The sequence below is a fragment of the Phodopus roborovskii genome, unplaced genomic scaffold, assembly GCF_943737965.1.
Source record: "Phodopus roborovskii unplaced genomic scaffold, PHOROB, whole genome shotgun sequence".
In the NCBI taxonomy this organism is placed as follows: domain Eukaryota; kingdom Metazoa; phylum Chordata; class Mammalia; order Rodentia; family Cricetidae; genus Phodopus; species Phodopus roborovskii.
Genome location: NW_026126407.1, coordinates 32,824,372 through 32,968,550, shown reverse-complemented (window position 1 = coordinate 32,968,550; position 144,179 = coordinate 32,824,372). Strand labels below are relative to the sequence as shown.

At 45.7% G+C, this 144,179-nt stretch overlaps 2 protein-coding genes across 6 annotated transcripts; one reads left to right on the top strand and one right to left on the bottom strand.

Annotated features, from left to right (window-relative positions):
• Positions 1 to 23,801: 23,801 nt before the first annotated feature.
• Positions 23,802 to 141,330, bottom strand: Cyfip2 (cytoplasmic FMR1 interacting protein 2). 5 transcript variants are annotated; one of them, XM_051180865.1, is made up of 32 exons: positions 141,198 to 141,330; positions 122,178 to 122,317; positions 120,306 to 120,395; positions 116,139 to 116,216; positions 114,189 to 114,290; positions 110,130 to 110,311; positions 108,153 to 108,249; positions 106,898 to 107,026; positions 104,434 to 104,538; positions 102,318 to 102,409; positions 100,324 to 100,441; positions 96,522 to 96,641; positions 95,750 to 95,875; positions 91,989 to 92,155; positions 90,978 to 91,125; positions 88,781 to 88,855; positions 87,628 to 87,781; positions 86,223 to 86,379; positions 85,672 to 85,768; positions 84,560 to 84,636; positions 81,701 to 81,809; positions 79,655 to 79,774; positions 75,514 to 75,713; positions 72,917 to 73,004; positions 56,533 to 56,676; positions 54,580 to 54,670; positions 53,455 to 53,585; positions 38,128 to 38,200; positions 37,335 to 37,429; positions 30,073 to 30,311; positions 28,216 to 28,363; positions 23,802 to 26,339 (listed from the first exon to the last, which is right to left on the bottom strand). In XM_051180865.1, the coding sequence occupies exons 2-32, from the start codon at positions 122,292 to 122,294 to the stop codon at positions 26,172 to 26,174; spliced, it is 3,837 nt and encodes a 1,278-aa protein (XP_051036822.1). In that variant the 5' UTR covers positions 122,295 to 122,317; positions 141,198 to 141,330; the 3' UTR covers positions 23,802 to 26,171. The 5 variants fall into 5 exon arrangements, with proteins under 5 accessions (XP_051036822.1, XP_051036823.1, XP_051036825.1 ...); XM_051180866.1 differs by lacking the exon at positions 141,198 to 141,330 and adding an exon at positions 140,906 to 141,032; XM_051180868.1 differs by lacking the exon at positions 141,198 to 141,330 and adding an exon at positions 133,462 to 133,547.
• On the top strand, positions 67,871 to 70,920 carry Fndc9 (fibronectin type III domain containing 9). Its single transcript, XM_051180897.1, has 2 exons — positions 67,871 to 68,121; positions 70,186 to 70,920. Exon 2 carries the CDS (start codon positions 70,193 to 70,195, stop codon positions 70,871 to 70,873), a length of 681 nt encoding a protein of 226 aa, XP_051036854.1. The 5' UTR covers positions 67,871 to 68,121; positions 70,186 to 70,192; the 3' UTR covers positions 70,874 to 70,920.
• Positions 141,331 to 144,179: the final 2,849 nt, after the last annotated feature.

Sequence of the window (144,179 nt, the reverse complement as noted above, 5' to 3'; positions counted from 1 at the left end):
GGACAGAGGCAAGCATACACAAATGGTTTCCCTCTGGCTAGACTTTGAAATTTCTTCCAATTGTGTTGAGGTATTACTGAAAAATGAAAACTTCAAGTGAGTGTACATGTACAAGTGTGTGGATGCTCTCACTCACTCAGGAGGCAAGAGGTCAGCCTTGGTTGTCTTTTTCAATCAGCCCCCAACCTATCTTACCTTTTTTTAGCCAGAGTCGCTTCCGGAACCTGGAGCTAGCTGTTTCTGTTGAACTAACTAGCCACCAGGCTCCCAGGAATTTGCCCATCCCTGCTCTTCTCTCCTCCTACCAGTGCCAGGCTTACAGACAAGCAATGCCACACATGGCATTTGTATGTGGGTTCTGTGGATACACATTTAAGTGATCATGCTTGACTAGCAAACACTTTACCCATCCAGACAGCTCCTCAGCCCCAAATTGTATGTATTTAAGGAATGCAGTGTGATAATTTGATATGTGCATACATTGTAAAAGATTATTACAATCTAATTGATATTTCTACTCCACATTGGGGTGTGTGTATGTGTGTGTGTTGGGGAAATGTAAGTTAAGAATACAAGATCTGGTGGCTTTTCTTAGTAGCCTTGTAAAAGCATAACAGAGTATATTTAAATTATTCTTTCCATAGCTGTATCCAGATGTGAAGAGAGAGAGAGAGAGACATATGTATTCTCTAATACATTTATTTTTATATGGGTTTGTTATCTGAGGAGCTACGATGTTTGAGGGCCCTGGCTTGATGTACTTTTGCCTGGGGTGGCAGGCAGTACTGAGTCTGTCCTGAGCTGGGACAGGGATTCCCAGAATTGGTAAGTTTGTCTTTTAAATTGCACTTCGGGGGAGAGATGATTAAGATGTATAGCAGGGCCTTCCACACCCTCTCAGGGCCTCAGGCTCCCCATCTGCTCCAGGAGGGGGCAGGGACTCTCAAGGCTGGCATCAGGGCATCTTATGGGGACACATATAAAGGGCCCTATTGAACTGCGGGCTCCTCGGCTGCCATCCTGACAAAGCCCTTTTCTGCTCGAGCCACAATGGCTCTGTGAGGCAGGTAGCAGGGCCTGCAGCATTGTCTCCTCCGTCAAGAACAACAGGGCTTACTGTTTGACCCAGGCTTGGTTTCCCTGGGGCGGGTGGGTGCTTTGAAAGGGTCTAACCAGTCAGGGACAGATGGGCTCTGTTGTTAGGCAGCCATGGTGAACCAGCCGTAAATCTTTTGGCCAGCTATTTAAGGATGGGCAGGAAACCAATTTGTTAAAACTACATCTTCTAAATCCTTGACTTTTTAAAGCTCAAGCCCATGTGTTGACACTAAAGATCTGTACAGACAGATGTGGTAGCCACGAGCCACGTGTGCCTAATGAGTCCTTGACAAGCAGCCAATCCACACAGGGATTTGTTACAAATATCAACCAGCTTCTGTTTAGCTTTTTGACCAGACAATCCTCTGATGTAGGGGTCTCTCCTATGCACTGCAAGTTGGTCAGTAAGATCTGGTCTCGACTGTCAGGTTACCAAGAACACCCTGCACGTCTCCACCTCCTGCCCCTGGTTTTGATAACCCCAGACATCCCCAGATAAGCTGTCAAAATCTCCTTGTAATTAAGAACCACCAAGATTTCAAAGAACAATTGACATGGGGGACACACTGAAATGAGAACAATAAGTATTCAATTCATATTCCTATTATGCTATTTCTTTTGATGTTCTATAAAATGTGACACCTACAACTGTTTAGAGTTGATTTGGTGGCTTATATTGTGTTTCTATTGGACAGGGCTGTGATAGATGAGGGAACTCTGGATTATAGAGTGAAAGTGCCCAGTGGAACGTCACAGAGAGGCAGAGTCAGGGATCAAGTCAGATTTCCAGACTGGCACCCCAAACCACCTCTACTGCTCACACATGTCACAGTGAAAAGACATTTCTAAATGTCCTTTGTTGGGGTGTTTCCAGTGTCATGTGGTCAAACAACTCCCTGGGAGGAATAGAGACAAGTTAATGCTATTTGTATGCTTGCCTACATGTCACGTGTATGCGCCTCTAATCTTTGTAATGACCTTGGGAAGGGGATCCTGTGATTAACTGCATTTCTAGGTAAGGGAATGGAAATCCATCTTGGACACATCACTGAAGTGTATTCTTCAGTCCAATGCATAGATCCCTAAAGCTCTAGATTCAGGAACAGTATATGAGATATGGGAAGTCCCCTCTTCTTACATTTTGTCTTGGGTAAGAAATAGTCTTCAGCCCTTCCCAGCTCTGTAAAACTGGTCTTCATGGCTAGGCCTGCTGCCACCTCCTTCAGGCTGATTAGGAACCACGGAATGAAGACTATTGGTATGCAGAGGCTGGCCTATAATTTTCCAGGTGTGTCTATGATGGCTGCTGCTTTCATAAAGAACTTTATTGTCATTAGAACTAGTACCTGGAATGGACATGTATGTGTGCAGTCCTGCTATAAGAAGGGCTATGTCTAACAATAGGGCAATGCAACTGGCGACCAATAATGATGAACAAAACAATGCTGTTTCTGACTGCTCAGTCTGTGAAATGATACTAGCTTAAGTGAGTATAACAAGCTAAGTAACCCTTGAAGCTCCATTTGGAAGAAACTGAGGTTCGGAAAGGTAAAAATGACTTTCCCAGGTTATACAGTGATGGATGTGGCTGGGATATTTTTTCTCTCTTACAGTAACTCTCTTAATTAAGACACTGGTTTGATGAGGCCAGCACCTTCTTTCCCGGCCCCTACCTAGTCCTTTTCTCTGGATGGCTGGGGAGGTAAGACCCACACAGAAACCATAGGTGGGGAGCCTATGTCTTCTCATCAAACCTTATTTAGATGCCTGGAAGTGCTTGTCAGATCAAACCTGATTTTGCAAATAGAGAAACTGAGGCAGAGAGTAAGGCAAGGTTATGATCAACCTCACATAGGTAACTGGTAACATAATCTACACTTTTATCCTAAACTTGAAAGCCATCCCAGGCACTTTTGCTGCCCTCTATTCTTTCCTTTTGGATACAAAGGGCTGATCTGAGGGTAAATCATGAGTTAATAAATTGGGGCCATTTTCTAAGGATGAGTTAGTGTGTTAAGTTTTTACTTCCATCATCACATTTAATTGTTACAGGCTTATGCACTGGACACTGCTATTAGTGCCAGTTTAAAAACGAGAAAACCGAAGCTCAGGAAGTTAAGTAACTTTTCTGCAGTGACACAGTAACTCTGTGATGAAACCCAGCAGACTGGTTCTAGAACACGTTTCTGGGTCACTCCTCTCAGCCTGAGCACATCTGCCTAGAGGTGGGAGACATGCTTTGATATCACTGTCGAGGGTAGGGCTCACTCCAAGGCATGCAGGTGGAAGTTTGGCATTGCTTGGCCTTGGTATGGGTGTGCAGGGTCTAATACACTTAAGATTGTAAGATTATCAGGTCTTACGGGAAACCAGTTACATTGCAGCCACTAACGTGTGTTATTGCTGCATGACTAGTATGTGACTGGCTTCTTCTGTGTATCATTCTAATCTTATGTGATCTCACATTAAGGTAACAGCAATGCATACAAACTTCATAGTGAGTGTAAGCAAGCGGGAGTGCAGGGTTTCTGCACCAAATGTAAACAAGTGTGAATGTTACAGCTCTGGGGCTGCAAAGGTATCCTGGCTTATCTGGAGGCTGGGCTACCTAGGACAGCTCTGAAGGCTGGCTGTTCCTGTAACAGGGCATCTCAGCCCTGGAGAGAAAGGTGTCCTGATTTATCAGGAAGCCAGGCTACCTGAAGCTGGGGTGCTGTGGGGGGATGGTCTTCCTGGAGAGAGCCATTACAGCTGAGCTCTGCTCTGTTCCCTTAAGGGGAACATCCTGGAGAGCTAACTGCTTCTTCTTCAGCCCAAGATGTTCAGTCTTGCTAAAGGGGAAGCCCCTGCAGAAATGTGGCTCGCACGAAAAGCTGTTACTGTTTTCTGCTACAGCCTTGCTCAGTCCCACTAAGGGAACACCCGGGCAAGTTCTTCTTTTCTGTTCCAGGGAATGAAGATCTTCACCCAAGACTCTTGAGAAAGAGATTTATTTGGGAAAGAGAAGTTCAGGAGTGTGGCTACTCTGCCAGGGTGGGAAAGGACGGCCAACAGCTGAACCAGAATATGGGCTTATATGGAATTTCTTGGGGGCGGAGTTTTCCCAGGGAGAGGTTTCTCTGCTCAGGGATTGGTTAGTTTTCCTGCTCAGGGATTGGTTAGTTTAGTGGGCCAGGGCCAGAGATGCCTCTGATTTCAGAGCAAACCTTGCTGCTTTCACTTAGGCTTTTGGCTATAACTTTAGGGCCAGTGCATATTTCTTTCACTGGCACCGATTCTAGGGACAAAGTGTGTTTTTTTGGCACTAGTTTCAAAGTCAGGGTGTTTTTCTTTGGTTCTGGGTTCAGGGATAAAGTGTTTCTTTTCACTGGCTCAGGTTTCAGATCCTGGATGTGTTTCTTTACTGGCTCTGAGTTCAAAGTGCTCAGGAGTTGGTTGCTTTCCTGCTCAGGGATTGGTTGGTTTATGTTTCAGTTGGTCAGGGCAGAGTTGGCTCTGGTGTCAGTTGGTCAAAGTGAGTATTTTTGTCTGGCCCTTTTACTGTACAGTAAGCTCATGGTATATGACTTTAAAAAAATACCTTTAGGGGTTAGGTGCATAAGCTGTAGTGTAAGTACAGGGTCAGGAGCTGGTTCTTTCCTTCCATCATATGGGCTCCAGGAATTGAATCCAGGGCATCAGGCTTGGCACTAGTTGCTTCTACCTACTAAATCAGTGGTTCTCAACCTGTGGGTCTCAAGCACCTTGGGTGTTGCATATCCTGAATATCAGATATTTATATTATAGTTCATAACAGTTATGAAGTAGCAATGAAATTAATGTTATGGTTCAGGGTCACCACAACATGAGGAGCTGTCTTGCAGAGTGGCAGCGTTAGGAAGGAGAACCACTGTGACTAAACCATCCCCCACAGGCGGATGTTATACAGGTGTACCTGTATTTTCTTTTCTTTTCTTTTTTTTTTTTTTTTTACAGCTGATGGTAGTGAGGCTGTATGAGGCCATGTGACTTGTTTAAGTGAACACAGGCAGATGGAGTTAAGGCCAGCTTTGGCAGGCTCCCTGGGTACTTATACTCAGCTTTTCCTCTTCCCTGCCACTGGAAACTTGAGGATAGGCAGTGTTGGGATTGGTGGGTGTGCTCCCATCTGTCTCCTGTTTGGACCTGCAGTATTTGTCATGTTGGACCCAGAGAGCTCTGAGCAACTCCACAGTGGAAAGCCAGCTTGACAAAGAACCACAAGCCTAACCCAGGCTTTTTTCCCTCCCCCCCTTTTTTTTCAGAAAAACAAAACAAAACAGTTTATTGCATAAACAAAAAGGAAGCCCAGCTCTCTCAAAAAGATAAGAACCAAAAAGAATCTGACAGAAACGAACTTCCAACAAATGTAAACTTGAGTTCAGTTAGTATTTTCCCATCATTATTGGCCTTATTTCCCAACCATGCTCTTAATCAGCTCATTGCAGACTCAGCAGTCTGAGAGGTGAATATAAAAGACACCAGGAGACATGGTTTCTCTCCATTCTGCTACTAACACTTAGGACTTAAGGCAATTTCTTCCTATTGGGTCTTGGTTCCCATATATGTGCATTGAAGATGAAAGAATAAAAGCTTCCCCAACCCTTTTCTTTTTATTGAAATCAGAGTAGATGGCAAACTTTTCCCCTTTACGTAGAAAGTTCCATGGACAGACAACAAACAAACCTTCTAAATCAGCCTCTTGTTGCTTCAGAAAAAGACCCTGAAGCCTTGTCCCCTTTTGTCTCTGCTATACCCACACTCTGAACTGCAAAAACTACCATGAGACTAGATCCAATGCAAAAGCAGAGTCTTTTTAATTTATGAGTTAACTCAGTTCCTGTCTGTTCACCACATGGGGTAGAGTAGGAGGGACCCCGAGCAGCAGTGGGGTAGGGCATATATTGGGGTAGAGCAAGGGGAATCTCTGGGGGGGGGGTCTGCTAGTTGCATAGCAACAGTCTCAGGATTGGTGTACCTCCAGGCTTGGGCAACCTATCCTGAGTTGATTAGTCAGCTGCAGCTGCAGAAAGGTTGCTATGCCTAGAGGCCATCTCAGGGCAGTTGCTTTGCCCTGCATTCCACTATTATCAGTAAAGCACATCCAGAACCTGCCAGTTAACCTCTGATTGGTTCCTTATCACATGGAGGGTATCTGGCAGTTGCTTCCTAGTGATTAGGGCAAGGTTGGGCAAGGTCAGGGGCTCAGCACTTGCTGCTGAGTCAGGGACCTATTTCTTGCTGGGTCTTTTCTGCAGTCTGTCATGGCTGCCAAAACAGGGGGCTGGGTGAGGGTCTGGGCTCTTCAGTCTCCATGTTGTCTTTCTACTGCTTGCTCCCCAAACAATGACTGGACATCCTACCCATTCTAGGACATGAAAGCTGGAAGCTCCTAGATTGACATGCCCCAGTTTATGTGCTCTGTTGGGCTACACCCAGGGCCACTGATCTTGTGGGTGCCCCCTCAAAGCCAGATTAGGGTTTGGAAGAATGGTCAAAGGTCTTCCTGCATGGAAAGGCTTATGAAGATGTATTTCTATGCTCTGAATCCTCTTGGTTCTCCAGGTCTAGTTGTCAGGGCCTTGGGATGCCACCATGTGTTACTAAGTGGATCTGGCTACTCCTGTATGAGGGGTTGGGTCTGTATTCCAAAGGAGAATTCCTACTGATTCCAGAATGGCGTGTGAGATGAGGCCTGGCATGGGGAAAGTGTTTTATCTGCAAGTTAACCACCTTGAGGAATTCTAAAGGGAAGTAATCTTGTGTCTATATGTGGCCTTCACCTCTGCCACTCATAATGTAACCAGAGAGAACTGAGGTTTTGCATCTTACAGAATACAAAACCCAAAACAACCTAGGCCAAGAAATAAGAGACTGGAGAATAGCATGTAGCAGGTAAGGAGAACACAGGAGTCATTTCCCAAGCAACACCCTCCCTGAATAGAGGATGTCTGGAGGTTTTATTAAGAAGACATATATATGCAAATATATCCATATAGGGAAGCTCAAGGCGCTTGTGGGTTGGCATATACCTGAGCATGCTCAGTTTAAGAAGGAGTGATGGCAGCTATATTTGGAGGCACACATGGCTCAATGTCATAGAACCCATGTTCCAAAGGATAAAATGATGGACAGGAACATCCTGGGGGCATGATCAGTATGCATCATAAAGATGATGGATAGTAGCTTGGTGTTGGTAGTGCATGCCTTTAATCCCAGCACTCAGGAGGCAGAGGTAGGCAGATCTCTGTGAGTTTGAGGCCAGCCTGGTCTACAGAGGGAATTCCAGGACAGGCTCAAAAGCTACAGAAAAACCCTGTCTTGAAAAACAAAACAAAACATGATGGACAGTAACACCTCTGAGCATGCTCAGTTTTCTTCCAAAAGTTTTAACTGAAAGGACAATGACTCCTTGAAGACATTTGTGTAGAAGCTTCCTTCTAAAGGGGCCTGCCTCAATTAGTGCCTAACAACAGCTGTGTGACCTTAAGCAAGTCACTTGGCCTTTCTAGGCTCCATCTGTTTTACCTGGACTATGGGAATGATGGTAGTGATTTAATAATTTTAATCATCACAAAATTGTCTCATTTTGAGTATTAACAACATGTAGACTTTTCGTGTTGCCCCTGCACTAATAACAGCAGCCCCTTATAGTAACCCCATGAGATTGGTATCACATTTTCAACCTAATAAATGGGAAACTGAGGCATGAAGCATTTAGGCCACATGCCCATGCTTCCAAAGCTGTAGCTACCAGAGGGCAAGCTGAGATGCTTATTTGACTCCAAAGGCAACATTTTCTGATGTAACATTACAGAGAGTTCTGACTCGAAGGCTGGCTAGAGATTCTTGAGCGATAATGAAAGACAACCAAAATCTTAAGCACATGCATCAGGAGATGCTTGGCCAGTGAGTGTTCCTTCCTCCCGTCCATGCTAAAAGCACCAGAGGGCTCTAATAGGCCTGAAGGAGTCCATGAATGTCTATAAATCCCTCTATTCCCAGCAGGAAAAACAGAAAAAAGGAAACTCTCATCTCCGGGAGTGGGGAAAAACAGGGTCTCAGGTAGCCAAGGCTAGTGTTGAACTCACTATGTAGCCAAGGATGACACTAAATTTCTAATCCTTCAACCTTTGTCTCCTGAGTGTTGTCATGCCCACTTTATAATCATTTATATGATACAGACTATCTTTCCAGTCAAACATCTTCAGGAGTTTGGCTAGGCCTGCTTGCCCAAGAGCATTACAGGTGGGGTTGTTGACTGTTGATGTTCCTTGTTGAAAAGAGGAGTCAGAAGGGCCAACGAGCCCTCACTTGAATATCCAGCCGGACCTTCCAACCAGGTGTATGCAATTCTGCCCCACTGTAGTAACCTCGTGATCTCTGGGAAGGCTGGAGAATATAGGTGGGGGAACGATCAGGCGGAAGAAACTCCATTTCCTTAGCCGTGAGGACTCATTCTCTGTGCTGGGTACAGGCCTTCTAGCGTGATGGCTTCAAGATCACCCATTACTCTGTAAGTAAGACTAATAAATTCATGATTGGTTCCCTAGAGTGAACTTTGGTTAAACTGCACCTTGCTTTGTTGTGGGACCATAAGAGAGGGTAGTTATTTTCATCCCCCCAAGGGAAGGAATTTTAGCATGTGATGCTGCGGGTAGAAGCCAGAACTTTCTGGTTGCTAGACAGCCAAGTGTCTTTAATGCCCCTTCCCCAGTCTGAGTCCGATGAACAGGGACAGAACATTGTCCTGTGTTCAGTAAAGCTTGAAGAATGCTACACACTCCTCCCCGCCTTCTCCCCACCCCACCCTCCATCTTCTTCCGGTACACCCTGGTGAATTAAAGGCACTGAACTGGCCAGTTTTAAAAATCCTGGTTAATTTAGTTTAATTATATAAAATCCAATTGGTCATGAAATTCCACCCCGTGACCACATAGTAGTAACAGCCTGCTCTATAGAACACATTTGAGAGGAAGGTGATCCCTGTCCCTTTATGTATGAAAGTCTTCCACACCCAGAAACTTTGCATGAATTTCCCTAAGCCATCTATCTAGCTACCTGTTGGTGCATACTCTTGTAAAAACAAAACAACCACCCCCCCAAAAAAAAAACCCCAAAACCCAAAACTTTCCAAATTCTTCCAAGAGCTGTAGGGTAGAGGGAGAAAAAAACGAGTCAGCAGTTTGCCCTCTTGTCCTTCCTCTACAGTTTCTCCAGCCACATTCCCCTGAGCTGTTTCTTTAACCTCTCTGGACCTCCATTTGCTCATCAGGCACGTGCAGATAATTTGGTATAAATTCAGTAAGGTTTATGCAGAGATTAAACAAGTGAAGAAGCGAAATGTCAAACAGTACCAGGCACCAAGGAAGAAGTTAATTGTCACCATGCCTCCTGGAGTTTTGCATAAAATGTAGTTGATCTGCATGTCTATGGCACTGGAGACCAGGGCTACTGTTTGACTGCAAGGCCCGCTGGAGCCTTGCTGAGGGGAGGGAAGCTCTGGAGAAGCCTGTTCTGAGGCCACAGCCGCAGGCAGGAATTTACCTATGCAGCTTTCTGAACTGTGTTTTCGCCACACCCCATTTCTAAGTATTTAGGAGCCTATGCTCAAGTTGTTTAGGAGACTAGACATATTTGGCACTAGACACATATGGGAGGAGGAACAAGGGTAGGCAAGATTGCATAATACAAGGATATTAGCTTTTAAACCAGAAGGTCTCCGCATCAAACTCAGGCCATGACTCTTCCTGATTGCCTGATTCTGACCCAGTGACTTAATTCCTTTTAGTCTGTGTTTCTCATTTGTTCCACAAAGGTAACCACAGCCCCCTACTTCTGAAGCTTGCCAGGACATGCAAAGTAACATTAGCTAATCAGTGAGTAGTCACTCAGTGCGTTGTGGGCCCTGTTCTAGCAACTGGTTCATGTCACAACAGAGACCATACTTGCTCTCACGGATCTTATATTCTAGAAGGGGTAGATATGCCACACAAATAAGCAGACTAACAGAAAACAAAGCAAAATGTAGCAAAATGTAATAATGGGACATAAAGTAAGATATGACTAGGGAGAGGCTGAATACAAAACTTTGGGAGAGTTGTGCTCAACCTGAGATCTGATTGCCCTTCCAGAAATGTGCATGCTTCTCCAGGCTTCTACTTCTGCCTGCCATGTTCCAAGGAGAGAGAGAGTGTGGGGCAGATGGGAATAGCGCCAGGCTGACTGACTGCTAGCATCATTACACTGGAAATTCAGGTTTGCATACCGGACCTGCATGAGAGACCCTGCAGGCATCCAGAGATCGGGCTGAGGTTTCCTCAGGACCTCAGGTGAGGCAATGAGATTAGCATCTCCTTTATGGTACAGGACATGCCTCCTCCCATCAACTTGGGGATGCCAGGAGCATAGATAGAGTTCCCCAACTAGGGCAGAGGCATAGAGCCTTCCACCTTGGGGTTGGCTACAGACCTAGGCTGAGGACCAATCAGAAACCACACATTTTTTTTTCCCCCAAGTTCAGCTCAACTAGTGACAATTAACTGCATTTTGCTCTTCAAAGAATGTAGCTATTTATTTGCTACTGTCCCATTAAATATTAGTGCTTCTGTGTCAGTTGCCTTCCACACCCAGACATGTCCCATGGAGAGGTAGACCTTTAGCCAAATCCTGGAAGATCCAGAGACAAATGGTCTTCGCTGGGGGAAGTCACACTTGCAATGTTTAGCATCTTGGAGCCCCCAAATCTCTATAAGACAGAAGTCACCACAGCTGCCCCCAGAAGGATACACATATTACTTTGCACAGGGGGTAGGGAGTGGGGTGGGGGTGGGGGGTGGGCATGGGCTCATTCAACTTGTTTGGCTTTTGGACAAAGGGAAATAGATCTTATATTTTACAATGTGCATTACAGAGGCGGACCCTCAGTGGTGACAGGTGGTAAGTGTAAGGCTCCACTGGTTTTCACAGGTGTATAGCCTGTAACTGCTAAGCAGATAAAATACCCCACCAGCCCTTACATGACCTCACCAAAAAACATCTAATTTCTTTCATGTGTTTGAGACAAGGCATCATTTTGCTCTGGCTGTCATTGACCTCACTATGTAGCTGAGGATGACCTTGAATTCCCGATTTCTCTTCCGCCTCCTAAGTGCCAGGATTACAAGGCACTTGAATTCTTTTTTTTTTTTTTTTTTTTTTTTTTTTTTTGGTCTTTCAAAACAGGTTTTCTCTGTGTAGCCTTTGCTGTCCTGGAATGGAACTTGCTCTGTAGAGCAGACCAACCTCAGACTGAGAGATCCTCTATCTCCCTAATGGCTGGGATTAAAGGAGTATGGCACCACTGCCCAGCTGTGAATTCTTTTAATATTACCAACATCCCATACATACAAAATATTTGGGCTTATTTTTGTGTAGTAGCTACCTTTGTGGTTTTCTCTTACACTCTAGAGAGGTTTTTGGAAGCTCATTCCTGCATTAGCACAGGCCAGGACAGGGGGTCCCAAATCTGCTGACATAAGGGTCGGACACTCAGTAAGAGATGTGTGTTTAAGGACCATGTGGCTTCTCTGAATAGATACTATTAATAATAACAACTGAATCAATGTGTGGTAAGTGCCTTTCTGGTACAGTATAATTTTAACCATCATATGATGTTATAATTAAGTTGTATTTTCATCATTTCCAAGTTTTGGTTTACTGAAAGTAATATCTTGTCCAAGATCCAAAAGCTGGCCACTGATGGGCCTGGGGGGTGGTCATTGCAGTTATGCATGACAGTGCTCTACCACTGAATACCATTCTCTTTAATTGACAGGAAGGGGCTGGGACTGGTGAAATACATAGGACTGAAACTATAAATGAAGACTGGTCTTCCTAGCCAGCTTGACCCAAGAATCCCTGCCCTAGACTTTAGATATCTGCCATTAATACACACAGCCCATATATATATGTGTGTGTGTGTGTGTGTGTGTGTGTGTATGTATGTATATATACATATATATGCAGATATATGTATATATAATACCTACATATATATACACGTACATATATATACGTATATGCATGCACTAAGAATCTGAACTCTGGTCCTCATGGTTGCTCATCAAGTATTTTATCCACTGAGCCATCTCTGCAACCTCCAGGCTACAGTTATATCTGTAGGATAAATGCTAGAAGTGGAATTTCAAGGTTGAAAGCTATTACTATCTAAAAAGTACATTACTATCTAAAAAGTGCATTATTGCCAAAGGGCTTGTGGTTCAGTGGAATGTTAACATTCCCCTCCCTCATGTCCAAATCTTAAGGAACCTGTTACCTTAACACTGTGAAAATGACTTTGTGTGATTATATTATTTTTAAAATATTATTTTTATCATTTGATGTTACATATAATTACATCACTTCCTCTTTCCCTCTTTTTTCCTCTCAACCCTCCCATGTTACCCCTCCACCCTCACCAACACCTCCACCCCTCTCCAGACAGGGTTTCTCTGCGGATCTTTGGTTGTCCTGGAAACCACTCTGTAGATCAGGCTGGCTTCCAACTCGGATCCACCTATCTCAGCCTCTCTAATGCTGAGATTAAAGGTGTGTGCCACCATGGCCCAGCACTCATCGTCTCTTTAAAAAAAAAAAAAAAGTTGTATGTGTATGTTCCATATATATTTGTGTGTATGTGTGTGTTTTACATATCCCCTAAATACCTATATAATGATATTTGCATGCATATGTTTTCAGGTATTGGGTAACCAGTTGGTATGCTCTTCTCTTCAGAAGACTATTACTTCTGTTCTCAGCATTTCTTACCTGCACATAGCCCTTGTCTAGGGTTGAAGCATTGTGAGCTTCCCCCTCCCATGTTAGCATGCCTATTGGTGTTCAGGTCTATTTAAGCAGCCATATTAGTGAGACTTATATTGAGTATCATGAGATGGGGCCAGTAGCCTGGGTTTTCTAGGTGGTCTCAATATAATCACAGGGGTCCTTGTAAGAAGGATGCAGAAGAATCAGGGAAGTTCAGGGAAGATGGAAGCCTACATGAAGGGATGTGGCCATAGCTATGTAGCCTCTCTATAAGCAAGAATAAACAGGCACAGATTTTTGCCCTGATGTGTCTAGAGGAAAGCAGGCTTCCTGATGTCCTGACATTAGCCCAGCAGCCATGTCAGATGATTTGTTTCCCTCTCCAAAAGATCATAAATTTGTGCTGCTTCAAGAGACTCCATTGGAAGTAGTCTCATAAATTAGGGGTGGGGGCGTTAGTATAATGTTGTGCCTTCTCTCATTTCCCTGGAGACTAGGTGAATGCTGTTTCCTCAAGTCTTCCAAGCACTCTAGGCATTCCCTCAGAATCTGAGGCTGACTATGAGTGTCTAAAGAAGACATGGGCTTACTATTTCTGGATGTTCACACATCTTGGAGGCTTGCTCAGGGCCCCCTGAGGTGAGAGATTTCCTTCAGGACTTCTCACCACATCCTCCCCCCTCCCCCAGGACTGTCTGGGAGAGATCCCTAGAGAGCATCTGAGGTACCGATGTCCTTGGGAGATGAAGAGCCTGAGATAAGGGAGCTAGGAGTTGAGTCTCCTGTCTCCTAGTGCTGTTGACTGCCTTGTCTACACATTCACATTCTCCCCTGGAAGACAGGAAGTGTGGGAAAGCCAGACCTGGGTTGAGTTAGGGTTTGGGAAATGCCTCAAGTTACTGTGAGTCCATTTTTCTTAACAAATCATCTTCAAGCAGTAAAGGCCTTCCTTGGGCGTGTCTTACCTGTTGGTCAAAGAATGTACACACAAGAGGTCCAACAAGGGAATAGTGGCCCTGGATCCCAAGAACAAATTGTGGGTTCTTTGCATGCTTAAGGAGAGGCTGAGATGGAGATAGTTTCTCTCTATTCTCTATTTCTTGGATTAGCCTTCTCTGAGGACATTTTCCTCTCCAACTGCTTCCTTCCTTCTCCCATTCTTTCTTTGCTTCCTCCCTTGCTCCCTCCCCCCCTTTCTTCTTTCTTACATGCAGTATGTCTGTGTGGGGGTGTTTGATCCTAGAACTGCAGTTATGAGCTGTCACGTGGATGCTGGGAATTGAATCCAAGTCTTCTGGAAGAACAGTCAGTGCTCTTAACCACTGAGCCATCTCTCCAGCACTGGTTTCTTTTTTGACAGGTCTTTGAATCTATTGGGAAAGTTTCAGATTGATGAAGTCTAGGGTGAGAGCTTTTGAGATAAACTTAACCTTCCCAGGGCTGTCCTGAGAGATAACTCTGGTTGGAGAGAAGACCGGCCATTAAGACCTGGCTGCAAAGAGAAGAGGAACTTCAGGATCAGGAGGTGGACTTTCTACCAAATCTGTGCCATTGAAGTCTTATAACAACGGGCAGGTAGGTGTCAACACTTTGCCATTCTTTAAAGATTAAGAAGTTGCTAATTGCCAAGTGGTGGTGGGTGGTGCAGCCTTTCATCCCAGCATTTGGGAGGCAGAAGCTAGTGAATCTGAATTGTTTACAAAGTGAGTTCAGGACAGCTAAGGCTGTTACATAGAGAAACCATGTCTTGGGGTGGGGGAAGAAGTTGCTAATTATGTTTTTGGTTTTTTTTCATATATATGTGTATACACACACACACATACGCGCTTTAAGTTTTCCATATGTGTGCTACAATCCAAAAGCCAAGAATGGCTATATAGATCTCTAGTAAGGGACCAGGAGGGAGGAAAGAATCTCCCAAAGAAGGGGAAATAGAATGCAGTGTTATGGAGAAATTGAAGTTGAGAAGAATTAAATGGGGAGAGGATTGGAGAGCCAGGTACAGGAGGATATGGGAAGGGACTACTAGTACTAAAGGCATTTTGAAAAAAAAAAATCAAACAAATGTGAAACCTACTACAGTAGACGTTTCCTGAAATACACACATCTAAGAAAAGGAATTTGTAAAGTGGTGCCACTATACGGTGGAGGAGACAATGATCCAACTGGACGTCCTATGCCCCTAAGTGAAACTGCCAGTGCCAGGAATGGTTACATCTTGTTCAGTCATTGGCTAAAGGGGACCCATGAATGCTACCAAACATAACACATTATTGCCAAGGCTATTGGTTGCTCTCTACAACCTGATTTTACTTCCCTGTTGCTGAATACAACACTTACTTATGTCACCAAATATAGAGAAGGCAAACTGGTGCCCATCCAGAAGCCTCACACTGACTAGCATTTGTGATGCTGGGAGATGTCTTCATGACACCAAGAGGAGAACTATCAATCAGCTCAAACCTTACAACCTACAACAGTGACTTTGCTGAAAGATAAACTGGTGTAATAGTGGCACAAATGTTATGGGGATAACCAACCACTTGTTTGTTTGCTTTGGTTTGGTTTTTCAAGACAGGGTTTCCCTGTATTGCGTTGAAGCCTGTCCTGGAGCTAGCTCTGAGGACCAGGCTGGATTCCCGAGTGCTGGGATTAAAGGTGTGTGCCACCAATGCCTGGCCTAACCAACCACTTTTTAAAAAATGACATTTAAGTCTCATTCCATGACTTGGAACCCTTATCTGACAGTGCTAAAGTAGCCAAGAACCTGAGACTGGGTAGGTTAAGAGCCTTAGGGAAAACCTAACACTATTATTATGCTAAAGGAACATAGCAATAAAATGACTCCTAATGACATACTGCTACACCAGTGGATTAGTGCCTTGCCCCACCCTCATTAGAGAAGCTTCTTATTGAAGTGGGTGGAAATTAACATAGAGATCTGCAACTGGACAAGAGACTGAGAGTTTTTGGAGCACTCAGTCCTAAATAGGATGCCTTCATCAAAGCCTCAAGGCTCAGAGAGAGATACAGAAGAGGTAGAAAGATTGTAAGAGCTAGAGCTGATGGCAGACTCCAAGGAAACTGTCTTCGAGACACACTAGGAATGACATACACAGAGAGACTGTGGCACCACAAGTTCTGAGAGGGGGGAGAGGACATGGGGTTTCAACTCTAACCACGAAACTACTTGCAAGATACCCTTTGGCAGAGAGAAATCAATATTTTTTCAAATGGAATGTCACTCCAGAGCAGGTCCCATGCCTAGGAGTAGTTGGCCAATACAAAATGAATTATTTTTTTGTTTTTGTTTTGAAATTTTTTGTTGTTTTTGATTTTTGGTTTTAGTTGTAGTTGCTGTAGAAAAAAATCCATGAAGTTGGGTGGGTAGGGAGGTGGGGAGGATCTGGGAGGAGCTGAGGGAGGGAGAAAAACATGATCAAAATACACTGTATGAAAATGTTTTCTAATTTAAAGGTTTTACTAATTTCTGACAACCTTGCTTCTTGCTCTCTGTCACTTGTATTCTTGGCTGAGAAGTATCCCCAAGAGAAAGAAATGTGGTCATCAGCAAACTTCATTTTCAGCCATGACCCTTTTCCCATTTATTCATCTGTCTGTCTGTCAGCAGGGTCTCACTATGTAGCCCCAGCTGGCCTATAACTCAACTATGTAGACTTGCCTCTGCTTCCCAAGTGCTGGGATTAAAAGCATGTGACACCATACATCTGCATTGTTTCCTTTCTTGTTTGTGTCAGTCCATCCTGCCTCCATCTTCCTTCTCTTAGACTCTGCTTTGTGCATCCCATAGTACATACCAGATAACCTTATCTGCTCTTCCCTTTCCTGCCTACTGCCATCAAGTAAAAGGCAAACTTTTGATTAGGGGTGGGTAGCACAGGGGGCTAAGGGAAACTGAGTCATCAGACATAATATTGATATTATGTCACCAAGTGTTCAAGCCATGGGTATGATAATGGTGGTGAGGACAGAGGTAGATGGTACTTTGGGATTCTGTTTTTTATTAATCGGTTGAAAATCTACACTGAGAAAGGCTAGGGATAGAGAGCTTGGAGAGACTGCTTCCCTGGAGCAGAAGGAAGGGACATTATTAAAGGATATCAGAATATCTCAGTCTCTCTAGACTAGGAGGGGTGAAGTGATGTTTCTGGTAGGCTGGAGTAAGTATGAGGGTCCAGGGGGCAAAGAGGAATCCTGGGCCCAAGGAAGAACCGAGAAAGGCCAGTGGTAAGCTTGCAAGATTCTATTGTGTTTTGAGTTTGGGTCCTTGTGTATAACATGGAGTTTTGTTATTGACATTGTGGGGGGGGGGTCTTAAATGAGAATATATGGTAGGGGCTGGTGGATGCACTCTGTCTTACATTGTCATTCCAGCCTCAAGTTGCATACCATCAAACTGGTTGGTTTTCTTGCACTCAACTCCTGGTCTTGGCTCTCTGCCAGAAAGTGTTTTAAGACCTATACAACTGGCTCTCTTTGATTTCTCCCTTTCCTGTCCTTCAGAAACCCCACAAGTCAGAAATGCCTGGTTTTATTCAGACTAATGAGGGTGGAGTTCTCAGGCTGCCTGGGTTTTGCTCTGATAGCACTCTGCTGCATGTTTTCCCAGGGAAGTCCCACCCCCACCCCCTCAGTCTGCAGGAAGCCTGGGCCAGCTAGACAGCAGAGCATCTGGGACCCAGTGGGAATTCCACAGGAGGAAGCTTGGGTGGGGAAACCAGAATAAATCAAACCATATGGAAGAATGGGGGCTGGCTGTGGGAGTTGGTGACTTACCTCCTACATGGATCAAGTTGAACGTCTTCATCTCTTTCCCACCATAAGCTCTATTCTATTTACTGTGGCAGCGTCTGAGGCAAAGGTAGCATATACCACATGTCTCTAAGCAATTAAAAGTTCCACATAACTAATGAACTTATAAAACAACTGCCATCCAGACTTGACACTTTATTACATTAAATACAGTGGATGTAAAATCATGGATTTTAATATGACAAATAAGCAAAGAAAAAAAAAAACCAAGCTAATTAAATACAATAGTTCTTAGAAATTTCTGAGTTGCTGAATTTAAAATATGTACCCTGTTATCCTATGCATGTATTGTTTTCTTTCTTAATTTTAGGAATAGTACTGGTTTAAAAAAAAAAAAGACTTACTATGTCTATGTGCAAGTCTATGTGTGAGTGGATATATGTATATTTGCATGTGAGTGACTTTGAGACCAGAAAAGGGTGTCAGATCCCCTGGAGCTAGAGTTAGGAGAGGTTGTAAGTCATTTGATGTGGGTGCTGGGAACTGAACTTGGGTCTGTTGAAGGAATAGCCAATGCTCTCAACCACTGACCCATCGCTCTAGCTCCTTATATTTTCATAATTCTCTAAAACAGTCTATAGGTAACTTAGAGTTACTGTAGCCCTTGGAAGACTTTTAACATATTAGTTTCAGTTCCAAGAAACTTTGCTCTGATAAGGGACCATTCAGTAAGAATTTTAAAATGAATGATGCTCAGCTTCACAAATGTCACATGCACGTGACATGTGACAATTGGCCATAATGAGATGGTCGTATATAATTACTGCTACCACAGAAACATGACAAAATATTTCTATTGAATTAAACAAAAAGCCCATGTAATTTTCAGTATTTAAGTGTCTAAATTATAGATATTTTTTGATTCACTCTTTCAATGGTTTTTTCTAGGATAGACATTATAATGTATTCTGGAAGGCAGCATTGCTAAGGCTAGTCTGTAGAGTAGCATGACCTGGAGATGAATCTTAGTTATGCTGTGCAAAACATTTTCATGTCACTGTCTTAACCTATTTATTATTTCACTTCAATATAGAATGTCCCCTCATCCATACCTTTTCTGTAAATTTCACACTTGTTTCTCCTAGAAGGCATTTTCTAAAATGTAGATTTTAAAAAGTGTTTAAGTCCCTTCAAAGTAAATTTGATACATTTGGATGCCCTTGGTTTTTATACTAGCAATAGTAAGTGAAACCTATACTAAATAATCAGTACTCAACATCTTACTTTCTGTGAAGACCACTCTTTTATGTAGTTGAGGGTGTCTGTTACACTTAATTTTTCTGGTGTATTTTCTATCTTTTCTAAATTTAATCCCAGTTACATTTTGTCAGCAATAGCATTTAGCATCGGAAATGAAATTTGATGTTTCACTAAATGTTTGATGTTTGAACAGATCCAAAACATACTCTTTGTTGTCCCCACCCACCCAATGACCACTCAAGTGCGCGCGTGCATGCGCGCGCGCGCACGCGCACACACACGCGCACACACACACACACACACACACACAACACAGAGACTCAGTTATGATCATGTCTCCTAGTAAATTCGAGTTGTGTGGGCAAAAAGACTTCAGGTTGAAGTAGTGCCATGGTTACCATCTTTACCAAGATCATCTTGATATTAGATATGTTCACATATGGAAGCTATTTCTTTTAAACTCCTTAAGTAGTCAAGGATGACCCTGGAATTCTGACCCCCTGCCTCCTTCCTCCATTTTTCATGACTAGTATTACAGGTTTGGCTGAGTATTGGGGTTCATTCTTGGGGGCTTCATCACCTAGGTAAGCATCCTACAACTGAGCTACATACATATATATATATATGTTTGGATACCCGCCATGTTCCAGCTTTGTGGCAGCAGGCTCAAGACCAGAGGCCAAAAGAGCTACAGAGAGCAGATGAGTAATGGCTGTTTGCAGAGCAGATAGTGCAGCAAAAACAAGAGACTCCCCACTCCATTCCCAGCATGCAAAGTTGGTGGTGACAGCTGACCAAGTGTCATTACCTCTGTAGAGACACAGATCTTTTAGTCACTTGCAGCACCTCAGTGTTCTTCCTCTCCTCTATACTATAGGTTTGGCAGCTCTTCTTTGATTGGTTGCATTTTTCACCTTATTTACATACTCACACTCAGCCATTCAGGGCTCCCTGGCACCTTGTGAATTCCTGCTTATCTAAGGCTGAAAGAATTTTGAAAAGATGTATTTGGGGGATTTGTACTATTATTCAGTGCTGGCTTTTCTTTTCTCGGCTGAGCACACTTAAAACATTTGCTGGGTGTTTTTTAAGCATTACCTAATTACTGTATTTCCTTCTTCATTTTTCTTTGTGGATCTAACATTAAAAGTGGGTTATTGGAAACCTTTACAAATATCACATTGTAGTCTCTTTCTCCCTCAGATCCTTTAATATTTGTCTTCTATATTTATAGCTTCTAGGTTGGATTAATGCATATTTACAATTGGCATATCCTCCTGACTAGCTGGCTCCTTCATTGTTGTATAATGTCAACAGACATCTCTTAGAACAGTGTGAACATTTATTTTGTCATATACAGTTACCTTGACCTCTCTGGTTCCCACTTTTGTGGCATGTTTCTCCATACTTTGTTACTATCTTTAAGAGCAAAGTGAATCTCCTGTATACACACATCTTTGTGCCTTTAACAATCCATTTACTTGAGATGGTCATGCCTTGCCTTTAATACCAGCTCTGTGGAGGCAGAGTCAGACAGATCTTTTCCAGTTCAAGGCCAGCTAGGAAAACACAGTAGTGCTCTGTCTCAAAAAGAAACAAAAACAAAACAAGATTCCATTCATTCATTGGGTTTTTATTGGACTTAATCCATATATATTCAGGACAATTATTGTTAGGGTTAAGTATTTTCTACTAAAACTTTGTTAACTGTTTCCTGGTTCTTTTATAAATGTTTTATTTCTCTTTTGTGGTTAGATGCATTCTGTAGCTTTGAATTCCTTTGATTTTTCTTCTGTTTCTGGTACACATTTTTGCTTTGTGGGAATTATTCCAAGCTGATATCAACATAATGTTAATTGCTTACATCTGTATACTTTTTATCTTCCACTCCTCTATTGTAGGTTTGGATATCAGAATTCCTATCACTCTGATAAACTTAGCTGAGTCCTTATTAATTTCTCCCCCTCTTTTAGACCTCAGAATAGGGTTGAAATTGCTTTATACGCCCCATTCTACCCCATAATCTGAACGTGGTTCTAAATGAGTCACGTCATTGTCTTGTATTTTTTGTTGAACTTTGAGTTAACTGGAATAATCCTTTATCAATTTCTGTAAGGCTGGGGTGGTAAAAAAAAGTTCCTCAGCTACAGGGTGCCTGGAAGCCTGTGTATTCTCTCATTGTCGAAGACAATTTTGATTGCTAAAACATTTATGGTTAGAAGGATTATATTTTTTGTTTCAGCACATTAAAGATATTCTTCTGTCTCTGGCTTGCTGAGTTCCTGATGAAAAATCTGTTAATAATTAAACCTTTGACTTTTATGTGATTTTTTTTTCTTTTTTTCTTATCTCTTCTGTCCACAGAAAATTTTCCCTTTGGCTTTGATCTGTCTCTCCCTGTCGTCTCTCCCTGTCGTCTCTCCCTGTCGTCTCTCCCTGTCGTCTCTCCCTGTCGTCTCTCCCTGTCGTCTCTCCCTGTCGTCTCTCCCTGTCGTCTCTCCCTGTCGTCTCTCCCTGTCTCCTCTCCCTGTCTCCTCTCCCTGTTTCTCCCTGTCTTTCTCTGTCTCCGTGTGCGCCTGTGCGTGTGTGTGCCCACTCAAGCATAAGAAGATGAGAAATCAGTATGAGGTATGTTCCACCTTAGCTTGTTTTGGGACAGAGTTTCACTGTGTAGCTCTGGCTGTCCTAGAACTCACTATGTAGACCAGGCTGGCCTCAAACTCACAGAGATCCACCTGACCCTGCCTCCTGAGGGCTGGGATTAACAGTGTGTGCCATCATTCCCAGCCATGTTAGTTTTTGTAACAAGTCTCAATGAACTTGGAGCTTTCCAATTCTATTAGATCAGCTAGTCCACAGGCTCTAGAGGTCCTCTTGTTCCCATCTCCCCAGCACATGTATTACAGATGTTAGCCTCCATGCTTGGCTATTTACATGGGTGCTTGAGATCTGAACAAAACTCACATGTTTGTGAGACAGGTGTTTACTAAATCACATCCCCAGTTCCTGGACTTGATTTGTAATAGCTTGGATGTTCTGGGTCTTGTAATAGCTTGGATGTTCTGGGTCTTGGTGAACTATTTTCTGGTTGTTTGAGTCTCTGTACTTCCTGTGTCTGTATTGATGTTTCTCTTCAGACTAGGGAAGTTTGGGTCCTTCACTTCTTTCTTTTCTGATGTTTACTGAACATTCTCATTCATTTTCCCTCCTCCTCCTTTCTCCTTTCCTCTCTTAACTTCCTCCCTCCATTATTTCCTCCCTCTTCTTCCCTGACTCCCCTTCCCTTCCTCTCCAACCCTTTCTTGTTTATTTATATATTTACCAACATATATTTTGGTATTTGGTTTTTGTTTGTATATTCCTGTTCTTAAAGAGAATTTTCTGAATGCTTTGTATCACAGACTCCTTTCTTTGGGTCTGGAGTTGGAGCTTTGATAGCTACTTTTGTGGGTGGTATTGACTTCCTGAGAATTTGTAGCCTTGCATCCTTATAATGGTACCTTATAATGGTACCCGCAAGTAAGAGAAAATGGTCCTCTCCTAAGACCCCTTGGGGAATAACTGCTGGAAACAAGCTAGTTCAATTATGTGCCAGTATCCTGCATCATCCATACAAAATGATAAGCTCTGGATGTAGCAGAAAGATTTGTGCTTCATAGCCATGCCCCTCTAAGGAGACTGCTGAGAAGTCTTCTAGAACAAGGGCTGGAAAGGAGCCCAGGTCATGGCAGCAAGGTGACCACTGATGGCTCTGGCCTGCAGCTAAAGAATATGGCCATTGGGCAATCTGGGGCTCTGAGTCAGTGATGCTGGTGTAAGCACATCCTTCTAATTGCTACACAGTCAATACATTCTTGATGATGGCATTGACTTTCCAGGCACAGTCCTGCTTGAGCCTGGGGAACCTCACAACCATTATGCTGGGCTCCCTGCTGATACCACACTGGCCAATCATACTGTCCTAGAGCCCCTGAAAGCACACTGACCAAACTTCCAAATATAGTCTGGGGGAATATAGTCTGAGGATCAGTCCAGGTTTTGGAATTTGAATTCTCAGCATTCACTGATATATGGTATCTATGTGAAAATACAGTTTTCTGCACTCTGTAAAAATGCATGTAAAGTGTATACCACCCAGTGATGGCATATGCTATATACATTATATGCTATGTACCTATATACATTAAGCTTTATCCAGTATTCGTTTCCAGCCTTTCCCCTCAAAACTACAGCTGCAAAGACACTGAATCATTCCTAAGAGCAGGTGTTAACTTCCTCTATCCTGCCTAGCATAAAACAGTTATTTTCTACTTTTGTGTGTGGTGTGCATGGGTGTATGCTGTTTGTGGTTACAGCAGTGTATGCATACTCAGGCTGTAAGTTGATGGCGGAATCATGCTCTTCATTCAGCCTTCTATATTGAGAGAGGGTCTCTCAATCAAATCCAGAGGTCAGCAACCTGGTTAGTCTCACTAGCTGCCTTGCTCAAGGGGTCCTCTACTCAGCCTTCTGAATCTAGAATCATGGATAATGAACTACTCCACCTGGCATTTATGTGGGTTTCTGGAGATCTGAACACTAGTCTTCACGATTGGCTCAGCAAATGCTTTAACCACTAAGCAATCCTCCGACACCAAAACAATTTTATTTTTTAAAAGGTGTATTTCTTTGAGGAAAACTTAACAAAACAAAAATCCCCATTAATTTAGAGTGAATATATGTGCTATATTTTAATTTCCTATTTTCTCTCAGCTTGTTTCTCTAGACCTAAATTTTAATGTGGCCTCAATAGCTCAATGAAGACTGGAATGTGGTCAAAAAATCAGGACAAAGATCGCTGGTTTGACTAGTTTGGAAGCAGTTTTAATGGAGATGAAAATGTTTATCAACGAAACACAGGTACCCCAAAATACAAATCAAAATATCATCTTCAGCTGCATAGCAAATATGATTTAAGAATTTAACATCATTTGATCACGAGCGTAAATATAAGTTCACCATAAATAAATGTAAATTCATTATACAAAAATCCCCAACAACTCTTAATACAAATATGGTACACATTTGACAGTTTCTGAAACAGAATTCTTTTTAAAACATTTTAAAATCTAAGCTTTTTTCTTGATTTTTAAATACATTAAAAAAAAATCAAAAAGGTGGGGAAGGGGACAAGGGCCACTAGAGAGGAAACATTAAAGTTGTCCTGTATCCATAGACAAGTGCTGAGGAAAAGAGAGCTTGGCCCTCAGTTATTGGGATCAAATCTTGAGGCTGCAACTCTTCCCAGAGAGTCCACTTTTGGGGTCACAAGTGCAGGGTGGGAGGGATGAGCTAGCTGCCAGAATGGCAAACTTGGGAAAGGAATGGCCCAAGTCTCTACAGAGCAGTGATGGAGGACTTAGAATGAACTGAGTCAAGTACTACTCCCAGCCAGGACTAGAGATTTGGAAGATGGACTCTGCCTTTAGGATGTATCTACGGTCATCAAAGGAGACAAGAGATCAGACTAGGAAGTACCAGTGCCAGATAGGAGGGTTGACCAGCTTCCATTTCAAACCATGCCCCTAAACTACAATCTAGTTCTTGTTTAGAGAGACCTCAGAGTCTAGAGTTAGAGTTTTCCTATCTATAGCAGATTCTATAGCAGGGGATCTGAATCTGTGATGTGTAGTAGAGTAACTACAGATGCAGATCTTCTGGCTCTATTCCCAGAGATTCAGACTTACTACATCCGAGGCACGTCTAGAAAAGAACACCTAAGCGTATGCCCCTCAAGGGTTCTGATTTATGTGATCTCACTGTGGAGTACATGGCTGTGTCTCTCAAAAGAGCTGGTTATGCACATTTCCACTGTTCTGTGTGGTTAAAAAGTGATGGATGTTAGTCATCTTCCTGGGGGAGGGGCTGGCTACTCCTCTAGAGTACCTATAGTCCATTTCCTATATTTTTGGGGCTAAGGGTTATGGCCTCTCTCTGCCTGTGAGATGACTAGCTCTGTATGGAGACAAGGACATCTCCTACAATGTGGAGATTCTGCAGGGGTGTTTTAGTCTGGAAAATAGAAGTTAATCACACCCCTGTGACAGAATCTCTACCCCAGCACTGAGCATGTGCAAAAGGAAGAGACCAGGAAGTTGGGAGCAAAAGAATAAACTGTTCCCAGAACCTTTCAGCAGCTGACATGATGAAAATTCCAGTTTTCTCAAAGACTTATTTTGTGAGTGTCTTGGGATTGAAAGCATGTTGACAAGCTTTTTCCTCCTTGCCTTCCTGTCTCCAAGATGTTTTAGGTGTCTGTTGAAGTAACCCCTTAATGTTGTCCTTCTTGTGGGATTTTCTTGGATGAGGTCCTATGTTGGGAAACCACTAGTTTGGTCATTGGCTAATGGTATGGTGTCATGCCATGACCAACATGTCCATTACCAATGTGGTCCAGTGCTAAGCATCTGCATGAGGAACAGAGGTGCCTCATCTTCCCACCCTGGGGACAAGGCCTACATCTCTCCTTTGGGATCTGAAGTTTTGACCTGTGCCACTTTCTTCACCTAGTCCCACTCAGTGTGATATGGTTTTGAAAGCATCCCTTCTCTCTAGGACTGTTTGCAAGGAAGCATGTCTGTAAAAGGTCCTGGCTGACATCATCTATTGTCTTGACAGTCAGAACTCTCTTCCTGGTTCACCAAGGGTCAAATCTTGGTGATGGGATCCCTACCATCTAGAGCAGGAAGCAGTATGACTGGGGAACTAGCCAGGGAAGCCACAGAACACAGGCCAGTAAGCTGGGGCACACAGTTGATATCTCTGCTATGGCTACGCTCTTTTCTTTGCAATCCCTAAGACTAGAGCGCTGAATCACATATGGATACTGGGTAGGAGGTTACAATGTTGAGAGGTGGTCTTGGGAAGCAATCACAGATGAGGTGGGGAGCTGCAGGATGGAAACAGTAGCTCTTAGATATAGTTAAGGTTAAAAAGAGGAAAACACACACTGCCTTGTGTTTTTGTTGTTTTTCATTTACACTATGGAAACCCCACCATGGAGATACCATGGGAGAACATGCAGGAGCCCAGCCCTTGGGAGTATGCAGACGTGTTGGGGAGACTTTTTCCTTCTGGGCTGGTTCCACCACTGTCAGCTGGACCTGCTGCAGGTTGACCACTGTGCTCCCTCTCCTGCTTCCCCTCCTCCATGTTGAAGGGTATGCAGGACTTCCTGCTTAGCAGGTGGTGGCCAGTGACTGGTGGATTGGGGGCTGGAAGCAGCGGACATGCTCGACTGTGGAGCTGTCTGTCTCCACGGACTTCATGTACTTGTTCAGGATGGCGAAAACCTCATTGTTCAAGATCTGGTACTTCCTGATGCGGTCAGCCATCTTCTTCAGGGGCTGTAGAAGGATGAGGATGCTTAGATTAGGACAGGAGGAAAGGGAGAGGTGCAGAGGGGGCTGGATGGAATCCAGGTGCCCAAATAAAATGCTAAAGGTTACTGATAACCTTTGCCAAGTTTGAAAGCTTACAACAGAGCTACCATAATCAAAACAGTGCAGTGCCATCATGAAGGCCAGTGAAACAGAACTGTAAGGCTAGAAACAAACCCTTGTGTGCCGAATCAAACGACTCTGAAAAGGATAAGACCATCTGAAGTGTGGGTGTGTCAGGGGCAACCTTCTAACAAATGCTGGGAAAATTGGATACCAACATGCAAGAGAATGCTGAACCATGATTTCTATACTGTATACAAGAATAAGTTGGAAATGGATGAAAGACCTTTGTATGGATTAAACTATGACATTCTTAGAGGAAAGCACAGGAGTAAATCTTCATGATGTTGGATTTGGCAGCCAGTGCAGAGTGAAATGAAGACTTCAGAGCATTAGTCATTCATGCAATGAAAGGATTTGAAAAACAGGTAAGAAGTTGTTGTTCTGAATATATAAAGTGCTTTGACCTAGGGTCAGTAAAATGGCTCAATGCATAAAAGCACTTGCCAAGCCCGAGGATCTCAGTTCAATTCCCACACGCTACATGTTGGGAGGTGAGAACTGACTCCAGTAAGTCGGCCTCAGACCTCCACACATGGCACTGTGGCAGGTATGTTTCTCCAAACATACATGAATGTACACAAAGGAAATACAAATGTGAGAAAATTTAAGCAGCAATTAAAAATTAGAGAAAAGACTTAAAGACATTTCTCTACAGCAGATACACAAAGCCCAATAATCTATGGAAAATTGGATTCTTGAGTGTTATTGGTGCACTGTAAAATGCATCCAATAGGGAAAACGGTATAGCCATTCCTAAAGAAATTAAAAATAATTACTAGATGGCCCAGCACATAGACTTCTGAGTGGATATTCCAAAGAGAAAGGAGAGATTCGGGTGCCTAAGTTCACGATTTATTATTATTCCTAACTGCTAATGGTTCAAGGCAAGGGTCCATCAGTGGATTGTGTTTTGCATAAGATGAAATGGTAGTTAACCATAAAAGCATGGGACTGTGACATACTGTAACAAGATAAGCCAGTCACAAAGGACAGATACTGTGTCACTCCCCTTATATAAGGTACGAAGAGTCCAGAGATTCATGGACACAGAGAGAAAAATGGTAGTTGCCAGTTATTTAAATGGACACAGAGCTTCAGCAGGAGAAAGTGAAAATGCCTGGGGTATGATGATGTTGGCTTCAAGACACTGTGAGGGTATTTAAAGTAACACTGAACTGTATAGAAGGAAATGGTTAGTTACAATGACGGCCACTCTTAAAATCCTTTGTGTGTGTGTGTGTGTGGGGGGGTCCTACTTCCTTCTCTCGTCTGGCCCCTGGCCATCTCCTTTGTGCCAGACACTTGGATGAGTGGTTCTGGGCTGTGTGGTAGCTGCTTCCCATGTTTTGAATCCACCCAGGCCACGCATCTCATGTGCTGCCAGCCATCCTACATCTAGCCCAAGTCCCAACTCCTGCGAAGACTTCTGACCTTATCTCTACCACTACTGTCTAGTTTAAGGGCTCTGTTTTCCCACAGCACCCATCCTCTCCCAGTGTCTGGCATGACTCAAGTGTCCAGTGTGCTATGGAAATGATGGCTAGGTTCAGCAGGGTCTGCTGAGACGGGGGGAGAGACATTTGAGACCAGGAGTCCAGGCTTGCTTTCAGGGTGACCCACTCTATCTTGGCATGTTACGTGCAGGTCCCCAACTTCTGAATGTCTGAAGACGGCCTGTTGCCAGGCCCGGCTTCCCAGGGCAGCCACATCTGCTTACCACGTTCTTAATGATTTCGTCCTTCCCGTCCTGCCTTTGCACCTTCAGCAGATGGTAACAGAAGTCAAACAGGTCAAAGCGCCGCTGCTGGCCCAGCAAGACAATGATGGAGCAGCCAGCCCAGTTCAGGCCGTCACCGAAGCACTGCCTGGAGGAAGGGGAAGGATAAGGTAAGAAGCCGAGAAGAAAGGTTCTCTCCAAAGCCAGCAGTACAGCTGCTGAGCGGGCCTGCCCTTGGGTTAAGACCTTTCCTTTGCAAAGTAGGTACAAGGAAGCCATGAGAGTGGGTTTCTTGTTCTTACAGGGACTTTGGTTATATTCTGAGTTCTTTTAACCATAGGGGGTGGTGAGCCCCAAGGAAACAATAAATAGTTTAGACAAAAACATGACTACACACACACACACACACACACACACACACACACACAAACACACACACACTCTCACACACACACTCACACATGGGGAGGCCAGAGGCTGATGTCAGGTATCCTCTTCAATTCCTCTCCACCTTGATTTCTCAGTCTCTTCCTAAATTTGGCTTGCCAATGCAGTGTGAGAGTAGCTGGGTGATGAGCTTGCAGGCATCCTGTCTCAGCCTCTGTAATGTCAGGATTACAGGCCTGTGATGCCTCACTTGGCTTTTCTGAAATGTGTAGTTTTAATCCTGGGCATGGATTGCACACATGAGTGCAGGTTCTCATAGGAGGCAGAGGCCAGTGGCAATTGGTCCTCCTAGGGCTAGACTTGTAGGCAACTGTGAGCCATCTAACATGGATGCTGGGCTTTGAACTCTAGTCATCTGCCAATAGCAGTACTCTTAACCACTGCGCCATCTCTCCAGCTCCTCTCCTGGTTTTTAAATGTGGCTTCTGGAGGGCAGAACTCAGGTCCTTAAGGCTTGCCTGGAGCCATCTCCTCAATTCTAACCAGCCTTTGAGACTTACATGCAGGCTACAGGAATAAGATACGACTCATACAGGAGGCCAAGAGAGTCCCCGGGCTCTCATAAAGCCCTATTGTGGGCGTCAACTCCCAAGAGACGTCTGGATGGCTGTAGGGCCACCCTTATGTCATTTCTTCTGTTCAGAAATTAGCAGCCCAGCCTATTCTAGATGGGTCGCTGCTTCTCTGTCACAGGGTTGGAAGGACATAACCCCCACAGCTTGCTGGCCTTTCTAGTCCCATTCCAGCACTACTCCCTCCTGAAACCCTGATCGGTCCCGTTGCCCCACCCCCTTCCTTAACTGCATTGGTTCGCAAAGGGCCAGCTGGCCACCTCTGCCACAACCCCCACAGCACGAGGCTAGATAGGTAAAGGAAGAAGGGGGCTCTCCTCCTGTTTTCCCTGACAGGACTGGGCGATCCAAAGGCTCCTCTTGTTCTGAGGGTGGGTGGGTAAAGGGGGATGGTGAGGTTCCTCAGGCTGACATTCATGGGGCTTTCTCACCTTTCACTCTTGAACCCCAATTCTGCTGAGTCATTGCTCTGTCTCCTGGACTTCTCATTCCCCTTCACAGACCCCATCCCAGACATGGCTACAGGATCAGCTCTAGTCTGAGAATTCTGGTCTGACACCTCACCCAGCTCCGTTCTCTGGTGTCTGCATCCTGCCCCACATGACAACTTGACATATGTGCTTCCAATTCTGTTTGTCCCTTTTAACCTCTGGAGGCCAAGAACAGCCTGCTTCTGCCTGGTCGAGCATGGACACAGTGACCAGTATGCTTATTCTTACTGTTCATGCCACTCAGTCCCCGTTCTCCTTTCTGGCTAGCCCCAGGCACCCCCAGGGATGAGAGAAGTAGAGGGCATGTAGCCGGTGTGTGTGTGGGGAGTTGGGGTGGGTGTACTCACTCAGCTGTGAACTCGTTGGTCCCCACAGGGATGCAATAGACAAACTGCATGGCACTCCACAGCCGGTGGAATTCAACACACTCGTCCACGTGCATGACACCATTGGTGGGCGGCGGACCCCTCCAGATGGGGTCCTGCAGGTAGCTCCGAATTCGGGTCAGGATGACTTCAAACATGGACAGGCCGCAGCATAGCCTCTCCTTGGTCAGCAGGTCACCCTCCCGAGCGATGGCGATTTGCTGGGATGGGAAGTGTATGTAAACATTGCAGCCACATCTGAGATCACATCTGCCCCACCTCCACTCGAGAGTCCTAGAATCCCATTGCTAACCACATCTAGAACTTGTTTACTAGGACTGGTACCCTGCCCTGAGCAGGGCACTGAGCGTAAGAACTAGAGTACCTGGAAGCTTTATAGAAACTGTCACTCATGGCAAGTAAAATCCAGGCACCCCCAGTAGAAGACTGGTTTTTAAAAAATGGTTTTTAAAAATGATCTGACCCCATACTGGTTTTAAAGGCTGGTTGGGACTGAGGCGATAGCTCAATGCAAGTATAAGAACTGAAATTCTGTCCTCTAGAACCCATGATAAGAAGCCAGGCATGATGCATGTGCCTGTCATCAAGGCACTGGAGAGGCCAATATGGCTAATTGGGTACACACAAGTCAGAAGTAGTCCTGCTTACAATGTAGCACTGCTAGAGTGTGCATTTACAATGTAGCACTGCTAGAGTGTGCATTTACAATGTAGCACTGCTAGAGTGTGCATTTACAATGTAGCACTGCTAGAGTGTGCATTTACAATGTAGCACTGCTAGAGTGTGCATTTACAATGTAGCACTGCTAGAGTGTGCATTTACAATGTAGCACTGCTAGAGTGTGCATTTACAATGTAGCACTGCTAGAGTGTGCATTTACAATGTAGCACTGCTAGAGTGTGCATTTACAATGTAGCACTGCTAGAGTGTGCATTTACAATGTAGCACTGCTAGAGTGTGCATTTACAATGTAGCACTGCTAGAGTGTGCATTTACAATGTAGCACTGCTAGAGTGTGCATTTACAATGTAGCACTGCTAGAGTGTGCATTTACAATGTAGCACTGCTAGAGTGTGCATTTACAATGTAGCACTGCTAGAGTGTGCATTTACAATGTAGCGCTGCTAGAGTGTGCATTTACAATGTAGCGCTGCTAGAGTGTGCATTTACAATGTAGCGCTGCTAGAGTGTGCATTTACAATGTAGCGCTGCTAGAGTGTGCATTTACAATGTAGCGCTGCTAGAGTGTGCATTTACAATGTAGCGCTGCTAGAGTGTGCATTTACAATGTAGCGCTGCTAGAGTGTGCATTTACAATGTAGCGCTGCTAGAGTGTGCATTTACAATGTAGCGCTGCTAGAGTGTGCATTTACAATGTAGCGCTGCTAGAGTGTGCATTTACAATGTAGCGCTGCTAGAGTGTGCATTTACAATGTAGCGCTGCTAGAGTGTGCATTTACAATGTAGCGCTGCTAGAGTGTGCATTTACAATGTAGCGCTGCTAGAGTGTGCATTTACAATGTAGCGCTGCTAGAGTGTGCATTTACAATGTAGCGCTGCTAGAGTGTGCATTTACAATGTAGCGCTGCTAGAGTGTGCATTTACAATGTAGCGCTGCTAGAGTGTGCATTTACAATGTAGCGCTGCTAGAGTGTGCATTTACAATGTAGCACTGCTAGTGTGTGTGGCACACTAGGCTCCTGATGAGTAGCCACTGTTCAATTCTACAGATCTATTATTATTTCTAGTTCACAGATGAGGAAAACTGAGGCTTAAAAGGTGCAGCCAAGGAAAGGTACAAAGCTTAGATTCTGCTCAATGTAGCTTAGATCGATACGTTAAATTATGACATGAATTAAGCAAGTTGCAGAAAATGAATAGCATTTGCTATAATCCTACCAAACACCAACACAACTCCACAAATGAATAAAGCATGCATGAGGTGTGTGTGTGCATGCAGAAGACATTTCAGAAGGAGTCAAGTTAGTCATGGGTGCAGATGGGCTGGGAGAAATGGGTGAGCTTTTTATATTAGTTTTGTACAGTGGAATGTACTAGAAGCATATGTTACTGCTTTAAAATTTGCCACTGACTTCACAGAGTTATTTTCTCTTGTTAGAAACCTTTCTTTAACAATGGTGAATGGTCTCTATTAGTAATTCAAACAGTCTTCTCATCTGGTCCTGGCTACTGCACATCGAGTAATCAGACAGGCACACAGGCACATCAAACACATGGCCGCCCTGTGTGCTCTGAGTGAAAACATCTAAGAGCAAAGGTGCTGAAAGCCATCTGCAAAGCACATATTAAAATCTAAGGTCAAACTCAGGTCTTCTCGTCTGGGAACAAAGCTAAAGAAAGCTAGCTTCTAAGACAGCCAGATTCGTAGGACACACATGGGATCAGCTCCCAGTGGGAAGAAGGGTTGGGGGAGGAGGGCATTATTATGTAGGGGGCTGGGAGGTACCACCTGACCTTTCCCTCAATGTTCTCTTCCTTGGAGACCTTTCCCCTTGGGGCAGCTGCTAAGTAAACCCAGGGAAGAAAATATATCAGGGAGTATAGCCTGTGATGAACATGGGCCATGCATATTGTTGTCATGACAACTACAAAGTGAAAAGGCCTTGGAAGAAAGTGAGTTGGAGAAGAGCTGGTGGATATGTGCTTGAAACACAAAGGGGAGAGGGTGCCCTGATTCATGGTGAATCAACTTGATTCCACAGCTAGCTAGAAAGGGTATTCCAAGATATAAACCTGGCACTTGGATTCTGTTCTCAGCTCACCACATTCGAGGAACACCTGTCTGATACCCTGGAGATGCTCAGTGAACTAAGGACCCATGTATGTTCTCATCAGCCGATTGAGAGACTTCTGGTATTCCAATTAACCCATTGTCTGTCGTGGGTGGGTGGGTAGAAACACTGGCAAATGGCTTTGTAAAACCTGTGGTTTGACTTTGAGCTCCCCATCCACCACAGCCAATGAAAGAGGCCTTGTCCCCTTTCTCTGAAGTTTTCACCCTTCTGTTTCTTTCTGTGAGCCATAAAAGTAAAATGCATTCACTGGGCAAAATGTTGGGGGAAATTCAAATAACATATAAGGTATTATTCCACTTATCCCGTCACTCAGAGATGAGCTTTTTTAAAATACAGATATATGAATGTTGTTTGCAGTTATGAATATGTATACAGGCATGAATATAACAGATTATTATACTACATTTTCATTTAGCACATTCTAATTTAAAAACTCATTTCCATAATACATCCAGCGCCGTGATTTTTAGATGGCTATCTAAAAACAGCCTCTGATAAATGTACTCAGTCCTCTACCCTTGCTGGTTATTTTAAGTTATTCACAAATCTTCAGTGTTGGGGACAATCCTAAAGCAATTGCCCACATACAGGACATGCGGTGAGCATTGTCTTCTGTCATGTTGTTGGGTGAATCCTGCTATTAGAGGGGGTCAGAGGATGTAATTACTTTAAAAGGCTTTTGCTACAAGATATTGAGCCTCAAGAAAGCCGCCCCATAACTTCCCAGGTGAAGCCCATTCCTGTACTCCCTCCAGACCAGCCAATATGCTCTAAAGAAAAAGGCCATTCCAAAATGGAGAGATGAAATCTACCTTGACCTTGGAGTATGCACTTCAGATGGCTGGTGATGTTGACCTTTTTCTATGTTTGGTGGCAAATTTATTTTTTAAATGTGAGTGTTTGCATTTGCCCTTTGGTAATCATTTTGTGGGTGTGTTATGTGTGTGTAGGTCAGAGGTCAATTTTGGGTGCCCCTTCTGTTAATTTTTTTTTCAAGACAGGGTTTCTCTGTGTAGCCCTGGCTATCCTGGGTCTGGCTCTATTGACCAGGCCGGCCTTGAACTCAGAGATCTGTTTGCATCTGCCTCCCAAGTGCTGGTATTGCACCACCACCTGGCTGTAGATTTCGGTATCTTCATCTGATGTCTTTGCTTATTTTTTGAGTCATTGAACCAGAAGCTCAAGTATTGACTAGACTGGCTGCCAGCAAGCCCCTGAGATCTGCCTGTCCCCTCCTGTTGCTGGGGTGAGAGATGTATCATCTCCTGTGGATTGTATGTGGGTATTGGGGAGTTGAACACAGGTCTTCATGTTTGCATGGAAAGCACTTCACCCAGTGAATGATCATTCTACTCTCATTTCCTTTTTACTTTGGGGGGAAAAAGCCATCTAGTGCTTGATGCAAATATGGCTTGTTCGCATCTATGGAGGATGGTGCTTAAAAAAGCTCTTACGAGCATGGCTTCTCAATATTCTTTGCATTGGCCCTTTGCATCTTTTGGAATTCTGATTTATTCTTTAACAGTCAAGAAATGCAGACCCTACCACATTGTGTGCACTTGAGTGTGTGTGTGTGTGTGTGTGTGTGTGTAAATTTGCTAACTTTTCTGCATATATCAATAAGGTCAGGCTTTCCTGCTGTTTCCTCTGTACATTCAAAAGTGCAGGCAAACTCAGAACAGATGAACAACTACAATGAGACTCTTGGGAAGAAAACAAAGCGCATACAGATTTTTACCGAGTGGAATATCTGTAAAGATACCTTCCTTCCCTGATGAGTGTCTGGACCCTTTGTCAACCTGGAGATTATCTTCCCAGCTGTCAGTGGCAGAACACATTCTACAAGATACTGATTTTTAAAAATGTAGCCAGCTAAGGAGGGGAAACAGCTATCATCCCATTTCACAGATAGGGGAAAACAAAGATGGGGAAATGTTTCATGTGACATTGTGTGACACTTCAGGCTAGAGCTAGGACAATGGTGCTTGGCTGAAAACCAGGTCACTTCAGTCTGTTCAGGAACAAATGCAAACGTAACTCTGCTCAGACTTTCATGGTTTAAATTTTCCATGATTGTTATCTGTCACTGACCAAGATACCACACCAAATTTGGCAGAGAAAACCTCGTGGCTGCTTCAGCGTTCACACTTGTTGGCATTTCTTTGGCTTATGGGCTGATGAAGTTGTATTATGTATGTATGGATGTATGCATGCATTCAGTATGTGTGCACACATGTTTGGCATATGTATAGAAAAGAAGACCACTTGTATGAGTCATTCATTCATTCCTTCCCTCATATGGGTCCTAGGATCAAACTCAGCCTGGCAAGCTTGGTAGCAAGTGCCTTTACCCACTGAGCTATCTCACCGCCCTCAAGTTTTACTCTGTAATTTCGTTTTCCTTTTCGCATATTACCTACATACATGTATCTTGACCCTACCCTACAATCTTCTCCATCCTCCTTTCCCAGTCCCTAGTAACCCCTGATTCTACTTTCAGGTTGATCTGACTATAGTGGTAGAAGTAGACAACTTACCAAACTGGCACGACCTCTCACTAGGCTCTTGTTTGTCAAATACTCAACACCGGGTAAACTGATATTTCTATCAGTCCAGAGGAAAGGTGTTCACCAAATGCACAGCCATGGGTGGAAACACATGCCAAGCACTCCCCCTCCCCCCAGAAGCTGGATTCTTACAGGATGACACCCTGAGAGCAGCAGACATGCTGGCATGCCACTGGCTCGGGAGATTTCTCCCTAAAAGGAAATCGTTTTAGAGGATTTCCTCTGTGCAACTTCTGCTGCCAAAAAAAAAAAAAAAAAAAAAAAAAAAAAAAAGTAGGAAGACTCTCTTTAGTGTCTTGAGTTCTCTGCTGTGAGCCAAAGGCTCAAACTCCTATGGCTGGACACTACTTCCAGTGGGAGCCTGACACCTGTGCAGTTAGGGCTTGTCATTGTGGGGAATGGCTACCTCTTGCCCCCTGCTGAGAGTATGGGTTCTTCTGGCCATGGTGATATCCCCAGAAGGGAGCATGAGTCCAAGGGTGGCTTTAAACCCAGAACCACTATGGTGGCCAGTGTGGTCAGAACACAAAGCAGATGGGTCATTCCTAGGGTGTCCTGTGCTACCTCACCCCTGCTCACCTCCAAATGGAGGCTCACTTACATCAACTTGAAACAGAAACAACATTTTGGTGCCTTCCCCTATTTGTCTTTTGTTCTGCCTCCCTCCAGAGTCTGTGAGTGCTCCAAGGGCAAGTGTCCTCCCTTACCTAATTTAGTGTCCACAGTAACTGGTGCAGTTTTTCAAAAGTTTAACTTTCACAGATTCAACATGAGCCCAGGCAACTTTGAAGATCTTAGAACGTTACAGATAAAACTCAAATTGCCTTTGATTCTTTGTCTTCCCACATAGTCCCTATCTCTACCTGTCTTCAGAGTTCACCATGGTGAACTGGTGTGCTGGATAACTTTATGTCAACTTAACCTGAAGCTATCAGAGAGGTAGGAATCTCAATTGAGAAAATGCCTGCACAAGAGCAATTTCTTCATTAGTGATTGATGGGGGAGGGCCCAGTCCGTTGTGGGTGGTATCATCCCTGGGCTGGTGGTTCTGAGTTCTCTAAGAAATCAGGTTGAGCAAGCCATGAGGAACAAGCCAGTAAGCAGCACCTCTCCATGGCCTCTGCATCAGCTCCTGCCTCCAGGTTCCTGCCTTGACTTCCTTTAATGATGAACAAGTATATGGAAGTGTAAGCCAAATAACCCTCTCTTCTCAAAATTAGATTTGAAACATTTCAGAAGTTTACAGAGGATATTTTACTTACGTGCATTTGGTATGTAAATGTTCTTAAAAACCCTATGTGAAATGTAACTTGAATTTAAGATCTGGTCTCATTGAGTGATGCACATAGATTTAATTTTCCTTTTTCATTATGCATTTAACAATGCTGTAATTTTTCTTTTTCATTATGCATTTAACAATGCTGTATCTACTAGTATAGAGTGCTTACACAAAATGCCACATTCTACTGAGCTAGGACTTCAGCCAACAAGACACATTACCACACCTTCTCCAGAGAAAAACACCTAGGTGTGAAGTGTGGACTCTGAATGGAGTTTGAGTTTTGATAGATGGTGTTGCAGAATTCTTGGTACCTGGCAGGGCTGTGATAGGTACTATTTTAAGTAGACTTCTTCTTTCTTAGCACAACTCCTGACACTGGGAGAAGAAAGAACTCAAGCCTGGGAGGAAACCAACCTCATCCCAGCCTGCTCCAGTTTTAATGGTATTGGATATACTCTTCCCTTCTGTGTCTTAGTTTCCCTATCTGTAAAATGGGGAGGTTGAGCCCCAAATGCTCCATCCTTGGGACCCTTTGGGCCGGTAATACAGGGTTTGTACCTGAGGAGTTCCCAGCCGTTCTATCAGGGGGACCAGGTGAAGTGGGGCATACTTGGCTTCCAGGCGCTTCATTCGGACTTCCAGGCGCTCTCCCTCTGCAAAAGAGGTAAAGGAACAGAAAGTATGTGACCATGGGTGGAAGATGTCTCAGAGGACCTGGTGCTGTCATTGTGTCCCCCAAACCAGGATAGAGTGTGCAGAACTTCTCCTTGGTTCTGGAGACTGTGATGAGAATTCATTATGAGAGATTATCCCTCCGTGAGCTTGGGTCAATAACAGAAGCATCTGTCTAGTGCAATGGTGGGTGCCCTGTCACTCAAGCAGTCTGAACCTAGGCTAGATTGAGTGACATAGTAAGGCTACCTTTGAAGGAGCAAGGCCTGGAGTGCCATTTCCAATCCCTTAATGATTCCACAGGCATCCAAAACATTAAACTCCTTCCTGGATGACTGCAGTCTGAGTTGAATGGGATTAGGACACGAGCACAGAGATGGGGAAGTGAGGACTTGAGTTCAAATCTCCAGAACCAGATGAAAGCTGACGACGAGGAAGCATGCACCTATAATCCCAGCACTCTCCCAGCAAAGATGGGAGGTAGAGGCAGGAGGCTTCCTAGAAGTCTGCAGGCCAACTAGCCTGGCACACACACTGGCAAACAAGATGACACCCGAGACGGTCCTGACTTCCACAGGCACCCTACGGTACACGCTGTCAATACTTACACCAGTATTTGTTTAAAAGGTGAGTATTATCAAATGCAAGGGGGCTGTCACTGCTGGTGGCGGTTTCTCACCTTTGATATAGACTCTGGGCAGGATGTTTTGGAAGGGTGCAGCATGCAGCAGATCACAGACTTCCTCCTGAGACTGCAGAGATGGGGGGAGAGGAAGAGAACAATTTTCAGTTTAAATTAGAAGAATTTCATTTCAAAAATCTGTTGGCTCTAGTGCTTGAGTTCTCCTTACTGTGTAACCTTGGTAACTTAGTGGCTTCACAGAGTCTATCCTCAATGAAGATGGGATCAGAGTGTGAGGACCCACAGAATCCATAACCTATAGCCCAGTCCCAGCTCATGAGAGAACTTACATGTCTTTACCATCATCTCATAAGGACTTTGTGTAGAGTTAAGGTGAATAGAAAGAGGGACCAGACAAAGCTGAGGGCTGCCAGACTCCATTTGGTTGGGGATGAGTTCTGTGGTATTAAGGAAGACAGCTAGGACACAGTAGGGTTGGTAAAATGCTTGACCAGAGTTTAATGCCTGCACACATGTAAAAAGCCAACTGTGGTAGTCTGTGCATATGATCCCAGCCATGGTGAGGTAGAAATAGGCAGATCCCTGGGACTCACTGGCCAGCTAGTCTACTCCACAGTGAGCTACCTTGTCCCCAAAATAAGGCGAACTGCTCTTGAGGAGTGACATCTGAGGTTGACCACTAATATGCATGTGTGTGCATGCACACATACAAGAGATACTTGGGTCAACCCTGCCATCTGTTAATCCAAAATGACTCTGGACAAAGGTCTGTGTCTGGATTAGTGTTTTTTTTTTTTTTCTGGTCACATTAGCCACCAACCAATGGGAGAAAAGCAACCAAGGTGACAGGTTTTGATGGGGGACAAGTAAGACACAAAAGCACACTTACAAATAAAAGGAAGACTATACCACAGTGATGGGAGGGCAAAGCTGGAAGACATGGCCAACAGCCTTAATGATCAGCTCTGACCGCTGACTTTAGGACAACACGGGAGAGTGGCTAGAAAGAGTCCCTCTACTGTGTGTCTCCCTCTTCTTTCAATTGTGGGCCCCACATAAGATGAGATCCAGGATGCATTCAAACATTAACTCTATTGAATTCTTCAATAGAAGAATCAGGAAACTCAAGACTGTAGGTGCTCCACCCCAGGTATGGATGGAGCACTCCCACTGGACATCTGAAGAGCAGCAGTGAGAGGAAAATGCTGAAATACCTTCCTGAAAACTGTAGTTCAGTTCACATCCCTTCCATGGCCGCCTCCTGCATCCCTGCAGGTGATACTTGTGAGCATCCCTTGAATGTTTTTTCTCTCTGCTCACTTGTTTATCTCGCCTGCTCCCATCACTTGATAATACCCAGTACCTATGCTTCCATCCAGACTTAGACACTCAACCCCTTGCTGGAATCCTCACTGTCTTCACCCCTAAGGCTGACCATCTCCCCTCATCCCCCTGCCTGGCTTGTTCACCTTGCCTGCCTTAACTTCACCTCTCAAGTGCAGCTGACCTATATCTCTTGACTCTTTCCTCATTGCCCACTAACACTATGACTCCTTCAGGGCCGTGATGAAGTACCTCTATCTTTATCTTAGTCCCAGCATTAATTTATGATTTAAATGCCTTTTATATGATAATTTATCAATAATCACTTCAGTGGGTAAATGTTTGTTACCCCACATGAATTAAATGAAGTCATATGTCTACATGATAGCCATCCAAGCACGAGAAGACCGCCATCCACCCATCCATTCACCCAACAGATATTTGTTAAACACTAGGCACAGTTCTAGGCTATGCAGATGTGACGCTGAACAAGTTAGACTAGATCTTGTTCTCACGCTACTTAGATTATCTGTGTTCCTAAGTCTCTACAGGAATTTCAGATAGTCATCACTCACTCACGAGGGGAACAGAGAAGGAGGCAAGAGTTAATCTGGGTCACTTAAACAAATCCTTAGGAAGGAGTAGACACTGATCAGAGGCTGGACATGGGGTGGGGAGACCAGCCACACAGATTTAGTTAAGAATATTCCAGTGCAAAGGCTAAGTAAACATGGGGTACTAAAGGTGTGTGTGTGTGGGGGGTACATTACGTGGGGTTTAATGGCATGGTTTAAGTACAGATTTTATTCTAAGGGTAGAGAGGAGCTATTGAAGTTCTTGCAAGTACATATCACAATGTCACACAGTCTTGCCTTCTTACAAAAAGTTCCCCTGCCCTTGGGCATGCCTTGTTACCAGAAGGCTGTCCACTGTCTGAACCATCAAGTTCTACTCCATGTGATGAACTGACCTCGGGAGCCACCTGAGAGCTCAGGGGGAGGACAGGAAGGCTCTAAAAGAACAACCAGGAAGCTCAGTTCATTTTACATGGTGAACTTTGACTCTGGGGGAGATGAGACATTTCCTTTTCCCACTTTGAAGTCCCCCTCTCCCCCATATTTGCAAACTAGAGGACAAGGGAATCTTGGATGTGGACATCCTTCCTGCATGTCTTCTACTGTGTAAGTGTGGTTTGCCTGGGCAGGTGAGAAGGCAAGTGGGGAGTAGAGAGCCTTCCCAGAGGAGGAACCAGACAGCCATTTGCATAGTGAGGTGGCCACACACCTTGTGTGGGAGGTACTTGTTCGCTGTTCATTAGCTGAGATCATTGCTACAGATAGAAACAGGCATTGGGCACAGACAAAGGCCTGTGTGAAGGACAGAACAAGCTACCATTGTGGAGCCTGGGCTGATGGCTGACTTCCCGCTCCTCTGATCAGTAAGTCAAAGCATCTCTGAGGAGCCCACCAGGCTATTCCCTACTGGGCAGGGCACTTTCTTGGCCTATGAAGCCCACTCTGCATTGGTTCTGGCTCTGTAGCCACCTGCCCATCATAGAAGCTCTGCTCTCTTCTCCAGCGTGTTCCTGAGCCCACCTCTCTCCTCTGACTCCTCTGCTTAGTCAATGTCCTTCCTTCAGCTCTCAGTTCCAACACCACCCCCTGAAGGACATTTCTGTGAGCTCTTCACCCTGCAAGCCCTACCATGCATGTGCCATTGGCAAATCTCCTTTAAGAATCACTTTGACCTTTCAGAATTTGAGATGTCTGTATTTTATATTCCATGTGACTGATGAATACCTACCTCTCAGTGAAATCCAACTTCCATAAAGTAGAGACAACCTTCCTTTATATATTTTAGTCTATTTATCACTATGTCACCATAGATGAGCACAGTGATGGGAATAGAGTAAGTAATCAATCATCACACAGAATAAAAGCTGGAGGTTCAGGGCCTAGGGACATAGCTTAGGTGATGGAGTGCTTGTCTAGTACCCTAGTGCTTGGGAGGTGGAGGAAGGAGGATTATGAGTTGGAGGTCATCCTTGGCTACATGGCTAGTTTGAGGCCAATCAAGACTACAGGAAACCCTGTTTTAAAGTTGATTTTTTTTTTTTTGTTAAGTTAGATGTGCAGGCATGTGAGACATATTAGAATCCTGCGTTTGGGTCTTTCTATGTAGGCCTGAAGTTTCTCTTAATGATCTAAACTATGAAATATTTCTAACAAATGCTTAATATAGTGGAGTTTTCAGGTATTTTTACAATTTATACCCTCTTTTCCTTGCTTAAAAAAAACCTATAGGTATACTCACTACATTTTCTACATATATTCCTCTGAAAACTAACTTTGGTGGGGAAAAAAAATCTCTGAAGCAATTACTACTTAATTTTAAAATTGATAGCTCCCAGCATCCTGCCCCCAAGAAGGAGATGGATCATAGGCTTCGTCAGGAATGTTGTCTACATAGGTGCAGGGCAAACCGTAATTGATTGTTTTAGGGTCAAATCACTGATGCTAAAGAACATATCACATATCTGTGGTAACACAAGCATGAAGCTGACAGGAGCAAGAGGCAGTGACATTGGGGAGTGTCACACTCCTCAGTCTTAGCGTCTTCTTGGAATAGTCGTAATCCAATCATACTTCTGAAGGAAGCTGTTAGAGGTTGGTACATTCATTACTGTTACAAGGAAGAAGGGGAGAGGAAGCGAGGAGCAACAGCAGTGAGCTAGAACCTCATCTTTCTAACCAGACAGTCCTTAAATACCACACAGTACATTGCTGTTAGGACAGGTCATCTTCTATTAGGTGTTATGGAAAGAACGGGAGAGGCGGAAATGGCTGTGATTTAGGCAGGCCACGTTGGGGACTGGGGTAGGTGGGGAGAGGCTCTCCATCATAAATTTGTTTTGCTTAATTCATCACCACATGTAATTAAGAGCAATTTAAACAAAAAAGATGCAGGCGGGGAGTAAACGGTCCCTAAGGACATTTGCTTAGGACAGGGAGCCTCTAACAGTGCAATCGCCTGGTTCTTCAGGGAAGTTGAGGCAATGGGCACTAACTGAACATTTCCTGAATGCTGACTATATCCAGGGGCTTCCACTATCGTCTCTCAATACCTCTGAGCAGTGGGTCTTACTGTCGCCATCCTGTGGAGTGGAGGGGAGGACACTGAGGCACTTGGTGACACTGGCTTCCTAGCTAGGTCTACAGAGGTGTTAAGCAGTGACCCAGGCCACCACCCATAGTTGTGTGGCAGGCACTCCATACAACCATAGCTCAGACAACTGTGTGCCTCCAACAGAGCCCATGTTAAAACATTCACCAGTCCTCTGTTAAGGGTATGTGGAGGTAATTAACCCATTGTCAATTTGTAGCATGAGTTCTAATAGGTCTCTACCTCAGACCAAATGGGTGATCCTGACTCTAGGAATCCTCAGACTGAATCCTGAGACAGAACAGGGCAATATCCCGTCCTCTTCACACCGCATCCTCCCACTGCTTCAGACTGATTGCTGCTCAAACTGCCCTGGGCTCCTGTCTTCTCCTCCCTTATATTCCTCCCTCTGCTCAGCCACATCCCTTTCCGTGTCCACCTCCTTAGTGTTGTGATTAAAGGTGTGAGCCACCACCGCCTGGCCTCTATGGCTAACTAACATGGCCAGCTTTGTACTGTGATCTTCAGGCAAGCTTTATTTGTTAGATCATAAACAAAACATCACCACATAGATCCATGAGCTAACAGGTCATCTCGAGAGCTTCGTCTCTTGTAGGATCCTAAATCCCTTCACTGCATGATCCTCTCTGTCACCTAACTGCAGGGTCCTGCCAGCAAAAGACAACAGTTAAGACCCCTTTACCGTGGACCTCACATGTTCCAGAACTGTAAGGAGTTTACAAACTACAGGCTTCAGATATACAGAGGGAAGAAGCCAAAGCCAGAAAGACCGGTCCCCACGTACACACACGAAAAGAAAGTACACAAAATTATCAAAGACAGAAAACTTACTTCAAATCTAACCACTTAAGAAACATTTTAACCTCACCCATACCTGGGAGTCAAAGCATTCAGCTTAATGATTTGCTGGGCTTTAGTCATAGCAACTTCCTTTAAATGTACAGAGAACTATTATTTTTTTATACAGTTGAAGGAAGAATGGGGTGGTGTCTCAGTGAGTCAAGGGCTTGCTGGACAAGCATGACTGATCCACAGAACCCACTCGAGGAAGCCAGGAATGGCAGTGTGCCTGTGAGCCCAGCGCTGAGAAGGAGGAGTCAGGAGGCCCCTGGGCTTGCTAGCCAGCCTGCCTAGTTTAGCTGGTGAGTTTTGGGTCAGGGAGGGACAATATTTAGCAACAACAAAAGCATGGGTAGTGCCCAAGGAACAATCTAATTTTGTTCTCTGGCTTCCCCAGGCATGTACATTTGAGTACATGCATGTGTGTGCCCATCGCTCCACCTCCCATACAGAGAATGACAGATTTTTTTGTTTTTTCTTTTAGTTATTTGAGACAGTGTTTCTCTGTGTAGCTTTGGAACCTGTCCTAGAACTCACTCTGTAGACTAGGCTGACCTTGAACTCAGAGATTAGCCTGCCTCTGCCTCCAGAGTGCTGGAATTAAAGGCATGTGCCACCACTGCCTAGATAGAATGACAGGTCTTAGACCACCTTTTAGTCAAATGAGCAGGAAATTAGTGGCATTGTTCTTCACAGAAGTAACCTGTACTCCGAATTTATGTAGACAGCATCATTGCAAGCAACTCACTTTTACAGATCTGCTGATGAGATCCCAAAGTACTGCACCCTTCACGTGGTCAGTTTCTACCTCCCAGATCCCCATTCCTGATGTTCACAAAGTTCTCTAGCCAATCTTAATCACCTCCCCAAAGCCCCACACTCAACTTTGACCTTCTGGGAGCTTCCCAAGCCAGTCCTGTACACACTGCACTGTCTAGGACTCCCACCGAGCCTCAGAATGAACTGTCCAGCCACAGCCCATGCTTCTCGTGCAGAAGCCAAGCACTAACCCCTGCAAGCACCGACCGTCAGAGGGACCACCATGCCCGGGACTGGAATTTCGTCTGTCATGAGAGGTCAGTGAGAAGAATGTAAAGTATGGAAGGGCAATACCATCTAGAGAGAAAACAAGGTTCCACACACTGACCTCGAGGATAGAGGCTGAGCAGAGATGACCTAAGTCCTTCATTCATGCAGTAGTGGGTGCTGGAGAAGGAGCAGAGGGGGAGCCAGACCTGACACATGGTCCTTCTAAGGTCAGTGGCGGACACGAGTGGGTGGGGAATTCTGTAAGTCCTCCACGAGGGCACAGCCATCTGTATATGTCAGTGCGGCCACTGAAGGCCAGGCCATTTCAGATCAGGAGTGAGTCACTAACAGAATTTAGACACTGTGCTACTAAGTTCCTGGAAGAGATGCCAGTGGGTTGTGCTGATACTAACATGATGACAAGCTGGTGGATGTCAAGGACAGTCACATCTGACCCTGCTCCGCATCAGACCTGCAGTGTACCACATGCCATATCTTCACCTGCAGCTACACAGCTAGACTGTGTAGCAGATGGTGGATGGTAAGGAGGGGCACTGGTGGGGAGGTTTTTTTTGTTTTTTGTTTTTTTTTTAAGGCCTTGTGGGTCAGAGGTAAGAGTCTGAATTTCAGTACAATGAGAAAACTCCCTTATTTTACCTAGAGCGACACAACAGATTGCAACTATATGCAGATCCTTTTGCTGGCTCATGGAGGAACTGGCTGGGCCATTTCGTGCCCTAACATTTTACCTCCTCACTGTTCCTTGGTTTATCGAGTCACATGTAGCTTAGAGTGGCCTTGGACTCAATATGTAAACGAAGATGACCTTAAAATATGAATTCTTCTGCAGCTATTTCTCAAATGCTAGAGTTACAGATGTGTGCTGCCACATCTGGCTCAGTAAAGAGCTCTTTCAGCATGTCCCTGACTCCGGTCTACCACGGAAAGGAGTGCCCCTCAGAGAAGTTAGGTTTGACATAAATCTCCCACATTGAGCACACTGAGAAAGTTATTTTCCCTCCCTAAAAGCCCCTGAAACGGAAGGCAAGTCCCCAACCTGTGACCAGGGGGAGAAGAGGGGATAATGGAACGCTCCCTCAGGTCTACCTGCAGGTCCCACATGGCTTCTTTCTAATCTGGATTGAACAGCTTCCCAGGTCCAATAGAATATTCTTGACGTTGAACTGATACTTTCTGGCGGTGAATCAGAGTTCAGCACCAGCAGGGGCCCTGGCTTTATAAATGAGAGAGAGGCAGCAGCTTTGGAGTGCGTGTCACCAAAGCAAACCCTGCATGTATGGTGGCAGCTGGAGGAAATGCACAGCACACTTGCTTCTCCCTGGTGTGCTGTGACTGCCCGTGACCTCTTTTCCTAAGGGTTTGGTTCCTGATCGCTTTTCTTTCCCCTCCTCCAGCTTTGCATGATGATAGGCTTAGGCCTTCCATGGATGCTTTGTCACAGTGGCCCTAACTGTTCTCAATCATTTGAAAGAACACTGAAGCCACGGAGTCATTGTAGCCTTAGCTGTCTGAGCATGAGGCTCCCAGGTCAAACTGCTGCATAATTATCTTCAGTATTGAGTATTGAGCAGCTCAAAGTAACACTTCTCAACAACACAGAATGTATAACCACGCACGGTCTCATTTGTTCATAAAGTATTTTTTACAGCTTTGTAAAAACCTGGATGAATTAAAAAGTCGTGTGTGTACATGTGCACTCGTTTGTGTGACAATGCATGCGTGGAGGTCAGAGGACACTGATGTTTGTGTACATGTGTACTCATGTGTGTGATGTGTATGGGTGGAGGTCAGAGGAAAACCTCGGATGCTTCTCCCCATCTCTAGCCTTAGACACTGGCTGCTCTGTGAGCTTCCAGGGATCCCCCGTGCCTCTGCTTCTCATGCTTATATAGCAAGATCCCTGTTCCCAAGGAGCAGCTGCCCTGCTGTCTCACTTGGGGATGGCAGTGTGAGCACTCTGCTTCTGCAGAAGTTGCTCGGGGTGGAGCTGCTATTCAGTACCATCTGGGCAGACCAAGAGTCACGCTAATGTTTATTGTTCCTGTGACACCCACAAATGCTGTATGGTGAGGGAAGCTGTGACTAGAAAGCTAATAGGACCCAGGCCTACTGTACCATTCGCTGTTAGCAGAACCAAGCAAAAGTGACCAGGCTTTTGGAATCAGGATGCAAAAAGGACTTACTGTAAGGAACCCACATCACAAGCCGTCAAAGGGTCTGATTGAGGATTTTGAGCTACTTTCTGCTTTAACCTGTACTTTGACATGTAGCCTGTACTACATGTCATTTAAAATCGAGGGCCACAATATGCTAAATCTTTGGGCTAACGGGTATTAACAAAGATTCTCTGTGCTTATGTTTAAAAAAAAAAAAAAAAAAGACCCTATGATCCTAAGGATGACAGATTCATGTGGAAAATGGCATTCGACTCCAATTAAGCTCTGCTCCTGGGTGAAAAATGGCCATTTTCAGCTGACCAATCTCAAAAAGAGTGTTTTCTTAAGGAACATTTGGCTTTGAATCTTAAGGCAATAAAAAGGCAAATTCCACTCATGTATTAGGTGTCTGTTTTTGTCAAATATGCTAGAAGAACTGACTTAGCAAAGGAGGGCAAGTGCCTCCCCCACCCCATCTGGACTCTGGTTTTCTGGTATGAGGGGGGCTCGGGGCCAGGCTAGCCAGCAAGCACACGCTCTAAACATTCCCTTATATGGACACATACGTTGTTAGTGTGAGTGCTTCCTGAAGGGCTCATAGAACAGGCCAGAAAGCAGGCTTCCCACACCCACCACGACCCTCTGCATGGAAAGTATGAGCCATGCTTTACAGTCCTCATTTGAGCCTCTATTTGCAGAGAAAAGCCCACCCAGGACATGCCACATTTGTCTCTGCGGTACAGGCTTCTGGGTCCCAGCAGCTCTCTGCAGTGCAAGCTAAATACATCTGCATTTAATTCTCCTCTCCAGGGTGGGCTGCAGCATGGGTGCCGATTTCTCACCCACCTCTTCTGAATAAAAACATAGATGACCCTCACCCCCCACATTTGGTTGTCAAGGGAATAATAGAATTAGTGAATTATTTCCCTGGATCGGATTAATCCCTGATCAACTGGGAAAGACCTATAGCCAAGGCAATGCTGCCTACAAAGCAGTGTCCTCTTTGCTAATAACACTAGCACTTTCCTTCTGACAAGCTGCAGGGCAAAATCTTCATCTGGCATGATGTTTTATCAAAAGATACCGTTCAAAAGGTCTGATTACAGAGAGACATCGTTAACAGTTCACAAAGATGTGAAGAAATCAGAACTCCCTAACATGGCTGAGTGAGAAAAAAAACTAACCAGGTTGTAAAATTGTCTGGCAATGTCTAGTTTTACCATCTGCAAAATCTGAAGTTGCCCTAGATGAGGGACTCTCAATAGGGTCAGGCAATATCTGGAACCATCGTTTTATCTGAAGAGGATACTACTGCCATCTAGTGGACAGAGCCCAGAAATGCTGCTCAGCATCGTCTAGGGCATAGTACATGACTCCAACCAAGTATTTATCTGATCAGCAGGGCTAATCACCCTTAGCAACAACTCAACTAAAGCCAACTATAATACATCTACTATGCAAGGATAGATAATATGCAAACAACACCTACAAACCGATGAAGAAACCCAACTAAGAAGTAAGCAAAAACTCTTAACAGCAGTTTACCTAAGAGGGAGTCCAAATGACCGACCACAGACACAGCAACTGATGCCCTTAGATGAACCCAAACCATAACGAGATGCTGAGACACGTGTAGAATGATTGTCATCAAATCCAAATGTTTACCTAATGACAGTACATTTATATCAAAAGACACATCTGATATTTACCACATCTAATAGATAAGAGTAATCAACCGTCAACAGCCCCAAGGCTCACTTTGTTAGGGACAAAATACCCTATTAAGTGAAAGAAGAAAAGGTTTCTTTTGGTACACTTTCAGGTCTCAGTTCATTACTGCAGGGAGAGTGTGACAAGGCAGAGAGACCTATGTCATGACAGCCAGAGAGCAGAAAGAGAAGACCTGCACTTGTGGGCGTCTCCCTTTATTCTCTGTGTAGCCCTGGCTGTCCCGGAACTCATTCTATAGACCAGGCTGGGCCTCCAGAGTGCTGGGATTAAAGGTGTGTGCCACCACCACTTGCATGCAGTGCCTGCATAGGCCAGAAAAAGGTGCCAGATACCTTGAAAACTAGAGTCACAGATGGTTCTTGTGGGTGAAGGGAATTGAACCTGAGTCCTCCTCTGCAAGAACAGCAAGTGTCCTTAATTCCTGAGCCATTTCTCCAACCCCATACTTCCCCCTTTCCCCACCCATTGCCAGCCCATGGATGATGCCACTTACACTGGGGATGAGTCGTTTCCTGCCATCCCTCTAGTCAAGTCTTGTTTGGAAATGTCCTTCACAGATACATCGAGGGTGTGCTCCACTTACCTGCCAGGTGCTTGACACAATCAAACTGAAAGTCACGAGTAGCCATTAGCACCCAGCCACTCTAAAACACTACTCAATTCTTCTACAAACACAATGAGCACCATCCACAACACAAACTGCACAGACAGCAATGGATGACGGACATCAGAAGGGAAAAATACACTGCACAAGTCCACTTAGATAGCTTCAAAGATAAAACTAAGCTCGGGGGGGGGGGTGGGGGGGGGCAGCCCTCAGAATCATGGCTGCTTTGAAGCTATGAGAGGAGGCATGAGGAACTGTCCACAGCGGCATGGTGACTGTTCTGTTTCTAGACTCGGTGGCCGTTACACGGGCTTCTTGGTCAAGTTATTCACTTAAGATTTACACACATGACTGCACATGTTCCTTAAAGAAAACACACAGACCCACAGGAACAGAAGAGCCAGGTACAGCATCTTTGTGCACGTTTCCCCCCTGTGTGATATGAAGCATATAATAATGAAGAAAATACATTTAAATCCTTTTAAATGTGCATTCTGTATACCTCGAAATTAAAGCTGAGTTACCACTGTCACTTTAGAAAGGCAGGTCACAGAACAGGCAGCCTATACATCAGTGTGAAAGTCATGGCCCGTGAAAGCTGAAATCTCTTCGGAGACAGCAGCAGAAGATGCAGCAGAGACACAGGGAAAGGACTTCTCGCTCCTTGCGGCTATCCGCTGCTAGGATTTTTAACTAGTCTTTAGATCAGTGCTAACATGCCAGTGCGATGATTTCCAGGGAGGAAGTTAAGCCATTCTTGGTAAGGCTAAGTGTTCCCATTGACCTCTAACCCATGTCCCTTTCTTGACCTCTACAGACAACAGCTGCTGACCACTCAGCCTGATGAGTTCTTATTTATTCCTCAATGCACCATTTCGTAGGTTGTTTATTTTACACATGTACCCTCTCTTGCCGCGTCTTGTGCTAAAGGTGAAAAACTACTGTTTACACAGCTCTTCTAAGGGAGGCCTTAGCCTTCCCCCTCCCTCTTCCTGCCTCCCTCTTTCATCCTTTCCCCTGCCCTTCCACCCTAATTCCTTCCCTTTCTCTTTTCTCTCCCTCCCCTCCCCTCCTTTTCCTTCCATTTTTTCCCTCTTTCTTTGCTGTCTTAAATGGGAATAACTGACACACCACTTATTTAATTTCCACTTTCTAAGCTAAAAACGCTCTGGGACTCTCATGCCCTATCTTCATCCCAGGAAGCACAGGACAGGACAGTTGGTGATCTCCCCATTTGTCAATGTAGAAAGCAGAGGCCACAGCCCTGCTGAGCATGATTCCTGCCTGTGGCGCCCATTTTGTCCAGGACCAGGGTCAAGACACACACACACACACATACACACACATACACACACACACACACACACACGCTTTCATCTGTCTTGGCTGCTGACATGGTCTCCACACTAGTGTGTGTGTGCATGCTAGAAGAGTCAGCTAGGTGAATTTAGATCCTGGGTGGTCCTTTTGTCCTTAGTGATGGAGCTGGGAGAGATATTTCCTCCAAGGTTAGCCTGTGAAGGTATCATGACCTCCTGGTTCGAATGCAGGCTCTCACTCACAGCTTTTCCTGAAGGGAGGGGCTCGCATGTCCTCCTCCCCCACTCCCATCTTCTACCTTCTTACACTCTTGAGCCCCTGAACAATTTTTTACTACTTATCCCGGTGACTTCTGAAGGCTATGTTGCTATAGCAACCCAGGCCCACTGACCTGTATAAAGAACCTGTTACCAGGAAAGGAACCCTTAGCTGTCTGTCTCCAGGGTCTATTTAAAAGAGAATACAATCGCTCCCCACAGAAGAGGCACCACAGGGCCATTTCAGAGCTTCTGCAGACAGTGAGGGCCTGACAGCAGCTGGTCCAAGTGCCCCAAATTAGGTTGAGGACAGACACCGTGGCATGCTCAGGCACGCCTGGGATGGTACAACCACCAGGGGATGATCCTCTCAGCCCTCACAGCTGCTTCCTTCTTTCTGTATCTGCCTTGGCTGTCTCTCCCTCCACCCACACCTCTCTCTTCCATGGGCCCAGGCTGCAAATAGCCATGTCCTTGTCCTTTACTCTCTGTACAGTTGCCGCTTTCTTCTTGTGGCCAACGGGACCTTTGGAAAAGTCAAGTCCTCTATCGCCTGCCCATAAGGCCATCCTCCCCTGGCAGCTTCTGCCTGGCAGCCAGAGGCCACCTGACACCTGGCTGTCTCTCACCCTCTCTCCTACCTTGGCCTTTCTATGCCTGTTCATCCTGGGTCCTTTCTGCTCCTTTTGGACACAGGTTCTACCTTCTACAACAGCCCATCCTTCCCAGTTCCTCACCATCCCTGCTGGTACTCTGTCCACGCACTCTCAGTGCGTATGCGGTGTATGCGGTTGCCCTTTTGGGAGATCTTTGCTCATCTCCCTCTCCAGAATAAAGACAAAGGTGCCTGTCTCTTATTTGGGGCTGCTATCTCTCCCCTAGAGTTACAATTAGCAGTTAAGTCAGCTCTTAGTAACCTACATTTTGTGTGTAGATGAAGATGCCCAGAGTGTGTTCCATTGTACCTCAAGAGTTACATATCCCCACAACCCTCCATTCCCATGGCTGTACCCTTCCCCGTTTCTTTCCACCACCCCAGTCACAGGTGCCAAGAACATGGAGAGCACAGCCTTCAGGCATGTCATATCTGAGCCAACACGGCCAGGAATGCAGATGATCCATAGCCAGAAAAAGGGCTGGTCCTAGGCTTCCTGAGATGCATCTGTGCGAGCAGGCATCCTTGTGTCAGCAATTAGGATTCTACTCTGTCTCACTCCTGCTGCCTGTACTTCACACACAACATCTCTCTTTGGCCTTTAAATTAGAGGACAGGGTAATTCCTTTGTCTCCTATCATAAGAGCTGAAGATGCAGGGCTACCCTCTGCCTACAACAGCTTCTGGAATGAAGTTCCCACCCAACCTCTAGGACACTCTGCAGGGAAGCCATGACTTAGTCCTCATCCTGTCAGGGCCAAAGGAAACTCTATTTCCCCAAATTCTAGAAGGCAAAGGGGACAACTGGCTATCAGTGGTGTCTATGAGCACACCAAAGCGCACGCTGGCCCCCAGTCTCTCTGGGCGTCACAGTACCTGCTACACATTTCCCATTTCCGAGTCCATTCTAGCCCTTCCGACCTCCTCCCCTATCCTAAACTTCCCCAGCTACTCATGGCCCTTACAACCCTGCTATTCTGACTACGCTCTCTTTGTCTTCTTCCCTCCCAGTCTCCCTCCTCCCCATCTGTGATCTCCCACACTCCTCCTCTCTATAGCCCCACCCTGCTCTGTTCCTGCTTTTTTCATAGCCAGGCTAGTACTTTCAGGCTACTAGGCTCAGGCTGCTACTTCCTCTGTCTTTTCTGGAGTCTTCCAGATTCCTCTGGCTGTTCTCTCCCTCACATCTACAATAAAAACCTTTCCCTTCACCATACCACGGAGCAGTCAGTTTATACACATATCACACTGGCTTCTGCTTTTTCTCTCCCTGGACCCCGTGCTTGCCCCCACAGCACTACTGACATTATAAATATAATTTCCATGGCAACATGACAGTGCTAGGCCAGGCAGACACCTTTGGGGGCCTGCGCCCTCAAAGTATTTTCTTTTACTTTCAGCAAAATCTTTAAGGTGCAACTGAGCATGACTAGAGGCATTTTAAAACAACCTTCGCAGGAACTAGATAAATGGCTCAGCAGTTAAGAGCACTGGCTGCTCTTGCAGAGGACTTGTGTTCAGTTCTCAGTACATGCAATGATGCCCATCCATAACTCCAGTTTCAGGGGATGTCATGCCCTCTTCTGACCTCTGAAAGGTACTGCATAATGTGGTACACGTACAAGCAAGCAAAATGCTCATACATATTAAAAACAAAAATCCTTTTACACATTTTCTAAAATTATGATTTTAAGCATAGCATGTTCAGGAACAGGCCTTAGTATGTGGCTATCTGCATGTATCTGCATAGGTTCCCTGGATAAAGTCCCCATGCTTGCTTTGTTCACAGAGAAATGACCCCACACTCTCCTTGCCTGCTTCGGATAGCAAACTCTTGCCACTCTTTCACACCTTGGTTACGATTATTTTGCCTTACATTCACCAAGATGCAAACCTGTTACATTTGTTCATAAGCACACATGGGAGGCAGGCAGCAGCTGGCTACTGTCCATTCTTCCCCCAGCCCAGTGCTGGCTGCTGGTGTGCTTTCCAAGAGAAAGGACTACTAAGACTTGACCACCTGTTCTGAGGACTGGGCTCCACCAGTCAGGGATGTGGCCCATGCTGGATGAGGGGTGTAGCCCATGAGAGCCAGGTCTGGGTATCTCCAGAGCTTCTGCAGCCTCTGAGGCCTTCTGACTTTCAGGAGAGAAAGTGTTCATGTCAGAGCTGAAACCTTGGGTATGTGTGGGCTCCCCCCCAGCTTGGGGACACCATGGGTTCTGTGGGTTCAGGACTTACCAGAGCTTGCTCTATGAGGAGACAGAACAGGATGGCGTTGCCCACCTCTCTTAGGCTCTGGAACACGTCCGTCTTGAGCTCTGCGTACTCAATGATGTCCTTCAGTTGATGGTGAAAGAACTCCAGGATCCCTGAGAGCCACAAGGGGAGGTCACTGTGACATGGGCACTGTTCAGCCAGGTTGTGGGCTGTGTCAGCCAAGCCACCGCTCTAGACTTAGGAACTCTCTGCATGCCAGCTTAAGGTTGGGATCCCATGCAAAGGTCAATATTAGACAAAGCTCAGGAGGCTGGCACAAAATATCTGGAGCAAAATAAATACATCTGTAGTCTCAAGGAGAACAGCTGTGGCCTATCTGTCCCTCCAAAAGGGACTTGAACTCCTGACACAAGATTATTATTTATAGGCATTATCTACTGAGTTATATCTATCTATCTATGCTATCCTTTTATTACTCATAATATCAGCTAGGCACTATGATCCTTTTTCACATGAGGTTCAGATTGGGCAAGTGACACACCCATAGGCACACAGCAAGGAAGTGTGCAGCTAGGCAGGCATGGACACCAGAGCCTATAGTCTCATCCTTTTCCTGTTCTCAATCACACTCACGTGGAAAATTGTGTCTTAGCTTTTGGAAACTGAAGATACAAGGTATCACATTTATAGCTTCTTCTGTCTTTCTCCATACTGAGTGGTTAAAAAACAAAACAAAACAAACAAACAAAAAAAACAAAACCCATTTCCAGCCTCAGTTTATCTATGTCACATGGCACCCCACTTGGAGTACCAACTGCCTGTAAATAGGCAGATGGGAAGGCCTGCTCCAGGTGCTGAGGACCATACATGTAAACCTCCTCTTCGCTGTTTAAATGCTCTCACACTCGCAGTGCAACTGCATCTGGCCAGCAGCCCAGTGGGCATCCTCACAGGACCATTCACCACCCTGACAGAGGACGACACCACTGCTTGTGGGGTTGAGACAGGTCGAAGGCTATCCAGTCAGTGGTGGTCAGAGCCAGGGATGTCATCTGGCTGGCAACTTAGAGACTGAAATCTCCTGAGGTGGAGGCGGGAGCCCTGCCCTGCCCTGCCCTGGGTGTGCATTGCCTCCCTGTCACTCACCTGGGGAGCCATACTCGTGCCGAGGCAAACGGCATATTTTTGGCATCACCTCTATCAGCGTCTTCACATACTGCAGAATGGTGCCTTGGAGCTGCAAAATGAGTGAGCTGGCGTGAGTTAGCCCACTGTTACAGTCTATAACTCTGTGCCAAATGCAGGGCCTCAGTGGGATATTGGAGTTCTGGTGAGACTTGTGAACAAAGCATTTAAAAGCGGGCGGGGTGTGTGTGTGTGTGTGTGTGTGTGTGTGTGTGTGTGTGTGTGTGTGTGTGTGTGTGTGTGTGTGTGTGTGTGTATTGGGGCTGGCAAGATAGCTCAGTGGTTAAGAACACTGGCTGCTTTTCCTAAGGACCTGGGTTCAAGCCCCAGCACCCACATGGCAGTTCACAACTGTCTGTAACTCTCATTCTAGGGGATCTGACACCCTCATATGAACACACATGCTAGCAAAACACCAGTGTATATAAAGTAAGAATAAATAAATAATTTTAAAAACATTTAAAAAGAGGGGGACATCACCCTTGTCATTTATAGACAGAAAAGATGTTTTGAGGGATATATGGTATCCAAGAATGGGTTTTTTCAGGGTTGGGAATGCTTATGATATGGGGGCTGAATGAAACGCAGACAGGGAACTGTGGAGATTAATGCATGTAATCTAATTTAAGCAGGGAAAATGCATAGCACATTCCTCCATGTGTCCGAGGCAAGACATCTTTAATCCATTACTGCATTTGTCTGCTCTCCTCTGGACTTGGCATGGCAGCCCTTAATGACCCATGGCTTCTCATGGCTGCTCCTAAAGAACGAGATCGAGCAAGAGAATTTGGCTTATTCCTTACATGGTTGGTTCTAAATTATTTCTCTCCAGGAACTCAAGATTTCCAGAGAAATCTTGTTCCCATATTTTGGCCCTGCTTCTGCATCACTACAGGGAATTAAATGAAGCTTCCTCCAACCATACTTGGGATATTCACAGAAAGCTGGTAATGGGGTATAGAAGTCCCTGTAACACTAGTAGCAGTGGTCAGCAAGAAACCCCAGGGCACAAAGTGTGACAACTGATTAGAGATGTCTGCCATGGTCATGAGAATTAAAAAAAAAAGGGGGGGGTCAGCATATGAGCTGTGGATTTGCTATGCTCAAGTCTTTTGTTGTTGTTTTCATTTTTTGCTTTTAAAGGGCCTCATGTAGTCCAAGCTGGCCTTGAACTTACTATGTAGCTGCGGATGATCTTGGACCTCTGTTTTCCCTACCTCTACCTCCCAGATGCTGGGATTTTACAGATTGGTACTACCACAACAGCCAGATTTATAATGGAGAATGAGCACCAGGGACTGAACGAAGGACCTTGTACATATCAGGCAAGAACTGTACCAACTGAGCTACACACCCAGCCAATCATGCTAAATTAGTTAATGAAGAACATAGTTGGGCAGATTGAGTTGTGACCTGGCTTTGAATGTCAAAATCAGGGTTTCTCAATTTAGTTAGTGGAAACAATGAGTGAATTCTGAGCCCCAAATGGGAGGCAAAGGTACAGGTCAAGGTCTATGTAGGGTCAGAGAGACAGCCAGTGGTGAAGAACACTTGCTACTCTGGCTGAGGACCCGGGTTTGGTTCCCAGCACCAGTATCATGTGGCTCATAACTGCTTGGAACTCCAGTTCCAGGTGATCCATCACCCTCTTCTGGTATTTGTGGGTACTGCATACACAGGATGCACATATAGATAAGCGGGTGCATACAGATATAAATAAAAATAAAAGTTATATAAAAAGATATAAAGAAATGCACCAGAAGGTGTATAGAAACTACCAGGAAATAAGGACCAAGGACTCCCAGGGTGACATCAAGTGGCAGAGCTGGTACACCTGGGTTTGGTTTTCCGATTAGAAAAACCAGTCCTGTGAACAGCTACTGCAGCTGGGAGCAGCCCCAGCAGCATCCTTACCAGGCTCTTGACGATTTTCAGCAGCTCCTCCATGACCACGGCAATGCCCTGGTAGCCCAGCAGTCTGCACATGGTCTTGAAGTGAGGAGGGCCCACGAAGTTCCTGTACGAGCTATAGATGTGACTGTAGGCAATGTTGAGAGGCTGGAAACAAATTGAGGGGAAGCGGGTGAGGAACTCCTACATGGAAATAGGAGAGGGGTATCCTAGCAGGTATTTTGCTGATAGAAGAAATAGGATCTTGCTACCCAGGGTTCCTTCATTGGTCCTGGAGTGAGATGTGGCCAATGATTCGTGATGGAGCAAGTGTCACTAGGCCAGAGAAGCTGCTTCCCAGTGGGAGAGGTGTAAGAGCTCCAAGGTCAAAATCAAGAACACAGGGAAACCTGCCACCTGTAACTGTCCACAGACAAATTGAGTTGTGCTCTGGGATAGAGTGGCTGCCTTTCTCCTGGAGGTGGTTTTGTATCTGGAGATTAGATGTCAGCTGACAGGCCACCATCTTCTGCTCTTGGCTGTTTCCATCTATGATATGAGGGGGTTTTGGAATGGCTAGTCCTGGGAGTTGGGAGATTTATATCTGAGAGCCCGGCAAGATCAGCAAGCTTTTTGAGCCTTCATTTCCCACTCTCTGTGAACGATAGGTACTGGATTAAGTTAGTCGTGTCAAAACAGCAGTCCAACACAGGAAAGATGTCACAGGTGCTCACATGCAAAATATACATAGTAGAGCTGCTGGGCTGGGTACTTCAGGAGACCTCAGAGCTCTGGCCTTGGGCCCCATCATCCTATGGACCCTGAGGGGTACTCTAACTGAATGAGGCAGAGCTTAACAGACCTTTCTGAACTGGGTGTGGTGGTGCACATCTATAATCCTGTTACTTAGGTAGTTGAGGCTGGAGAATTGTGACTTCAAGACCAGCCTGGACTACACAGTGAAATCCTGTTTGCCTAGCATGAACGAGGCTCTGGGTTATATTCACGGTATGGTTGGTGGTGAAGACGTTGGTGACACCTGTCTGCCTGAGAATGCATGATCCACGTCAGAGCCTAGATTGGTGTCTATGAAAGGCTGCTACACAGCAACCACTCATGCCATGCTCTGTTGGGCTTCCCTGGGCATTTTCATTCAACACACACAACAAATGATTGTGATTTGTAACCATCTTAAGTCCCATTTCACAGATGAGGCAATAAGGCCCTGGGTAGCCAGACGTTTGCTCAAGGTCACAGAGTTCCTCAGTGAGTAACCACTGTTCTAAAGCAGGTATGGCTGATTTTAACATCTCCGCTCTTACCTCTCCCTCTATTTTAGGAGTTGAAATCTACCTGTGATAATGAGTTTCTTAGCTAAGCTTCACCTTCTTTCTGGGCATGCTTTTCTTACCTGGTATTAAAATCGTGTGTGATATGAGAAGGCTGCACCTGATTACTCTATTAGCTGATTAGTTAGAAATTCCACCAGTCTGATGTACATGGAGGCTTGCAAGACTCTCCACTCCCTCCTGAGTCATCAGGGGAAATTTAATTGGGTAAAGTTTGCGTTCTGAGTTTAGTATGTTTGGTCGTACACAAATTATCCTAACCTTCACGAAATGAGCATCACAGTTTGAGTATGCTCCCACAGTAAAGATACGTGAAGAACAATTAGAGTTCCTATCAGTAACTGAGATGCACGCTAAACCAGGACACTGTTAACTCACCAACTGAGTGTGTCTAGTGAGCTGACACCTGCACACAGGAAGGCATGAAGCGTGAGAAAGAACAGGATTCTACACCGAGTTGCTGGAGCTGTTAGAGTAAGCTGCCTAAACCTAGGGGAAGGCATAGCCTATGTCTTTTTTTTAATGTATGGGGTGGCTTATGTAGGGAGGGAAATACAGCTGACTTCTGGTTATGATGTCCACTAATGTCGATTTTTGACTCCTGTAAGTGTGTAAACTGTGACTGCATGTATATTTTAAATATGCATACTAAACCTATCTCAGTGCCTCTGCAACAGGCAGCATTCTCAACTGAGAATGTTGAAAGGGCTGCGAGGTTCATGTTAAAGCATTCTTCTGTATTCTTTTGTCTCCTTCAGGGGCTAAACAGACCTGACTGGAAAGGGGCACAGACAGTTCAAGCAAGGTGGGAAGGCTCCACACCTTGCCTGGATTTTGGACATAGTTGTAAAGATTCACGAAACCATGATCTGTGGAAGGATGGACGTGCTGCTGTGTCCCTCTCAGATCACACACAGAGATCCTAACACCCCATGAAGAACTGAGGATGTTGGTGGGTTAGAGTCCTAATGAATGGAGCTTAGTGCCTCCATGAGAAGAGGCAGGCAAGCTTCTTCCCTCTCCCTGCCATATACCAGGATGCCTGTTTGCAGGCAAGACCTGGATCTGCCAGCACCCTATTCCATGATCTTGAACTTGGATGTTCTAGCCTCAAGAGCTTTAAGCAATAAGAACTTGTTATTTCAGTCACCCAGCCTATGGTGTTCTTGCTATTGCAGCCCAAACAAAGCAAGCACATTTTACTTACATCCCAATATAAAAGTAATTTTAAAAAACCCACTTTTCATATCATAGCCTAACTTACTTGTTATTTTTCAAAGTTGCAGAATGATGCTTTAAATTTTCTCTTGCAGCCTTAGCACACCAGGAGACACTAGAGGACAAAGCTTTGGCATTGCTCATGGCTAGGAAGACATGTGACACAGTTCTTGACTGGTTCCCATAGCCCCCTCATTCCCACTCATATCAGGGACTCAGGCTTTTCCTGTAATTCCGGGGAAGGAATTTCTGCTCTGCACAGCAGGATATGAATATGGGTGATGGTGGCAGTGGTGGCAGCAGTCAGCTAATTGTCTTTTCTGAGTTTCTGTTTTTATGCTTTGAGACTACACGATGAGCTCTAGGCTAAACACAGCTACAGTGGGTTCAAATCCCAGGATCCTATTTTGTTTATTGTTTATTATTACTTTTTTTGAGACAGAATCTTGTTATGTACCTCTGGCTTGTCTGATATTCACTATGAAACCGAGGTTGGCTTTGAAGTTACACATATTCTCCTGCAGAACCCAATTTACTAGTTGGAAGTACTTGGGAAAAATCACATAAAATCCTTGGATTCCCCTAGGAAGATGGTACTTGAAGTTTGATGGGTAAAATATGTAAAGCTGTGAGCATGATGCCGGGCCCCAGAGGCCCTGTAGAAGCACTCATTAATCTTATTTTGGCTGATGAACAGTAAGAAAGTAATGTCTTGCTCAATCCCTACTCCCCAGAAACAAAGGCTACCATAGTGATTCCCTCTATATGGATATGTTCAATACACGAGAACTAATTTATACCCACAAGGAGACATGACAGAAATCAGATCTGGAAGCAGCTGATAAAACAGATTGTGTTCATCATCAAAACACCACAGAAGTAAGTACTGTCCAGGAAAGAGCCTGGAATAGAGGCACCCTGCATTCTCTTCCAAAGTGCAATCCCCACTGCTTTCTTGATGGGTGCTGGTCCATTTCAGCAGTCTCTCAAGCCTGACTCCTCCCCCAAGGACCTCCCAGTGTCAAGCACCTCCTAGCAGCACAAAAAACATTTTCAGGTATCTGAAGACTGTTCAGCAGGCTGTCCTAGTTTTAGGCAGAGGGGAAACACTTTGGAATTATTTTACCACACACAGGTTAAAAATTCCCCCCTCCAAATCCACTTGGTACACTTAGGAGGTCTTTGGTGCCGCTCCTCTGTCAGTGTAGACGGGGAGTTTAGGACTCAGCAGAACCAACATGAAATTTGCAGACTCCCACTTCACCTCCTAAGTGAACAAGCTCCCTGCCCCATCCCCCAAATCTACCACATGCATGCAACAGGAAACACACGCATGCAGAAAAAGACACGAACACACACACACGCACACCCCAGGGTACCCTTCTGACCTGCTGGCTCAGCAGGAGGCTGGGCCCTATTGAGAAAATGTGAGAATAGGGGAGCCTGGGCATTTTCTGAGGTTCAGCAAAGAAAAATAGGAATGCATTGTGACTTAGGGATATTGGACATTTGCACTCATCTCTCACACCAAACCATCTCCACTCACTGACTCAGGTTACAACTGCTGTCTGATGGGAAACTAATTAGATTCCATGTAGCCCATGTGAAATCAAAATTTGTTCAAACCTAGATGACACAAAGTAGATAAACAAGAAATAAACCAGCCCAACTCAGGACTTATTACTAGGCAGCCCAGGTTGCAGTTTCTGAAAAAGTAAATGGCATTTTTCTTTACATTTAACTTTATGTATTATCATTGTATGTGCATGATGCACAAGCACATGCCACAGTGAGTGTGTGGAGGAGGTCAGAGGACAACTTCCATGAGCCAGTTTTGAACTTAGGTCATTAGGTTTACACAGCAGGAGCTTTCTTTCACACACTAGGTCATCTCACTGGCTCACAAACAAGACTTTAAGAAGAGAGAAAAAAGATGAGTTTGGTCTGATGGACATCCTTAATTATCACTAGCAGCCAACATCTAAAAAACAACAAAACCAAAACTGTGAGGAAAATATACCCAATGTTAGTTATCATTGCACCAGGTGAGATGGCTCAAGCCTGTGACCCCAGTGCTCGTGAAGTAAGAGCAGGGCCATCTGAAGTGTAAGGCCAGCCCAGTGGCCCCCCCTCAACTCCAAACTAAATCAAACCCAAGCAAATCTAACACTGGTGATCTGCACCATTTTAAAGGGTAGTATATATGGACTTTTAATCTTGAAACCATCTCTTGCCAGGTGGTGAGCACAGCCAGCCACGCCAAACAATGAGTTCTATTTATTCAGCTAACCCAATTTGTAAGAACTTTGCATCTCTGAGCTCTGGAATCACAATTACTGTTTCAGAGATTTCCCAAGAGGAATTAAAACCCATCCTAACTTCCTGTTTGTGTTACAGCTTCACTTAACAAACATGGGCCTCTGATTGAGGCTGGTGAGCTAGTCAACTGTAGTTCAGCTTTCTAAAACCACTGTAGGTCAGTATTGACAGGATGTTATGAGTAAAGCACCCACCATTGATAAGGCAGTTCACAGGACAGATCCAGCCAGTTGCAGGTTCAGATCCATTGCTAGAGCTGAGGCAAAAGTGCTAATGTGTCTGCCACCAGAGACTCTGTTCTTTGCTTCTTCTAGCTACCAGGGGCTGCCAGTACTCCTATTTTGTGACCACATCTCTCCTAGCATCCAGTCTCTTACGCAGGCTTCCTATCACATCCTCTGCTGGAATTGTCTCTCTTCTAAGGCCACTTGTGATACCGACAATGCTGGTTCCTTGGCCCATTTTCTGATCTCTCACTAATCACACCTGCAAAGACTTTGCTCGAAAACAGGAAGAGTTCCAGGATGTGTGTGGACTGGCTGTCTGTGGGAACCATTATTATGACAGCTGGCAAGGCAACACCAACTTCATTTAGAATAGGAAACCCGAAGTCCAAATCCAACAAGAGCTACTGTAATCATAAAAGTTTTGCTTGGGGGAAGCTATGGTGTGGAGCCCAAGGACATGGGGAGGAGTGGTGACTGCAAATTGTGAGGCCTTTTTGATAGTGTCATAAACTTGTGGCAATACCCCAGGTCAGTCAAGGTGAGATGTATCGACTGATGGGAGATGCCATTCTGTAAATATGCTTCTTTTATTGGTTAATGAATAAAGCACTATTGGCCAATAGGGAAGCAAGAAAGGTGGGACTAGGAGAGGTGGAGGATTCTGGGAAATGTAGGATGGAGTCGTAGGAAGGAGTCACGATGTGATCTCAGGAGGAGAGGATGAGTGAGTCTGGCATTCTCGGTAAGATAAGGCCATGTAGAAATACATATATTAGTAGTTATGGGTTAATAATTAAGACAGAACTACTAGCCAATAAGAAGCTCTAGACATTGGCCAACTGCATTGTAATTAATACAATGTGTCTATATGTTATTTGGGGCTGATGCTTTGACAATGGGACCAGGCTGGCAAGAAAATGCTCATCACAGTTGACTCCTGAGCAGATGCTCTATAAAGATAGACCCAGCTGGTGAAAGAACTTTGGACCCTCTGGACCATGATGTAATGGGGATTGTTGGAAGAGCTGGATGAAGTTTCTATAATCCATCAACTCATGGCTGAGACAGAAGCATTCCTTAGCTAGTGATGAACATGCTAACAAATAGAAACACCAACTGTGTCTAAAGGTCGGAATGTTCTTGGGAAATGATTAAAAGAATGAATAATTTGTGTTGAAATCTGTATCGTTCTGAAGCTAGTTTGATGATATTGTAGAGATGATCTTTTTTAAAGAATCAGCTCATACATTCATCTTGATGGCATCCTCCTGTGTGTTGTTCCTGAGGCAGGTGTACTTGGACTCCAGAGCACAGGATGTTCAGCAGAGAAAAGGCTTGCTGGATACAGTCCCCTTGCTCTAAGCTACTGTTTCCCCAATTCCCTCCATTACATTCAGACAGCTGCATGCTCTTTGCAGAGTCTCTTAGTTCTTTGCTTGTTCGTATTATTCTGGAATACATTATGCCACAACCTTGTCTCTCTACCTCTCAAGACTGGTAGCATCAAGGCAAGCAGGGTAGGTTAGAGGGACACAAACAGTGACACTGGCCACCAGGGGCCAGTCAGGAGCCCAGGCACTGTGACCACCTGACCTCGGTTTGAAGTTTCATTGTCCTGCAATTTGGTTTTGTGAGTCCAGTCAGCCTGATTTTCACCTCTGCTGTGTGTGGTGATGATGAAAAGACCCCTGCTGGGAGCTGGAGAGATGGCTGAGAGGTTAAGGGCACTGACTGCTCTTCCAGAGGTCCTGAGTTCAATTCCCAGCAACCACATGGTGACTTACAATTATCTATTATGAGTCCTGGTGCCCTCTTCTGGCATGCAGGCAAACATGTAGGTGGCACATTGTATATATTAATAAATAAATCTTAAAAAAGAAAGACCCATGCTATCATATGAGCAAAAGGAGAAAACACAGAATGTGTACCACATGCTTCCAGGGGTTACTTTTGGCTGTGTGATACCTTGAACCTTTTTATATTCTTTCATTTATATACAAGTATATGCACTAAAACATTAAAACTAAGGATGCTAATGTAAGGGGGAGAAGAAGACAGTGCCTACAATCGATAGTGTGACTCTTGCTTCTTAGGGCCTCAGATGAAGCTGTGAGAGGCCGTGAGAAGCTGTGAGAGAATGGTTCAGACCCAACAGTCTTTTCCTAATATCAAGAACTACTGTTTTTAAGTCCAACTGTTCACAGATATGGATGAGTTTGTCAATGAAGCAGGCATTGCTGACATTCTGACTGTATAATTGAGTGAGTCAAGGCACAAGAGACAGAATGACTGTGCCATTTGCCTCTAAGTTGGATATTCTAAAGCTGTGGTTCTCAACCTGTAGGTTGTAACCCCTTTGGGGGGCTTGAATGACCCTTTAACAGGAGTGCTCATATCAGATATTTACATTACTATTCATAATAGCAAAATTACAGTTATGAAGAAGCAACAAAAGTAATTTTATGGTTGGGAGTCACCACAACATGAGGGGGGAAATGCTAGTGTTTTGGGAGGCCTTGCTGGTCAGAGTTTGCAGTCTATCATGGCCTGGCAGCTCTCTCCAAAAGCTAAGCAACATGGGAACTTCCTCTTGGGGGAGACTTCCTACTCTCTACCTGCCTTTATCTGGAGAATGTCTTTGGATGCCTGGTTTGTCTTTTGCATGACACTTAGAACAGTTTCCTGCTAGGAGCCTTTCCCCTGCTGCACATACAGTAACTAAGACTTGTACCAGCAGCTTTGCTATAGGACCCTGCTGTCACATAGGAAGCCTTATTATAGGAGCCTGCCACTTAATGCAAATTAGGTGATGCTCTGACCACTGTCCCCAGCCTTTACATTCCCTTTTCTTTCTGAAATAAACAGGAATCATAACACTTAGACTGCCTCCCCAGAGAGCTGTCTAGCAAGCCATCTGACCCTTGGGCTCCCTCTCCTCTGGCAGATGGCAGCCAACTATCCAAGGAAGAAGCAGGGCCACACATTAGGAAGGTCGAGGACCACCTTTCTAAGGCCCGCTGCCTGGATACTGTACCTTTCCCAAGTACAAATGCAGCTCTTGGATACAGGCATACCCTCAGGTCATTTCTTCACTGTCAGGAGGAGTCAGGGACCCCACCCCCATCCCACCCCACCCCCAGTCAAGGCTGATTTCCTCTGAGAGGAATTGGCCACTGACACACACAATCAACTGGGAAGCGCCTGGCCCCATGGCTGGAGGCCACAGTTGTACATGCTGTGGGAGGTATAGCCTGATGGTGGAGACAGAATGGGATAAACTGTCTCATTGGCTGAAAGGTTCCCTGGCTCAGGTGCTGCAGACAAGAGGTAACTACTGAAGTCATGCGGCCTGAGGGATGCCATGTCTTCTCTTGGGATTTTGTTTCCCTTCTCTTTTTGAGACAACTTCCCATAGGCCAGGATGACCTGGAACTTCTGACCCTTTTGCCTCCACCTCTGGGGTGCTTTGATTACAGGTGTGAGCCCCCCACATCTGGTGGAGGAAACATTCTACAGACTGAGATACATGTACCACCAATCCCTTCTTCTCTGGGACTACGAGATGAGGGAGCTGCTGGGCCTCACATGCTCTGACCCTCTCAATTCCTCAAATGATGAGCCTATGGGCTCAGAAACAGACTCCCACTCTGTGGAGGAAGGATGGAATTTTTCCATGCCCCTTCTCAAGCTAACTCTGGTATTTTTTATCCCGCTCACAATAACCTTTGAAAGGACACCTGCAAACCGCAGTGTTGGCCCTTCTGTGGAGAGAGGGCCTCTGCTCTGTGGGGCATCACCATTTGCATTTGAGAGGTGACCTGCCCTGTGCATGCCCACAGCAGATTTAAGGGCAGGTCCCGGGAAGACTGAATGGCAAGAGAAGGCCAAGAGCACCTGTTGGATGGAGAACACTGTGTACCCTGGGACTCCACGCCTCCAGAGCCCCTCGGCCAGGCAGCTGGTGACTCACTAGGCAGCTTCTCCTGACTTTTTATGATTACAGCTATGGCTCATAGCGGGTGACCTTCACAGCTTTACTTGGAGGCTTTGTCCAAGAACCAAGGTGGAAGAAGCTGACTTTTTAAAAATATATTTTATCTTTAATTGGTGCATAGTCATTGTAGGTATTTAAGGGATACAGCGTGACATTCAGTGCACATAGACTGCAGAGATGACTGGCATATCCATACCTCAGACACTTCAACATCCTTTCTTTAGTTACTCTGAAGTAATGAACCACTGTCAATCACAACTATCCTACCATGTTATAGAAGTTTAGAAGTTATCCCTCCTATTCAACTGCACCTGTTGCCTACTTTTCTTCTGTTTCCTACTCTCTATAGGCTCATGTGACCAGTTTTCTTTTCTTTAAATGAACTCTTTAGCTCCCATAATTATGGAAGTACATAGGTGCATCCTCTGAGGTCCATTGTAGAGAGGCACTAAAACACAAGGGGGCAGGGGCATGGTTAGGAAATCCAGATCTAGGGCTCTCAGGGCAAAGTGTGAGGGCTGGGTTTAGCATTCATGTAAATGCTGGGGCTTGCCTGTAATCCCAGCACACCAGAGGCTGAGACAGGGGATCCCTAAAACAAGCTGGCTCAACTTAGAGTGTTAAGCTCTAAGTTCAAGTAAGAGACCCTGCCTCAATATAGAAGGTGGATAATGATGAGAAAGTCATCTGACATCAGCTTTCAGCCTCCACATGGAGACACACACATACTCACATGCATCTGCACACACACACACACACACACACACACACACACACACACCTGAACACACGCATATGCACACAGGCACACACTCTTAAACACACCCACACCCTACCTACATACGAGCTCATCCCCACCCTCCATTTCGGATATGCTTGGGGCTCCTGTACAGATGATGTTGATATAGTCTTGTAATGTTGAGGGACCCAAAGAGGGGATGTGGGATAACTGGAAGGGTGGAGGTGCAGTCAGGAGTCCTTGGAGAAAAGGCATACTGGGCACCATCTGCCCTAGGAACATTAAACTGTTGCCATTTCTCATGTCGATCCCAGGTGACTGAGTGGCAAGCAGCTGCTCCGATGTCTGTGCTGGGAACGGCAAAGCTGACTGTGAGTGAGCCCAAACAGAAGGAGAACTCTGCTAAATTCCTAGACTGCTGTGACAAATCAGCACACATGGCACAAAAGTGACAGAATGTATTTTCTCACAGCTCTGTAGACATGAAGCCTGAAATCAACATGTTTGCAGACCACGCTGCCTTCACAAGCTCTAAGGGTGGGCTTTCCCTTGTTCTCCCGGCTTCTGATGCTCACTGGCTTATGGCTCCATCGCTCCCATTCCCGCCTCTGCCTCCAGACAGCCTCGGCCTTTTATGTGTCTCCTTCTGTGCAACCCTTCTCCTTTCCCTCAGGGAGACTCCAGTCAGCAGAGTTAATCAAGGGTGATTTCACCTTGAGATCTTTCACTAATTACCACCCACAAAAAGTCTACTTCTAAATAAGGCATGTTCTGACGTTGACATTGAGGGGCCACTATTCAACCCAGTTTTGGGGGCTATAATGGTTGAGCAATCTTGACAAGGGCACAGGCATTCGAAATGTTAGGGCCCATAATTTCCTCCTGTTGTATTCATAGCTTTATAGATGGAGGAACCGGGATCCAGATAACAAAAAGAATCGTGCCCAGAACCATAACATGAGGACAATACAGGGAATGACAAGAAGGAGGAGAGGACATACAGATAGGGGAAGAGTTACAGTGGAAAAGTAGGATGGGAGAGAAGGGGAATGAATTTACAGTTCCCTGTGGAACCGAGAATAGCGTCTCTGCATTTTGAAACCACTATCCATATTAAGATCTACATGGAATATGAAGCCAGCCTGGGAGATGGCTCAGCAGTAAACCCTTTGCCTTGATGAGCCTGAGGACCTGAGTTCAATTCCCAGGACCCATGTAAATCTGCAATCTGAGAGCTAGCAAAAGCCACTGGCCAGCTATCCTTAGCCTGCTTGGTGAAATTTCAGGCTGATGAGAGACTTTGTCTCAAACAGAAAGCAGGCAGTACTTGAGGGATGACACTCATGGCTGCCCTCTGATCTCTGCATAGGTATAACATGTGCACTGTGCACACGCGTGCATGTACATACACGTACACACACACACACACACACACACACACACACACCACGCCAACTACAGAGAAAACACAGGAGCACCAGAAGAATGTGGTGTTGTGGAGATCAACCTACAAAGCTCCTCTCACTGGGCAAAAGCCTTCTCAGACTGGTCCCTGAAAGCATTGTGCGTAGATGCCTGCTGGTTGCCATGGTGAATGATGCTGATCTGAAGAAATGAATAATGTGAGCATCGGGGGCGACAGTGGCATTACTCAGCGATGAGAGAGACATCCAGGAGAGCCTAGTGCGGAGGAGGGAAAAGCACATCATCTCGGATTTGGTCCACTCTCAGAGGAAGAAGTCTAACCATAAATACTGCCAGCATCAGGTAAGAGACACGCATGACTGTCTTAGAAATGAAAATGGCTTTTCCTTCCATGCTGCTTGGAGTAGGGCCAGGCTGTGGGAACTGAATAGCTAAAACCAGGAAGAGTTTAACAACAAAAGGCAGGAAGAAAAAATAAATATGGGTAGTGGTGGGGGATGGGCTTATCTCTGGAAGCTGAAGATGCTGCTGGCACCCTTAGTAGAAGCTCCTAAAAATGTCTGCTGCAAGGAACTCAGGCTATAACATAGCCAGTAGCAGAGGAGGCAAATAGAAGGAAAGGCATATGTGAAGATGGGATTCCCAATTACCTCGATGGGAGGGTTTTTTTTTTTTTTTTTTTTTTTTACAGAGAACGGTGCTGTGTATTATAGGGTATGAATTCTGCCCCATTTACAGCAGTTGGAAGTGTGTTTGCTGGGTGTGGGGGTCCCTGTGTGGGGAGGTTAGCATGTGTGACGAGACCAAGGAGGGAGAGTAAATCAGTCTCCTTCCCAACAGTCTCCTCTGGGAGGATCTGCACACACCTGTCTCATCTTTGTCGATTCCCATTTACTGGGCAGAAATTCTCAGCCAAGGAAAGGAGTGATTTTCTCTCCCAAGCATTTAGAGAAGAAAATCAAAGACTGAAAAACTGCATCACACTGCTACATTTCTCCACAGCTCATCTACCCTAAGAACACAAGCATAAAAACAGAAATCAGTTTGCCTTAGTATTCACTTGGGGCTACGGTCTGACCAACTGCTTTTTATGGTGTCTTTTCAACCTTCAATGCAATCTGCACTTCTGGCTTCAGAGAAGGGGTGCAGAACAAGGCAGGAAAGATGGTCAGCGGAACATATAAAGGTTGACTACCGTTGTCTCTAGATTTGTGATCAGAGGAAATTCCTCAGACAGAATAAAAGAAAAACCCAAAGCCTTGATGTCTCGGTTACGAAAGCAGCAAGGCTGGCAAGCTGAACGGGGCTCATCTGACCTGTTGGCACTTCATCTGGCAGTACCATTCTGTTTCTAAACCCAGTGGCTAAGTCCTTTCTCTTCCTGTTAGCTGAGATGCCAGCCTGCTAATGTTTAGGATGGGGATGGAGTCTATTATTGTGTGAGAAGTCACCTAACAGAGCCTGGATTCAGCAACTGCTTACTTGCTGTGTGAGTGGTTGGACCAGTGGTTCTCAACCTGAGGGACGTGACCCCTTTGGGGGTAGAAAAACTCTTTCACAGGGGACACCTAAGACCATTGGAAAACCCAGATGTTTATATTACATTCACAACAGTAATAAAACTACAGTTACAAAGTAGCAACAACAACAACAAAATTATGGTTGTGGGTCACCAAGGCACAAGGAACTGTATTAAAGGGTCTTAGCATTAGGAAGGTTGAGAACCACTGGGTTACATAGTTATAAAAGTCATGGTACTGGAACTATTAGAAGTTAAGCTGTCCTAGGAGCTGACAACCTTGACCTGAGAAACTAATTTCTTGGTGCTTTGGACCCTGAGACAAAACAAAACACTACCAGAAGCTCTGAGGTAGGATTTAGGCAGGAGGGTGCCACAGTGAATCTCTACTAGACATGGGAAACACAAATCAGAGTCTAAAACAAACTAACAAACAAAAAACCCAAACCAGACACTGGGCAGAATGTTCTAGGTAATGGCTCATAGCACTCACGGCAGAGTCAGGGTCAGGAAGAGACTGATCTGAGAATCGTAAGGTACGTCCTCCTGATCTCTCTGCACATTGCCAGTGCTTGTAAGGGCTGGCATCAATGTTGTCAGTAATGGATTTCAGCCAGCATGAGTGTGGCTGGGGCCCTGTGGGTGCATCTTAGTCAGGCCTGACGGCGGTGACAATGTTTGTCATGAGCCAGCCAGCTCTCACTCCCACTTGTATTCTACCTCGTTAGCTGGCTCACATAGCTTAACTTCTGGGTCTCCATTTTTCTGTCTGTATGATGGAGCCCGTGTCTGTGGCCATCTCAAAGGCTCAGTCTGCACTGGCTACATTATGTTAAATAAACATTGACGTAGGGGGTATGTCACTCTTCACTGTGATTTGGTTCCAGAACCGGGATGAACATTGAGGTTGGGAACGTGTCTTACACGGGAGCCATCATCTCCTGGTCATCCTCAGAGCCCTGCCTGGAGGACTATTACCATATTATGTACAGGCCCAACTGGAACAGTATCTTCTCTGGCTACCTGCGCTACAGCTTCCATCACGAGGAGAAGGTGCCTCGAACCATCACCTCTGTGGCGTTGGAACACCTTGCCCCTTCCACTCTCTACTTCCTCTGTATCAGCTGCAAGAAGGCTGCCTTCCCATACAGTCACTACTGTACCATGTTCCACACCCTGGATAAGAGTCCACTAGCCGCAGGGGGCTCCCTGGTAGACCCCCAAATTTCCCTTTGGGTGCTGATGGCCATTTTGCTGGCATGCTTCACTGCTGTGCTGGCCTTCATCTGCCTCCAGTTCTGGTGTATCCGTTGTCATGAGCCTCGATGGTCTTACAGAGCTGGCCACATGGAGGAAGCCAATGGGTTGGTAAGATGGCCAGAGGAAGCCCCAGCTCTGGGTCAGAGGGAAGAAGATCTGCAAGGGCTCCCCCTTGTGGAACTGTCACGCAAGAACTCTGGGGGCAGAGCAGAAGCTGAACCAGAAGCCGAAGCCAACCAGGATGCCTTGGGTGCAGTGGCCTTAGCAAGGGAGGGTGGTGACCAACCAGCCATACTGCCTCACTACAGAGAGTGAGCGAGCAATGGGGAGGAGACCACCCATTTCACACAGCCTAAATTGTTCTCTATAGTGTGTGCTATGTGAAAATCTGTCTATAGGCCACCCACTTCTCTCCTCTCAAATGTCAGTGCTGTCTGGATGAGTGGGGTTGGATGGACGCCAAATGACAACGGTTCCCCAGGCTGGAAAGCACAGACACTCAAGGTATGTCAGGGGCAAGCAAGGCGTTGCTTTAGTATTGTTCATTTGGAGGCCTAGTTAAGAACTGCAGACCTTGTTTCAATACTAAAATCAGCCATGGCTGTGTCACAGAGAGGAAAAGGAGCTGGACCTGAATGTGACACACTAGAAAGAAATGTGGAGTCTGACGTGGACCCTGAGTTTTGCTTTCAGCCATTCTTTCTAAAAGGATGAAAACCCTGTTCTAACTTCTAGGCAACCACATACCACACCCTGCACCTCCAGGTTAATTTTTTTTTTTTTTTTTTTTAAAGCCACAGACTGGCTTATCACTATTTATCATTAGCCTAACATCTTTTATTTAAACTGACCTCAGCTTTAAAACATACTCTTAGAGGATGGCTTCGTATTACCCCATAAACAAAAATCCAGGACCCTGCCACTATAAACAGGAGGGAACAGGTGTAAGAGTAAATGCAGCAAAATAATATTGAATTCGATGACTACTTCCACCTGCCGATGCCTCTGGGCTTAAGACCATCTCTCCGGTGTTTGATCAAAAGGGAAGCAAGCATCACCACTAACATAAATGCTGCTCCTTTATATAACGTAAGGTTTGGAAGAGAACTGGAAAGGGAAGCATCCTTTTTAGTTTGTGAACCATGTCTGAGCCACCTCAAATGATATCTGTCAGCTCCCTCCCCCTGCCCCCCCCACCTTGGTGTATTTGAGGATGCAGTCTCCCTACATAGCCTTGGCTGATTAGAACTTGCCATGTAGACCAGGCTGTCCTTGAACTCACAGCAGTCCTACTGCCTTTGGCTCTCTAGCACTAAGACAGGTGAACGCTACCACACCTGGGTTACAAGCTTCTCTTGGTTTGAGAGAATTACCTTAAACAGTTTGACTCCTCTGGAGAAGACACCTGTCCCCTTATGTCCCCTCCTCACACCATTTGAGTGCCCCATGCAGAGCTTCTCTGGGTTAACCACACTTCTAAATCTGAAGATCTCTTGACCTCACACCATCGTATTCATGCAAGCTTATCTCTGCTTACTTTGAAAATGGGATCAAGGTGGCTGATTTTGTTCTGTTGGCAATAAAGTCACTGGCCTCTTTTTTTGGTGAGAGACATGTCTCACTCACATGGCTTTCTTTATTCCTCCCACATGAGTCCCTATTGTAATTAAATCTATACATATTGCGGCATTGGTGGGACTTGGTGAAAGATATCCCTCACCATACACGTGGACATGAAATTATAGGTAGTTGTAGATTATGTCGCTTCACCCCTGATGTACACTGATGATGCAGACCCATGTCTGGCCTACAAGGGGCATATACTAAATGGCATCGAATGAATGGGCAGACAGACTAGAGACGTATAAAGGACCCTGTGCGGCAATTACTTGGAATGAGGATGTGTGTATGTGAACAAAAGCCACACGAGGTAGAGGAGGCCTTTCTCTCAGAGACCTCCCCAGACATCTACAATGGCCTTCAAGCTGTCTGTAAACCCCTTATATTTAGAGTCCAGAATCGCCGCAGACTATGTTATATTGAGTCAACCAAGATTTGGGAAAATCTGGGAAACCACAAGGAGAAGCCCCATATACCCCATACACGGACCTCAGCGTAGTACTCACCCCTCACCTCAGCTCCCACCCAGTTCCCCAGCCCAGAGCTTGCTCACTCCACCACTGCTAGCGCTGTGAACCAATAAAGATGAATGTACTTGCAGTGGTTTCTGTCTGGCTCTCTTGAACACCACAGCGTTGGGTGGCTTTTCTGATCCTGGCACCAGCTTTCTATTTGTTTTTTTTTTTTTTCTCCCCTCCACTGTGTCTGGCACAGGTGGGATGGGACATGACTAGTTACCTTGGATCCATAGAGGTAATAAGGCTGCACATTGGCGGGTTTATCTCGTTGTGGTTCTTGGGTGAAAGGGATGGCAGTTCGGACAAAACTAGAAGAAAAGAGACAGAGAAACAGTTAACAGAGTCTCAGTGACACCCTTCAAGGGACAGGAGAGTGCAGTAGCCCCTCCCCACTGACACCTACAGCATGTCCTAGATGGCTGCCAACAAGGGAGCTGTGTTCTTCTGATACTGCCTCACTCCCCACCCCCACCCCCATTACTGTGCACTTTCCTATTCCTCTTGAAAATGGGGAAACTTGGAGCCCAGGAGGCACAGAAGTCAGGGTGTGCTAGGTCTGAAGGTGGCCTTCTTTGGGGCTCCAGTAAACTCTTGTCTAAGAGGCCAGCATTGCAGGCCAGATGTCTTGGCAACAGGGACTCAGCTCTGCCCCTGAGCAGGAAAACACCATGAGCAACAGCACCCAAATGAACAAGCCTATGATCCAGCAGAGCTGTGAGTTTAAATCATCTTCAAGACTCTTCCTCTTTGGATTTTCTGCTAATCAGCAACTCAAGATGGCAATGCTGGGCTGGAGCGATGGCTCAGCCATTAGGCACTTGCCATATCAGGATGAGGACCAAAGCTGGATTCCCTAGATCCCACAGAAAAATGCTTGGTGGGTGTAGCTTCTCCCCTGTAGTTCTAGCCTGGGAAGGTAGAAGGTGAACTCAGGGGATCCCCAGAGGAAGGTCATTAGCCAACCTAGCCGAACAAGCCAGCTATGGGTTGATTGAGAGAGCCAAAAATGGGAGAGCCACTGAGGGTGACTCCTGTCATCAATCTGGGGCTTCCATGTAGCACATGCATGCACACCCACACATTTGTGTGCCCACATATATACAAACATACATACATGTACACAACAGCATACACACTCAAAAGTGGGGGAGGGGTGATGACAAAGCATCCCCAAAACAAAGATGGCAACACCATTCTCAGTACGTGGGCTGCTCACAGCCAGTCTCAGGTCATGTACTGTTACAAGATAGGATATATAGTTTGTAGGCAGGCTTTAGCGTGTAGCCCTGACTCAAATGTGCTATAAAGTCAAACCTTTATAAAGCTGGCATGTCTTGCTCAATGCACAGATTCAGGGGCATCTGTGTATGGCATCATCTCATACCCTTCCATTCATTTAGCGTGGATTCAGTACACCCCATCCAGGCTCCAGGGGTTCAAAGATGTCACCCTACACACATTTCCACCCATCCTTCTGTCCTCCTCAGCTCTGGTGCCTTCTCCAGAGCTACCTGCTCCTTCCAGGAGGCAAAGTTCTACTCTGCAAAGAGGCCTGTATTGCAGTTACATGTCTAGGTAAGTGCATGGCCTTACAAATGCACAATGTGATCAGAGCACTGCCCTTCATCAAACTCTCCCAGGTGATGATCTTACTATGGCCTATGGAGCCTTCAGTCTGCCCCTACTGCATCTTTCATGGTTGCTGAAGGGATCCCTGCATGCATTATGGCCAGCAGGGAAGCGATCCAGATGAGGGGAGAATGAAACTTGGATTCTGGCTGGACTTTAGTTAGCCAACACTGGGCCAAAACTCCTGGAATCTGACACTAGGTGGTTTATTTTTTTACAACATTTGAACACAGCAAGACTTTGGGGAAATGGTTCCTTGTGACAATTATCACAACGAAGTTTTAGGCATGGCTGCATCAAGACTCCCAGTACATGTCTTTAGCAAAGCACCTGTGACTTTCCCCACAAGAATGGGCTCTATTGACTGAGGAACAGTGCTCAGGAAAAAGGCCTAGGGAGGAACAGTTTGTAATAAGCACAAGGATGGCTTAGTCTATTGATGGAGGATGCATAGTACATGTACTTCTTACATAAGGATGGGCTCTATTGACTGAGAAACAGTACTCTGAACCTGGGGAGGAACAGTTTGTAATAAGCTCAACAGTAAACTCTTTTGCAAAAGACGGGGTCCTCTGTCATAAGAATGAGTTCTAGCGACTGAGAAATATCTCTCAGAATTATGGGGGGGGGGGGTTAAACGAGGGCTGGCTTTATAGACTAGCAAAGATTACCAGGTATTAGCACATCTGTTCCCAGCCTTCTGGATGGGAAACAGGTGCCGATTTCTTCCACTGAAGAAAAAAAAAGCCTGCATGTTTAACAATTCTGGTTTTTCTAGTGTTAATCTGTGAGTTTGTGCCCTCTACAGGCCACCTTTATCCTCTTATCCACTCCCAACTCCCTAAAGTGTTGCCTTCATCCCAGCTTTAGTCATGTAGCCCATTACAGACTTCTGCTGCTTGCCTTACTTATTCCTGCCAATATTTTATAGCTCACCTCCTGCATCACGTTCTTGGAGGAGAAAGCCTACACTGGGGGTCGTCTCTTTCCTGGATAGGGCCAAGTCTGGTTAGAAGGCTCCAAGCAGCTGGATTGCTATCTGGTAGCTCACCATGGTGTTGTTACTTCCAGTAAGAGCTCATACCCAGGAAGGGCTCCATGCAAACACTTGTCACAGTAATGAACAGAAGTGCTAAGCTAACCTCTTTTCCTGCCCTGCCCAGTGGCCCCTGCACAGGGTTCCCTTACCGGTTTGTGGATCCATTATAGCAGTAGTTGGGGAGGAAGTCGAAGTTCAGCTCCCAGAAGACATGCAGGGTGATGCGGCCATAAGGAGCAGACACATTATGATTGGCTTCTCGGAACATGGCATCGAAGCTGTCTAGAGTCATGTGCTTACAGAGGAGTCGGTGTGTGAGCCGGTTAATCTCCAGCAGCCACTCTAGCTCCTGACAGTGAGAAAACCGGAGACTGCTAAAGCGTGGCAGGTAACAAACATATGCAGGCATGCACCCATCCGCCCACACCCCCGCCACCCACACACACATACTCCTTATATCTGGGGGAGACCTCCCCCCCCCCCCGATGGCCTCCTGACCTCCTATATAAGGACTAGAACTCCCTGCAGTGGCACAGAACAATGGCCCCTTCTTCTGATACTTTTGGGACGGAATAGGGCAGGGAGGCTACATGTAACCTGGAAGATCTCAGACCGTGTACAAACCCCATCTGCAGCCCTCTGGGTAGAAAGCATGTCTTTGTGCTTTCTGGTTTCCTAATTGGTGAGGAAAAAGCCCGTCTCTTAGTGTCAGTGTCACCAGTGATACATGACTGCATCTCAGCAGAGGTTACTTCTCTGTCCAGCAGGAAGTGTCAAACAGGAGCTACCACCTACTTAGAGCCAATTATTCAGTTGGAATATGATATTTCTAGGTTCTTAGATCAAGCATCACCTAATTTCGGCAATGTGTGCTTTAACCTAATTAGTGTGTTCTAATTATACATATGCCAGTATTGCTGCACTCCTTATACATATGAAAAATGAGGCATTGAGAAGACAAGGAACTTGGCTCCAGATCCAGGATCAGGGCTTCAAGGTAACATTCTTAACCATGATCAAATTACCAATGGAAGCCCATGGTGGTGCATGCCTTTAATCTCAGCAGAGGCAAGCAGATCTCTGTGAGTTCAAGGCCAGCCTGGTCTACAGTGTGAGTTCCAGGACAGCCAGGGCAGAAAAACCCTGTCTCAAAACAAAACAAAAGAAAACAACCATTGGAATTTTTAAAGGGGAAATGTTGTGTGTGTGTGTGTGTGTGTGTGTGTGTGTGTGTGTGTGTGTGTGTGGTGGGGATAGAATGGCTCCTCTTTTGGATTGCAGGTCCCAAGTCACTCAAAGCACGTGTAGTCTGTACTCAGCCCCAGTGACCAGGAACTTGTGTGCGCCATAGGCTCTGACCATTTGGAGTTCCACTTTCAGGCAAAGGAGAGGATGAGCTCAGAGTTCCGGTTTGCACAATGGGAAGCTGTGATTTTCGGAAAATGAAATGACAAGGAAACCCTTCTAGTTGGGTTTCATTTCTTGTTCTGCAACTTGTCAATCATTACTATCTGAAAGGATCAAAGTCTAAATAGACAGATGAAAACTCAAGTTCTTGGGAATCTGAGGCTACTCTGGCAACGCTTTGGTGAAGCCAGCTTTGTTACAGAGGGGAGAACCAGAGGCTGAGAAGGCCAATAACATGCCCAAGGTCACACAAGGACTATAAAAGCATGCCTTGGATGGCATTCTGGGTCTTTGGATCCCAAATAATGAGTCCTTCATCTCTTTAATACAGCTGCCTGAAGAGATGCAGGATGTTGGAGGTCAATCTTTATATTCTAAAACCATATTGAGACGGCATGGGCCAGCTTTCCCAGGGAGCTCAGTGAGTCAGTGGCCAAAGACTTGGCTCCCTTCTCATTAGCCACAGCCTCCCCACAGCCCCCCAACTTGACAAGTCCACTTTGGTAGAGTCAAGGCCTCAGCCCACACTTCTGACATTGCAGCTTGTCCTCTGGAACTCAGACTGAATGGCTGTAATGAAGGGATGCAGATAAACACTGAAAACATTAACGGCAATGGAGCCAGGCAGGACAAGAATGGGACACTAATTGGGGTGCAAAAGGCAGTATTGGAGGATGGGTTATGTGTGTTAGAGCAGAGAGGCCATAATACAGGGTTGAGCCTGGTGCTTTGACACCATCTGGTTGTTGTCATGCTCCAATGGGCTAGGGATGGCAGACCCTAAGTGTCCCCAAAGAATATGAAAATTTAGATTTCGACCACCATTGAGTGGTGGTAGTTAAGAAAAATGTTCCTAGTCTCTGTACAAAGAAAAGAAAAAAAAAATGAAAGGCAGAGAACAGACTCAGCTCTCTGCTTCTGTCTCTTGGACTGAGCTGGTTCCTGCATCTCTGTTCCCATTTACTGAGCTCTTTTGGCACACTGCTTGGGGCACCCTGTTTGGGGGGAAATAATGAGATCTAGGGAACAAGCTTGTCCTATCATTCTAAGATTTTAAGTTTCATAAACTTGTGTTAGTGTGAAAAGGGTGGACACGAGGAGACAGTACTCAATTGGGACTGTGACACAAAAGCAAAATGGGAAAATAGGACAGCCAAATGGGTGATTTTGAAGAACAAGTGGACAGAGAGCGGGAATGAGGAGAAGGAGAGGCTAGCCATACCAGAACGATTACAACTCTGAGAGGTCAGAGAGATGCCAGGAGGGGCTGCTGGGCCTGCGGGGTTAACTGCAAGTTCAGGAGAGCTGGACCTGCTTAAATCTCGGCACTCTGTGGTCAGAGCCAGGAGGTGGCTGCCAGCTGGGAATGCTAGTCTGGTGCTGTCAGAGCTTCTGGAATCTTACTTGAATGCTTCCAAAGGTTATTACATGTTGACTCAATATTTTAAGTACATGGTAGCCAAAAGAAAGCCTGCCAGTCTTTGGCTTCAGCATCCTGCTCAGCATACTTGCTGAGTTCCCAAGTCACTGTAGGGCCTATCTTTTCACACACAGTGACCTCCACATTTTACAACAGTTTTAAAGGTGTAAAGGCACATTCCTTGGTTTGTTTCTGCTATTGTGTGGAGACAGAAGCTGTTCAGCCAAGGCCAATCCCCAGAGGAGAACGGCTCCCTAGGGGGGTCCTTCCTAGCCCTCACAGGGAAGAGAATGTTCTGGGTGGGGATCAAGGCCTCATCTGATTAATAAGGCCTTTCACTGCATGTTTTCATTTTGTTCTAGCCAAGAGAACATTCAGTGTCTTCCAGTGAGTGGGAAGTGGCCATGGACACCTGCCCCCCAGACATTAGTGGAAAACAAATGAGCTGAACAAAAGAGAACAAACTCCAACTCCCACCTTTTGAGAGATAAGCCCAGGAGGACATTTTAACATGTACAAAACAAAACTGAATCTTCCAAGATAGAAGCAGCTAAGTGATCTCAGGGATGTGAACTAGTCTACAGTTTTTCTTAAGTGACTCAAGACTCAGGTGAGTAAGTGTGGCAGGTCCTGCTTAGAGATGTGTAGATATTCCCTCCTCCCTCAACCCCCAAAGAACACTGCAGCCCCATAGTTCTTTTTCTCTTAAAGAAAAAAAAAAGCTATTACTTATTAAGTGTTTATCAAGTACTAGGACCCATTCCAAATTCTTTCCTGGTGGGTTCCTGCTGTGGCCTTCACTCTAGCTGTGAGGAAACAGGCTTGGTGAAGATACCTAAGAGAGCTAGTGAATGTCAGGCACAGGACTGGGATAATAAGTCTGTCTGAGTCTGGTGTCCTAGGTTCAATGCCCTTTATGCTACCTCTTGGAGAAAAACTTAATGCAGGCAATTCCAACTACCATTTTCTAGAAGGGGACAGGTCTATTTCTGACTGTGCAACAGGGATAGATGCAAAATGAAAAACCCAGGGGTGTGTTCAAAACTATTCATCATTTCATGATGAAGGCAGTGGAACAAGCAACCAACTGTAGAGCCCTTGCAGGCCCTCAACTATTACATGCCCTTCAGTGACCCTGTGCTACTTTCTCTAGCCTATGGGGACTCTGCCTGCTTGCTCTACTCTGTAGAGCCTAAGGACATAGCCAAAGAGGGATGGTTATCTCCGATACAAGGATACTCTACTCTCTCCTCCATGCCCCACACCTGCCTCTCAGTCCAGAAGGATGGTAAAACCATTCCCCTCTTATTCATGTCTCTTTTCCAGCCACTCTGGTCAGGTATGAAAAAAATCCTCTGCTTCTCTTGAACTGGCCCAGAACAGCTACAATCATTCCCAACGAGGCATCAATCAGAGGCATCCCCTGAGCAGAGCAGAAAGCTTGCATGCCCACAGTGTCTTACCACAATTGAAGTCAGGTCTTCACTCTCAAAGCGGCTGATGGCCTGGTCCAAGGATTTGTACATGGCAGCTGAAATACGCTGGGTGATGAGTCTGTTCAAGTCAATTGATCTACCCAACAGCTGAATGGCAGAGAGAGGTGGGATGGGGGTTACTTAATACCTACACAGATGTCTGACAACTAAACACAATGTACTGGTAGGAAACTGTACTAAGATTATAAAGAACATTACTGGATCAAGGAGTGACTGTATGTAGAATATAGATGGCATCATGACATCTCTTAAAGTGGTGATTCTATTTAATTTTTTAATCTTTGTGTATGCATGATACATGTATAATGGGTACACATGCTTGTGGGAGTGTGGACATGAGCACGCCAGAGCATGTGTGTGGTGATGAGACACACACCTTGGGTGTAAGTCCTCACCCTGCACTTTGTTTCAGGGCAGGGTCTCTTGTCAGCTGTGTGAGTATGCCAAGTTAGCAGGCCCTCAAACTTCCAGAGATTTCTCCATCTCCAGTCTTACTGTTACAGAGATGTGAGCTACTGTATCTGGCTTTGCGTTGGTTCTGGGGATCTGAATGGAGGCCCTCACTTCTCTGAGCCATCTCTCCACCCCTCTGCTTTGCTTTTATAAGAGAATGTCCTTGTTTTTAGGTAATACTGGCTGAGATGCGCACGGTGAAATATCATGACACCTGCAATTACTCTTGAAAATTTAAGAGAAAATGTATGTATAATAACACATGCATATCATTTATATACAAGTTTACTGTATGTATATAAGAGAAAACACACATATGAGAAAGAGAAAAACTGAATTCAATACAGTGAAACACACATCACCATGAATTTGGCTAGACTGGAGGATGTTGTACACCTTATTATTCTGACTTCTCTGAAGTCTTTACACAAAACCCACTGAAGTAAAATATAACTCATTCAGGCTGTAGGAAGAGGCTTGGGGCAAGCTGTAACCTCAGGAAGTACTTCTGTTGACACCCTAGATTTAACCTTTAGGTTTATTCCGTGTCTTCCTGTGTTCAGTCCATAGTTTCCAGGGAGCAGTAGCCATCTTAGCCATGACCTACTTTGTGTCCTCATGGGAGTGATTTGAAAAGCAAGCATATGAAGAGCCAATTAAAGGGTAGGAAAATATAACTTAAGACAACTTCCACTGGGATCCACATAAGCATTAGTGCAGATATTATGAAGACAACAAATAACCATTTACTGAGTACCTGCTGTGTGTGCTATGCTTTGCTAGGTGCTTAGTGATTACTCTTAAGTATTACTTACCGTAGGATACATTTCTTACTAACCGATTAAGGTCCTACATGGGGACCCTGTGGCTAATTATGGCTGCACTGAAACTGATGTCACTCATCTACTGAGCCTAGTTTTTTTCTCTCCTGTGACTAGCAATGAATGTTCAGGAAGTTCAATAGGTTCCTGTTCATTTCAGCATATACTTGGCCTTAGCTCTGGTCCTTCACAGAGACCAAGGACCCCAAAATAACCACACAGATATCATGGTACACAGGCTGTTTTGTTACCAGTTTGGCCACCAGCAGGTTTAAGTTTTGGGTCTGTGGTGGTACCTGTTAAACCTTTCTAGCTCAGACCAGAATGTTTAAACAGAGAGATGTGACCTTATCCTCAGAAGTGCTTACCCCACAGCTGGGGACAAATGTTAACAGAAACCACTGCACAAAAACAAGACTATTTTACCCCATGTTTATCTTGATGCACTTCATTTAAAGGGGTTGCAGCCCTTTTTATTAATCTCAGGGGTGGACTGTCACCTGTCTCTGGGAGACAATGCTAACGAGGGAAGGGGACTGACTGCTTGTGACAGCAGGCCATGGTGGTCCCAGCTTCTCAGAGGCAGACTGGAGAGGAGCCACCAAAGGATGCTCACTACTGTTTGTAGGGTTCTGAGGCTGCTATGTCTGGGGGCAGAGAGAAGGCAGGCAGGGAGGTCCACATATCTCCACAGAGTCTGTCCTCCCATCCCTCCCATCATGGCTTTCTCCCACCATACCTGGACATGTCTCTGTTTTAGCAGCGTCTCATAGCGGTTGGATGGTGGGTATGGAATAATCACTCCATAATTCTTACATTCAGCTCGAAAACGTTTATCCAACAGGACACTGGAAAGAGAGAAGCATGAAATAAGTGCACTGAACATGGTAGTAAATGGTTTCTCAACAGCCCAGCCACTATGCCAGAGCACAGGGTCCACCCAGGAAGCACGGTCTTAAATATCTCAAACATAACTGTGGCTGCTCTGGACACGGTTCCCCACGTTTCTTTCTGGCCACAGAAGCTCAACATGTGAGATGGAATTTCTGAGTTAGAGAAAGGCAATCCAGGGTGGAGACATTATTCTTTTCTTCACTTATGACAAAAACAATTGAGTGCATCCTTAGTACATCCCAGTGATTCTAGGTACCAGAGACACCAAGTTCCTTCCTGTCCTCAAGGTACTAACTTTGTGATGAAGAGACCGCTAGAGCAAGCAAGGAAACAAAATGGTTTGCAATGGGAATCCTGTGCATAATGTTCCCCATTTACCAGGCAACACATACACACATATACACATCACATACACAGATACAAACACACATCCATGCACATGGACACACATACATACATGCCTGTAACACACATACACACAGTTATTTCTAGTGTCACAATGATTCTAGAATCAGGTGTCCAATTTAATCTTCCACATTGAGGCAGAGGTTGTAGAGCGTTTCTAGTACTTTGAAAACAACAGAACAGGATCATTTGGAGTTAGGAATTATGGGAAGTCTCTGCATAGGGGTTTTGTGGGACAGAGGCTGAATGGTAATGATAAAGTGAGGGAAGGTTATCTCACACACGAGGAGTTTGGTCTTTTTGAGAGAAGGAAAGTCAGTCATGGTAGACAAAGGGAAGAAGGTTCTGGGAAACAGGTTCATTCATTATATCAGTCTAGGCCAGATTTTGTGGGTCCACAGAACCCTTATAGAGAGGCAGGATGGAGAGATGAACTGGAAGTCATTTAAAGGTTTTAAGTGGGAAAGAGACCTATTTACACTTGCACTGTCCAAAGTAGCAGCCATCAGCCACAGTGCCTATGGAATGCCTCAAATGAGGCAGGCCCTAACTGAGATCTACTGACTTAGGAAGCCTTGGAGAAAATAGAGATATCTCCTTAATAATATTTACACTGATTCCATGTTGAAATTTTAGTGGCTTCAGTTTGTTGAATGAAATAAAACATTAAAAGTAAGATGTTTCTTTCGCTTATTAAAATATGGCTGCTAAAATGCCAAAGTTAATAAAGGTGGCTCTGATTTGTGGCAGCATTTTATTTCAGATGGATGGGATTGTACTGTTAGCCTTTCCTTTTAGTGCTTTCTCTGAATTTCCCAGCTTCTCTCAATTTCCACCACTTTGAAAAGCACCCATCTTGCAAGGAAAGTTGTTGAGGGCTATTTTAAAAAATGAATCTCTCTCTCTCTCTCTCTCTCTCTCTGTGTGTGTGTGTGTGTGTGTGTGTGTGTGTGTGTGTGTGTGTGTGCATGCGCGTGCGCGTGCGCAAGTGCACAGAACAGGGCAACCAATCCACTTGGAGTTACAGGTGGTTGTGAGGTACTGGGAATTGATCTTGGGTACTAAGCTGTCTCTCCAGCTCCCAAGATGAGATTTTACTAGGTATAGAGAGTGCCCAGAATGTGACATGCCTGCGCTTGTTTACACAGAAAATATCAGCACATTCAGGACCAGCATTGTCTTGGGAATGCTGCCTCCCCTGCTGTAATTGCATCCTACCTGATCTGCTCACACCTATTAAGCAACTACTTAGTGATGGATATGTGTTTGTGCTTTTATCTGCTCGTTGTTTAGGATTCAATCTCTTTAGTCAGTGCAGATTCTGTGTTCATGGCATCTCATGTGCTGTGCATATCAACTCCTATTTGGAATGTGTCAGGACTGTCAAAGCAAAATGGAGCCACTCACTTCCATGACGGGGGCAGGGAGAGATGCAATTGAGGTGGGGAATTGCTCTTGGGATTGATTGCGGACTAGTCCATCTGCACTTCCATCAAGAACCACAATACTTTCATATAAATGTATTTTCCTTCATGATAGTACCATTGCATGTTTTTTAAAACCCAGAAGTTCCTTGGGGATGGGATGGGGAGGTAAATCAGTATCTTCTGGTAAATACTGATAAGCCTATAAACCTGACACATCTCCAACTCAAACTTCTCCACCCTCGTCCATCCTTACACACCTTAAATACATTCTCTGTAGATTTTGTATTTTCAAAGAGTGAAGTTTAAAAATAAAAATCAAGTCAAGCCACCGCCATGCTTCAGAAACCATTTCTTGGTGGAGTAACCCTCTCCAGGATCTTCAAGGTTCATGGCACCTGGGCACACAACCCGCCCTCTAGTGGCCTGTATGGGCTACTGCCATGATGTAACTAAAGCATCTCAGCTGCTGGATGCAGGCAGGAGGGCAAGCTATTAGTTTTGTACTTCCTCCACAACGGCTTTGGCAAGAAGTTCCCGTTGCCTGCACATTCTGGACTCATTCCTCACCTTGTTTCATTTAACTCCCTAGACACTGCTTCCTTAAGATGGCTTTAACCAGCTCCTGTCATATATGCCCAAAGTCCCACGAACAGTTAAATCCTGAACTTTAGCTTTCATCACTCTCTGTCCTTCTGTTGAACTGGAGACCTCATCAAAAGTGTTTGGACACTATCTACCTATTCTACTTTACAGTGTGTTTCAATGCCGGGAACCATGGAAAGCACACGCTTTCCCTTAAGTGCCAAACAAGGGAGAACAGGGAAATCGACTCTTCTGGGCACCAGGCGGATGAGAGGAGTATGCTCGCCTACCTGCCGGCCATGGCCTTGTAGTAGGCAAAGATCTGGTCTGCCAGCTTGTAGACAAACTGATCAAAACACAGGTTCACCTGGTGAGGAGAAAGCATCGAGGTCAGTGGTTCCTGTCTGGATTGATCACAGACTGTGGGCAGTTGGGAAGGCCCCGGGGCAGGGTTGACTGAAGTGCATTCTGGGGCAGCATGACAGCGTTGATAGAGGGTAAAGAAGTGAGCATCTGAGGCCATGCAGAAGTGAGGAGCTGGCTCAGGAACCAGTCTCCTCTTTGCTCCCCCTGCTTGGTCAGCAAACACAAAGGAAAGCCCCCCTCCCCTTCATGATTACCCCTAGCAGCCTGCTAACTTGAAGACTTTGTTGCCTCCTTGTATTTGATTTTCCTTGTTCTGCAGAGTTAATCTTGAGAATGTCCTTAGAAATAGAAAAGTCCCTTCCTTCAAGCATTCCTTAAAATCTCTCTGGTTTTTAGTGTACAAAGTCTGGCATGGTAGGGTTTCACGATATTCATGGGAGACTTAAGTTTGGAAGGAAGACAAAGGTCACACCCGACAGGAAACATCAGAGCCACATCTTCCATTAATGACCAGAGAAAAACAGTGGCCATAGTGAGACGAAATATGGCAGGTTCTGGCAACATCGGGGCAGGGGATCTATCTTGGATTCCTTTCTATTAAGTGTAAGATGACATCTTTGTTTAAAGGTTTCTATGCCTATTATTTGACACCCACTGCATTACACAGGGCAAAGGCCACCGTACATGGTATGGATTTTGTACCCATGATGTCGGCTTCAGCCCATGGTGCTGGCATCATACTCAAGAACTGAGGCCTCCTGCTTGGGCAATATGCCTCCAGATGGCATCATTTGCAAGCCAAAGTGTATAAGCCCAAGAAGGTCCATGAAGCCCCTCATGGTATATAGCACCGATGAGGGAGGAGGGGGGAGAGGAATGGGCCATTGTGCACGATTATGTTTGACAGCCACAACAATCATGAATATTGTTCCCTGGAGCCACTGACATCCCCCCTCACAGTCTGTGGTAATTGCGAAGTATTGGACAAGCCCAGCCTCTTGGGAGACAGCAGGGCTGAAGGAAGTGTGTCACTTGCCTCGGCTTCAATCTCATCATAGAGGAACTGCTTTTTGAACTTGGTAAGAGCATAGTAGGCGCTGTCATTGTACAGATCCAAGGGGTAGAGGACATACCTGGGAAGGAACACAAGAGTCATGGGTGGGGGCAAGTTACACTGGCCTGGAAAACACGAGGTGTGGGTAATGAGGCAGATAGATGGCTTGGAGCTGAAGACAACGTTCTGCCTCTCCCTGAGTTCCCAGTGCCTCCCTTTAGGAAAGACTCGCTCTCCAACTTGCCCACAGATATTAGTTTACAATGCTAATGGATCCCCTGCAGGGTCTTAAAAACCTTAGCTAGGACAGCACTTCTTAGTTCCTTAGAGATGGTAATTTCCCTAGCATGGCTGCTATGAGATGGACAAAGGTTGGGAATGCAGGTAGGCTGAGGCCTTGGGGCAGAATACAAAGCTTCTACTCTACAGGCTTTTTTTTTTTTTTTTTTCCCTGTAAAGCAAAGAGGTTAGTGGCAAGCCATCCTCCCACACAACCCCAGGAGCTTCCTGGTTGGCTCAATCCTGCCTCTTACTCCATCATGGAAGGTTCTTTGGTTTCCAGGATATGGTCCGTTAGAATCCAGGGCATGGACATCTCAATAGGGAACTGGATTCGCCGGCCCATGGTTAACTCCAGGAAGAATTCTCGGAACCAGAGCTGGGAGAGGTCACAGCATTGCTGTAGAGCTTCTGGAAGTACAGGGAGAGAGAGCTTTGGCTTACCAGAGGCGCTAACCATTGGCTGTCACTGTGACTGACATCAGCGTGCTAGGTGCACAGTGGGCATGTCATATAAGGCCCTTCCCTGATTTTGCTGTCTTGTGCCTGAAGCCTGCTTAGTAGCATCTATGGGGAATGGCATCTACCAGCTTCTGAGACAGGACAAGTGATGGGGGAAGGGGCGGTGATGTTTCCAAACATTTGCCTTCCCATCATGTCCACTAAATCCCTACAGAGCCAACTGGGGAAGTGGGACTTACATACATGGGTGTGTTTTTAGAACACACCCACCAGTGTTCACTTTCAAGGAAGCATGGCTTCTTCATCCCTGTGTGTGGTGACTCTGGATCCCTTACTGTTTGGAAATCTTGAAAGCCCAACTTAAGCCATTTTCTAACGGAGAAGCCTGGACTGTTTTTCACAGGTGCACTGAGAGTCCTGTGTCACTGGGGTCCTACTTGTTTTTGCCCTACTCCGGCCAACCTCTCAGAGCAAAGGGAAAAGAGGGCATGGGACCAGGTGCAGCCTGGAAGCCTCCCTAACTAGGAGCAATGGGTTCAACAGAATCTATAGCTAGTCTGACCAACAAAAGGCTGGTCCAGAGAATGCTGGGCTATGATGTGCTCCTTGTTTGCCTTCCCCATCCTAACTAGCCACAGGGTGATCCAGTGCACAAGGGGCTATAGACATGCATCCTGTATGATTCTCCTTCCTATCTAGCCACAGGGTGATCTTGTGCCATGTTGGGCTACAGATGTGTATCTCGTATGGTTCCCCCTCCTAAGTAGCCACAGGGCTAATCCAGTACATGCTGGGTTACAGATGTGCATTCTTGTTTGATTCCCCCTAACTAAAACCCTGGGGTAATCTGGTGCACAGATGTGCATCCTGTATGATTCTACTTCCTAACTAGCCACAGGGTGATCTGGTGCACAGTGGGCTACAGACTCACATCCTGTATGATTCTCCTTCCTTACTAGCCATGACTGAGTGCCAGACAAATTCATTTGGTCAGAATAGGCACAACAGAGCCTGGCCTTTCCTACCTCCCCAAGCCGACAGAAAGGTTTTCCTTTTTGTTGTTTTTTAAATAATTCTTTGGCCCCTGGGAGCAAAATGCATCCCCCCATCTCTACAACTTCCAACCCTACCGCCTTGGTTGTCCTGGGAGGTGGATGGCTCCCCTGCTTTCCCCCAGGTGGGGGCCCTGAGGCTCACCGCTGATGTTGAGCAGGTGCGTAAAGAAGAAGGACTGTTTGTGGAAGTCCTCTATGGCGAGGACAATAGGCCCATCCAGGCTGCTTCTGAGAGTCTTCTTGGAGCCGCTTTTGTCTGCGATGAGCGACTCAAGCATGGTACGGACCATGTACAGCTTGAAAAGGAAGGGAGATAAGGTCAAAGTGGCCCTCCATGCTGAGGGAGAAGTTGCCTTCCCTTTCTACCTTCCTCGTTCTTTTTTTTCTTCCTGCTCTTACAAAGAACTGTCTTTAAAGAAGCACTGATTTAGGCAGAGAAGTGGATTTGGAGCTATTAACCTTTCTCTCCCTGCTGTTCTGGGACCCAGCACATGGCAAGCAATCATTCCATCACCGAGCTTGCCACCCACCCTTGTGCAAACCTCCGAGAGGCAGACTGACCAGCTTCGGAAAGTTCTCTGCCTAGGGCCCACAGCACCCCTCGGTGCACCTGACAATGGCAGGTAGTTAAGGCCCATGAAAGGTTCCTGCCTGCCCTGCTTAGCCAAGGGCATGGGCATCCATGTCACTCTGCAGTCACTCTCTGATCTCCCAGATGACCATGGTAACAGCATGGATGGGGCACTGAACCAGGAATCAAAAGACCCAGGTTCAAAGCCAAGCACTGCCGTTGACTTGCTGTGTGACCTTAGACGACAAAGTCTACACTCTGGGCTCCAGTTGCCTTATCTAACAGGAGGGACTGGACCGGAGATGTTCTCAATCCAGTCTCCTTCGGTGCGAACATTCTGAGGAGTTACGCAAACGGACAGAACTCAGAACAGCACCCCTCCCACCAACACCTTGTTTCTGATCCTCGTGTTGTGAGCCTGTCAGTGAACGCTGGCGCCCTCTGGAGGCGTAGGCTGCACTGTACAGCCTTCCAGAGATTCTGGGTGGAATGTGGGTTAAGTCATACTTACACAGGAGGCTACTAGACACTACTGCTTACGGAGTGCCCTACATGCAAAGGGCCTAAGTGCAGGGGGGTTGTTCTTTCCTGCTAATCTAGATTTTTTTCACACCATTTGTCTTTCACTCTGAGGATTGGAAAGGGCCTTGAGGAGCCGGGCTAGTCTGTTCCTGCTGCCTCCCGCAGTAGGCACCCAAACCAACCCAGCCAGGCGGTGTTATACCAGGGATCGGCAGCCTCTTCGGCCCTGTGTGCCACCAGTGGGGTGAAACAAAGCCCTCGGGGACCACTGGCAGGCCTAAGACATAGATAGGAGAGAAGGAAGAGGGAACGGGAGGGCAGGAGAGACAGGGAGGAGGGAGAGAGAGAAAGAGAGAGAGAGAAAAGCGAGAGGTATTGTATACAGTGGGAAAGCCACCACAACTGCAGGGGCCACACACGACACGCTCCGACCTCCCAGCAACCGTGCTACTCTCCGCTGCTTCTGGAAGGGCCCTAGGGTCTCACCCACCGTGGGCCTGGCAGTCACATATCTGCATGCCATGCCACTCTATGCAGGGTCCTCTCTGTGGGGAAGGGATGACCACTCTTGCTGGTTTCCTAGACAGTCCACCCTCAATGAACCTATCAGTAGGCCTCTCTCTCTCTCTCTCTCTCTCTCTCTCTCTCTCTCTCTTTCTCTCTCTCTTTCTCTCTCTCTCTGAGTATCAAAGTACAGTGCTAACGATGGCCTTGGAGTCCCCCAAAGAAAGGGGCTGTGGTGACTGGACTCACATCCAGTTCTAACTGTTTCAAGAGTGGGTTCATTTTGACCAGTGTCAATTCTTTAGCCAACTGTATTCTTTTAATAGGCAGTTAACCCACAAGGACAGGCTACTGCCCAACTCTGTGAGATGCCTACACTTGCTGCATTCTGAGGGCTGTCAAGGAGCCCTAGGGTGGGCATCAGGAGACCTGGGTTCTTGTCCCACCTCTACCTGGGACTCATCTTGTGACTTGGACAAGTCACTTCCCCTTTCTGGACCTCAGTTTCCCCATCTGTGCTAGGAGGAGGGGTGAGTTTACCCCTCAGCACTTTTCCAGCTCTGGGGCTGTCTAGGAGTCAACTAAACATGTCTGTGCTACCCTACTCGGCTGGCACCTGAGGGTGGGGTTTAGCTTTTGGTGACTGGCCTGCAGTACCCAAATCATCCACAAAGGTACATGCCCTCTCCTGTCTTCTTGATGTCTGTAAGCCCTCCATCCTTCTCTCCTAGCCCCTCTCAGGGCATAGAGAAATGCCTGAGAGCCGATCAGTCACACTAGGGCACTCAGCACTGTCTATAAAGGCTTCGTTGGGCTGTCCCACACGTAGAAGACCAAGTCTGTGCACACTGGTCACTGGAAGCTGCAAAGCTAAGGTCAGTGATCATCACCCTGCTAAACACTCACCTGCCCCTGCTCAGCCCCAGCCCTGCCCAGACATGGACACACACAGAAGGAGGGGTCAGAAGGGGCTCAGATGGCCCGCTTCAGGTGATCCAGGGCAGAGACAGGCTTGAAAGGTCCTACAAGGAGGAGCTTCCAGCTTGGGGTTTCTGGAGCCTGCAAGACCCTGATGGTTACAGTAAGACCCATCTGTTTTCAAAGGCCACAGAAAGCAGACCAGGAAACACCTTATCCTACATCAGCAATCAGGACTTAACTCCATGATTCACTCTTTTTACCCCATGTAAAATTTTAAGACTGTACTGGATGAGCACAGACATCATCTTATTGAAGAAGTTCCAGCTGGGAACTCAATAGTATTTCTGACAATCAGACTGTCTCTGAAGGGAGGAGGCTTGCCAGGCTTGTGGGTGTCTTTTGGAAAGGAATGGAAAAATTAGAAAAGTGTTTGGTTGGTAATGTGAACTCATCCAAAGTTTTCATTTTTAGAAGATAAGAGGAGCTCAGAAGTTAAGCTGCTTGCCCAGGAACATACAGCAAGTCAGAGGCAGAACTTGTACATTCCCATGCCAGGATGCCACTGTGGGCAAGGGTGCTGTGGTTACTACAATACACAGACCGATGCACATGAACTCCACATTAGACCCCTCTGTACTGCAGAATGTGAGCTTTACAGGGCTAGGAGATAGCTGGGGAGGTGGTTATGGTGCTACCACCATTGGTCAGACTAGACAACTGAGGCACAGAGAGACTGTGTAACATGTCCAAGGTCACACAGGTGTCTAGGACTAGAACCCAGGTCTCCTGAATCTTAGGCCAGTGATCTTCCTTTTACATCAAAATAAGACATCAGGAAAACCCCAGAGCAGCTGCTTAGCCCTGCCCTTCCTCACAAGGATCCCCATCCCACTACCCCATGCCTCAACATGTTGCCCTTTCTTAGTCCAACTGGCCTGGAGTCAGAGGAGCCAGTCTGCCTGGGAACCGCTTACCTGTGTGCTGGACGGTCCCACAGCACGGCGGGGTACCTTGATGTCAAAGCCACCTTTGGGGTCCTTTTCCCCTCTTAAGCATGGGTCATTGGGAGGCTCTCGGCCTCCTTCCCAGTCACAGATGGTCTTGCGGATTGCCTGCAGGACACTGGGGAAGGAGGAGTGGGACTTAGTCCATATGTCTGCAAGGCTGTTTTTAGGTCCCAGAGGGTCTCAGCACCTCCTGCATTAGAGGTCTGAATGTTTGGACATTCATTCCTGGACCCACTCAGGGATGCTCTTAGTGCTGATAAGGTGCTTTGAACAAGTGGCTCCTGTGGCTTTGGTGACCACTGACTACCTAAGAACTGAGGACAGGACCTGGGGATGGTGAAAGGAGATGGCAGGGTGGCATCAGTAACTACATGGATTATTTTTTCCCTTTTAAACCTTTTTTATTTAAATTAGAAACAAGCTTTTTTTTTATGCCAATCTCAGTTTCCCTCTCTCTCCCCTCCCCGCCCCCCACGCCAATTCCCTATCCCATTCCCTTTCTGCTCCCCAGGGAGGGTGAGGCCTTCCATGGGGAATTTTCAAAGTCTGTCATATCATTTGGAGCAGGGCCTAGACCCTCCTCCATGTGTCTAGGCTGAGAGAGTATACATAGATAAAATTTTAAAAAGAGCTTATATTTATAGCCTGTTCTCTCTACACTAAACGCGATGAAGTCTACACATGGATTATCCCATTTCATCAGCCCACAGCCATGGATACAGTGGGCACCGTGATCCCATTTCACAAACAAGGAACTGACATTCATGGAACTCATTTGAATAATTCACTTTTTTTGGACAGCAGTAGGTTTGAGTTCCAGTCCTGAGTGGAAGCTTGATTTATCACAAATGTCCACTGCCAGAGTGTCTCTGTGTGTAAAAGCCATGCTGGAAGCTGACTGAGCTAGGAGGCCCTCTTCTTCCAGCCCCGAATCCCTCAGTTCTGCAGTCCCCTGCATGGGGCCATCCAAGGACACACCTGATGAGGACATTCTTTTTCTTGCGAACTGCTTGCCGCAAGGGCTCGCGAAGCGTCACCTGGGCGAAATCCTGCAGGGCAGCGTAGATGGTGTTGCGGATGGCCTGGTTGAAGACACTCTCCATCCTTCCCATGAGCACCTGCAGGCCCTTGATCATGGCGATCACCTGGTGGGCACAGAGCAAGATCCAGCCTTGCTACCATTCTGCAAACCATCTGCTCCCTGTGCTTTCCCATGATGCAGGGAGGGGGCACTGGAGGTGTCCAGAGTGTGAGGCCAACGCCTCTAAAACTCCAGGTCAGGACTAGGGGAAAAATGGTGCCAAATGCACACAGATCAGAGCTGTACTCTCTCCATCAGTAGTTATCCTAAAGGGGAACGCACATGCACTGTGGGTGGGCTCGTCAATGACTTCTGCCATTAGAGAAAAAGAATGGTGTTTCCTGAGAAGCTAGAAATAGAAGTATCACATGATTCAGCCATCCTGCTTCTGGGTGTAACTGAGGGCAGTGAAACCAGTAGGAATAAACTCCTGAACTCAGTGTTAACTGTCGCACTTGTCACAACAGCTACAGACCACTAAGGTGGTCTCTGATGTGAGTGGAGAGAGAAACTGTGGTAGATATGAGTAATGCAAGATCACACAGCCATAAAGAAGAAATTCCACCATATGCAGCAGCATGGACGGAACTGGAGGCCACTGACCATGTTACATGGGGCACAGAATAAGGCGGAAAAAGAAAAAGGGAAAGGGGTTGGAGAGAAATAGTTCAGTTGGTAAAGGGTTTGCATTGCATGCATGAGACCCAAGTTCAAACTCCAGAACCATATAAAAAAGCTGAGCATGGCGGTGCTGATAGTTCCAGTTAGGAGACATAGCAAGTCAGTTCTTCTGGCTCAATGCCCAGGTAGCCAGCTCCTCAGGAATGACACAGGAAGTTAAGCTCTGGACTCCACATAGAGATGAATGTGTAACACACATGAACACACACATGCACCCACACGCACCCACACCCCCCCACACACACACGTGATGATAAAATGGTGGACATCAGAATCCTGGAAGGGTACTGCAGCCAGTAATGGAGAGGCGATAGTTCCCACGTATAGGAGTGCAGTTGGGTAGGAAGAAAGTTTCCAATGCTACATCACAGTGGGAGAGCAGCACTGCATAAGTAGCTGGATATTTCAAAATGGTTGCTAGAGAGGACTCTGAATGTTCACAACAAAACAATAAGTAGAAGTGACACATATGCAGATTAGCTGAACTGAACTTTACATACTGTGTCCACAATACTGACATGTCACAGTAGACCTCATGTATACTTGTAGCCACTGTGTTAAACCAACATAAGTGATATTTAAAAAAACCATACTCATATCTTGCTCCAAAACCAAGACTGTGCTTCATGAAGCAGTTCACCATCATCTGACTGCAAGCCCCTAACAGGAGCCTTCTGTTGAACAGAAAGGAATGAGGGAAGGACGGATGAGCTTACATATGAGGCTTGTTTCTCTCTCTAAGACATTAAAGCAATAGAACAAAATAAGAAAAACAAGATACCCCAAAACAAGCAAACAGACAACATCAAAAACATGAGCAATTAGGGTGAGAAACCTGGTCAGAAGGCGAGGCTAACCCCAGAAGCCAAAGAGTGGAATGCTTTTGCTGCAATAAAGTATTGTGAAAAAAACTAATAAGAGAGACATTCAAAGGTGGTCAGACTCTAAAAGATCTGGGCTTTGCCCAGATGTGAAATTAAAAACAACAACAACAACAACAACAACAACAACAACAAAATACATTCATATAGGGGCTAGAAAGCTGGCACAGCAGTTAAGAGCATTAACTACTTTAGCAGACTCAAAGTTCGGTTCCCAACACCTATGTTGGGCACTTATGATTGCCTAAGGGTACCTGATGGCTCTGGTCTCCTTAGACACTCATGTGTACATTCTCTCTCACCCACAAACACATAATTAAAACACTGAGACAAATGGATAGATAAGAAGGGTTGAGAATAATTCCAAACCTAGAATGGACAAGGCTGTTGGACCACAGAGGGAGCTTCTTTGCAACTTAAGACTAGGTAAAGATTGCTTAGCTAGAATCCCTCATTCACATATGTAAAACAGTAAAGTAAATAAACTGTACTCTAGCAAAAAACAAAACCAGTGTTCCTCAAAAGGTATTGCCAAGAAAACAAAGAGGCAAAGTCACCAAATAGAGAAGCAATTTGTAACACATGCATGATAAAAGCCTAGTGATGAGGATACAGAAAGAATCCTTACAATGATGAGAAGGCACAAATACAACCTTTAAAAATGGATAAGGTCTTTGATAGAGTACACCGGATGAGAGAAGAATTGCCAATAAGTATGTGAAAAGGCACTTGGTATCGTTAGACTCTGGCAAATGAGAGTGATGAAGGTTTATGAGACTCATCTACACAACCATCAGAATGGCCAAGACCATTTGTAAGATGGCCGCCACCAAGGCCTCTGAGGGCACTGAACAATGGGACACTCAGGGAGACTTGGCATTGCTGTGGCTGTTGAAGGGACACTGTCAGGCTTAACAGGACATGCCTGCAGTTCACTACCAAGTTAGTTCCAGGGTAAATAAATGAGACTCTGTCTCAACAAAAACAAACAGAAAAGTCAAAGCAAAAGGGGGTTAGGGGTATAGTTCAGCTATCATCTGTCTTATCCCCACAGTACTAGGATTAAGGGTGTGATCATGTTTTACTTTATTACATGGGTGCTTGGGATATGAACTCAGGTTCTCACGCTTGTCTGGTCAGTGCTCCTATCTACCGAGCCATCTTGCCAGACCACATCATATAATTTTAAAACTTTAATTTCTTCTTAGAAAATGCCATACACGTATACATTATGTACTGTCATCTTGACACAAGCTAGAGTCACCAGAAAGGAAGGAGCCTCAGTTGAGAAAATGCTTCCATGAGATCCAGGTATAAGGCATTTTTCTCAATTAGTGATCAGTGAGGGAGAGCCCAGGCCACTGTGGATGGTGCCATCTCTGAGCTGGTGGTCCTAGGTTCTATAAAGAAGCAGGTTGAACAAACTAGGAGAAGCAAGCCAGTATGCAGCACTCTTCCATGGCTTTTGTATCAGCTCCTGCCGCCAGGGCCCTGTCCTGTTTGAGCTCCTGTCCTGACTTCCTTTGATAAAGAGCAGCAATATGAAGGTGTAAGCCAAATAAACTGCTTTCTCCCCGAATCACTTTTTGGTCATGGTGTTTCATCACAGTAATAGAAACTCCTAACTAAGATACATTATATTTTGATTATATCCATCCTCACCCTGCTCCAAACCTTCCTCAGGACCTCCCTCCCAATTTCATATCAACCTTTCACAAGCACTTATTTATTCATCTATTTATGATGGTTTAACCCAGTGAATCAGTTAGTACATGGGCATGGAGTCATCCGCTGGGGCACAGGGAACCAACCAATGGCCATGCTCCTAAAGAAAAATGACTCTAACTACCCCAGTAACTAGCAACTGCTCCACCACTAGGGGCCTCTGGAATCCTTCAGAATTAATGCTGGAGCCTTAAACTAGCTGGCTCTCTCAACATTTCTTAGTAACTTTTGACAGAGGACAAGCTGGATGGGAAAAGTCAGAAAAGGGCAGCAAGTTACAACAACAACATTGTTGGGTGATCAAAACAACTCCGGAACCCAGGGAGCAGCAGTTTGGGGGTAGGTGGGGAGAGAAGAGCCTTGGCACCCACCTCCACAAAGGCAAACTTCTCCTCACTGGTGTAATTGTAGCGTGTGGCTCTCTCGTACTCTTCCGCTGTGCCTGGGCAGTCCTTGTTGCAAAACTTGTCTGTGGGGTGAACCAGCTTCCAAGAGTACTGGGAAGAGAATAAACAGCCAATGCCCATCACTGGAGGAATGTGGAGCAAAATGGCCAAGTCATTAACACACTAATGGATGCTGACATGAAAGCACTGACTACACAGGATGGGGAAGACCTTGAAAATACAAAGTAAACAGCCCTAGACACAAGATATCATGTGCTGAGTCTATGTATGGAACATCTAAAGTAGGGAAGCATACAGCGATAGAAAGTAGAATGCTGAGGGCTGAAGGGATGTGGTGATATAGAAGTGGGTTTTTATTTTTAATATTTATTGTTAATGATGTTTATGTGCTTATGTGGCTGTTTGTGGGGATGCAAAGTGTGGGTTCTCACAGAAGCCAGAGGCATCAATCTGTGCTGAGTTAAAAGAGGCCATGAGACACCAAATGTCAGTGCTGGGTCCTAGCCATCTCTTTGGTCCCAGGTGTGGTTTTAGCTATTTATTTTGAGTGATGGAAAATATTCTTAATTAAAGGTTATACAGTTCCATGAACATACTTAAAAATGTAGGTTTCGGTTGGGTAAGAGTTGTGGTAGACGAATTATATGCTGAAAGACAGAATACTGAGTAGAGGTAGTGGTCTACAGATGCCATGTGAAGTAGGTCAGTGTGAGGGCTGGCACCTCGCGACACCTACCACCTCCATGACATGGGCGCTCCACTTGGATAGAAGCTGCAGGCCTCGAAGGGCCAGGTCAAAAAGCTCCCGGTACTCTTCATCTGACTTCTGGCTGTCCAGCCCTGAGCCTGTCACCACCTGAGGGATAGAGAACTCCATACTCACCTCACGGTCCATGGGTTTGAGGCTTGTGAACATTACTCCACAAATTCCCCCTGGAAAAACTGTGCAGTCGTTATGCTCCCTTTGCTAGATGACCATGGCTTTGACAGTTGTCTTGCTGACATCTTCTAAGTGGCTGGGGGTTCTAATTCAGGAGGCGTCATTTCAGGTGCCCACTCACCCTCAACCTACAGCCTTAAAGCAAAGGCTATCCTGACTATTCACGTCAGGAAGTGCAGACTAAGTGGCTCATCTTTGCAATGATATTAAATACGAGTGTGTATGCAAGCAATGACTTTCATGCAACACTGTGACTTCAAGGGGTTCCTTCTGGTTTCATGGTCTACTTCACACACAGTGCTAATCACAGATCACTAAGATGCTGTCACCATTTGTTGACTAGCTATGATGCACTGATTAAAAAGATCTGATACAAATGTCTGTAGGTGTAATGTATCCACATGGCATATATACACATATATGTCCATATATGTGTGTATGTATATGCAAGTAGTCATTAATGATGGACACTATCTTTATAAATTTGTTTCATCACTACTATCTACTGTAATTTCCCAAATTAACAGTTGTAGCAATGTCTCCATCCCCTGCAGATGTCTACATGTCTCCAGCGGAATAGAGGCCTCTGCCTTTTTGGTTTAGCTCTCATATTCCAAGCTAGCATCTTCTGTGTAGCCTGAACAGTGTCAGGATGCCCACACACATTTTTGTGCTTTTAATTAACACTTTCAAACAGGACTGATGTGCTAGGCTAGTGGTTCTCAATCTTCCTAATGCTGTGACTCTTTAATACAGTTCCAACATGTGGTGACCTCCAACCATAACATTATTTTCGTTGCTACTTCATAACTATAATTTTGGTACTGTTATGAATTGTAATGTAAGTATCTGTTTTCTAATGGTTTTGGGTGATCTCTGTGAAAGGACTGTTTGACTCCTAAAGTGGTCTTGGTCCACAGGTTGAGAACCACTGTGCTTGCTATGCCATGCTCTACCTGCAGGAAAGCTGTGACAGATGTCTTAAAATACTTCCTTTAAACAGAAGTCATGGTGCTGTTGGCCCTCAGTTAATGTCAATGTATCAACAACAACAAAATATCACACAGGTATCCTTAGATAGAAATGGAGATAATACAAGATTCTGTGCTGATAAAAACACTGTGGCAAGAGGCTCATGGGAATTCTTAATTTCTTTGTGGGCATTGGTTCTAGGTTTTGAATTTAGAGTTTATGGCATTTTATGGATTGTTACTACTGAAAAGTCATGAAAACTGATAACACATATGCACACAGCATGTTCATTTGGCCCTATGTGTCTGAGGTAGTCTGTAGCCAACAAATTCATTCAATGGTAGATGGGAAATATTTGGGGAAAATGCTGTATCTATATCTTATGATCTTGACACTGTCGCTAGACAGAATTAGTTTTAATTGCCATCTTGGCACAACTTAGAGTCACCTTGGGAGGGTATCTCAACTAGAGATTATCTACACTGGGTTAGTTTGTAGGTATGCCCATGGGGGATCATCTTCATTAAGTTAATTGATATGGGAAGACCCAGCATACAGTGGGTGGCACCATTCCCTAAACAAGAGGTACTGAGAAATGGAGCTGAGTATAAGCAAACAAGCCAGGGAGCAAGCATGCATTTATTTCTTTCTACTCTTAACTGTGGATGTGATGTAAGCAGCTGTCTCAAGCTCTTATCTCTATGGCTCAAAGTGATGGACTACAACCTGAGTTTGTGAATTAAAACTCTTTATTCTTTAAGTTGCCTTTCCTCAAGAGTATTTTATCATAATAACAGATGAAACTAGAATATATGGCATCTGCCCATTGTATTAGGTCTTATAAAAAATAGAGACAATTTTAATATATTCAAGGTTATATTAAAAAACAATTGCTTTTACAAGGCACTGATCATCTGTAGACTCTGATGTCAGCAGTATATCCTGTAGCAACTGCACATAAATACCAAGAGGTAACTGTAATAATAATTTAAAAAGCCTTTGGGCAGAATTAGTCTCAGATGACACAGACACATGAATTCTGGCCTCAGGACTTGGGACAGATGATTCTCCAGCTTATCTCAGATGGCCACATTTGGTTAAAAAAAAAAAGTTATGGGTTTGGACTTGACCTAGTCATTGTCCTTGTGGGCTCCAAGCTTACTGATCCACACTGTATCTGTCAGACCCCATTTCAAGCAAGCTAGGTTATGATCAAAGGTACTATCTGAGCTGGGATTTGGAAAAAGATGATCACTATGGCCATTGGCCACACGATGGAGCCAGGAAGCAAATGTGGCCTCTTCTACAATATGGGCGTGCAGATCTGGGAACCTATGTGGGCATAAACAGCACATCTTATGTATCAATGAGAAAGGCATCTATGGGAAAGGACCCACAAAGATGATAAAAGTTAGTTCTGAGATGGCCAGATTCTATGGGATTGGTTTTCTATCCTTTTGCATACCTAATTCTGTGAAATAATCATGTTCTTTATTAAAATAAGAGAAAAAATTAAAAAACACAGTCATCAGGATTACAGCAGATCTTTATATACATGCACATGTGGGACCACTATGGGTGTCAATTTTCACTTTCCGTTTTCGGAGACAGCCAGGGTCTCTTTGTTGCTGGCCATTGCATTCAACAGGTAGTTGGTCCACAAGCTTCCTGCCTGGATGTAGAATCTCCGGTATTGCAGACATGCTGTGCTACCACTCCTGGATTTATGTGAGTTCTGGGAATCTAAACGCATTGTCCCTCATGCTTGCAAAGCAAACATTTTACCCACTGAGCCAACTTTATGGCTTTTTTCCTTCTCTGAGTCCAGGTGTGATAGTTTTGCGGTGATCATATACTATTGCACAGTTATGCATATTTAGGTTGGTGTTAGGAGCAGGAACATTCAGAACTGTGTCTCTGGCCAGTGATGGTGTTGATGGGATGAATTCTGTGCAGCTAGAATGAGTAGTTACTGGGTCCTCCAGGCACAGCACACACGTTAGCCACCCTAGCGTTAGTTATGTCAGTGAACCTTTCAAGATAAATGCTACCATTACCCCTATTTAAAAGATGCCTAGCTAGATTATTTTTGATTGATACCACAATTGTAGTTATCTATGGGACACAGTATAAAGATTCAACATTATATACAATATGTGGAGAACAGATGGGCTACCTGGCGTATCTGTCACCTCTGATGTCATTTCTTCAGGCTGAACCATTGTCACTCTACTGTGTGGCAGGACATTGCAAGTGATTCCTCCTACTTGGCTATTTAAACCTGTATTTTTCTTAAATATTTACTATTTAGTAAAAGCAGACATATCCCAAGGAAAAGGATGGAAGGAAACTTTTTCTCTCACCTGACTGTACCTCTCTCTGTACCTGCTAACAATCATCCTCTTTCCATCACTGACCCCCTGCCATTCCCATCCTCCTCGGGCATTACTAGCATTCTATCCATTTTGCAGATGAGGGGATTGAGGCCCAGAGTCCAGGTCTGACTTTGACCCATTTCCAGCAAGCCTACCCTGCACCTCTGACAATGTTTTCCTTCCTCCCACGTTGCCTGCTCTTCATCAGCCTCTTTGTACTTTGCTGGCCCTGGACCAACCACAGAACTCACCTCACTGTTGCTATAGCGAGCCAGCTCAGAGATGAAGCGGATGTGGTCATCCCGGATCTGAACCATCTGCTCACAGATGTTGTACTGGGGGCTGATGCTGCTCTGAGTGCATGTCCACCTGGGGAGGAAAAACCACAGGACTTGCATGGGTTTCAGCTCCAGGCACCTGTGTGGCATAGGCTCCTTCTGCACACTAGCCGTTCCCGGTCCTCAGACAACATAGCTGGCCCCCCTGGGTGGAACCAAAAGGTCAAATGGCTGTCTAACCCCAGAGACACCTCTGTAGGCACCGTGGCTAGAAAGGAGAGTTCGGTCTCTGCCTTCTCCAGATCCTATCACAGGTGTCTCTGGACATCAGCACACAATACTTACCAGTTAAGTGAAAGAATGGGGGCCAAGATCACAGCCTCTCTATGGCCACAAAAGGCTAGAATCGCAGCTGAGCAAAACCAAGATGGGCAACCTCCCTGTCTTCCCCCGAAGGACCTGGTGACATGGATGCACCCATGGTGGGAGACTTCCTATCATTCTGAGAGGCATGGTTGGCACCTCCTCCCCACCTCTTCCTCCTTCCTTTTCTCTTCCCATTCTCCTCCCTCCTCTCCTGTCTTCTTTCTCTTCCATCCTTTTGAAAGACACCATTAGGAAACCTTCCTGAATCAGAGAGGAAATAAATGAACAAAAGCCCTCACTCTCAGCCCCTCTTCCTCTGCTCAGAACCAGTGGCTCGGCAGACAGACGAAGAGGATGGGAAGCCAGCAGGCAGAAGAAGGGTTTAGACAGATCTTTAATTCAAAAGAAGATGCAAAGGGACTCTCATAAGGATTGTGTAGAAGTGGCGAGACTTCTCTAACTTGGACTGCTGGTTTTTCATTTTGAGCTACTTGGAGAGGGGGCATAGTCATTCAGACCTCTGACTTTCTGCCTGGTTACAAGCTGATACCTGACCCAACAAGCTCCTCCCTCTAAGACTGCCAGACATAATCTGAATTTCCCCCAAAGACTCATCTCTGGCTCTCCAGAGAGATGTAGGCTGGAGGTCGAAGACCCCTCTGCAGGTATCCTAGCTTTTTTGAGACAAGGTTCTAATTTTGCTGAGGCTGATCTGGAGCTCCTGATCCTCCTGCCTCCCCTGGGCATTACAGGTGTTGGCATCATCCCCAGGCTCTGCTGGTACCATTTTAATCCCAGCTACTAAGAGTGGCAGAGGCAAGAGGATAAAAAATACAAGGTGGTCCCTGAGCTGCAGACTGAATCCCACTTAATGAGACCCTAGTTCCAAATAAAGAGTAAAAAGAGGAGCGAGGCTATAGCTCAGTGGTAAAATGCCTGCCCAGTATGTGCAGGGCCAGGGCCTTTGGTACAAGCACCAGCACTGCCAAGCTAAGGCAGACCCTGACCAAAGGGCGGCCAGCACCAATCCACACAGATAACCATAGTCTCTTAATTGTAGGCAATGTGCATGTAGACAGACCACTCTATATCTTCTGAGATCAGAAGGACTCCCCAAAACACACACAAAAATTCCCTCTAGGAGCCACTGATTCACTCCCAGGCCTTAGCATAGATTTCTAGAACTATGATTTATGAGATGACATAAAAGGGAGGCCACCAACCCACGTCACAGCTAGAACAATCCAAGTCACACTGCTAACCACATACTTACTGCACAGCCACAAAAAGTGAGCAGAGACCTGAACCAGGGTGATGACTGCTACCGTCCTTAGACTCCTGCTGTCCCACTGAGGGGAGGGGGTTACCGCAGAGCAGGACAAGGGGCGTGGCTATGCTCTAAGCCCTTGAGAGCCTGGCAGCAAAGGGCTGGTGCAAAAGGGCTCAGAGCATCCTCACTGTTCCCCTCTGGCACTGCTGCTCTGTGGGAATCCACCAGCCCAGGGCTCTGGGGAGGGAGGAGGGACTGAAGTGGTCCCTCAGCTCTCTGCCCAGGCTGGGCATCCTCACAGGAGCCAAGAGACATTACGGCAGGCACTCACTTGGACTTGTTCTCTTCATAGTGAGCACTGGTCTTAATGTATCTGGCCAGCTCTATCTGCATGTCGCCGAAAAGGGGCACCACCTGCAGCTGCTGCAAAGGAAGCAAACAGAGCACGTGAGATGCCACAGGCAGGGCTGGCCAGGGCTGATGTACCAGCAGGGTGCAAGGCTTCAGTGAGTATAGGGCCAGTATTTGTTTCTAATAGTGTTACCATGGGGTCCTGGCATCGAGAGGAACCCCAGCCAGCATACAGGCCCTTCCCCTGCCTCCAACCAACAGTATACTTTAAGTGATCGACACCAGAAAGGCAAAGTGGCTTGTCCAAAGTCACACAGGAGGTGAAGCAGAGCACCACATGGCTGGCCTCCTCCCAGAACAGGGTCCTTTCTACAGCTCAGAGAGTTCTATGGCTCCAAGCTGAACTAGAAGCTGGCAGAGGGCTACTGCCTGGGGCTGGTTTTCCTAAGACTGTCCACATGAGACCTAACATTACAGTGCAGACATCTACTGACCAAAGCCCAGGACATGTGGGAGGGAGGCTGCTGTCTACCTACGTCTGTCTTTCCTGCACTGGACACAGGACTGGGCACTTTACAAACACTGTCTTAGCCGAGCATGGCTGCAAAGGCCTATAGTCCCTGCTATTCATAACACAAAGGTAAGAGGACCCTAAGTTTTCAGACTCCCTGGACAATGCAGTGAGACTCTACCTTAAGATAAAAAGTGAAAGAGAAAGGTTGGGATATAAATAGTAATAGAAGACTTATTTAGCATGGGCAAGGCCCTGGGTTTAACACTACATACTACAAAACCCAACCACCAACCATCCACTATCTCCATCCATACACAACCAAGTGCGGTTAGCACTGCCCCTGTTTCATTGTGTTGGCACAGGGATTGACACATAGGAAGTAGCTTAGTGCGTTCAGGAAGTCAGACCAGATGGAGCAAGAGCTGGGATCTGAACCCTCAGCTCCAGGAGGCCTAGTCTCTGCCTTTTCCAAAGCTACGCAGATAGAATGTAGCCGAGCAGAGCAGACCCTGGTATGGGTAGGCCTGGTTCTACCTTCCTTCCTGATGGTTGAAGGCAGGCACTGCAGTTTCCCAACATGGGGCCTGTTTTCACCTGGGGCAGCTCTGGAGAAAAGCTAAGAAATCAAGCCACAAGACCCCTCTGAGGACTCATGTTTCCACTTAAATCTCAATGTACCTGGTCTCACCTAGTGTCTTTCACAGTAACACCCCCACAGGGCAGGGCTCACATCTGTAGGACCCTACATTAAGAGTAAATTCAGGATGAGAATTCAGTTCCCAATGCGGCATCTCCTTGCCCAAACTCCAAAGGTTTAAAAGTTATCTGCAAGTTTTTACTAGCAAGCTTTGGGGCCCTATGGTCAGATCTCAAAGGTATTCAAATGGATTGTGCTTAAGCAGAATGCCGGTGAGTTATTGTGCCTAAATGGTGCAGCCTGCCACAGGCCCCAGCGTGCCTACAATGGCAAACATGAATCCACTTAAAATTTAGTGTTTGGGAGATGGAGAAATAGCTCAACAGTTAAGAGCACTTGCTGCTCTTTCAGAGGGCTAGGGCTTCATGTCAGGTACCCATGTGGCAGCCCACAACTCTCTGTAACTCCAGTTCTAGGGTATCCAACGCCCTCTGCTGGCCTCCATAGGCCCTGTACGCACATGGTGCAGACACATGCAGGTATAATACCCATACACATAAGAGGAAATCTTTAACAAAAAATTGTAGTCTTTAGTCCTCCTTCCATGAGCTCTGCGGTATAATGAAAATTAACACAGGTGTTGTCTTCTAAGATACAACTCTGTCTTCAGATGAAAGATTTTAGGAAAGGGAAAAAGAATGTGCAAGGCCTCCAGTGGAGTCGCAGCTGTGTCTGGAGAGTGGGCATCACCCACAGGTGGGCAGCAGACCTTGCTTTAGTGGGAGCAGCTGGAGCCTGTGCTCTTATCTTCCTTTCCCTTGAGGGTCTTTAAATGCTTATGAACTACAGCATTCTGGCTAATCCCTTCCTTCCCCCCAGGGATTCAGGCTCTAGTGACTCTGTCCCCCCCCCCCCACTTGCCCAGCCCCAGCTCCAAGTACTAACCTTAAAGAACTTATCGATTTTGCTAAGGTTGATTCTCTTCTTGGCATCCAGTTTGTAAATGTTACTGACATTTCCATCCATTAGGTAGAGGCCAAATCCCATCACCTAGAATGAGAAAGGCCCAAGTGCAAAGCTATCACATCCCCAGAGCAGCTAACAGAAATAGAGGTCCATGACGTGCGCATCACATGTGTGCAGGCATGCACACACTCACTAGCATCTTGTAGAGACACACATCTGTTCCAAAATCATACTCATCTCCAAATGAAAACAGGAAACATGGCCTAATTCCAGTAAGAACTGTAGTATATTATTATAGAGACACTCTGGGCCAGGGACTGTGGTTAGGGCTTAACAAGTGTGGTTTCAATTCTCACAAAACTCTTAGGTGCCCCACACTATTCTCATGATGAGGAATCAGATACACAGAGAGGTTAGCGATCTTTCCTGAGTCACATGGGTAAGCTGCAGAGACTGTCTGCAAAGGGTTTAGCCCAGGATCCGCCATCCAAATGTGTACTTACAGGTCCACTAACACAGAAAGGACTTTGTTGCTTCCCAGAGGTGTCAAGGCATAGGCATTAGAATATTGGTAAATAGGAAAACAGCAATGTAAAGGCTCCTGAGGAGTATTGGAGAACACCTTGTTTCTGCCTGAAGATGCTGGTACTCTTAATATTATGACCTACTGTTAGTTCCTTTAGGTAAATGAGCTGCTGGGGGGTAAGGTCAGCTGTAGAGACACAGGAAGTAATTCCTCATCGTGCCTTTATCACCCTGGCCCCTAAGGGAAGGAGCAGAGGACAGTCTGTGACAGCTGCTTCCTGCTTGGTGCATTCTGTCTGGCAGCATCAGCACCAGACTGTCATGTAAAGGTTTTCCACGCCCCCTGGTGGCATCTGAGATCATTAATAGGCTGCAAAGAGCTGAGCAATAACACAAAACAAGGCTGGAGGCTCGTTCATGTCAGCTGTGGGAGAAAGGTTAAGAAAGGACCTAAGTAGCCAAGGGCAGAACAACAGGCAAAGCAAAAAAAAGGTTATTCTGTATGATACCATTTAAAGACTGCATAACCTTCCAAACACATGTGATCGCATGGGATAGAAAGAGATGGTTCAGTGGGAAAAGGTGTTTGCTGCCAAGCCTGATGGTTAGGGTTCAATCCCCAGGACCCACACGGTGGAAGGTTATAATGCTCCCCACAAGTTCTCCTCTGACCTCCACATGAATGCTGTGGTGCACAGGTGTTCATAAATAAATCTTTTCAATTCTACATGTAAGGCTGGGCATGTGCATGGTACACAGCTTTAATCCCAGCACTTGGAAGGCAGAGGCGAGAGGATCTCTGTGAGTTCAAGGTCAAGGTCAGCCTAGTCTACATATTGAGTTCCAAGCTAGGCAGGGTTAAATTTAGTTGAGATCCTGTCTCAAAAGACAACAAAACAAAAAACTTCCACATTCTATATTAAGTATTTTGAAACTATATAAGCACATGTGCGCGCGCGCGCACACACACACACACACACACACACACACACACACACACACACTATCCGGGAGGGAGGAGTCTAAGAGCCCAAACATTTTTATGTTTTCCCACATAGTTTAGAGTCTCCATAATTATAACAATGGCATCACAATTTTTGAATGAAAACTGAAAACCGCTGGAATAAGTTTGGTCATTTTGACAAAACATGGATTCTTCCTTCCCTATAAGCTAGGAATTTCTCTTTTAGGAAGTTTAGCTCTACAAACTTAGTTCAAAAGTATAGCATCAGGGTTTAAACCACAGGAGACGTGTGAAAAAAAAAATAACATCCCTGTAAAACGCCTTCTTGGCATCAACTAGGGATGCACTGGAGAAACATTGGTAAAGATATTTTCAGTGTGTGGCACATCAAAGAGAAGATTGCAAGTAAGGCTGGAGTCATCAGCTGATATTTTAAAATATTCTCTTAAAATGGGGCTGAGGAGATGGCATATCAGTTACATGCTTGGAGCACAAACATAAGAACTGAGTTCAGTCTCTAGCACTCATATACACACTGGCATGGTGTTGCACACATGGAACCCCAGTGATGGGTGGCAGAGTTAAGCCAGTCCCTGCTTGCTGGCCAGCTATCCAGGCCTGACGGGTGAGCCATGGGTCCCAGTGAGAAAATATGGGGCTGGAGCCTCAGTGGTTAAGAGCAGTTGCTGCCCTTGCAGAAGACCTGAGTGTGGTGCCCTGAACCCACGTTGGACAGCTCCCAATAGTCTGTAAGTCCAGTTCCAGGACATCTGACAGCGATGGTCTGTGTGCACATACCCACATATGCATATTTAAAAGAACAGAAATTAACCTTTAGGAAAAGATGATGGATGGCTCCTGAAGAATGACATATACATCTACACCCACACCGGCACGCATGCGCGCTTTCACCATGCACGTGGAAGGAAGCAGTGTGAGGTGGGGAAGAGTTACCTTGAGGAGCATGTGTTTCTCACTGGGTGTCAGGTACATCTTATTCTCATAGTAATCCACACAGATATTGACAATGTCCGCCAGCAGTTCTTCATAGCCTGGAATCACTTCCAGTTGCTGGTGAAGACACTAAACAACAGCGCCACCCGCTGGTCAGACAGAGCAAGCCTCCCCTGGCACCACCCAGAAAACCCAGAGCTGGGCAGGATATGTGAGCACTTTATTCCTTACTGAGGTCCCAGAAGGAGGGAGCCTTCATGCCAGCAGGTGCTCATATTTGACTTCCCTTTGATGCTAGGCAATCACTGGTAGTTTCTGCTCACCTCCCTCAGCAGGGACCTAACCCCTTGGGTCTCCCATGTCAACTTTGGCTGTTCTGAGGGTAGAGTGAGTGCACCCCTGGGCAGCTCAGCTTTACAGCGATGGAGTGATCATGCCTGCAGTAACTGCAGGTTAGTTTTCAGGGTGTGGATTTCCCTACTTCAGACAAAGGCAGGGAGAAGACCCACCCAGCGGAAGGAGTAACATAGGTAGGTAGGTGGGAGCATCATAACAGTTTCTGTTAAGGAAGGTTTCTCCATAGCCCTTTCTCCCACAGACACAAACTGGACCCCTAAGAGAGATGTGGTTGTAGCAGTGCTGGAATTCTCTACAGACGGCGGGAGCCCTGCCACCTCCAGGCCTTTGAGATAGGGATATGAGTCTGAGAACTCTTGGGAGTTGGCCTGGGTCCTACAGATACTCTTAGTATTGAACCGACAGGAAGATAGGTCCAGCTATGGCAGGCACAATGGGAGAGAAGCCCAGAGGGTACACATTGGCAAACTGAAGGTGGTGACTATAACTGTGCCTTCCCAGGCCCTTGGTCATGTTCTGAGGGCTTTTTGTTCACACTTCATTTTTCAAGCTAGTCCTGTGAGATCTAGTCTCACAATAGTCCCAAAATAATATACCCATTTTATAGATGTGTAAACTGAATATCTGACTTTGACTGAGGTGTGATAATGGACCCATGGTAGGCTTGTCCTCAACCTAGAGCCTGGTGTGGGGCCCACAACCCTGTCTTGGAACCTTCCAGAGAACCAAACAGGGAGAGGTCACTGGCTGTAGCTTTTCACATTACTCTCATGAAGGGCAGTGGAGACAAAAAGTGTGGACTGAACTTGTGTGCTGTTCCTTGGAGCCCTCTAAGCCTCAGGCCCTATCCTTGCTTCCTTGGCATACCAGGCAGGACCAACCAGGAACCTGCCCTCACCTGGGTGATCCTGTTGTGATTGGCCAGGAACATAGACAGGTTCTGAGACTCCTGAATGGACTGGGGGTCTGCCATCTTCCTTAGGAACTGGGCCGCTCTGAAACACAGGGAAGGAGGTGATAACATAGGAGTTTGTTCCCGCTCAGCTTAAAAAGACACCACCCTGATGTCAGGGAGCTCTGAGCATGGCAGGTGGTTCCAAGGTCAGAGGAAAAAGTCCATTCTCTGTTTAAGCCCTAGTGACAGCTGCTGGGAATTAAAAGGCATGAAAACAGAAAACATGGCGGAATCTCGGGACAGTTAATGGAAACCAGGAAGGACTGACTGATGAAGACAGGGAGTGGGCAGTGTCCTTGAGCCTGGCCAGGACCTCCAGGGAAGCTGCACAGTGAGCCATGTAGAACAACGGCAGGCAGGAAGCTTCATTTTCTTTTCTTTTCTTTTTTTTTTTTTTTTTTTTTTTTTTTTTTTTTCCTTTTTCATGTGTTCTGTTCGTTATAGGAAAATCTCCGCATCCTATTTTTTGAGTTGGCTTGTAGCACCAGGGAAAGGATCTAGGACAGGGTGCATGCCTGGCAAAGCACTTGACCTTGGAACTATGCCCCCTAGCTTTTTACTATCTTTCCAGTTCTGAGACCGCACCCTGCTAAGTTTTTCAGGCTGGTATCAAAATCACTCCATAGCCTAAACCTTGAACTGATGGAAACTAGCGAGGATAACAGTCCTGTGCCGCTAGGCCCAGCTGATGATTCTCCTGCATAAGCCTAAGTGGTATGGATCAAAGATCCGGTTTAACGGCAACATTCCCATGCACAGCACTGCACGGCAGCACAAGCACCTGTACCCTGACTGGGTGACAGATGGAAGGAGAAGAACATGGAGAACACAGGCTGGTCTTAACAACAGTGTGTCCCAACTTAACCCAGCAAGGCGCAGCTCGTGTCACAGTAGCTTGTGAGAATGGGGGCAACACTCCTCCCTGGCTCAGGACACAGATGTTGGCTGTTGTCATGATGGAACTGATGGGTCACCACAGGAAGTGTATGGGGAAGGATGTTGCACTGGTGGCCATCTGTGACATCTTGAGTTGGCCTTGAGATGGTCTCTAACTATTGGGCAACCCAGGTTTCACATCTGACCCAGGAGAAAAAAAAATTGTGAAATTCAATCTGTTGTATTTTTTTTCTCCTGTTACCTTGAAACATGGGGAACTGTGGCTCAGATATAGAGTCATCTTTTGCCAATGATATGGACAACCCTTCCAGAAGGAATGGACAGACACTGGCACTCACCTGAGCCTCAACCAGCTCCCAGGAGTCTGTTGCTTTGATCTGTCACTTTGCAGCACTCCCTGTCTTTTGGTGGCTATATCCTGGCTTCTGGAGATGAGTGACCTCTCCCAATCCCAGTCCTTTCAATAATGACAAGGACCCCTAACTCGCCACCCACTCAGATAACCTCTACCCCACTCAGTGTCCAAAGGAGGGATTAGCAAGCTGGATTGATGACAATCTTGGCTTGGATTTTCCAAATGCATGCGGGAAGTGAGGCGTTTTCCCCTACCACAGGCTGGCAGGAAGCCACTGTATGGGTCTGCCTGAGAAAGAAGCCACAGAGGAGCAGAGGGGTGCTGAAGAAACCCAGGCAAATGCCACTGCTGCTGGGGTAACTAGAGGAATGTATGACTGGGCTTTGCAGTTCTTTGCAGTGGCTTTCTGTCTGTCACAGAAAGTGACAATGGGATTGCTATGATAACCTTTCTGCCATGAGGCAAACATGCTGTTCCCCAGTTGGGGAAACAGGAACCAGATTATTCCATCTTGGGACATCAAGGGTGGCCAACACCAACTCTTCCAAAGCCCCAGCCCAGAATCACCTTCCTCAAACCACCCTATCACGGCAGCTGGGTTTGGGGAAGGCTACTCTTTCCAGGGAATGAGTCTGTGAGGGATTCGGGGAGCAGGGCAGGTTCCTGACCTCTTATAGGCAGAGTGGTCGTTCTTGACGCTGCACTTCATGTTCTTCAGCTCATCCAAGACTGCAAACATGTTGATGAACTTGCCCAGGGTCAGCAGGTAGGCCTCGGAGACAAAGTCCTTCCTGCGCTCTGCATGGCACAGCCTCTTGACCTCGCTACAGAAGCGCTCGATGGCCTTGCGCTGGAGACAGAGGGGCACTGGTGAGGATGGGGCCGCCTGGTGAGGGGGGGGACCTCAGTGCACTCTTGAGTAGGAGAAGGTCAAGGCTCTCCCAGGGTCCTCACTACGGTCAAGGCGGAGTAAGAAGGACACATCTACCATGCCAGGCAGTGTTTTTAAGAGATGTCCCCATCTCCAAAACTAATTGTGACAGGGTGCTGGAACCTGTTTGAAGTGAGTTTATCCGATGAATTATTGAAAAAACACATTTGCTAAGAGGCATTGTATCCCCAGTGTGTGGCATGCAGGGAGAGACAGAGGTTCATCCATAAAGCAACTGATAATTGAGCATCTACTGTATACCATATAGCCATCCCAAGGACTGAGGTTAAGCAGAAATCAAAACAAGAGCAAAATCTGCTCCAAGGATCTTATACATTAAATAGCAGAAAACAAAGCAAATGATTTGCGGCAGGATTTCATACTTGATGTGGCAGGAAGTGAAGAAGGGATGGAGTTTGAGAAGGGCTGGGAAGAACTGTCCCTCTATGAAGAAAGACTGGAATCTCCAAGAAGTGACTTTTAGAGAGGCAATTTGAAAGAGAAGGAGAAAGACAGGAATGAGTGAAGGAAGCATGAGTTGCCAGTGCAAAGGCCCCGGGGCATGTTGGGAGGATACAAGGAAGGGCAGGGCTTGGCTTGAGCTGGAGTGAGTGCAGGGAAGACACGTAGTCAACACTGGAGGGGCCACACACCCTCAGGGGCTCTTATGAGGACCTGTGCTTTGATGGCATCCGATGGGCGATGCTGGGGCTCTGGCATGGTAGCTTGGTGGCTGCCAAGGTGCCAGCAGATTGCAGGAGCAGTTAGGAAACTTGCACATCTAAGATGGAGTCGCTAAGTGAACCAGCACTCTACTCACAAGGATCTGCTAGTCCTAGTTTGCTGTGTAGTGTTGTGATATCCTGACCAAAAGCACCTTGGGGAAGAAAAGATCTGTTTCACTCACAGCCTGCAGTCTACCCTGAAGGAAGACAGGACAAGAACTCCACACAAGAATTTAGAGGCAGAAACGGAAGCAGAGACCGCCGAGGGTCCAGAGCACGGTCAGTTTGCTTTCTTATACACCCTAGGACCACATGCCAGGAGTGGTGCAGCCCACAGAGAACTGGGCCCTCCCACACCGGTAATTAAGAGAATGCCCCCACATACTTGCCCACAGGCCAATCGATAGAGGAAAGGCAACAACTGAGGCTCCTTCTTTCCATATGACTTCAGCTTGTGCCAAGTTGACAAAAAACTAACTAGCACACGAGCCAAGAGAAAGATGAGAGTCTCTAACGACACACAAGCCCTTGCACATGTGTTCAGCTTTTATTCCTAACAGATCCAAAGGGGGGAAGCAGCCTCATCTATTACCTGATGGATAGAGGAATAATAAAATATGGTACATGTGTACAGTGACATGGCGTTCCATTAAAAAAAAAAAAGTCCGATTATATTCTGGTGCCTGCTACAGTACAGATTACACTCAAAACCACCCCACCAACGGCAAGAGGCCAGCCATGAAACGTCACGTCCTGCACAGTTTCATTCACAGGAAAATGTCTAAACAGGAAATCCACCGAGATAAGAAGTGGTTTAGTAGCTGCCTGGGGCTGAAGGAGAGGGTGTTGGGGATGTTAGGGAGTGAAGGTTCAAGAGATTTCTTTGTAGGGGTAAAGATATTCTAGAACAGATTATAGGATAAACACATAGCTCTGTGAAGAACATGCTGGGCTGTTCACTCTACTTGGGTGAACATTAAATGGGATGTGATAATAAATATTATATCTCAAAGAAAGTAGTTCAAAAGCAAGGGTGTGAGGAGATGTATGTGCAGATGTGAGCGCTGCTCCCCTCCCAGGGCCTACAGTGTCCATCTGCCAGTTCCCCTCCCTCAAAGACCAGGCCAGACCTCCAGAGTCTAAGTCCAGGTAGGCTTTCTGCCATGGTTCACCACAGCCATGCTCGCCATGATTTTATGATGGTTAATCTTCACTTTCAATTTGATGGGATTTAGACTCACCAGGAACCCCTGCCTGTGTCCATGAAGGATGTGTGTTTCCAGAAAGGTCTAACCAAACAAGGAAGACTCACCCTGAATGTGTAACTGGTGTGGCATGACCCCATGGACTGGGCGAAAAGGAGAAAATGAGCTGAGCACTGGCTTTCACCTCTCCTGACCCGGGCACGGCCTGACCAGTGCCTCATGCTCCTGCCACCATGCTTTTATTGCCATGATGAACTGTACCTTTAAACTGTGAGCCAAGCAACTCTGACTTCCTCGAGATCGCTGGAATGCTTCATTAGGCATCAGGGCCCAGACATGAGAACAGAAACTAATGCAGTAGGCCACAACGGCTACTGAGTGCTTGAAGTCAGCCTTGTGCTGCTGAGGAGTGTCCTTTTGAACTTATTACTGTTTATGCACATAGTCGATGGGCACAGAGCTTGGTATACAGCTGTGAATCATTCCAGATCCTTCCTTCTATTCACACCTCTCCTAAGGGAGCTCTTCACTTCACACCCAGTTTCTGATAGCTCTCCTTTCTTGACCTGCTTCCCAAAGAGACTTTAGGCTCTGGGGAAGTAGAGCCACCTAGGGTACTAACAATAGCTGTGAAGCACTGTAAGCCTCCACACAGGGCACTGCTGGGCACCTACAGATGGACCTTGTTTATCCTTTCCACTACCCTGACAGGCAGGTTCCATGTCCCTGTGTGTGTGTGTGTGTGTGTGTGTGTGTGTGTGTGTGTGTGTGTATGTGTATACGTGAGTGTGTGTGAGTGTGTGTGTGTGTGTGTGTGTGTGTGTGTGAAGTGAGTCACATACAATCAGACAATAGCACAGCCAGGGTCTGACCTGGCATCATTCCTTACTCAGGCCTAGACACTTCCCCTAGTGCAGTCCCAGTTCTTGCCTAGATGCTGAGTACAGGGTGGATTCTGGCCAGAGTCAAGAGCCTATGAATGAAGCTCAGTCCCACAGGTGGAACATACATAAGGTATGGATTGTGCAAGCTATGTCACCCACCGTGGAGTAAAGAGTAGCTTTGAAATGCTCACCTTGCCACCCTTTTGGCTGCCAATGAGACCCCAGCAAGTAACTGGCTGCTCATATTTCCTGCCCCTTTATGCTACCACCTAGCCTTCCCTGACACGTGTGAAGTTCCTTGGCCCTCTCCCTTCCCTTCATCCTCTAAACAAAGGCTCTTCCAGAGCTCCTAACTTTCTCTGGTTGCTGTGGCCATGCTCTTCTCTCATAGCTTCTTCCAACCTCCACCTCCAAACCATTTCCTACCTAGTGGCCAGATAGCCTGAAACCTCAGATCAGTTCACATCACCAAATCCAAATCCCAAGGCTCACAGTAGCATCTTACTGAGTGCCAGCCCTGCTCCAGCCTCCCCTTGGACCACTTACCCGTTGTTACTGTTCTATAGCCTGCTCCCTTATTGTCCTCTCCTTGAACACACTAATTGCTTCGGGGCTTTGCCAGACCATCTTTCTGGAATCCTGTTCACCATACCATCATACTCCTGCCTCTGCTGTGATCAGGTTTGTAGCTCCATGCACTGTCCCTAAAGCACCAACTATCTGTAGCTACTCTGCAATCTACAACTGTTGTAAATCGTATTTTACTCATGGCCCTCACCATATTCTAAAAACTACTGTGTATTTTTGGAGCTACACATCTGTGAAGATGGGGGCACCTGTTGGCTGGCCAACTCACAGGAGTGTGGGTGGTTCTTTAAAATATTAGCTGGATGAAAAAAATGACACGGCACCAAAGTCTAGTATGTGAAAGAGTAGGTGTCTTTGTGAGCCTTCCTCTGTGGCCCCTCCACACCCCACTCACCTGAAAGTACATGAACTTCATGAGCTTGGTGACCTCTGGCTCCAGCACTTCCACGGTCTTCTCGTAGATCTCTACCCGGTTGGGCTGTTCATTGCACTTCACCTGTGAATGTGAGAGGCAAGTTCATCACCCAGGCTCACAGCTTCTGTCTCATGAGACTGGCCTGTAGTTCAATGTGGCACCTTGTCATGGGTGATAATGGATATGGTCACCCCAGTGAGAGGTAGAAGACTGACAGGCCCTCGAAGTGATCCCTAGACTCTGGCTGTAGTAAGGAGCCAGCTGGTCCCAACACTGCCCCCCCTTTCCTGCTGGTCTGTGCCCTTTCAGTTGGCTAGCCATGTATCTATAGAGATCTGCCACGCATTCTCCCCTATCCTCATATACAAGATGGTGAGCCAGTCTACCCTTGTTATGCTGTATGCCTGGAACAAAGCTCCAAAGTCACATCCAGGTAATTGATGGCTAACCAAAGCTGTGCCACTCAGAGACCTACTTCCCTACCCAGTACTTTTAGTAAGCACATGACCTTAGTACCACACGGTAGATATTCTTTGAACACACACACACACCAAGCCTGATGATAGGTTGGCTGGGTGTGAGAGTGAGCAAACGCATTACTTTTTATTTAAACAGTATCTCACTGTGTAGCCCACTGACCTGAAACTCAAGGTCTTCCTGACTCCTCCTATGTGTTGGGATTACAGGTAAGTACCACATGCATTGGGCAAGAATGATCTTTTATGGTTATCAATGGTTATATAATTGCCAATGGGCCATTACATGGCCAAGTGATACAATCGTTTACTACTATTACCATTACAAACAAGGACTAAGGTGGATCTCTAGAAATACCATGAGAATGCGGCCACCACAGTGGACATGCCAAAAGGTCACAGTTAAGTATGATTTGATGCCTGTTTTGTTTTATTTATTTATTTATTGCCTTTGCACTGCTGGGGAGAGAATCCAGGCCTTGGACCCCAAACCCTGAGATATGTTTAGCAATGCTTTGCCACTGAGGCACAACTCCAGTTTGGTCCCCTTTTTCCAGAAAAACAAAATATGAGGCTGCCCAGATGGTTCAGTAGAAAAATGTACTTCCTTTCAAGCCTGATGGCCTGAATGGGGACAGACCCAATTCCTACATGTTCTCCTCTGACTGCCACACACACACCATTGTACATATATACCCTCCCTAGAGAGAACAAATAAATGTAATTAAAAGTTTGACAAGCAGGCAAAAACATCTGTGCACATGAAGTAAAAATAAAGTAAAAAAAAAGGAAAATAAATTATTTAAGAAAAACAAAACCAGGCTTAGAAGAATATGAAGCAAACAAAATTTGTCAATAATAATTGCCCCTAAATATGAGGGTTAAAAGAGGGAATGGTACCTTCTGATTACTTTATGCATGTGAGGTTTGTTGATTTTGTTACAATGGGAGCCACTAATTAAATGAAAATGTCAATGACAATAATAACCATATCTGTATTTTCAACAAGCCCATGACAGTGTAAAAAAAGAGAAGTAGCAAGGTTCTGTGGTAACAATTTGGCTTTACAAAATATGTTCCTGCGATAAGAAGATCCCGAACGATTTGAAGCAGTGTGCACTGTGATCGTCCTGTGGCCGGACATGGGTTTGGGTGGAGAAGTGAGCCGAAAGCGTGTTTGCTACCTTAGACCCTCTGCAGTGACCTGGGTGGGAGGCAGCAGATGCTGCTTGTGAAATGAAATACTGTGCATAGTATGTGCTGGGAACTGTTTTTAAGACCCCAGGGGCATGGACCTTCTCAGTAGTATTATGGGAAGCTTTTTGGGTCAGAGGCCCAGATTTACCTCCTGCTACCCAGAAAACTCAGCCAGCCCTCTGGTTTGGGTTTGATTGACCTTGAGGAGCAGTAGTACCCCTAATGGGCAAAAGAGTCATAGCAAAGATGGCCTCACCTGTGGGATGGCCCGGGAGCAGCTGCGCCAGGTGTACAGCATGACCGCATACTCGTGTCCCTCCTCTAACATTTCATTCTGAAATGGCAAAGCATTTTTGTTAAGAGGAGATGACACTGGTGTCACAGGTTTGTCAAGTCTCTGTCTACAACTTGTAGGGTGTGGTCTGTGACTGGCAACAGCAGCATCACCCGGAGTCGTGTTGACAAAGCCGGTTGTGGGGCTGTCCTCTCAGGCTGTCTGATTCTACGATTAAGAACTATATTCCGGCACACCTTTAATTGCAGCACTTGGGAGGCAGAGGTAGTAGATCTCAGTGAGTTCGAGACCAGCCTGGTCTACAAAGCAAGTTCCGGGACAGCCAGGGCTGTTACACAGAAAAACCCTGTCTTGAAAAACCAAACCAACCAAACCAAAACAAAAAAAAGCCCTATATTCCAGTGACGTCCCCAGGTAACTCACATGGACCTTCCATTTAAGACTGACCTAATATGAAGTTCAGTGGAAGCCAGACAAAAGGCCACACATTCTGATTCCTTTAGATGAAATAGCCACAAGAGCTATAGCCTAAGAGCAGACAGTGGCTGATGGGAACAGAGAGAGAGGACCCATGTGAGATTGCTAACAGCCTAGGGCACATGTATAGGGCAATGGAATTAGATGTGGTGACAGCAGTATAATATTGTGAACATGATTAAAATATTCATGCATATATTTAAATGGTTTCCAGTTACGGAAAACATACCTCAAAAATAACAGGAGAAAATAATTAGTGTTATGCTTCCTTTCCTTGTAAATGTTTGTATCTAGGGAAAATGAATTTTAAAATTTAAATCTATTTATCATATCCACTTTGTAATATGTTATTAGGGTGGAATCCAATTTAATTTGGAGTTTGTTACTTATTGTGATTCTATTCAGTAGCAACGGTTTAATTCTTAATTTAGAACTTCAGTCAGTAACATGCTGTCTCCAAGTTCAGAAACAACCAAGCCCAACCACAGGCCTTCTGCTTTCTCTTCTGCTTGGGAACATGTGTCTAAAAGGAGAACTGACAGTAATGTAGGGAACTCGTGGCTGTTCTCAGCCCCCAAATGCCACAGCAGGCAATATTTCATTGGGTTTACAGAGGCTGCAGTACATGTCTTCAAGTCCCAGGTGCACCCTCTCTCTCTGTATCTCTGTCTCTCTGTCTCTGTATCTCTGTCTCTCCCCCCTCTCTCTCTCTCTGTGTGTATAAATATATAATATATTAGTTTATTTTAGAGGTATGTATCCCAGGTTACCCTTGCCAGGTAACTGAGGATGACCTTGAACTTATGATCTTCCTGTCTCTACTTTTCAAGTGCTATATTTATCACTGCACAGTTTATGTGCTGTTGGGAATCAAATGAGGGCTTCGTGAATGCTAGGCAAACAGTCTGTCAATTAAGCCAATCATGCAATTTCTCACAGCAGCATCAGAAAACAAATATAATCATGTTTAGAGCCAGCCTGTCCCACACTTGCCTATCTGAGCCTGTGACCTGGTATTCCTGGGACACCTCAGTCTGCCTGGGTCCAGTTCTACCCCAAAGAATTATACCAGGTGGAAGTGATGATATCCAGTTTCTCTTGTGTACATGATCATTACAGCTCTCCCCTACGGTCACTGCCCCCACCCAGCCTGTCATGCCTCCAGCAACAATCACTTGCAGAATCTCATCCAGTTTATATTTTCCATTTGCTCCTCCATAACTCATTCCATGAGCAGTTCATGGATAAAGCATGGGTGAAGCAGAGTTCTGCTCCCCTCTCTCCCAAGGTTGAAAACTTCCTACTCTATTTATTTATTTATTTAAGTTCATTTGTGATAGGGTCTCTAGTCCAAGCTTGCTTCAAACTTCCTATGTGTTGGGAAATTTAAGTACTTGTCCCTTACAGCTCTCTTCCTCCCCACCCAGCTGTAGAACTCCTGTGCTCTCACGGTTGATCAAACAGGTTGTTCTCATAACTTTCCAGTGTGCAGTGTCCATGCCTTGACCCCAGGTGTGGGTGGTGCATGATTTCCTCCTATGCTTAGCCTATGCCCTGGCTTGGGTATATAAGCCCATTACTCTCTGTAATAAAGGGTGGCAGCTTCCTCTTCATTTCTCATGGTGGTCTGTTAAGTGTTTCAATCCTGACACTCTCCACCAGCTTGGTACTCTGGCCATGTGGGGGCGGCACCTAAGTAGATGATCTCTAGCTTCAGATCCCCCTGCCTCCACCTCCCCAAGTGGGATTGGTAGCACTTGCCACATCATGTCCAGTTTATTTGGTGCTGGATATCAAGCCAGGGCTCTGTGTGTTCTAGATGGGTACTCAGACAACTAAAACTGAGCTACATCTCCAGCCTCCGACCCTCAGTTACAGGCTCCAGTCCTAACCTGGTACTTGACACTGTGACTATTTCTAGAGGGGCCCTTTTGAAAGGTGGTGAAACTCAAAAGAACCTCATGAGGCCTGGATCTCACGAAACTGGACTGTCATCTTTATAAAAGGGGCAGGGGCTTGGGTACACATAGAGCCATCAGACATGCAGGAGTGTGTATGGAAAGAGCTAGGGTAGCCAAGGAGACAGCAGGAGTACCACCCTCTAGGGCTGTGAAAGGGAAACAGTGTTTAAGCTACCTGGTCACAGCTCTCTGCTATGGTGGTCTAGGCAGCAAACATGACTTCCATGTACAGACCCCTTACCTCATTCTCCATAAATGGTATCTACAGTACCACTCACACACACGCATACACACACACACACATAAGCACGCACGCACGCTCGCTCACTCACTCCACACTCCAATTTTGGGCAGTCTCTGAGAATTCTGTCTTTACTTGTGCTGATAGTCACCTGATGTCCCACTCCCATCTCATCTGACAGCTACAATCCCATGTGACAAAGAGGGAACCACAGAAAGAGGTCAGGACAGTTCCCAGGTTCATGCAAGGGCTTACTAGTTGTAGGACCACGAGCAACTTGCTTATTAACATCTTCAGACCTTAGTCTTCTCATCTCTACACTAGGTATAATGATCCCTTTGCAAGCCCTGGAGTTATTATGGGGCTCTCGATGATATCACACAGCAGATTGCCCTGCCTACATTTCAAAGAGCAGTGTGTACACAACCTATCATTACCCCCTAGAAGGCTGTACTCAGAAGCAGCTTCCTCCAGTCTCCTCAAGGCCCCTTCAAAACTGAATTCCAAACTTTGACCATGGCATGGAGTGTGTATACATTTTTACTTGTCTGCAAAGAATAGTCCAGAGTGCCAAGCTTTGTCACCAGAGTACTACCCATCAGCTGTGAGACCCTGAATCAATTTCTTACAGTTGAGGGGCTCCCATGTTGGCCAACTGAAATATCGGGCTGCCAATCACTTGCCTCCCAGGCTCTGTGTGAGGATTAAATGAGACAATGAACCCAGAGTAGCTGTACTGAAAAAATGTTTGGTTGACTTGTCTCCACTTAACTCACTCAGAACTGAGACTGGCCCTGGACTAATTCTAGAATCAGCTCACAGCAGACACACAATAGTTAATGAATGAGTTGGGTTTTTAGAACATAATGCACACAGTGAGAAGGGTCCAGAGAAGTACATGCTGGGGCCCTTAGACAAGAAACCTAGAATTCCAAAATCTTCGCTGTAGATAAAAAGGGAGAGGAGAAATCGCCCTCGTAGGGTCAGACCCTAAAAGGAAAACAAATGGCTCCATTATGAATGATTTAGGCTGGCAGCTTCCTTGAATCAATAAATGACATTTTCCAAAGCCATCTCACTTGTCATTTTTATAAGGATTTTTTTTCCTTTGTCAAGAGACCAAGCAACGTCGCCCCTCCCCCCAGCAATCTGTAAGGATAAAATTAAAGTAGGACTTAATTCCAAGTATTTCCAAAAGTCCCTGTCCTCAGGGAACTGAGCAGCGGGGTTCGCATGGGCTTACAATGAGCAATATGAGCAAGATATGGAGTATGCCCCAAGGCATAGAGAGGGGATTGGGCCCGGGTTCCAGAATAGAATTCCATAGCCCAGCTGACTAAGGCAGAACACATTGGGGTAGCTAAGCACAGGCCTGGTGTGGGAAGCTGCACATGGTTCCTCCTGCGTTGGCAGGGTGTGCATCTGCACATGTGGGTCACGGAGACTTACCATGCTGGAGTGGACCGTTGCCTGCTCAATGTACCTTGCAATGCCCGTGACAAACGCATTCCTGTCCTCGAAGTTCGTGTCAAAGTTAGCCTGTGGAGGTAGAGAACAGGAGGGGACATTTGGTTACTGGAAAACTCATCTAAGCTGGCTGGATATCTAGGGAGTGAACAGCCACCAACAAAAATCACACGCTTTCTGTGGAAATCTACTGCCCTGTGGCTTTCAAATATCACCCCTTACCGACTCATATCAGCTGAGGACAAATGGACAGCACCTGCTTCTCTCAAAGACGACCGGTTTCACCCAACCAAGCTCAGAAGTAAATGTTTAATTCTGAATTGACGATTTCTAATTCCAGGTAGTAAGGATTTACTAATAGACTTTGCCGATTTATTCATGTGGTAAGAACACTAAAATTAATCTGTTATGCTTGTCGTGATGAATAAAAGCCCCAGCACGAGGAAATCATACTTCCAGCTAACTATGCAAGTCCAAACAGCTGCTAAAAGTCAAGGTGTGCATGGCTTTGATCCAGACATTCAGCACACATGCCTGAGGGTGCACAGGTGTAGATGTGTAAGCCAGGTCACTACTGCAGTTTTTACAATTAAAGGGCCACCTTGAAACAATGAAACTAGCCAGCAAAAGCTGAAGTAGATGACAGTCTCTCTGTACAATGGGCAGGAAGGAACATGAGCTGCTTGAACTTAGGGTGGCATTACTAAAGCCATTGACATCCAACAATATCCACAGAAGTGCTTGCTGCTGTGATTTGTAGCCCAGGCTAGCCTGAAGCTCACAGCAATCCTCTTCTCTCAGCCTCCAGAATCCTGGGATTACATCTGTAAGCCACCACACCTGGCTCCAAAATGGATGTTCAGGAAAAGGTGAATCAGAACAGCTTTTTACATGTTTACATGTAAATGCATATCATGGATTCCTGTTTCTAGTAAAAGAACTAGTACATATACCATATATATTTAATAAAACAAAATGCCTAGTACACAGAGAAGGGTATATCAGTATAAGAAGTTTATTTCTATGCTGTACTTTTCCATTTTGTTAATAATGAAAATGTCTCTCTATAAAACTAAAAGCAAAATATACTTGCATGATTAAAATTGTAACCTGTGCTAAAAGCTATGAATAAGTCAGATTTAGGAACTGAATCTTCAAGTATATGAAGATTCATTTAACTATTGAATGAAATGAAAAATACATAGTTAAACTGAGTCATAGTTCACCATCCAAGACTAGCAAAAAAGGTCTAATACAGCCCCAATTTCCAAACGACCATTCCTTCTTAACATGACACTCAGCCTGGCACACTCAGGCAAGGGGCTTTGGCCAGGCTGCCTCCAGCTGCATGGATGCCCTCCTCACTAGGCCTGCCAGGGACACAGCTGTATGTAATGGGATGGCGGCTTATCACAAGTTCTGATTTAGGGCCAAAGCAAATAACTGTGATCCACTTCCCTGAGCCACTGGCTGCTGTGTGGACTTGTGTGAGCTCTTGTCATACACATTCAGGAAAAGCAATTATCCAGGCAGGCTCCAGAGGCCTCCAAACTGTGATATTTAATTCATGGGGCTGTTTGTCATAATCTGGGTGATGCAACAACAGAACAGCCCAGAAGGCATTTAGGGTTAGAACAGATCAGCAAATGCCCCCTAGGGGAGGGACATGGACCTGGCACACATTTTTTAGTTAATCTATACCTTCCACTGAGCTCTTAGAGTGCAGAGGGGCTCCATCAGCTCCTGCCCTTTCACCTTCTAGATGCCCTTTCTCTTCCTGGCTCTTCAGGGCAGGTCCTCTGACAGGACCTTCAGAATCCAGGTCTCCCCATTGCACCCTGCCATTTCCATTACCTGGTACATGATGGAGGATGGCGGGGGCTCGATGCATGGCTGCTGGTCTGGGAGGGGCAGTTCCTCCAGCAGGTCAACGTTGGACAGGGCATCTTCCAAAGTGACGTGGGTGGTCATGGCTGCGGCGTCTGTCTTCCACACTGATGGAGAGGAAGAAAAGAACAAGGGAGAATTTTAGGGTCCTCCAAATATTTTCTTTGGCCTCACCCTATTCAAACTCTGTTTGGAGAGTGGAGAGAGTTAAGAGTCACTTAGGCTACTCTCAAATGCCAGTTCTTCACAGATATCTTCTATCTACACCTTTAAAATATGAGGATCACGGCTGGTGAGATGGCTCAGTGGGTAAAGCACTTGCTGCTAAGCCAGATGACCCGAGTTCCATCCCTGGGACCCAAGTGGTAGAAGGAGAGAACAGATTCCTCCAAGTTGTTCTCTGACCTGCACACACTCACCGTGGCATGAAATCATATACATATACAAACAGTACATTAAATAATAAAATTTGAGGATATCTTGGCCACAACTGTTTATTACCAGCTTGCAAAGCTTGATTCTGCCAACACACAAGCAGTAAAGAAACACAGCTCTGAGAAGTAATGTGACATCCACATGATCAGGTAAGAAAGGCTAAATAATCTGGATTGATGTTGGGCACGGGGACACAGGCCTCATAAGGACATTCACCATGCGTTCCATTCTTAGATATCAGTACAGGACAAACATCCATGACTGAACAGCCAGGACAACCAAGGAGACCTACACCTAGGTTTTATAGGCTAGTTAAGCAGAGACTGTACAGTTGTCAACTCCTGTAAACCAGCCTGCTTGAAGCAATGGAGAAGCTGCAGTGTGTCCCTTGGCCTCGGGACATTTTATGAACCACACCAAAGCAATCAGCCCTTAATAGGTAATAGGTATTTCTGTGTCTTGGACCCAGACAGAATGTAGCTGGTTGGAGGATAACTCTGGCAGTGAAGCAGAAAGGACTGAACAGGGCAGTTAACCAACTCAAGCTAGTTGCTATTTTAAGAACACAGCACTGTGCAAGCAGAAGATTCATTTTCTTGACCCCAAATTACATGTGAAAATGGATTAAAGGCTTATAATGTATGGTTTCGTGTATGAACTGGGTTCCCACAAGTAGCCTCCAAAAATGATATGTTTAATCATGTGTAGTGATGCATGCAAGCAATCCCAGCACTTTGGAGACCGAGGCAGAGGAATTATGACTTTGGGGCTAGTTTAGGTTACTTAGCAGGTTGACGGCCTGCTTGGTTACATAATGAAACTGATCTAAAACTGTACTCCCCAAGTGAAACAAAACCAAACTGTGGTGAAAGCATCAACAGTATAGATTAGAAGCCCCAAATTCACTCCTTTGAAAATGTATAAGCCCACAAAACTTGTTCACAGCTATGGAGTGATTCAAACAGAAATGGTAATTACTTAGAACTGAGAGAGAATGAATAAATGTCTTAAATATGTTTAGTTGAAGGTAAGAAAAGTGGAACTCAGGTCTAGAGAGAGATGGCTCAGTTCTCTCCGAAGGCCTGAGTTCAGTTCAGTTCTTAGCATTCAAGTTGTGTGACTCATATGTATTTGTAACTCCAGCTCCAGGGAATCTAGTGTCCTCTTCTACACGCACCCTCGCACTCACCTACACACATGCACACACACAAATCTTGAAGAAAGTGGAACTCGATTAGCCCAATGCTGCACTCAAACACTTAGATCAAAAGCTCAATCCCAAAGAAACAGGGCAAGAGACAGAGACAAAATAAAACAGTCGAGGTCAATAACAATAAGACCCAAGATGATTCCTAGCAGAATCATGACTGCATGATTAGGAGGAACACACAGAGAAGGGCCACTGTGCCAGCCCAGCACCATAACAGGGGAGTAGGCTTGAGGGCTGGAATCTCTCAATGTCAGGGACTGTGCCCTGTTGTTAGGAAAAAGTGTCTGATGCCAGGCCACCTTGGGACCTTTGACATGTAGATGTAGTCTAGGGGCTGCAAAGAGCTGCAAAGAGCTGGAGTGCATGGCTGCAAAGAGTTGGAGCCTCTACCCAAGGTCACACTGCCAAGGAATATTTCCTTCAAGCCCAAGGTCGGGAGGGCTGATGGGGGCTGGGCTGCTGCAAAGCAGCTGACTAGAATTCACACTCCACTGAGTTCTCAAACACACCTTCTGGGCTGGTACCCAGCCAATGGCACAGCCAGCCTCCAGTGAGGACACCTGGAACTCGGTGTGACCTACCCCTCTGCCTGTCTTCTCATCCCTACTCAGAGTTCTAAGTGTGGTGCTCGGGTCTACAGTAGTAGCATGACAGTCAGGCCCCAGCAATGCCTCCCTTCTTCCTTGCATTACTGTTTTTTATTCATATTTTAAAAATTGTGTGTATGCATGTGTGCCTATGTGTGGGTATGTGTATGTATGTGCAGGTGCTGGTGAAGTCCAGAAGAGATTAAAGATCCCCTGGGCCAGGAGTTACAGGCAACTGTGAGTCTCTAGATAAGGGTGCTGGGAATTGAACTTGGGTCTGCTGCAAAAGCAGTAGGTACTCTTGACTTACAAGTCATCTCTCCAGCCTTTCTTACATTTCTGTTAAGTCTACTAGAGGGAGGGATGATGATCTATAGGGTATATGATCTATGATTTCAAAGCCCAACAATTTCCTTCACTATGTCAAACAATAATAATAAGTCTTTCTCGGTGCTAGACATTGCTAGGATTTATCTGTTTGCATAGGCTATCAGTCATGTACCGTGGGAACCCTACTTCATAGAGGAGTTGGCACTCAGTGTTTAGAAGCACGGCATTAAAGGGTTTCGGCTCTACTTGTACCGAGATTCACACAAACAGCTTTATCAATATCTGCCTGGGATCCACCCCTAACACCAAGATGACATCCTTTAAAAGCATACTGTTTTATTTGCAGTAAGAAATCCAGACTGCAATTACTGATCAAACTCATAGGACCACCATGCCACTGGCCAGCTTGATCATTCTGTTGCTTGGGGTGTAAAATATGCAGTTGTGGCTAGGCAGGTGGTGGTGCATGCTTTTAATCCCACTGCTTAGGAGGCAGAGGCAAGTGGATCTCAGTGAGTTCAAGGCCAGCCTGATCTACAAAGTGAGTTCTAGGACAGTGGAGACTGTTACACAGAAAAATCCTATCTTATAAAAAAACAAAACATACAAACTAAAAAAACAAACAAACAAACAAACAAACAAACAAAACAAGCAATTGTAACAGAATGAAAAATGCAAACATCTATCACCACAGGACTGCTGAAGCCCTTCACAGTGAAGACTGGGCAGTAGCAAGTCCCAGGGTGTGTGTGTGTGTGTGTGTGTGTGTGTGTGTGTGTGTGTGTATACACCACATGATCTCATTTATCCTATAGGAGAATGCATATACATACACAAACACATTTATTGAGACAAAGACTCAAGGATGGGCTATATAAAGACTGTTGAGCTTTGAGGAAGGAGGAGAAAGAAGGGTAGGGCCTACAGAGGCAGGGAAACAGTTTAGCATTTCTTGAATACACCTGGTTTTCCATTATTATAAAATTAGATTTAAACTTAAAATGCAAATCCATAAAAGGAATAAAAGGAAAGAAATGAAAATGAATGTGTATGTGAACAACTTGTTGGTACAACCACACAGAAAGGAACTGTTCCAAGTAAGTGATTCTATGATTTGGATGTGTTTGTGCTTGTATCTGTGTGTGTGTGTGTGTGTGTGTGTGTGTGTGTGTGTGTGTGTGTAGATGATTGTGAAGGCCAAAGGAGAATGCTGGATCTCCTACCCCCTTACTTTTTCTGTACTACCTTGAGACAGGATCTCTCACCAAACCAGGAGCTAGGGTGACAGCTAATAAACCTCAGAAATTCTTCTGTCTCTGCCTCCCATAGCACTGGGATTACAGAAATGCATGACCCTGCCTGGCTTTTTACATGGGTGCTTGTGTGGCAGGGGCTCCTAGCCATCTCTGCAGCCTCTAATTCAGTAATCTGATGATAGATCCTATTGGGACACAGCCCAAGAATAACAAAAATAAAATAAGGGGGAAAGAAAGAAATAAAGGAACAACAATAAAAACAAAACAAAACCAACCAAACAAACAAAAACTTAGCCAGGCAAGGCAGTGCATGCTTTAATCTCAGCATTCCTGAGGCAGAGGGGATCTCTGAGCTCGAGGCCAGCCTGGTGACAGAGTGAGTTCCAGGACAGCCAGAAACACACAGAGAAACCCTGTTTTGAAAAAAAATAAAACAAAAAAGAAAAGCAAACTTACTTTATTTTCAATGCTATGCCGGTGTATTCCTGTGACATGTTTGGATGTATTATGAGGAAATAAGTGATTATGAGATGTGCTCCTAGTGTTGTTGAGACTAAGACAGCCTCCGTGACATGACGGAAGATACATACTTACAACTAAAGAGAGTTATTAAAAACCAAACACTACAGGAAAAGTTACTGTGGTCTGAAAGAAAATGGCCCCCAAAAGGAGTGGCGCTGTTAGGAGGTGTGGCTTTGTTAAAAGTACGTGTGGCCTTGTTGGAGGAAGTGTGTCACTGTGGGGACAGGCTTTGAGGCCCCTTTTCCTCAAGCTTCCCTCAATGTGACACTGAGACCACTTCCTGTTGCCTGCAAGATAGAAGACTCTCGATATTACTCCAGCACCATGTCTGTCTGCATGCTACCATGTCCCACCATGATGACAGTGTACTGAGCCTCAGAACTGTCAACAAGCCACCCCAATTAAATGTTTTCCTTTCTAAGCGTTGCCATGGTCATGGTGTCTCTTCACAGCAACAGAATCCCTAAACTAAGACATGGTGGTTAGCTTTGACTGTGGGCTTGATATGAAATGGAATCACCTGGGAGCAAAGTCTCAGTGAGGGATTGTCTCCATTGGGTTGGCCTGTAGGCATGTCTATGGGGGACAGTCTTAACTGAGTTAACTGATACGAGAGAACCCAGCTGTGGGCAGCATCATTCCTTAGGCAGAGGGTCCTAAATGACATAAGAGGTATGTATGCATTCATTTCTTTCTGCTTCTGAGTATACAGTGTGACTGAATGTCTTGGGGTCCTGCAGCTGTGACTTCTCTGACAAGGTGGGCTGTAGCCTGGAGTTGTGAGCTAACATAAACCCTTTCTCCCTGGGTTGCTTTTTTGTCCAGGTTATTTTATCACAACAATAGAAATGAAACCAGCACAATTACATATAAAGAGGTGCCCAGAACTTACAAGGTAATAAATATGTATACATATACATATGTGTTCATATTTGCATTTAAAATAAAAACATATTACAAAGTTCTCACTGACACAAATACATGTTTGCAATGACACACATGATATTTATATGTACACATGTAAATATGTACATACAGCTGTGTTTCTGTTTACTAAAAAGACCTGGAAACATGAACCTTCAGTGCTGACTCCAGGCTGGCAATACGACTTCCTACTAAGGAATCAGGGACATGTGAGTCAGGTCCGGTACAGAAAATGTCTGGGAAGGTTAAGAACTTTCTTGGCATAGCAAGGACACTGGGGCTATATGTTTAACAGATCTAGAGGAGACCTCAAATCAAACTGCCACTCTCCTAGGATGGGACCATGTGAGCACCCATCAGCTAAGCTACAGTGGACCAGAGCAAGAGAAACACCTTTACATCAGTGAGATCATAGATTTACCAAATAGGAACCTGGCTTTCACTACTTGGATGGTGCCTGTGATACAACTTTTATGTCGAAAACAGAAAAACATGAAGAGGTAACTTGTCTTTCCTAAACAAAATAGACTGCTGGCTAGGACAATCAAATCAAAAGAAAATAATTTGTTTTCCTTTCTTAGAGACATCATCAATTGGAAGGTCTTGCTTTCAAACCACTAGTGAACATGTGGATCCACTCATTGTCCCTCATCAGGAAAGGAAAACAGCCAGGTGAACTTTGCACTTCCTGATAAACACAGATACCATCACCTGGGAAGAATGCTGGACCCAAAAGGAACAGCAGAATCTCTTTCAGCTTTTGGCTCACAGGGAATACGGAGGGGCAGAAAAACACACTGTAACTCAGCACAGGTAAGTCAGTGTGGAGGACAACTCAATGTCTTCAACAAATAAGCTGAAAGGGGGGGAAAGAAAGAAAAAAAAAAACGTGCAGGAAGCGAGAAGCGATTTCGTACTCTGTCAAAGCAATTTCGTACTCTGACACAGTGTTTGTTTGGGTTCTGGTTGGATTCTATTTCAAACACATCACCCTGAAAACAAAAACTTTAATACTTAGGAGGAAAACCAAAAGATAACAAAAACAAAAAACCTGGAAAATGAATCCTGACCGCAAACTTGACACTATCAAAAAACTGCCTTTTTGCTGTTATTGTTATTGTTGTTGTGATGTAGTATAGTTTAAAACACAATTACGTTTTAAAAGTGTTTTCTAGAAATATCTACTGAAATAGGAACAAAGTGATACAGGGGTTTACCTCCCAATAATACAAGTTGGGGAAGACTAAAACAAAATCGTAGGCAAGTAAGAGGGCTGAGTAGGTAAAGGAGCTTGCAGCCAAACCTGAGGATCTGAGTTTGATCCTTGAGTCACATCATTTGTCTTTTGACCTTAAATATAATTTAAAAACTCAGCCAAGAATAAGGAATGCTGGTGCTCTGTGACGCTGGTGTGGGATTTCTCCTGTTCTCCCTCTCCAATTGTATATCTGTTTGGAAATTTCTGTAAAAGCCTCTAGCTCAATGTATCAATGCCCAGTTCCCATCAGAATTCCCCTCTCCCTTCCTACCTGACCCCCACTCTCATCTACCACCATCCTTCCTCTCACCCTTCCCTAAAACCTGGGGTTCTTCAGGACCTCATAAGCTTCAAAAAGCATTCTTTTTTTTTTTTTTTCCAAGAATAATCCTTAAGGCTTCCCCATAGTCTCCTTGAAGAAAATCAGTAAGTGGGCTGCCTAATAAAGCCAACAAATTAAGAGTCTTTTGTTTACATAACATGGCCTCTCTTTTCTCCTTGGAAATACAGTTTCTGCAATGGCTCTCTCCTCTGTAGATCATCCGCTGCCTAAGGGAGGTGGAAATCAGACGTTTTTAGCTCAAGTGCTGGAAGTCAGTGCCAAGCCACATCAATAAGAAAGGAGGATGTTCTAGAAACTTGAACAGAGGTGTACGTGAGAACAAACATGCCTTTCCTGGCCTGGGAGGCCAGCTTGGTTATGCAACCTTCCACATGCAAATAATCCCACGTGTTCAGTCCACACACATGTGGCTGTTCTGTCATTTGAAAAGGAGAGTAATAAATTGTTTTCAAATTCACTGTGTTCTTGAGGCTTCCTTTACCTCATGCAGTGGCTGTCTCTCAACATGTGGGTTCAGTACAGGTCATTTAATTCAATATCTTCACAACCAACCCAAAGCTAGTGGCCTGGCTATTGCACGATATGCAGGAGCTCTGAGAGCATGAGTGATTGGCTTCTAAGAGGGGAAGCAGGGCCTCCAAGACTGAGATGACTGACAGACTGCAGTGTGACAGGGTTGGTCCTGGCACCAGTGCATGATGGGAGATAGAACCTGGCTCAGGAAATGCAGGTTCTGCCTGCCATTCATGGCTACAGCAGGATCTCAGCCATGGTCCTTTTTACTTTCTGGAAGGAATGAGAAAGCAGGACAGTTTTACCAAGGTGGAATAGCAGTGGGTGGGGCTGAGGCTGGGGCTGAACCTGTTACTCAGCACTGAATAGCCATTGGGCCATAAGCTTGTGATTTAACCCCTTGGATCTGCAGATTCCCTATTTGTAAAAGGATCACACTTTATAATAATGTCTGTCTTTTGTTCTGAGCATTTCCTAACTTGACAGCATGTAGAATACTTAACAAGGCAGCCTGGACCAGACCAAGCATTCAGGAAATAGTGTCAGAAGATAAAAGTACAAATTATCAGTTTACTGAGCTCTTACTCACAATTGATGAATCATGACAGCCCCCATTCCCTAAAACACACTGAGAGGTCTCTTTACACAAGCACAAAACACCAGGTAAGGTAGGAGCAGAAAGATAAGATAAATGCCATGAGAAAAACAAAACAAAACAAAACCTGTCAAGGTAGCAAGTTTGCTCAGCCCATGAAGTGTTTGCTGTGCAAACCCAGGACACTTTGCTTGAAGGAGCCCCTGTATCCAGGCTTCCATGTCCACCTGGCATTTTACACAGGTTCTAGGGGTCCAAAATCTGGTTCTCCTCTCTTACTGAGAGGGCCCTTTACCATCTCCTTGAATGAGGTACTCATTAAATGTTACATAAAGAGTTAAAGTTTAGTCAAATATTTCTCACTGAAGGGTATCAGTTTTTCAGTTTATCCATAGTTTGACTCTCTGACTGTCAATGCTGAGAACACCAAGTCACAAATAGATACCACAAAATAACAAAATCAAAACAAACAAACAGTAACAACAATCGAAAGTACATTTATAGTCATTTCGGAAACTTGAAAATTCTGTTCTAATCTCAAGTAAAAAATTCATTTAACGATTTGTTTAGTTTTTGTTTTGTGGTTTTTCGAGAGAGGGTTTCTCTGTGGCTTTTGGACAATGTTCTAGAACTAGCTCTTGTAGACCAGGCTGGTCTCGAACTCACAGAGGTCCTCCTGCCTCTGCCTCCCGAGTGCTGGAATTAAAGGTGTGTGCCACCAATGCCCAGCAACTATCTGTTTTTAAACTCCACAAATCAAACAATGATTTTTAGAAATTGAACATTCTAGCACAATACAATCTGATGGTGTATTAATTTGTTATATACTGATGAATTACAGCAGTAAAGCATTGAGGGTTTTGTTTTCTGTAATTAAACCATGCTGTTTCTGTAAAAGCAGAAAACTTAGCAGAGTAAAGGTGCTGATCGAGCTGGAGAGATGGCTCAGTGGTTAAGACCACTGGCTGCTCTTCCAGAGGACTCAGTTTCAATTCCCAGCACCCACATCAAAGTTCACAACTGTCTATAACTCCATGGGATCTGACACCCTCTTCTGGCTTCTGTGAACATTGTATGCATGCAGTGCACAGACATACATGTAAGCAAAACACCCATATGCATAAAATAAAAAAAATTTAAAAATCACTGCAATTTATAATACATAGTAGTGACAAATGTGGGCTGAGGTGGTTTAGGCAGAGTGCACCAGTGTTGTGTGTTGGGAAGGCATGTGATGTGCAAAGTGCATGTGTGTCCATAGTCAAGGCTGCAGTGGAGTTGCACAATGCAAGCCCCAGGAGAGCTCCCAGAAACACCTCAGATGCATTATGTGTGATTTCGGGTTTTATTTTGGCTGCAGCATGTTCAGGTAGCCAGGTTTGTTTTGTGCCTCATTCTGGGCTGTGACCTACAGTCTAAGAAGCTGGGATTGACACCAACCTTTAGAATAAAATCATAGGCTTGAGACTGCCCATATGCTAAGAAAGCAGTAAGCCTAACACACACACACACACACACACACACACACACACACACACACACAAAGACAATACAAGACAGGGAGAGAGCCACCAAGGTCTAGGAACTTGGGCAATTGAGTGCAGGGCCAAGAACTCCACACAACACAACACAACACAACACGGAAGCATCACTGATGCTGTGGTACACAGGATGGAAACCCACACACTGTTATGGTGACTCTGGAACTTGGAGGAATGGAAGGGAGTGACACCCTCTTGTCTGTGAGAATCCCCATCCGAGCATCATTTCCTCCCGGCCTCACTGAACCGGTAGTTGCTTCCTTGTACTACGTAGGACAGCTTCCTAAGCCATCTCCCCTACTCTGGAAGTAGGTTCCCTGAGAGGAGCATGTGTCCAATTTACACCCAGTATCTCCACTAACAGCACAGCTACAACTCACTTAGGCTTTGTCAACGGGTGGAGAGGGGAAAAAAATAGTCACACCTTCTTCTGATAAAAGAACTAAAGAAAGAAAGGAGGAAAGAAACCAAACAAATTAAAACAAAACAAAACAAAACCAAAAACCCATGTCATACAGAGAATGTTCCCAGCCTGATAAGGAGCAATGATGTTGGGGTGGGGAGGGGGGGATGCTAGCCAGTACCAGCTTTAACATGGAAAATGGAACACTTTCCCCCAGGACCAAGCAAGACAGGCCACCTGCTCTTACCTTTTCTAGTCAGTGTCATACTAGAGAGTCTAGCTGCAAAAGAAAATTAAATAAAGGAAGCCAGATTAGAAAGGAAGATGAAAAAAAAAAAAAAGGAAGTAAGTTGTGAGCAGGCGGTGAAATGGCTGAGCAGGTACAGGTGCCTGCTGTCAAGCCTGAGGCCCTGAGTTCAGTCTCTGAGACCCACACGGTAAAAGGAAAGAAGAAGTGATTCTGGCTAGTTGTCCTCCGACCTATGACACACACAGTCATAGAGCCCATAAATACATAACAAATATATAAAATACAATAAAAACTAAAAGCCTTGTAAATGAACATTCATGGCAACATTATCTACAACAGTTCAGAAGTGTAAGCTAGAAGTGTTCCAAATGTCCGTCAACAGACCAAGAGATAAAACTGGTACCATTGTACCTGATGTCCTTTGGCAATAGAAAGGACTTTAGCCCAGATACATGTTATGACCCTGAATACACCAAGAGCCGTGAGAACATTATGCTGAGACAAAAGGCTCCACACTGTGATTCCATTTATACAGTGTGTCTAGAATATCTATGTAGACATGAAATGGACTTGTGGTTGCTTAGGGCTGGGGGGGGGGGTGGCTTTGGATGGAATCACTGGTGCTGCATAATGGCATGAGGTCTCTTTTGGGGATGCAGGATATGTTCTAGAATTATCTGAGATTGTGGTTGCCCAAGTTTGTGAGTTACTACAAATAATGGAAGCGTATGGTTTAAATGGCGAATTGTCAACTACTCCACCTATGCCTTTCTTAAGACACCTACTCCCAAACTTAGTATGAACCTATAGGTACCACATAACCAAGTGGGGTACAGAGCGAGCCAGAGATGGAGCAGGGAGGGTACAGTGGGAAGGATAAACAGAGGAACAGATATCCCCACCCTGTCCCATGGAGCAGCCCCTAAACTGGCTGTTAGCCTCTCCCCTGCCTGGCTGATTGTTGTCTGTTTGCGAGGGTCTCACTAGGGCGCAAGCTGGCCTAGAGCTCACAGCAGTTCGCTGGCCTCCGTGGTGTGTAATGGGGTAGGTACACACCACCACACCACTGCCCTATAGTGCTCACCTCACAGCTTCTGCATTTGCTCCACTCTGGGGAAAAGACTTCTCAGACTATAGGAAACCACTGGGGCAGGGGGATGATAGGCTCTGAAGTTCTAAATAAATAAATAAAAGGAGTAGTTATCCAACAGAGTTCCCTTCCCAGTGATGCTGAGACTGGGGCCCAGACACGCCTCTTGCATGCAGTGATGTGGCTGGTTAGGGACTGGACTCGCACAGCAATCTGGGAAGATGAGTCTGATGCAGCAACTGACATTTAACTTGACATTAAGAAAAAAAATAATTCTGATTTCCCAACGAAACACAACACCAAGTTTAAAAAAAGAAATCTAACATCACTTAGCCCTCCTGCTCTCATCAAGGGCGCACCTTAATGATATAGATGTGTTACATGTGCTTTTGGTTAAAATAGAGATCTCAGTAGATGCGGAGTGGGGGGTTGGGAGGACAGGGTGTGATAGAAGAAAGTGAACCTGCAAAAGAGATAAGCCTAGAGTGTGAACACAACATTAGAGACTGCATGGAGCTACTCAAAGACATAGCCCCCAGGAGAGGCCCCACTCCCACTCTGCAGGGTTGTCCTGCACTACAAGCCTTTCAATCCTTGCTTTTCCAAAAACGTGTGCATGTATTGCTTTGAGCAGAATTTTAAATTTGACTCTGAAGGACAACCCACAGACCCCCTTGCTAGCCGTTGAGACACCTGGCCAGTACACAGCACCTGCTGCCTTGGCAGTGCCTCCGTGTGCTGCCTGTCCCCTGGGACCAGAAGTCCTGTCACCTACAGAGTCTCTGTTCTCAGGGGATCTGAGGGTGGAACCAGGAAGCGAAAGTCAGCCTCCGTATGAATGTCTGAAGAAAGCCTACCTAGCCTTGTTTTTCTATAAGGAATCAGAGAAAAAAACCTTGTTGGGGCAAAGGGACTTGCCATTTCACTGGCCATTTTTCTCAGCTGCTTTCGGGGATAGTGGGGTTGAGCAAGGCTTTTTGGTGGCAACCAAAAGCTCAGAGTTACGGTTCCCAGCCCTTTATGGAGGGGAAGTCATGCCTCCATGGTGCCCAGCTGATTTTGCTCCCACCAGGGATTACAGCAGCTGCCACATGAGAGCAATGAGATTTGTATGTGAAGAGGAGAGCAGGCTTTCAGAAGCTCCGGTCAAAGGAACCATCTGCTGAGGAAACCAAGAGGGGACTGTCAGGGTCAAGGACCACGTGGGACCAGTTGATTGCAGATTCTTTCGCGGTTGGTCTCTAAGGTAGAGGATGCAGACCTTGCCTTTCTGGCTGTGGACCTGCAACCTGAACATGGCTCCATCTGAGGCTGACTTAGGCTCCTAAATCATGTTCACTGACTCTCCAAGGGGCAGCTTCTCTGTGAAATATGGAGACTGGGATCTGGGAGGACAACGTACTAGGTAAAGCGCCCACTGTGCAAATGTTCAGAATAGAGTTTGACCTCCAGGGCTTATATTTTAAAAAATAAAACCTGGGCCTGCTGGTCCTTGCTTCTAACACTGGTGCTGGGGATGTAGGGACAGGTGGGTCCTTGGGGTTCATTAGTCAGCCAGTTGAACCTAATTGGTAAGCTCCAGGCTCATAGGAAACCCTGTCTTTAAAACTATTAATAATAATAATAATAATAATAATAATAATAATAATAATAATATCAAAACAAAGTGGACAACATCCAGGGGAATGACTTCCATGGTTGTGCAGTCAATTTCTGGCCTCTATATGCACACACACACAAACTTGTGTGGCTATACACACACACACACAAGAAAAAGAGGCTGGTATGCTAGTAGCCTCAACCATGATGTCAGAATCTGTGTTATAGAGGTTGTTGCAACTCAATGGTAAAGCACTGAGGCCTGCCAACAAGCTACATTTTATTACGCAGGAAGAGAGGTTTCAGTGTTCCCATCACATCACTGGTAATACTTTGTCCTTTCTGTGGAGTGTGGTGCTGAAGCAGTGAGAGATATTGATCATGTGACCACTGTACCTCTCAAAAATGCAAAATCCCAAGCAACCAGTTAAGAATCAGTGTATTTGATCTTTTTTCCCTGGGCCTTTCCAACCCGTAGGCAAATGATTCTGATGCTAGATGAGACATTTACCTCCATATAAGGGACACTCTTAAAGCCACACTTCCTCAGTTTGGATCATCTGCCCAGGGTGTACAGGGTCATCTGTCTGTTCAAGGACATCCTGGCTGTGTGCCTTTGCTCAAACTATGGCCATAGCTCTGTGTCTTGTTTCCTCCTCTTCTCAAATCCTACCTTGTGTCAAGCAAGGCCCAAGTCTAGATCAACCTATTCTGAATGCACAAGGAAAAGGTGGCTTATGTATGCATTGAAGTAGGTTGTTTTGGCCACAAAAATGAAATCATGTCATGTGCAAAAAAAAAAAAAAAAAAAAAAAAAAAAAAAAAATGGATGCAACTGGAACTCATTATATTGAGAGAATTAAGTCACTCTTGGAAAAGACAAATATCACGTGTCTTCTCTCATTTGTGGGTCCCAGGTTTTACACAGATACATAATCTCATACGGACAGACAGGCATGAGAGTAGAAGCAAAAATCTCTAGAGGAACAAAGGGGACAAATGTGTAGGTGGGGAGGAGAAAGGTGATGAGGAGTTGGGTGAAAACATGCTAGAAGTATGCTATATACTTGCATGAAAATAGCCTTATACAAGCCAGTTTAATAAAACAACAGTAAACAGGCCAGTCTCTTCCACGGCAGAACTCATGGCTAGAACCCACCATCTCCTGTCCCATCCCAAACTGCTTTCACCTTATTACAAATTCTTCAGGCCACCACTGATGTCACAGATAGATTTCCTTTCTGGATTTGATGCCTTGAACAGGGGAGAGGCACTAGGCACTGCAGAGAGTTCATTAATGTTTAATGATTTGTTGTCTGCATGAGCTAATGACCCAAATCCATGTTCTCTGGTTAAAAATAAAAACAAACAAGAATAAAATAAAGGAAACTGAAAATATACCATAGTCCCCCGAGGCACCCTATCTACAGAAGCCTTACTCATCTAAGAAAACTTCTGTAGATGATCCTTCCATCCTATGTCTCTACTGCTCATTATAAGAAGTGACATTGCATATCTCTTTCCCATGTGGAGCTGTGACAGAATTAGAGGTTGAGGGGAGACTTTTAGATTTTAATTCTTACCTCACTATTCACACTTTGTTGAATTCAATCCTAGAGCATCACATTTTAAAAGCACAAATTGAAAAGAGTTCTCAGAATCTCTCAGCACTGAGATAATGAGTCTCTATAATGAGGGTCTGCTCTGCCTGTACTTTGATCTCATGGGCATTCAGGGAAAGCTGGGCAATTCTCAGGTCAGCCCCAGCTTGTTTCTTAATCCTCTGAGAGGAAACTGGTCCAAACTTAGGGAGTCTCTGAAAGTTTCCTAATCAGGCCACCACCTTTACTTTCTGCGGAAAGCCCCCAATCCTGTCATAGTTATTTGTCACAGTCACGAGACAGGATTTAAACTCTGAGAAGTCTACTCTCAGTGTTGAGTAAGTGGCACCATCCCATGGGCCAACCATAGAATAAAAAGGAATAATAATAATAATAATAATAATGGTAATAGTAATTATAGTAATACAAGCTGAGCACTGGCTTTCATCTTTCTCTACTTCCTGACTGGGGTTACAATGTGACCGGCTACTTTACGCTCCTGCCCTCATGATGGACTGTACCCCTTTAAACTGTGAGCCAAAAGAAATCCTTTCTTCCTTAGGTTGCTTTTGTTGAGTATTTTGTGACAGCAATAAGAAAAGTCACTCACTTGAAAACTATACAAAACTCCCTCCATTCCACTTAAGAGATTGAAGTCTGAGAACCTCCACTCCGAAAAGACTGGCCACTAAGGCCAGCACCCAATCAAAAGGCCCCCACTAATGAGGTCATCACTGGGTCTCTTCTTCTGGAAGGTTCTATTTGCTTTTCCCTGTCATTGCACTGCTTCCAAGATGACATGAGTCTTTCAGAGTGCCAGACAGACAGAATGAGCCCTGCAAGAAAGCCTGATGCACTTGGCTCTGTCCTTTTACATCACTGATCTCAATAATGTGCACCCAATTCACTTCTCCTGTCACCAGGACCCAAGAAGCATGATGTAAGAGGATGTCTTTTGAGGCACATTACACACACACACACACACACACACACACACACACACACACACACACTGCTTAGTACAATGGTCATAGCTACAAAGCTACTGTTTGAACTTTTGCATCCTGGGAGCCACTGGCCCCCACCCTGCCCTCCAGTGAATCCTGAAATGATTCTATGCAAATAAAGGCATTATAGAATCTGTGACCCACAAAGCACCTTTCAGTTTCCTTCTGGCTCCATGGCACAGAGAAGTCACAGATTCAACACTCAAACTACATTTAATAAATAGTCCTTTTAGGAATGGAGGCTCCCATCCAAAAGAGCCATGCTCAGGAGCCTCTTTCTCTTCCTCTTTCCATGACTTCTTCTCCAATTAGGGGTTCACAGACATTATCTCATCCCGGGGCTTTGGTGGTGGCAGGCAGGTAACAGGGTGAGCAGACTGCTTTCCATTGCTTAATTGCTGAAGTCGGAAAAGGCAGTGGCCGTGTTAAAGGTACACAGCAAGCCGAGGAGAAACCTCCTGTCCTAAGTCCACTGCCCTGCTCTGTCTGTCCCAGAAGCAAAGCGGAGCTCGCCCTTGACATTTTGGTTTGGTTGCAAAACGCTGAATATACACAGAAGGAGAAGTTCTTCCTGGACTCTGTGTGCTGAAATGTGAGAATTACCTCTGCTAGCTCACTCCCACCCCCTTCCTCCTGCCTACTCAAGTTCTACCACACTGGCTTTCAGCAGCTGCCAGGTGAAGCCCTGGCCAACACCTTGTCTGATCACATGTCTTTTCAATGTCTTTGGCACACACCATGATTGATCCAGCAGACCAACTCTCCTTGAAAAAGCAAGATTCAGGTAAGAGGTGGAGACACTGGGGGGGGGGGGCGCTGTGCATTAACTGTGTACATGAATCGGGTTCTCAGGGATCTTGCAAATAATGCATCGAAACAATAGGGATATAAATAGGAGAGTGACTGTGTGCCACACGTTCGTTCTGTTCAGCACTTTAAGGCACCCTTCATTTAATAAGAACGTTCAATGACGTACCAGCCCCTCCCCCATCACAGCTGGCCTTCCTTTCACAGCCTGCAAGGCACATACTGCCTGCTGCCTTCCCTTTCCTAGAACCACCTCCAGCTACAAATGCAAGGCCATCCACTGGACCCTAGATATGGCTTTGCTTCTCAACTCGTCGAGACCAAGGCCTTTCACAAAGGCTCCAATGAGGTGACTGACATCTGGTTTCGTCAACTATAAGTGAATAATTAATACTTGCCAGTAAAGAAATAGACTCATTGTTATGGTGGCCACATGAAGGCTACAAAAAGGCCATTTTGTGAAGCTCTTGGTGGAACCCTGGGGCTAACAGTGGCCCAAAGAAGCCTCTTGGAACATGGAGGCTGAGGCTGGAATGTGAGGACAGGAGCCCTATACTGTTTTCTAGCAACATGGTTCCCAATGCTAATTAGCTTGTTGCCTATTCATCACCTAATTTAGCTTTCAGGTCAATGACAGCCTCTGAGGCCCACTGAACACAGAGGGGGCACAATAATCAGAGGGTACATGTTCTGTTACTGGGGCCCTTTGCTAGTTGTTAAATTACTTCTCCCTGTGATCTGATTTGAGCAAACGTCTCTGAACCTAGACTGCTGTATACCCCCACCCCTGGCCTAATGCCTAATTCATGCTTTTCTTTTTCATTTCCCACCACAGAGTGAACAAGGCAGTCTTGGGTTCCTATACAACCAGTCGGATCTGGCCAGGAAATATAATAAAGAAGCTTAGTGAGCTAATGCCACTGGCCTGGGGCTCAGCAAGCAGAAGTACCCAGAGGCACTGGCTTTATACGCAGCAGTATGCTGTTTGTGGCTTTGTAACTGTCAGGGCAGATGGCAGCTAGCTTCAGTAAGGAAGCTATGGGAAAATTTCACACCCCATAAACAGAGACTGGTGATCAACAAAAGCCTTCTGGTGACAGAAACCCCTGACCTATTGCTCACAAATGCTCTCTCTCTCTCTCTCTCTCTCTCTCTCTCTCTCTCTCTCTCTCTCTCTCTCTCTCTCTCCTCTCTCCCTGCCCATCAGGCCAAAGCAGTCGACAGCTGCTAGATATGTCATTTTGGTGACAGTATCACGCCCACATCTAGCTTACATCTGAAAGTCAACCACTAGAGACAACAAATATTTTGACTTCAACGTTGTCTCCTATTAAAATGTCTGCTAGCCTCAGCCTCCTTTCTGATCCCATGACTTCTGAGGCACCTGCTTGGCATCCAATGGGAAAACCTTTTGCATTTAGCTCTTCAAGATAAACAGTACTCACTGGCTCCTTTCTCAAGCAAGTTTGACAGGAGACAAGGGATATATAGAGCATTGCAGGGAAGGGGAGAAGGCTCCAGGGGGGTATGGTGGTGGGGACAACTCCCTTCAAGGACTCTACAATCATGACTACAGATATTAGTCTACATTTTTCGTCCTGCATTGAGTGCTAGGCATGGATTCTAGCAGGGCCTGTTGTACCCAAGAGTAAGGCTGGTCACTTCCTGCCCTAAGGGGAGGGGGCAAGAAGCAGAAACGGTAGTTTAGGGGCCAATAGGCTCTTGACTTGAGCCCCTGACTGCAGTCTGTCCTCCAAGTCTTCTTAGCCAACTGTGGGGTTGTGGGCACTAGAATCTGGGCAAGCCAAGTTCAAAGTCAGGTTCCCTGGGCTGGGATGCTGGACAGGAAAACCATCATTCGGTTGGACCATGCTCCCTGCCCCCACTCTTCAGCACAGGCTACTCCTTCCCATCCTGTGCACACAGGAGGACGTCCCTCCCTGGCGGGGGGGGGGGGGTTATGTGTGATATGACCATCTTTCACAACAGGCAGGTTGGCTGCTACATATGAAGGAAACCTTGTCCGCAAGGATTCCATCACCTCACCTCTTCGCTCCCTGCAGTCAACCGGGAGAGAGGTGCTAGCATAGGCCAGAACGCTTCGAAGCAGGTCAGCCATGCCTCCTGGCTCACCAGAACCCCCTCTCTCAAATCGCGCTGCTGCAGCCCTGGCCCCGCCCGGCTCCGGTTCACCGCTGGCGCCCAGTACCCCACTGCCTACCAGGCGGGCCCAGGCGGCTCTCGCTAGCCTTGGGGGAGTGAAGGTGGCCGCGACCGCAGAGGCGGGGACCGGCCAGAGATCTGCAGTACCTGGGCGTAGGGATGTGGCCCCCGCCTGGCTTGTGGCCCCCCACAGGTATCCCTGGTCCTCGACACTATCCCTGTCTCCCCTTGGGGTGGGCGGCTCCGGCCCAGGCCACGCACCTGCTGCTGCTGAGGCCGCCGCGGGGACCTCCGCGCTGTACCGGCGCCTCCTGGGAGACGCTCCCTGCCCAGGGCGCCCAGTGCGGCGGAGAGGAGAAGGGGCAGCGCGGGGCCTGCAGCTGGGCCTCTAGGGACTCGGGGCCGCACAGCCTCGGGCGCCAAGCCAAGCGCCCCCAGCGGGCTGGGAGAAGTGGCGCCCGCCCCTCGCGCATCCTCAGGAGAGCATCCTCCTCCTAGGCAAGCATTTCGGCCCCCGCATCATCCCCGACAGACATCTCCAAGAGACTCTTACCTGGGTCGGTGGCAGGTCCAGGGGAGGGGCCCGAGGCTACCGCAGGGCCCCGCGCCGCGCCGGGGCGCAGGATGCTCAGCCCCGCTCCGCCGCTGCGCCGGCCGCCCGCCGCGCCCCGCCCGCGGCTCCGCCTCTCCGCGGCTCCTCCTCCAGCCACCGTGCCCGGCCCCTCCGCCGCCGCTGCTGTCACACAAAGAGCCGGAAATGGTTGCGGCGAGGGGCTCCCTGTGCACCCCTGATCTGCAACCTCCCGCTCCCAAGGGCCGCGCTGGACTCATACTTTCCGGCTTTAGAGTATGCAGCTTCCCGACTCTGGAGGTGGAGGAGGGACGCCTTCTCTGTTGCTTGCCTCCATCACTAGCGACACCTGCCACCCCAGAAGGAAGCAAGCTTCGGCTTCATTCGCAACTCCCCAGTGTCAAATTATTTTCAAGTAGTCATTTCTCCATCACATCTTTATCGACTACCTGTTTTGTTCCAAGCGTCTTGTCTAGAGTCAGGTATGCACTGGTGTACCATAGAGGCTCTTCCTTGCCCGCTTGGAGCTTATTATCTGTCAGCATTAACTGACCTAACAGAGGTCCAGTGACAGCTGGGAAAATCAGCTGAAGGAGAAGGCTGAGTTAGGGGTTAGGCCCTCCCACTAATTGAGCTTTCTCCTTAGTGCCCCACCTGTGGTCAAGAATTTCTCCTGGGGTCTGTGTCGCAGAGGATGAAGGTGCTTGCTGCTAAGCCTGATAACCTTGTTCGATCCCCAGAATCCACGTGATGGAAGGCGTCAGAAAGCGCCTGTAAATTGTCCTCTGATCTCCACCCACATGCACTCACACCCTTATACACACATGCACACAATAAATAAATGTAGTAATTTAAAAATAAAGAGAAACTTCTCCTACTTTTCCATTTCTTAAGAGTAGAACCCCACAGCTATCATATATTTTTAAAGTACTGGTCCGTGTCAACGGCACTCAGGAAGAATTGCCTTGTGGACAAAATCATGATGTGTGGACTTTGAGGCAAATCCAGAAAGAAGCTGAGGGAACAGGCACCTTTGTTTGTTGTTAGTTTGTTTGTTTTTCCTTTAGATGCTGCTTCAGCTGTTCAAATAATCTGTGCTCCTTGAGATGCAACCTGGAGGCTTTTAGATAGGGATGAGGCAGGCTACATTGAATCCTGGCCAGTAGACTCAGCCCAGGAGAACTAACTGCAAAGTACTTGAGACGCTGGAGTGTGGGTGTGTAGAACTAATGAGTAAAGAAGGTCAAAGGGATCTTGTTAGAGCTCACAAATTTGGGCTTAGCCAGTTGTTCCCTATAAATGGCTACTGATGGAGAAAACACTTTATCCAAGTCTCAGGAAAGTACTCGAGAAGACTCCACTGATCTCACATACTTCCCCAAGGGCTCAGGACTCGCAATCCTCTGTGGTTTGATGTTACATCACTGGTCTAATTTAAATTGCTATTTCAGAAGGGATGACTTACATATATAGCAACACACATACACGCCCCCTCTCCGATGCCATGTGAGAAAGCCATGGGGGTGTTTGTAGGGGATAGCTTTAAAAAAAAAAAAACTCAGGTTTTATCTTTTTTCATTGTCTACCATGGTCCTTGGAATTTTGATCTGCAGTGGCTGTAGATGCTTATGAGTGAGAATTGCAATTCGTTGGGTTTTCATCCTAAAGACCATATTGTCTGGGGTGTTTTTATTTACCCAGAGATGTATTTCTCTGTGTTGTTCTTTCTCTGTCTTTGCAGCAGAGGAAAAGTTTGTTCAGAAACAGAAATATGACAGTTGTCTTGTATGGGGCTATATTTTAGGCAATTTTATTTTCTCTGGCTGTTGAGTCCTGCTTGCTCCTAGAAAAGAAGCAGCATGGGTTTTTATAGTACTGAATCAGAAAGACAAATACTTGCCTTTTTGTTTGAGTTTTGCAACCAACTGAAGAGTGACCTTAAGCAAGAAGTTTTGTCCTCTACACCCGCCCCCCTCGTTTCCCCATCTATAAATTTAACTTGGCTACACTCCAACATCCCTCTGTATGGATAGAATTACATGAGTTAAAACAGAGGGCATTTCCTTCTCAGAGTTAGGGTGCTTCCTTAGCGTCACATTGCCCTTGGGATGGAGCCTAAACTCTATAGTGGCCTAGTAGGGTTCTTCCCATGTGAACAAATTTGCTATGACTTGGTGAAAAGAAACCCCTTTAGTTCCCCAAATTTGATGTGTTCTAGCTTCAGTTTGACCCTTGCACTATCTTGGAAGGCTCAATTCTCTGACTCTGTTGCCCTTCTACACTTTCTCCCAGGTCATCTGATCTACTTTCATTAATGCTTTTGGTATTTCCTTAGCTGTCACTTCTCGAAAGCTCCTTCTTTGGCTGGCTTAGGAATGGAGTCATTGCCTATGTTTCTGTGACTTCCTAGTCATCCTTCCATCTACTGTGCTGTGTCATAGCTGCATCTACAATTGCCTGTATCCCTCCATTAGATTTTATCTGAAAGAGCAATAGTGATGTGTCTGTCTTGCCTCTTGAAGTATCTGCAGAGCCTGCCACTGAGTCTAGAAAATAACATGACTTAAGTGGGGGGGAGGTTGAATAAACAGTTCAAGGTGAATCCTTACATATCACTATTAAAATTTGTAGCTGTCTGCTACCCTGAGATTTCTTTCATATCTCAACTCAGGCAGTGCCACCAGAGGTGAGAAGATTGAGGCTGGTGAGTGAAAGTTGCTCTGCTGTTTGTGAGGCCACAGCTAACGTATTAGGGCTCCATGGATGGTAACAGCACATGCTTGTAGGAAAGTGTCAAATCACTCAGGCTGTGTAGTATCCACTGAAAAACCACCAGCGGACACTCATTCATGGCCACCAGTAGAGGAGGCACTTGGATGGGAAAACACAGCATAGTAACTATTGCCCCGTGCATCACCTCATTTAACTTGCACAATTTCTCTACTAGGAGAATACAATCATGTG

What these genes read in the sequence shown, in the direction of transcription:
- Fndc9 (XM_051180897.1), top strand. Translation starts at nt 70,193, where the DNA reads ATGAACATTGAGGTTGGGAACGTGTCTTACACGGGAGCCATCATCTCC.
- Cyfip2 (XM_051180865.1), bottom strand. Translation starts at nt 122,294, where the DNA reads ATGACCACCCACGTCACTTTGGAAGATGCCCTGTCCAACGTTGACCTG. An exon ending in TATGAAGAGAACAAGTCCAA is followed by an intron (nt 100,442 to 102,317) that starts GTGAGTGCCTGC and finishes TTTCCTCCCCAG; the next exon opens with GTGGACATGCACTCAGAGCA. An exon ending in CTCGCTATAGCAACAGTGAG is followed by an intron (nt 96,642 to 100,323) that starts GTGAGTTCTGTG and finishes TCTATCCCTCAG; the next exon opens with GTGGTGACAGGCTCAGGGCT.